The following is a 125,825-nucleotide window of genomic DNA, read 5'->3' as shown; positions in this document are numbered from 1 at the left end:
TCCCCCCCACACACCGGTATATCCAAAGCAGTGTAAAGGGGCTCTGTTTTTAAGGTGTTTTTTCCCCTCCATTCCTGTAGATTGTCTTTTTTTCTCTGGGAAATCTTTCCTAATGTAAGAGTCTTCTGAGTGGGAAGACACTGCCCTGGCTAAATGCTCATTAACTAAATTAAGCTTGCAAGAAAGCTTTTAGGGAGGTAAGACTTATAGCTTCTCATTAATTCTTTTTTTTTTTTTTTTTTTTTTTTTAAGATTTGGTTCACATGTCTTTCTGGCCTTTGCCCCTGAATCATGAATTCTAATTCTGTGGGTTAAGAACCCGAAACCTCCGATCCCAGAGAGTTAATAAATAATAGTTTGAGAGTTTAACTGAGAGACCAGATAATAGAGGTAGATTCCCAGAAGAAAGAAAAAAGAGCTAAAATGATATCTTATAGGGGATGGTCACCCTTGTAAAATCCTGTCCCCATGAGATGACCCCAAGTGGATCCATCTCTGTGGAGATTAAGCCAGAGAGTACAGCACACCTGAAGTGACAACTTCTGGAGGGACAATTTTTGATGGCTGCAAAACTGGCTCCCCATCTCAAGAGACTCTTCGGTCAGTCCGTGAGTGCACAGATGGAGGAACAGCAAGGGTTCTCCATGCATTGCCTTTTTGGGAACAACATAAATTGTGAAAACTAATTTAGCAGTGGGACCTATTAGGCTCTTTTCTTTATAGTTATAGGTGAAGTCAATGCCACTGCTAGGTACAAGCAGATGATTTTCACTGGGTATGTTGAATCTTACTTTGAAGGCAAGAAGCCATGAATTCACAAAAAAGTATAAAGACAGATGGGCTAAGAAGGAGGGCTGAGAAGATTTAAGTTTGGGAAGCGGTATATTGCAAAGTAATCTTTTGGTAAATGTTAAAAAATATTGAAATGTGAAACTGACAAAACTACAAAAAATTTTTGAAGTGTGTGTGTGTGTGTGTGTGTGTTCCTGACCAGAATGAATATGTGAGCATCTGTGTGCACTAAGTCATGAGTATTATATGTTTGCCAAGTGTTTTGAATAAGATAGATTCAATAAATAAACAAAAATGTTAATTTCTATAATTTACTCAATTATAGAACGTCCTATTGTGGGAAAGATACTCTCTTAACCAAACAACGGTCAACCAAAAATGAAGAGAAGTTAGAGTGACAGCATGCTAAAAATATGTAATTAAACTTCTGAAACTAGACTTAACTGTCTTAGCAACTTTGAGTATGCCACACAGCAGTGTTAACTATAGCTGTCATGTTTCTTCCCACACTCCTGCTCAGTCTTTACCCCTTTTGCACCCTTTCCACCGTATTTCGTGGTTTTATGTTTCAGCTTATTCCTAGGCTTGACAAAGCAAAATATGCTTTTATTGATGTTTTTGAGAGATTTCAGTAAAGAGGAGGGTAGACCCAGCCTGTTAAATGTAATACTGTTTTCATATACACCTTTTGCATTTCTTCTGGATTTTGTACTTAATGTCATCTATTCTGTGTGTCTTACCTAGTATACTTGACAAGACCAGTTAATCTTACATAAGCCTTTAGAACTTTATCTTGAAAACTCAGTATTTTTCCAGTTTGTTGAGAGAGGCTGTACATGGACTCAGTTTCTCTTTAGAAGATTTGATGGGTCACATCAGTAAGTGTCCTCTTGCTCTTTATAAACTGTAGCAGCCTGGGTTCTGAGTGGGAAAGCACATGAGCCAGCTCTAGCAAATTGATTCAGGAAAAGGGGTTTGTTGAAAGGATATTAGGTGGCTCCAGGAATTGGCAAGGAAGACCATGTTCACGGCTTTATAGACAGAAGTGGCTGCCAGAACTACACTGCAGCTTTTGAGAGTTCTGTTATGTTCCCACAGTTCCTCGCAATATATTAAGCTCCTTAATATACCTCCGCATTGATTTCTTCTGATTCCAAATCTGGGGCAATCCTAGTCTGGTAGATCCTAGGCTTTGCCTGCAAATTGCTATGTGGGAGGTTGGGAAGCCGTGGCCACTGGTGCCTGATATTTTGTGGAGAGTTCATCCTTGTAGGTAGGGTGGGCTCTACCTTCCACTCATACTAATTCTGTGGGCCATTTGTGACTCATTTTACAAAGGAGAAAAAAAGGTTTCCAGTATAGCCCACCCTTTTGCCTAGTCCATATGTCAATATTTTCTTCACTTTCTATGCCTTTACTTGTTTAAATATGTATATGTAGCCTCCTTAACATAACATAGTTGTCTTTTACAGATGAAAACGTGGGTACTCTCATCCCCCACAAAGGTATAACCCAGAGCTGTACCTCGTATCCATTTCCAAGTCTAGGATCACTGTGTGGTGGCCACTCCTTTTCTTGTGAAAAAAATCCTAATGTGAAAAGATGTTTTAGATGCTAGGCATTAAAAAAAAAAAAAAAAAAAAAAGGATATCGTAATGTTCAGTAACTTTGGTTGTTGCCAGTAGATACTCAAAAGCTTTCTAAAACCACTTTCGTGAAACCACCAAGTTAGTGAGGATAATTTAATGCTTATTTGGATTCATTTGGAGTCTAACTAAAATCAAGATTTTTATAGACTTTGCAGTGAAAACGGTATTGTTACATTTAAAAATGCCACTTTTGGCATTTGCCAAGTAGACCTTCATCTAGAACAGTAATATTGGATTTTCTGTCATATGGACAATGTGCTCTTGATTCGTGACCCATTCAGTGGACATAGGTTGACAAATTGGATTGATAAAGCTTTTCGTAGTACTTACCTCACCTGTCTGGGCTCTCTAACATCTGTGTTCTATTGAATGATGATTCCGAGGTCATGAAAATCTTCATGATCATTTCCTCTCTTCTTCAGGGAGGATTCCTGGAATTTAGCTCTTGGGTCAAGTTCATGAAGCTTGGCTATTCCTCTTGGATGTTCCTCCTTCTTGCCGAGGTTCTACTAGTTCATTCTCTGGCAGTGGTTGGTTGGGCCTGGATTGTCAATATCTCTGCCTTTCCTTGACTGCACCATAGATCCAAGAGGATAATTCTTCCGACCATAAGCTCCTCCTCTTGTTCTGCATTTGATTTATCCACATTTCACTCCACCATTACTTGTTTTCTGAAAGGACAAGGACCGTACAACCCCTGCAGAACATTTTGTGGCAGGCTGGAACTTGCTATGGGTATAAGTTCTTGATTTTTCTGTACTTTTGAAAAACTTCAAGGACATGCCATTAACCTGGGTTGATAATTTACTTTTTAAAAATAATTATATATATAGATAATGTCATCAAAAGTAGAATGTGCTGAATTTTTGGAGTGGTGATTAGATTATAAAAGAACCAGAGCTATAGAAAAGCCAGAGGAGATTTTATTTTCTAATGAAATCTCAAAGCCACTTATCTGTATTCTCTGATATTACTATGTACTGATTGTATGAGGATTCCATCCTTGGTACTGCTGCACTCTCTGCTTTAGTATTTCTTTCTGTTGCCCTGGGGTAGGGAGAGTTGAAATGTCTTTTTGTAATCTGGTGCTTTAATTAGACATTGCTGATAGCATTGATCATCTAGCTCTGTATACAATACAGCCAATTTCAAGATGTGTCCCCAAGAAGTTGGACTCTCCTCCCTGGGTGTTGTAGCCTGTGCCTGCACATGAGTGTCTGACTATGGCTCCTGTGTCCAAATGAGAAGATGAGATGACTACTGTGCTTGGGGCATGTTCTATTATTGCTGGATAAAGTCCAATTGTGTTTCTTTTAGGAAAGGAAAACTAAAGTTTCTGGTTTTGAAAGAAACTGCAAAATTGTGAGGTTTTGTGTTTATGAAATGTTCAAATTGATCAGAAAACACTGAGAAAATTTTTTTAAGTAAAAGATGGAGACTGAGTTAAAACAAGAGTTAAATTGAAAATGGCAGCAATTGTTCCCTTAAAGGCTGAGCAGCCTCTTGGGTTGCATGTGATGGGGATCCATGATTTACGCAGCAGCAATGTGGAACCAGTGCTCTTTGGTGAGTAGCTTATCTTAAGGCAGAACAATAGAAACAGGCTTGTAATATCTTACAGGTAATAGATAAAAACACTTTCAGAGATAGTTGGGTGCTGTTACACTGACCCAGTGGAATGCCTACCAACTGGCAGGAACACTTAGAGCATTAGTCATGGAAAACTGGACCAAGGTGAGTCTAAACGGAGCCGTGGGTTCTTTGTGAGACGCAGTATCGAGAGTGCTGAAGAAAGGCACTTTCTTAGTCTGTTCAGGCTGCTATAACAAAAATACCATAGACCTGGTGGCTCAAACAAGCAATGTCAAGGCACCAGCAGATTGGGTGTCTCATAAGGACCCATTTCCTAGTTACTAGATGGCCATCTTGCTGTGCCCTTACATGGAATGAGTCAAGAGAGATCTCTGGGGCCTTGTTTATAAGGGCACAAATTCCATTTACAAAGACCCCACCCTCATGACCTAATCAGCTCCCAAAGGTCCCCACCTCCAAACACCATCACATTGGCGGTTAGAACTTCAACATGAATTTCGAAATCCCTGTACAAACATTTAGTTTATAAGAGGCATAAACTCAACTTCTAATAGTCTTCACAAAAGGCGCTTACATTGATTAGTCTAAATTGTCCTGCAAGCAGGTTTATAACATGATTAAAACAGGCTTATATATAGATTCATACAGGAAATGGAACCTTCACTAGACTTATGATACGAAAACTACAAGTTTCATCTCACAGTGAAAGGAACATCTAAAATTCCAGCGCAGGCTCCCCACTGACATTCAGAGGTTTACTTCCATCACTTGCCTTTCTGGTGGCTAGGCCATGGGCTGTGTAAGGACAGATAGAGATGTCATTAATAAATGGACCCAACCCAGGTGTATTTGGTCATGTTTATCACTGAAGGGAGCAGATTTCTTTTTAAAGTGATTGAGATTATTGACAACACACCTCCAGTGAGCGCCCTTATTTCTGTTAACGCTTCAGAAGAAAATGAATAAAAAAGTTAAGTAAATACGGTCCATCTTTTCACATGGGGATGGGGATGCGGCCGGCAAAGTATAAGTTGACTACCCAGGAAACAAACCATTAAAGAGAGAAATAAGGAACACTGACTAAAACAGCATTATATATGTGGCTGAGGGAAGCTTAGAAACCAAAAATCTAAATAGAATTCCAGTTAATATATTTTTTTCTAGCTGTATTTCCCTAGTTGTTCTGCTTCTAACGGTTGCTCCCATTCGAGATCGCTTCTAGCACATCACTCAGCAGATGTGCTAGAACCTAATTGAAATATGGGCTTACTTCCCTTTGTGGAAAAGAGTACTCTATCTACCACACATCTGGAACAAATTAGACTGTAACGGGTTCCGTGCTACCCCACCCTGGTATGGAGCAGATGTGGGGATCACCATGAGACCATCCTATTTGTAGCATCTCTTTCCAGTACAGCTGGCCCTCAGTAGGTGCAATCTTAACTCAAGGTTAAATTGAAACCCTTGAATCTAGGTTATGATAGCATTCAAAAGGACATCTAACTTTACCCAAAAGATTTTGGATAGTGTTACTGGGGAGGGAAAAGACCAATTTTATAAAGAATCATATGTGAAAATCTAAGTAAATCAATAGCTGTTTTCTGTGCCTCTGAGGGTCATTGTAATCATGATGCTGAAACTCTTACTAATGAAAGTAACTTAATAACGAAGGGATCTTGATATATGTAAGAGGTGTGTTGCATTAGGATTGGAACTCATACGAGCCAGAAATATTTTGAGGCCCATTGGGCAAGGGTAAACTGAGATATTTATCAATTCAGATGTTCATCTGAATCAAACTAGTTGAACCATAGTCTGAGCTAAATCAAACTGTGACACATGGTGAGTGGCACAAGAATTGGAAATCAGAAAAACAAGAGCAAATACAGTCTAAGTTTAGTGACAGTGATGACCTGTGAGAGGGAGCCTCCACACCTATGTGGTAAGACCTATTTTTTGAAATCATTTTGCTGGATGCCACCAACTTATTCTGACAAGGTTGTCAGAGGAGGAAGGCAACTGATTTCTCTATTAACTTTGCTCAAGGAAAGGCCAACTTCAAATATATTTTCTGCCTAAAAGATTGTGCTTTCTATTTTTATTTTATAGGAAAATTCAAGGAGTGGGTGCTATGGAAGATTCTCAGGGAAAGTCCATCTGATCCTTGTTCATCAAGTAGAACATCATCAGCTACAAGTAATAGGATTCCCAGCTTTATAGGGTTTTTGTTTGTTTGTTTTGTTGTTTGTGTGTGTGTGTGTGTGTGTGTGTGTGTGTTTTGTCTCACAAGGCTTCTAAAGGTAGGTGTTCCCAGGCTTTTTTCAGGATGGCAGTGAGCAGATTGATTTACTTTCCAATTTACTTTTCTGCTGTTCTCACCTTTTCTTTGTGGTCACAAGATTGCTGCTATGCTGCCATTACATCTTCATACAGTGAACATCCTAAGCAGGAAGGAAGGGAGGGGCTTTCTTTTCATCTAGGAGAAAGGTCTTCCCTCACAATCCCCCTGGAAGACTTAACCTGACTAGATAATATAGCCCTCCACTAGTAGGGTTGGGAAAGTGAGCATTTGACATTTTCAGCTCTGATTTTGGAAGGTAGGCAGTTCAGATGCTGCAAGATAGGAAAATGGCTTCTGCAGTCAATTTATTTCTCAAAGTATCAGAAGCCACTGATAAGTACAGCAGTTGTCCTTAATCGAAAGATACCAGACAATGGCCCTGTACTCTCTGATGTATATCTTTTCCATTTGAGAAATCCTATTTGGTCCTTTTTGATGTGTGTTTTTTCCTAGTCTGTTCATTGAGAAATCTATCCCATTGTCTCCCAAATTAAAAAAGTGAAACGGGATTTCTCATGGGAGAAGGTCTTTAGAGATTATTGCCTAAGCAAAGATTTTCAGTAACTTTCACCATGAACTCTAGGTCTTTGCTCATAGAAAGTGTTTTTTTTTTTTAAAAAAAAAAAAAAAAAAGGAGAGGGTGGTTAGCACACCCCACTATTTCCATGGAGTGTGTAGAACCCTTCTGTTGTTAAACCTACATGTACACAGTCACTGAGCAAGCAAGGCCAGCTCTAGGGTTCACAGTTAAAGAGGTTATAGACGATTCACCCTCAGTGAGAACGAGCCAACAGGGCAGTTAATGTTCACACATTGGGTCTTGTGTTTGACAGGACCACAGAGGGTGAAGCCCATCAACAGGACTCTTCCCTAGTGGCTGAACATTTCCAGTTCATTGCAACCAAGAAGGGGCAGCTCGGTCTAGAAGGTGGCAGCATTGCAATTTTATCAAATTTTAGAACAGATCCAACCGGGGTGGTGGTGCAACACAGGGAACAATTTTTCTTCTTCTTCTTCTTTTTTTTTTTTTTTTTTTTTAGGATTAAAACTAAAACTCTCCCTTCTGAATCTGCCCTCGATGGAGTAACAGAGCCTCGATTTCCCTTCCTATCTTAATCACAAAATGAGACCAAATATATGGAATAACAGTTTTCAGACGTGAAGCTATAGGCAGAGCAGGCCTCAGACCCTTAAAAGAAGGGAAACAAATGAGGCGAGCCCTATATTTCTGCAGTTAACTATCAGGAGGCAGTTTCCGGACCACAGAGCAGACAGGGCATGCCAAAGATAGTCCAGCAATCTCACCTGAGGAAACATGTCAGAGAAGAGAGACCAAGGAGGCTAGAATTTCTGACTTCAGAGCTATACAAATGAATTTTCTTGAGTTTTTGAGAATGGATCCAAATATTTGGAAATTCAGCAACACTCTTGGAAATAATTCATGGGTCAAAGAAGAAATCACAAGAGAAATCAGAAAATGTTTTAGACTAAATAAAACTGAAAATACAACATACCAATATTTGTGGGATGCAGCTAATTCAGTAACTAAAGAAAAATCTGTAGCATTAAGTTCTAGCATTAGTAAAGGAGAAATGTCTGAAATAAATTTTCCACTTCAAAAAGAACAAATTATGCCCAAAGAAGGAAATAATGAGCAGAAACCAATGCAATAAAAAACAAAAATGATAGACAAAAATCAATGAAACCAAAAGCTGTATTCTTAAGATCAATAAAATTGATAAACCTCTAGCCAGAATAAAGAGAAGATACAAATCAAAATTAGAAATGAAAGAGGAGACAGCATAACAGATTCCACATACAGTAAAAGAAAAATAAAAGACTTGTTACCTTTATGCCAATAATTTCAACAATTTGGGTGAAATGGACAAATTCCTTGAAAACTACAAACTACCAAAGCTTGCTGAAGAAATACATAACAAGCATAGCCCTTTAAATCCATGAAATAAATTGAAGTTCTTACAAAGGAAACTCCAGGTCCAGAAGGTTTCACTGATTAGTTCTCCCAAACATTTAAGAGAAAATGAACACCAATCCTACACATGTTTCCAGTAAAAAAGAAAACAAGAGAATATAGCCCAACTCATATGCTATCAGAATAAACCCGATATCAAAACCCAAGAAAGGCATTAAAAGAAAACTGAATAATAATATCTAAGATCAATTGAGAGTATAAAGGAGACTTGAATACACAAACTGTTCTTGTATAATCTCAGTTTTATACAGCAGCTGCTTTTCCCAAAATCAATCTAATAAAATTTCCAAGATAATTGTTTAACTAAATGTAGGTTCTAAAATTCTTGGGGTGAAAAAAAATCTTGACAAAAAATAAAAATAAACCATTTGAGGAGATAAAAGGAAAGAGACTAAGTATTTACCTGTATGCAAAAGTATCACGATAGTTTAGGGGAACAAGAAATGGAAAGTCCAGTAACTCTAAAGAAAGAACTCAACGTATTCACCAAACTGTATATAAGAAAGTGGTGTGTGATACAGGTAGTGTTTTAAATGAGCTAGGGTTTGTGAGAGTATGGCTTGTCAGTAAGTGATAGTGCAGGTTGGCCATTTGAGGGAGAAAAGGCTGGTTCCCTACTTCATTTCATATGCCCTGCCTGTGTCCATGCCAGTTGATCTTGTGCTGTGAGTCAGAGAAGGACTCCAGAGACCTCAGAAGCCTTCTCATAGTGGATCCTACTGGCCCTGTCAAAAGCTTGGTGAAGGACAGCGGGAATTCCTGCTGAGAGTGTGGCCTCCTCCAGAACCAGCACCATGGGAGGTTCAAATGGGGCCAAATCATTTGCATATCAAGTGCATGAAGGAGGAATCCTCGGAGCACTGATGGTCCTGTCCTCTGTGGTCACAGGAGCAATGTCCCTCCCAATTCTTTCTTCTTTGTCTCAGTCTGATGGGTCTTGTACATAGAGTTTGAGGGGTTAACAAGTTTAACATATTCAGGATACCTTGTGGACCCCAAGGTTCCTCCCACAGACACAGACTTTAGTTTGTTCCAAAGTGTTAATAGAGAAAAAAAAAGTCCAATTTCTTTCTTTAAAGCAACTATTTATGTATAATAAAAATGAAAGGCATCATTATTTGAAAGAGGAAAAAATTGTCATTCACAGACAACATGGTTGTTTGCTTAAGTAAAGTAAAAGAATCTGCAGAGTTTATGAGAATTTAGAAGTGAATTTAACAGTGAATATCACAAAACTACATAAAATTAACCATATTCTATATAACAGCGATAAATAGAAATAGATGTAAAAAAATTATAATTGTATAAAACCCTCAGATCCCTTATAATAAATATAATGAACACTGTGCAAGACTTCTACACTAAAAACTAAGAAAAAAATATTGAAACGAATTTGAAGATGGTCAAAATAAATCAATATTGTAAAGGTATTAATATTGTAAAGGTATCAAATCTTGAACATCCCTATGGAGATTTGGTGGGAATGGATGAGCTGATTCCAAAAATCACATGAAAAAGAAAAGGGCCACAAACATTAGTCAAAGAGATGTTGAGAAAGCTGGAGGACTTACAGGAAGAGATAAACAGGACCTGTCTTAAATCAGTTAGCATTAAGACAAGATCGACAAAACTGGATAATCCATATACATAGTCACCTGAATACGGTGAAGGTGAAACCTCAGTGCATTGAAATAACCCAGAGTTGATGAATCAGTAAGTGAAACAATTGGGTATCATGGCGGAAAAATATCCTGAGTCCTACCTCACTACATTTACAAAACTAAATGGCAGAAAGATGATATATTTAAATGTGAAAAGGAAAACAAACATTTTTAGAGGGAAAGAGCACAGAACACTTTTATGCTCCTATAGTAGGCAAAGATTTATGAAATGGGAAATAAGCAATTAACCATAAAGGAATAATTGATAACTTGGACTATATTAAAAGTACGAACTTCTGCTCGAGGCACTATTAAAACATATAATCCACATAATGAAAAGATATTTGAAAATACATATCAGACAGAAGACTCAGCCAGAATACATATAATATATGTAAACTATCACTCGAATTATAAAAATTATAAAATATGCATATATATATATTAACAATAGCTTCAATACAATTGGTGTATTAGTTTAAAAGGTCATGGAGGTCCACTTTCATTTCATCTTTCTGCTTTACTGTCTACAAAAAATGCTTTGTTTTATTGCCTAGTACCCTCAGTGTTGTGCAATGCAGTAATGAGGCAGCATGTTTGATCTAACAAATTGGGAAAAATTAAGGACATGATTATAACTTGTTTTTTATACATAGAGATCGGAAATATAACAATTGGCAGATGAAGTGGTATCTAAAACTATAGAATCCTAAGCAACCACTTAAAAATTTCATTATTTAGTAATATGGAAAGCTACTTATGACATATGAAATGAGAAAAAAAAATGGTCCAAATATCATGACAATTTTGTGGAGAGAAAAGATTTTTTTTTTTTTTTGGTGAGGCAACCCTTGGTTTACCTCACAGATTGCAAGGACCTTATCAGTTTACAATCCCTTATTTATTCATTTTTTAAATTTATTTTTTACGTCTACAGCACCTAGTCTTCCTATGTGGTCTCCCATCCAAGTATTAACCAGGTCCCACCCTGCTTGGTGGGCCCCTGCTTAGCTTCCGAGATCAGACCAGTTCCTGCACGTTCAGGTTGGCATAGCCGTAGACTAAAAAAATTTAATACATATTTACTCACATAGGAGATCAGAAAATATGTAGGCGGATATACTACTGATGCTTCTTGTCTCTAGGTGCCAGGATTATAAAGGACTGTAATTTCGTTCTTTTTTCACATTTTTTCTTCATGCTTTTTTTTTTTAACTTTTCTTAACATTGATCATGCTTTTGGAATAAAAGAAATAGCATACAGTAATTTATACCAAAACATCAACAATGCTTTTAGATACCCTTGTGATGCGATTATGGATTTGTTTAAGAATTGTCAGAGTTTTCACAACGTGAACAAGTTATTACTGAATAATAACTGTTTTTTAAGGAAAGAAAAGAAACGTCTAGAGGGCCCCCAAAGCTGAGCGCGACAACATTGTGCGTCCCGGGACCTTCCTGGGTACACTCACTGTTATCTTCCTTCTCATTCTACCGGCCTTCAGCTGGGCTCCAGGTGAACGCTCGTTTAGGTCACCATCTGGACTCTAAGTAAACCGTACGCCGCGGTGGGTCCTGGGAAATGTAGTCCGGGCTCTGCTGAGTCTCCCACTTCCGCTTCCGGCCAGCGCTGGTCTTCCATCGTTTCTTACGCACTGGTGTGTAAGAAAAGGGATGTGAGTCTTCTTGGAAGTCTCCTTTCCGGCCGCAGGAACAGAGGCTGGATGTCTAAGACCTGAGGGGAAAGGGGCGATGTGTGGCGGAGGGTCGGAGCCAGGGAATTGTGACAACTCGGCCTAGCAAAGAAGGAGTTTGAGGAGGCGGAGCACGGAGCATCCCGCACTGGGATGCGGGGCGGAGCTTGGGCCGGCGGGGCTCGGGCCGGCAGTCTTCGGCAACCCAGGGCTGGGAAGCGGACAGCTCCAGGCCGGCAGCTTTCGGTTCAGGCAGTTCTTTCACGGTAGCCGCCCACTGTGCCGTGTTTTTTGTTGTTGGTGGTTTTTAAGCCTTAATTACGTATTTTTCTTGTTTTTTTTTTTTCTCTTAAAGATTCTCAGAAAGGCCAGTAGAAGATTATTTCCTACTTCTGTACTAATTTTAGAGTTTGCTGCCTGCAAAGTCTATAAAGAGCTGCAGAAGTTGATTCTTCATGTTCCGTATGTGTTCTTTTGAGATTATTAAGCACTGTACAAGTTGCGATTGCTGATGGATTGTTGCTGGTTTTATTTTGTGGCGTCGGAGGCACACACAGGTTGAATGCCACACTGTCACACGGTCTGGGAGAGTCACAACTCTGAATTCAAATCTTGAGGCTGTGTCCTGATTCTCATTGCGTCCTGGAAGCTACAGTGGGGGCAGGCATGCAGACAGGACCCAAAGCAGCGATGGTGCGGGCCCTTTTCTCTGTGTCCGCAGACAGGGAGGTCCCTGTGCCTGCACTCCTCAAGGAAGGGGTAGGAGTAAATTACTGGAAGGTAGATAAAAGGAAGGCGTAGATTAAATCCAGTTGGTGCTCAGAGATTTCTCCCTGTGGTGCGTTGGTGATAAAATCGTGTTATTTCACCTCTCTTCTTTCACAGCCTTGCTTTCTTGGGACCGTTCCTTTGCCAGCGGGAATTGCATAGAAGAGGAAGGAATAACGCCTGGTCTCTTGACCTTAGAGCTCAGGTGAGTAGAACTTTGGTTTTTTGTTGTTTTGTTTCATGGAAACGCCAGCTCTCTTCCGAAACAGAGGCCTGCTTTTTTTGACAAATTCTTCATCCTTTTTGTTTTGACAAATGCCCATTCAGACCCTTAAGCCATAGCTGCCTTCCCGCAGAAATAGGTTTCTTCTAAGGTTGAGAAACTTCCAAGTGTCTTAATTTAGTGTATTCTTTCCCCGGCTCCTAGTAGTGGTTCATTTGCTCAGTAAATCATTCAGGCTTACATTGTTTCAAGGCTGTGCTAGATTTAGGGAAGAAATGAGTACGGTAACTATAATGGTTTACATTAATTACATGCTTCTTATACGCAAGGTATTATGGTGAGGGCTTTCACTGCTGTATCCTTGATGCCTGGCATATAATAGCCTGTTAATAAGTATCTGAATTAGTAAATATTTAATTTGCTCAGCGACTTTGTAAGTCAGATATTATTAGTCCCATGTTACTGATAAGAATGCGGAAGCTTAGAAAGGTTAAATACCTTAGCAAGTGTCACCTGACCGGCAGTCAGGGCCTTTGTACTTACACTTCTCTCTGTAGTTTTCCCAGCCTAGACCTTTGCACAGCTTATTTATTTTCATGAAGGTCTTAGAGACCATCCATGACAACCTGATTTAATGTTGTCCCCCCACACCTGCCACCTGTGTTTAAGCCAGGAGAGCTTACATTCTGGTTGGTAAACAAGAATCTATCACATTTATTTTATTTTCTTATATGCCCTGTTTATAATCAAAGATCAACTGATGTGTAGACTTGTTTACTTACCAGAATGCAGGCATCATAAGAACAGGTACCTCGTCCCTCTTAGTTACTGCCTTATCCCCAGCGTTTGTCAGAGCGTCCAAGATGTAGTTAGACACTGAATGTATATTTGTTAAATTAACGAATGCCTGTATTCTTAAGGTAGTGCTCAGATGAACGAATAACAGGAATGATAATAGTTTGTTGAAGATTTTCTCTGAGCCAAGCACTTGATTATAAGCTTTATTCATATAGGTATTCATGTGTATGTGTATGACAAAGACTTCATTCTTTTAGCTCTACAAGTAAGAAGTATTATCTTCATTTAACAGAAGAAAGAACAGACTCATTCAGAAATTTGTGTCGGTACATTTAGTGTCAATACAGCTACAAAGTGTCTGAGCCAGAACTTAAACCCAAGCCATTTGACACTCCAATATTGAGAGACAAGAATTGCAACTTGCAAAACCCTGCTCCTTCATTTGCTATCTGGATTAAAACTCCATAATTTTCCCATGGTCCTCAAACTTTAACACCAGACTCATCTGATTTCTCGTCCTTTTCATCCCCACACAGAGTATTCATTCATCTAGTCCTGTTATTTCTACCTTTGCAGTATCTCTTTCTCCCATTACTTTTTTATCCCACTGCCTTTGTTGCAGCCATTTTTATCATCCTTTTTTTCTCCCCAGAGTGAGGTCTGCACGGTCAAGGACTGTATCTTTCTTTATAGTTTGGGCACCAGACACATAATAGAATTTCAGTAAGTGAGTGCCATCTTCCTAGCTAGAATTTCAGCTGCTTGAGCGCAGAGCCCTTGTCTGCCCTGATCACTTGTGTTCCAACACACCCCGCCTGGTCCTTCACATGTAATTTACTAAGAGAACGAACTGGGGAACAGAATCCTTTTTGCTCTGTAGTTGGTACCAAAAGACCCGGGTTCCAAGTATCAGCAGGCTGAGTTCAGGCGAGTCCCCTCCTCCCATTTAAATAGTTCCTGAGGATGTGGTTCCACAGTGTAACAGTTATCACATCTCCTTTACATGGAGGAGGTCCAGGGTTCATGCCCCAGTGGAGCCACAGTCCATGGTCTATGACCATGCCATTTTGAATAAGCCTGATGTCTGATCTTGGAAGCTAAGCAGGGTCGGGCCTGATTAGCACTTGGATGGGAGACCACCTAGGAAGACCAGGTGCTGTAGGCAAAAAAGAAATTTTTAAATAAATAGTTCCTGAGCTCCTGCAGTGTGCCTGGAGATTAAAATCACAGCTCTCATAGAGCTCATATCCTACTGAGCACAGAAAGACAGTAAACAAGGGAAAGACAGTAGGTTAGAGGATAAGGTTCACAGAGAAAAATGAAGCAGGGAAGGGGCTTCGCGAGTGCTGGCAGAGGGACTTGCAGATTCAAGTAGGATAGTCAGGTGACATCATTGAAAAGATGGTGCTTGAGTAGGGGCCCAAAGGAAGTGAGGGGTCTGTGGACATTTGGAGAAAGGGAATAGCAGTGAAGGCCAGGAGGTGGGTGCGTGACTGGTCTATTTGAAGAACAGTTAGGAGACCAGAGGGGCTGAGCAGAATGAGAAAGGAAGGAGGAGTAGGAAGTCGGGTATTGGGTCACCAGAATAGTGCCCGGTCTGTTGGCCATTGAAAGGGTTTTGGTGAAGGTCTTGGCTAGAGGAGTGACATGACTTTATTTATATTTACAGACATCACTCTTCAGAGCATTTGAGATCCTTTTCCTTGCCATATGTTAGCAGTTTGGCTCAGTAAACACTCATAAAAATTAAAAAAAAAAATCAAAAACAAAAAAACACCACTGTGGCTACTGTGTAGGAAATAGACTGTGGGGAGCAGAAAGCGAAGCAGACCAGGTAGGAGGCTGTTGCAGGAATTCAGGCCAGAGGTGATGGTGGTTTGGGTAGTAACACTAAGGAGAATTGGTCCAATTCTGGCTATAATTTGAACGTATTTGTTGATGTATTTGAGAAAGAGAGGAATTGAGGATCACCCCCAAATATTTGCCTCTCTCACTTGAAAGATGAAAGGGACCTCTAGAGGCAAAGCTGGAGTTTGTTAAGTACTCCTATCGATGTTTGAAGCCATGAGATTGGATATGTGTTCACCAACGGAGTGAATGAGTACAGATAGAGAAAACTTCCTGGACTAAAGCTTGAGGCAGTCTAACCTTTAGAGGTCAGGGATATGAGGAAGTTTTGTACAAACTAGAAGCCCCTGGAAACCCTGAAACGCAGCCACTCAGATGCAGTTTAGCACATGATACTTAAAGTGTCATCTCTGGAGCAGCCATATTAGCATCACCTAAAAACTTGTTAGAAATTCAGATTCTTGGACTTCACTGCAGAGCTCTTGATTCAGAATCTTTGGAGGTGGGGTCCAGCAATCTGTTTTAACCCATTTCTCGTTTACCCCAAGAATACTCGCCGGTGGTGCTTGCAGCTGCAGCGTTTACCCTTAGATAACTCACGGATTACAGTCCTAACCTGACCCCCAAAGTCAAGTATTGCGTTTTTATTCTTATTTTCACATCACTGTAGTGTATTGATAGTCTTTAGAAACAAATGACATCCTTCTATTTATAGCATTCAGGCTTTAGTAAATTTACATTTTCAAAATTTAGTAATTCTCGATCGCTAAAACAAAAAATCCTAGAAAATGTAATGTTCCTATGCATGATGTTAAATTAACACTGGCAGCGAGCTGCACTTTTGCTAAATGGAAAAAGGGTTACCAGTTACTCATGGTGTTGGTGCACACCGAAGTTTGCAGAGCCTGGTCCTGGGGGTCCTAAAGAGTTGAGTTTAAATGGCTTGTTAGAGATTTGGCCTCCGGGTAGGAGGCAGCATGTTGCCTAGCCTTTGACACTTGCCTCAGAGAGCAGTCCCAGTGTAGGGCAGTGCCCCTTGTGTGACATGGAGAGATGCTTGCCAGAGTGGGCTGTGCAAAGGTCTGAGACTGATGGTTAGAGCAAAGGTGGAGACTTGGCCTTCTGAAGCAGTACAACCCAGGGTATCTTATGAGCAGACACCCCAAGAGTGTGTGTCTGTGTGTCTGAATTTACCCTGTGGCTTGAATCTCAAGAGAAAACAAGCAAGGCAGGAGGGAGCTCGTGGTCAGTGTCTGCGTGACCTGCTGACTAGCTGCAAGCTGGTTCCAGTTCTCTTCATCTCCCTGCCTCGTATCCTGTGGATGGAATGTGCTAAGTGCATTCAGTGTGCCAGACCCGTGCAAGATGGAGAAGTAAACGAGGAGGCCTCAAGTCCCGTGATGATTTAGAGGTCTTCACAGGACAGGCAGGCTATGTCAGAGGTGGAAAACCACTAATTTAAACAGTGTTGCCAGGTCCTGGAGTGATTCATTTGCTCTGGTGACAGGAGAAGGCTTCGTTTAGAAAAGGAGTTCTTGAACTTGAGTCCGTGGGCATAATGCAGCAGGTCCATGACCTTGAGTGGAGAAAACATTTACTCTAGTTGAACTGAAAGTCGGCATTTCCTTCCATTGTGACCGTACACAGCAAACCACAAAAGTATTAGCAGACCTGTGATTTTGTGATCCATGCAAATCATACGTGTTTTTATATCATAATTACAATTCATATAGATATTTCAAAATATCGTTTAAGCTCACTATTATTTTCAAATTTTAGTAGTTAATTCATGGTTTTTAATGTGTTAATAAAGAAGCACATACTGGGTGTTTTATTAGTTTTGAAGGTTGTATTCCAGTATAATTAGCATTTAAAATAATTCCATTTTTTTGTATTTTATGCATTTAAAACATTTATCTGAGTAGGAGTCCATGAGTGTCACCAGACTGCCAAAAGATGCTGTGGAACAAAAAAGGTTGTAAACTCTGATTTAGAAGACATTTGCTGAGCTGTATTGTGATTTTTAAAATCCTTAAGGACAGGATGTGTTTTTATTTTGTTTTGTTTTGTTTTTTGGTGGGGCTTTTTGCAGCCTCACAGTCTTATGCTATTAAAACTTTCACATTTGGGTTTTCCTTCACAGGGCACATGTCCCATATGTTTGCAGGATCTCTGCACCCTTCCCTAGGGCCCAGTGTCCCACTGCGAGACTTCTGCTGCTGGGCCCTCCCTGCAGATGCCTCTGTGACTGTCCTCAGCCAACCACAGCATGCTTGGCTCTCTGGCCTCTGAATCTCTTCAGAGCAGGGACTGTGCCTACAGATACTCAGTAAATATCCACTGAGTGAATGCTGTCCAGAGAGCGTGAACCCTGCTGGAGACCCAGAGCACAGAAGAAAGAACTCAGATGATGTCGAGTTCCCACCTGAGCCCACAGGTCCCTGGAGCATGGGAACCAACCAGGCTCAGGGGAGTGAAGGTGGAGACAGGTGCTTGTGACCTCAGGTATCCGTCTGATGCTCCTTGGAAGATCTTGGAAAGTCTCGAGAATGAAGAAAACCTGGGTCTTCTCCAGCTTAGGAAGATCAGAGGATAAATAAAATTGCTGCCACTCTCAAAACCCTTGGGAGTGGAGACCATGGAGACTTTGACCCCGAGGCGTGGGGAAAGCGGTGAGCGTTAATGAAGGGTGTGGGGTCGGGGCGGGTGTCTGAGTCAGGTGTGTAAAGGGAGAGTTAGGTGGGTGGGGAGTTGGCGTCACAGGAAAGGAAACCAGTGTGTGAGGGGGCAGATGTCCCTGAGGCACAGGCGGGCATCACTCTTCTCATGCTTCTTTCTCTTGCAGGTCTGCTTTCTCAGGCCTCAGTCTCTTCCCAACTCGTAGAGCACAAGACCGAGTTCCAGGTGGGTTGAGTTTTCTTTTTTCTCCAGAAATACCACTGTAGGCATCAGAGTAAATGTCTTCATCCTTTGGTAGAAGGAAAAAGAGAAAAAAAGTGTATTGGGGTGAATATATTTTATCCCTTATTGCATTTATCAACGAAATAGCTACTTTCAAAAGACCTTAGTGAAAAAGACACCTGAATGTTTTTTTTTTTTAGTATTTACATTAAAATTTTTAAATCTTTAATATGACTGTAGTTTATTTTTGTAAATGGCATAAGGTTGACATTTAACTTCATTGTCTTCCAAGATAGATAGCAAATTACGACGATGTCATTTGTTAGTCATTCATTTGCAAGTCAATTAAATGCTGTCCTTATCATTAGATATTTATGTATTTGTGTATATATGTGTATATCTAAAATATGTATGTATATTATATATTTGAAGGAAGAGATTCCATTCAATTCATCTTTCATATGGCCCTGCCTTCTATACTCTTGTCCATTGAGTCTCTTGTACATGTCTGCATCGTTTTACTATTTTTACTGAATTCTGAAGGAAAAAAATGAATGTTAGAATTAAAGTTTGGCTAAAACTTAGTTGTAATGTTCTCCAGACCAGGTGCCCTTTTTCATGGTAGATCTCAAACACCTTGTTTCAGTTATTTATGCGATCACTGGTCTGTTCATGTTTTCCTTCATTTATTCATTTTGCAAATATATGTTGAATACCTATGATGGGCCAAACATCATTCTAAGCACTGATGACATATCAGCAAACAAAACAGTCAACATCCCTGCCCTCAGGCGGCTGACGTCCTACAAGGGAGAGACAGGTAGTAAATGAATTAAAAGCAAGGTGATTGCTTTCAGGTACTTTAAAGGACATAAGATGACCTGATTGAAAGTATCTGTAGTTATCCAGGCAAAGGGTAATGATAAGTCAGACTAGAGGGGACAGGGAGAGGAGGGCAGTTTTGGAAGAATAATTGGCAGACTTTTTTGTTGTTAATTAGATGTGAGAAATGAAGACAAGGGAAGAATCAAAGATTTTAAGGTAGATGGCACTGTTTACCCACACAGGGGAGATGAGAGAACAATTTGGAAGGAAATACTCAGTTCGAATTGGGCTTTTTTTGGTTCACATTACCTTGTAGCCGTCTAATGGTAGTTGGTTATGGCAGGACTCAGTGCAGAAGACAGAGCTGTACATAAAGATTTGGGGGTTAGTGACTGGTTTACATTTGTCTAATCAATTGCCAACCGATGGCCTCTGGCCCAAGCTTTCTCCCCTCTCATGCTGCCTTGAGTCTTAGGATGGATCTAGGATTGTGCTGGTAAATGTGCTCTGTTTGTGACGTTCCTTCTCCAGAGTGGGAATGTAGGTTCCTGTGGCCTGTGGCCCTTCTGATCTCAGTTGGGCAGCAGTCGAGCAGAATCATGACAGCATGGTTAGTCAGGCTGATTCAGTCCTGACTCTGCATCTATTAGATGGATGTTCCTTGACAATGTTCACTTCTGAGATCCCATTTTTCTCTCTGTGAAACAGGGATAGCAATAGTAACTACCTTGTGAGTAGTTACAGATGACAGATAATAGATCATTTCTAACACTCTAGAAAGCTCTCACTTTCTGTGAGTACAGTGAAGACTAAATGAGATAAATCATAGAAGCACTTAGTCCAGTGCCTGCCTTGTAGTACGTTTGCTATAAATGAAGGTATTAATATTATCTGCTTTGTATCTTCTCATTTTCTGGTAGCAAACACATCTTGGCTTTTATAAAAAGGACAATTATTAATGTATAGTGTCTCCGGAACTGGGCTCTTTGTTTTCAAGTTCTAGCTCCATCTCTTACTAGCTTTGTGACCTTGACCAAGTTACTTCACCTCCTGGTTTAGGGCTCCTCAGGATGACCCTCTCGTTTGGAGATTTGCTGGGACTCAAGGGACTCAGTGTATAGTTTTACTCGTGGCTATGATCTATTACTGTTTTATAGGTACTGTATATTTCTCGAATGAATAATATGTTGACATATATGCACTAAACCTTACTATAGCTACCTCGCCTCCATGAATTTTGTTAAAAGTGAAATACCTGTGGTATCACAGCTCACTCTTAACTTTGTAATACCTTATCACAGGTATTCCAAGGACAGGCTGAAGATAAAGTGTAATTCTGAAGACCTCATAGACGATTTTCTCCCTCTCGAGAAAGCATAAAGCATGTCACAATCTAAATGAAGATAGTGATGATATAGGAACAGCTAATCACTGTATTTCAGAATATGTAACTGCCATTTTTTTCTCACTGGACCAGAGCAATTCACTTAGAAACTTAGGCCACAATTTATAACAAAGGCTGATACGTATGATTTGAAACTACAATTTGAACTGCTGGTTTAGAGGTCTCACCTATTTGGGGAGATGGTTGTATAAATACCTTGGTTGCTTCTGTCAGGGGCTGACAGCAAAGCCCGTAAAAGGTGTATGTGTGGAGGGTGGGAGGCTGTGGCAATAAAGAGTGGGATTCGCCCAACTGCTGTGGAGGAGTGAAGAACAATCATTCTGGCCAAGGTGTTGATTTGGAGTGTGTGCTGTGATGGACACACTGAAGTTAGGCACTGTCAGGTCTCATTATTTATCATAGTCTTTTTAGAGAAAGAGTTGGTAACCTACAAGTTAGAGTCAAATTGTAAAATGTGCAGACCCTGTGATTCAGCCATTTCTGTTCTAGAAATTGCCTTCAGAATTTGTGCTCGCACTGAGCAAAGGACATTCCTTGCTTTACTCTTTGGATGGCCATGGAAGACCAGATAAGTTAGAATTGAAATTATTGGCACCTAAAATTAATAGTACTAGATTTGACTTGCCAAACTGAGTAATTTCTTGATTTCTTGTCTACTTGTCTTAGTGATGCCAAGTAAGTTACAACAAACTTACATTTCATCCAGCGGGTGTTTGTGTTAATGGCGCTTCACATTTTAGGAGCCATTGACCTTCAAGGATGTGGCTGTCATCTTCACAGAGGAGGAGCTGGGGCTGCTGGACGCCGCCCAGAGGAAACTGTACCGAGACGTGATGCTGGAGAACTTCAGGAACCTGGTCTCAGTGGGTGAGAGGAGCTTAACTTACTGGAGTGTTCTCATTCCCTGGAGAAAGGGTATTTTTGGTCTTTGTACATAGGTTAAATCCATTTTTTTTTTTAAAAAACAGTACTGTTATAAGTAGTTTCATTTAGCCAGTCCCAAATCTTGTCTGTCCTTCAAAGGCTTAAAGATCATGGAGTTAGGGCTACATTTTCAGATAATCATTTGTACCTCAAAAATGAGCTTAATTCTTGTATTTTCTTGCATTTTCAGGGCAACAACCTTGCAAACCTGGTAAGATGTTTCATTTGGAACAAGATAGAGAGACTTGGGTGACAGAGAGAGGAACTCTAAGAGGTGCACATTCAGGTGAGAACCAGGGAGCCTGGAGTCCTAGCGAGGCGGTGAGCTTGCCCCACAGAGGCCCGTTCCATGCCCTCAATCTGCCTGTGGATACTGCTGGTACCGTAGTCGGTTTACTGTTCTACAGCTTCATTTCTATTACTCCGTCCCTACCTTCTCAGGGTTCCTTCATGCTTTTCAGAGAGTGACACACACGGAAGGAGTGAGGGGACTTTCTTCCCTCTGATAAAACAGCTAATCAAAGTAAGAGTAAACTAGTGGCAGAGAGACTGTTCCAGAACATTGAGAGTTCTGTTGTATTTCTCAGTTAACTCCATTATCCTGTAAGTTCCTGATTATAAACAGATTCATGTTACTTAAGCCCTAAAATATAAAAATAGCCAACAATATTAGAAAACATAGACAGATTTTTTAAATCATCTAGAACTATATGGTAAAAATGACACTTTGATGGCTCACAACCAATACTGGGGATGAGTTGATATTTTTATGTCTCTGTCCCTTATCAGTGTCATCCGGATTCCTATGTAATATACTCACAGAAGGCATAGACACAGCTGGTCCACTTCGGGGGGGGGGGGTTCGGTGCTTTGTTCCCTTCTCTAGTTCAACCCATCTGTACCCCACTTTAGAGTCACTCTGGGTGGCAGTGTGAGAACGCTAAATGTAGCTCTGAAACCAGACTTCTGCTTTGAATCCCAGCTCACTGCTTCCTCCCAGCCTGGTGGTGGGGGTCCCTTAACAGGTTACTTACCTTTCCGTGCCTTGGTTTCCTCATCTGTGAAGTGAAGATAACAGTGGTTTCTACCTCAATGTGACTCTGCAGGTTAAATAAGTTAATATGTGTACATCGTTGGCACATAGGGGCGGTTATTATAGTAGTCTTAGATATTCCAATTAAAAGCAACAACAGTTTTATTAACTGGAGAAGTGAATATTCTCTGTAAAAAATCTGTTCAGAATTTCTTTTTTGCTTGGTAACTATATGATGAGACTTAGTTTGTTACTAATAGGACTGTGTTAACATTTAGCTTCAAAGCTTATTAATAAGAGCTTCTTCCTTCTTTTAGACATAAAATTAAGTGCCCTGGTAGTTAAGATACATAAAGCTGAATTTTTCTCTCAGCTGTTTTTGGTCCAAGTTTGAAAACCTGATCTTTCTGAGCCAATAGTGTCCTTGTTCTCATCCCAGAATTTTCTTTAACCTCATAGGAGACAATAATGAAAAGGATATGGAGTATATTCAAGAAAGAGAATTAAAGTTCTTTTCAGACAGAGAGCTCTCCTACTGGGAAATCTGGGAGCAGGGGCCTGGTGAATTAACTACGAGTCAAGACCATGGAGTAAATCTTCAAGGGAAAGGCTTCCAGTTCTCAGAAGATGCTTCTCTCTGCCAGGAGCAGGAAGGGTCTTCTACCCAGGGTTCACAAATTGAAAACTTGGTGAATAGTCTTCAGGGAGATGGGCCCATCCATTCGGAAAATCAAGAGTTTCCAGCCTGGAAAGCTGTAAGACCATTCTCCATTCAAGAATCTTGGACTAGAGCCTTTGTGGGCAAGCCTTGGAATGTTCTAGAAAGGTATAAAAAAATTGACGTGGAAGATATAATTTATAAATATGACTGGGATGAGTATGGCTTCAGCTGGATATCAGATTGTCACGATGACCACGGATTAGCTGAAAGAGAGAAGCCATGTAATTGCAATAAATGTAGAAAAGACTTCATTAAAAAGTCCATACTTCATCACCCCAACCCCAGAGGGAATGGTTTGAAAAGTAACGAACGTGGAAATGGCTTTGGGGATGATTCAAACCACCCCACTTATCCAAGAGTGCCATTGAGAGAGAAACCCTGTAAGTATGAGTTTGGGAAGGGCTGGAGGCAGATCGCCTGTCTCGAGAGGCAGCAAAGAATTCCCACAGGAGAGAAATCTTTTAAAAGTAGCGAACGTGTTCGTGGCCTCGGGCCGAAGACGCGCCCTCACAGCCGTCCTGGGGTTCACAGTGGAGAGCTGCCCTTCCGATGCGATGTGTGTGGGAAGGGGTTCAGGTACAAGTCAGTTCTTCTTATTCACCAGGGAGTGCATACGGGAAAGAAACCCTATAAATGCGAGGTGTGTGGGAAAGCCTTCGGTCGAAGCTCAAACCTGCTTGTCCACCAGCGGGTCCATACTGGAGAGAAGCCGTATAAGTGCAGCGCGTGTGGGAAAGGCTTCAGCTATAGCTCGGTGCTTCAGGTCCATCAGCGGCTGCACACAGGCGAGAAGCCCTATACGTGCAGCGAGTGTGGCAAAGGCTTCTACGCCAAGTCCGCACTGCACAAGCATCGGCACGTCCACCCGGGAGAGAAACCCTACAGCTGTGCTGACTGCGGAAAGGGGTTCATCTGTAGCTCCCATCTCAGCAGTCATCAGAAGACGCACACGGGGGAGAAACCCTACCAGTGTGACAGATGTGACAGAGGTTTCAGTCACAACTCATACCTTCAGGCTCACCAGAGGGTTCACACAGGGCAGCGCCTCTATGAATGTGACGTGTGTGGGAAGGGTTTCAGTTACAGCTCGGGGCTCCTCATGCATCAGAGGCTGCACACGGGAGAGAAACCCTACAAATGCGAGTGTGGGAAGAGCTTTGGCCACAGCTCAGACCTCCATGTCCACCAGAGGGTCCACACAGGAGAGAAACCCTATAAGTGTGTGGAGTGTGGGAAGGGCTTCCGGCGGAATTCAGACCTGCATAGTCACCAGAGGGTCCACACGGGAGAGAGGCCCTACATTTGTGACGTGTGTGGGAAAGGCTTTATTTACAGCTCTGACCTCCTCATCCATCAGAGGGTCCACACGGGAGAGAAGCCCTATAAGTGTGCTGAGTGTGGTAAAGGCTTCAGCTACAGCTCGGGGCTTCTCATTCACCAGAGGGTCCACACAGGTGAGAAGCCATATAAGTGCAAGGAGTGTGGAAAGGGCTTCCGATGCACCTCAAGTCTTCACAAACATCAGCGAGTCCACACGGGAAAGAAGCCGTACACGTGTGAGCAGTGTGGCAGGGGATTCAGTTATGGCTCGAATCTTCGTACCCACCAGAGACTGCACACAGGAGAGAAACCTTACACGTGCTATGAGTGTGGAAAGGGCTTCAGATACGGCTCAGGTCTCCTCAGTCATAAGAGAGTGCACACTGGAGAGAAACCGTATCGATGTGACGTGTGTGGGAAGGGCTATAGTCAGAGCTCACATCTGCAAGGCCACCAGAGAGTCCACACCGGTGAGAAGCCCTATAAATGTGAGGAGTGTGGGAAGGGCTTTGGTCGCAGCTCCTGTCTTCATGTCCACCAGAGAGTCCACACTGGGGAGAAGCCCTATAAATGTAAGGAATGTGGGAAAGGCTTCAGCTACAGCTCAGGTCTGCGAAATCACCAGAGAGGACATTTAAGTGAGAAACCTTGTAAGGAGGGGTGAATCGAAGTTTCCATTTTAGAACTCAGAACTTTACATTTGTCTGAGAGCCAACATAGGAGAAAAACTTGAATGCGTCATGTAGGGAGGCCAGCAGCAGAGGCTGGCGTTTTCATAGCCAGCAGCTAGTATGCACAGGAAGGAAAGAACTGGAAGTTCTTGAGTCCGTCAGTCACAGACTTAAATCTTCAGGGGTATGTACAGCAGAGTAGACCTTAGAGAAAAGCTGTGACAGTAAAGATTGTCACTTTCATTAGAGTTGGCCTGGGGGGAGCTTTTACAAATGATAGGAGTAGTGAGATATCAAAGCAGATTATGGATGTGGATTTCTTGGGAGCAGGGGTAAATACCTACAAATGGCACAAGTGAAGGAAAAAATTGTCGCCTTACTAAAACCTTTTAGGTTTTATGAAAATTAAAAGATGATGACATTTGCTGAGGCAAGTCACTTTTAGAAGTCCAGGAACAGTTACGAGGGAAGTTCTCCATGCAGGTATGGGTATTGGATCTCCATCCGTTTTCAACATGTTTTTGTGATTGTGTTTTATCTCATATAGGTAAATTGTTCTTGTAGAGAGGTTGTGCTAACCTTTATTTCATTCTCTCAAGTTTTGAAAACAAATCAATTAGGCTTTTAATTGGAATTGTGTTGAATGTATAGGTTAATTCGAGAAGAATTTGCATCTTTGAAGTGCTGATTTTTTTTTATTTTTGCATTTTAAAAATACTGTTTGTTTCCACTTATTAAAGTATTTTGAATGGCCCCTCACTAATCTTTAGAGTTTGAAAAAACAGGTTCTGAATGTTTTTGAGGAGTACATTTCTAGGAATTGTTTTCTTGCTCTCATGAATATAATATTTTTATTCCACTTCATCTCATGTAGGTTTTTTTTTACATATAAGACAAATATTAGAACATTTTTAAAAATCAGAAATGCCATTTTTAACTTACAAAAATAGCATAGTAAAACAGATCCACCAAATACCGCGTCAGTGGGAATCTGCAGAAACATGTACTCTGATGCATTATTAATGGAAGGGAAAATAGATAGTCTTTTTGGAAAGAATTTGTCAGTGTATCAAGTTCAATTTGTATAACCTTTGAAGTGACAGTATAGTAATTTATACCTGGGAGAGAGATGCACATTTGGGGAAAGGCGTATGCATGTAACTGAGTTTTGTAGTGTTTTCTTACAATAGCAGAAAACTGACAAGTGTTAATGCTCCAAGTGTAGTAAGTTAAGGCACATGTACACAAGGGAAAACCACTAAAAATATTTAGGTGCACTGATCATGACATTGAAGGTTGCCCTCAACTATTTAGTGAACCAGGAAGTTTGTAGAACAACAATTGTAGTTGGACCCCATTTTGTTAACATGTTTTTATATGTGTATATGTTTATAGAGAGACAAAGAAAGAAAAAGATGTGTGAAAGGTCACTGTCACGACTGCTTATCTCTTGCAAATGGAGTACAGGGTGTGTGATTCATTCATGTACTTTTATGTATTTTTTAACAAAGTATATATCAATTTTGTAACAGTAAAGCTATTTTTTTTTGAAAATTAGTCTAGTGGAATAATCCCTTATGGCATATGTTATTATATGTATTTGTTTTCTGTTATTTTTCTGCTGCATGCAGTACCAAATACAAAGTATACAAACGAACTGAAATTTTTGAGTTAGATAACATTGAAAGGCTGCATCTCCTGCTGGCTGGTAGGAGATGAGGCTGTCTGGGTAATCTAGGGGAGTTTTGGCGTTTCCATCCTGCACATTCTTGCTGCAGAGAGGGCAGGGCAGTGTGATGTGCCCCTTGCAGTCTGACTGCTTCATTCAGGTGACTCAGGAGGCCTGGGGCATGGCCTGGGCTGAGCTCTTCTCTGTTGCCTGCAGTGCTAGACAGAGTCTGGGTTATAGACAAGGAAATGGGAAAGGCGCACTTTGTATCTAAATAAATAGTTACAGAACATATTTAGAAGTCCAAAGCAAAGTACTGATAGCAAGAAATGTTAGCTTTCCGACAGGGGCTTTAAAAAACCTGAAGGATTTTATGGAGCACCAGCAGAGGAGTTGGGCTGATGGGGTATATTTTACAGCTAAGAGGACATATATGGACACCTTCCCTGCCCATCCGACCTTTTAGATTTGTGGTTGAAAAGCTTAACTAACTCAGTGGATTTCCAGAGGTAGACAGCAGATTCTTAAAACTCTGGGCAGTATGTCCCCTGTGTTCTGGAGATGGCTGTCAGAATTTGGCTGTGGTCACAGTCATCTCATTGCTTGACCAGGGCTTGGAGGATGGTGCTTCTAAAGTGGCTTTGGTCATCATATAGCTGTGAGCAGGGGGCCTTAGTTTCTCAGTGGCTGTTGACAAGGGTCTCAGTTTTTCATCACATGGGTTTCTCCACAGGGCCTTCATAGCATGGCTGCTAATTTCCCCTAGAGCAGGAAATCAGAGGAGAGAGCAAGCAGGAAGCCACACAGTGCTTTTTATGACTCAGTCTCTGAAGTTGCCATCACTTCTGCTTTGTTCTTTCCATTAGGAGTCACTAAGTCTAAGTCACACTAGAGGGCAGGGGAAATAGCTCTGTCTCTTGCAAGGAGGACTATCAAAGAATGTGTGGCTGTTTCTGCAAACCACTATGTTGTAAGGAGTTACAACATGGGCCAGTAATATAGATGGAGTGGTAGTCTCTACAGTTGGTCCTGTGCTAATAATTCTACTTCCTTTGCCCCTTTGGAGCCTACTAGAGGCTGTTCTTGAGGTACCACTGGGTTGCCTGTCTGCACACAAGTACCCAGGTGCCAATCAGCTCTCAGGGTTTCAGCGGCAGCAAGGGATACCAGACAGTTAAGGGGAGAGTGTTCCACCTGCTACAGAATGGGTCCTATTGGGTGTAGAAGTGCAGTTCTTTTTATGCAAATCCTCAGGAATAAGAGAAGATGTTACTCTCTATTGTCCTTTGAATGTCATGGTAGAATGAGTACCACAAGTTTAAGGGGATTTGGAGAGTTGTGAAAACATCTGTGGGGCAGAGTCAGAAATTAAATGATAGTACACAAAACTAGATGTTGAGCAAGTGGGTTGTGGGGAAGATGAGTGTATAGAATGTAGTTCATAGTGATAGCCAGGTTATATCCTCCCAACAGGTTGATGATGTGGCCATTTTATAAGGTAGAGGCAGATTCAAGATACCTAAGGTGCAGTGTGGAGCTTCTACAGATGGGGAGGTTCTCCTTAGGATAGTATCCACTGAGCAAAAGGAGGCTAAGGTCTTATGAGGCTGAGATAACATGGGTGTGACAGGGTAGGGACAGGATTAACCAACTGTTGGAGTGGCCTCTGCTGCCTGGACAGATGCCTTTTTCGAGGAAGTCATTAGGTCTGAAGGGGTGAATGAACTGATGATACTACCTTATGAACCCCAGAAATCACGACACATCTGACAGTGGCTAGGGGAGGCAGAGAGGAAGAAGCGAGACTCCTTGATACCCCCAGCTCCGACTCCTGAGCTGTAAGTACCTCATGCAGATTGAAAGACTCTTACTTACTCCTTGACCGATGGTTAAAAAGAAAGCAGATGCACAACTTAATCTTGTCTCATCCGTGCGGAGGAGTAAATACGTGGCCAGAGACATGGGGACTTGGCATGTGAAAGGAGACTTCTTTTTCATTGTTAGTAACTGTTGAAATTTTTAATTGTGCAGTTGGAAAAAGAATGTAGAAGATAAAAAAAAAAACACCTTTCTCCCTAAAATATCATTTTCACGTTCACAAGTATGCAACCCTCAGGGTTCACCTAGAATTACTACAAAAGGCAACTGCAGTCTGTTTGGACTGAGGCATTGTGGGCTATCAGATGAGGGAAGTAGGCACCTCAGTCAGGATGCCATCCAGCTGGTGCATGCCAGTCTCGACTGCCAAAAGCCAGGACGTGATGGCAGTCAAATGAGCTCACAAAGAACTTGTACCACACAAGTCTGGAAGACCATCTTAAACATATTCCTTTCCCAGAGGCTGGCGAACCTGAATGACTCTGTGGGACTGATTTTCTAGAAACCTAAGTCCAGGAGAACAACTGATTCTACATTGATTCTAAAATGTCCATGATCAGGGAAAGGACATAGTGGTCTGAGGTGGTGACAGCACGAATGTAACAACAGTTCCTACAGATGAATAAATTTTCTCCCCACAAAAGTGCTAGAAACCAAAGAGTCGCTAATTGGGCTGCATCTGAGGGAGCCTGTGGATCACATAGAAACTGGCAACATGAATTATGTTGCTTCAGGACAGTACTGTCCAGTCGAAATATGGTGCAGAACAACATGGGAGTTCAGTAAGTGGGCCTTCACAAAATAACTTCTTTTACCAGCAATAATGAGTTAGGAAACAAAATGGGAAGGATTATCATTCGTAATAGCAACAAAAAACACTACTACACATTCAACAAATTAAGCTATAAAAGAGCATGGATTTTTTTTTTTAAACTGGTATATCCCAGTGCTTAGAATGGGGCCCAGCACATAGTAGGTGATTAAAAATAAACACAATACACAAAAATTCCTGTCTTCCAGGAGCTTAAATCTTAGGGGGAGGTAGGCAGTAACCAAAATATATGAGTAAATTATATAATATTTACAAGGTGAAGTGCCAAGGGCTGTTGCAGTTTTAAATAGGAGGGCCATAGTACACCTCTCTGAGAGTGACATTTGAGCAAAGAATAAAGGTGAAACAGACCTTGAGACCATTTGGGAAAAGGACATACCAGCAGAGGGACAGATTCCAGTGTTGTTGGGCCAGAATGGACAATTGAGAAAGCAGTAGTAGAGGGCAGAGAGGAATAGGGCTAATGGAGAATTGATTAACTCAAATCTGGAGGATCTACATATTTATCACAAATATTACTGAGGCGTATTAAAATATCCTCCTCCCCCACCCCCAATAAAAAGACTTTTAGGATCACCTAAAATTAAGGATGACTCCCATTTGTGGCAGATACTACTAGATTTTTTTTTTTTCTATTCTGATGAAACAAATATCAAGACATCGAAAGGCAGAGGGCAGAAGGATCTGTCACTCTTGTGTGCCCCAAGTTGCAATGCCATGCTATAGCTGGGTATTATTCCTCCAGCTCCTGGAGGTGAGGGATCTTCAGTTATCTGTCGAGTCTAGAACTCGAGCTGGCAAAGAGAAAGATTGTTCTCATCTGCTTTTTGGTGTTTTCCTCCAGGACCTCTAGTGAAATCCGTATTCAATTTTCTTACCCCATTAAGAAATTAAAAAGACGTTTTCCTAAATAGAAATCTTAAAATCCCAAGGGAGATTTCTCAAACAGAATCCGAAAATCTTTCCGTGTTTTCGTGATTCGTTGACATCTCTTTTAAGAGCCCCTCCCCTCAATGATTCCAGACAGAAGCCACTAGTTCTTAATTCTTTCCGCCCGGGAGAAGGGGAAAAATTACGGGGGCAATGCCATGTCTCAAGTATGGAAGGTTTTCCAGAGTCTCCGTGAATAAAAACAAACAGTGAAAAAGTATTTAAGTAAAATTTGAAAATTGCGTGTTTATATAAAGAGTATGTCTACAGAATAAGGACCTAGAAGGATTTTCACTAAAATGGTAACAAGCACTCGTTTCCAGATGGTAAGATACTACTGTTCCGCCTCCATTTTATCACAGGTGGAGAGTGATTTGTTTTAATTATTATTAACATTTCATCGTCTTATGCTATCGTGATTGTCATTTTATATGAATGGAGACGGACCAGGAGGCCCCTGCTGCATCGCTCCCCGACTGTCCCGCTGCTTTGCGCGCGAGCGCGGCTGCCGCGCAGGGGGTTCTGGGGATTGTAGTCCACAGGCTTCCTTGCGCGTGCGCTGTGGTCCCAGGCGCGCTCTGTGGGCGACATTGTTGGCGGCGCTGAGGTGAGTCGGTCCTGGACCGCGCCCCCTTCCGAGGCGTCGCCGGGGATAGAGGGTTCGCCGCCGTGACCCGGCCCGTCGACTAGAATAGGAGGAGTTGGAAGCAGAGACTGGTGACCGAGGAAAGGGCCGCCTTGTGGGACTGGGGTGGTTAGGGCCTCAGGCCCGTACTCGTTGGGATGCGGTGAGGAGAGCTTGTGCTCGTTTTGGGGGCCAGCCTCAGGCTGGGCGGGGATTGACTCCAGTAGTGCGTCTGCAGGCTTCGGGCTTGGCGGCGCATCCCTGGTCTGGGCTTGGTGTCGGTCTTGTGACCTGCGTGCATCTCTGGACCCAGGTGGGGGCGGGGGCGCTGGCTCAGGTGTGGAGGATAATGGTTTGTATAAGGTAAACGCATGACACCCGAGAGAAGTTTTAAAAGCAAGTCTTCGTTGGGAGAGCGCTCCTGGGCGAGGGTCTCTGGTCCAGAGAGGAGAGGGGCCAGAGAAGTCGTGCCCTGGGACGAGAGGGCGTAGTTTTTATAGAGTTATGTGGGGTATAGAATGGGGAATGCCAGTTGAGCATCCGGATTACGTGGTGGTGGATCAGGGCGGTGGCCCAGGGCTTTAGGGTGGGCCCTTGTCCGGATTCTGATGTCAAGCTGGGGAAACCTCCAGGCAGGCCCCCGCTGACCTAACAGTTTGGGCTCTGCGTTCCGGACTGGGGAGAGTTCCTCTCCGAATATGAGGGACGGCTTGGGTTGGTCCTTCCTCGGATTGCCGCGGGCGATTCGAACCCAGCACCCCTCGTTTTTGGAGGGTTAGGTTCTGAACGCCCTGTTTGGGATTTAGCAGCTCTGACTCCAGCGGGGCATTCTTAACTTTGGGGCGGAGGTTCTGGCCTCTGGAAGTAGGGGGGCATCTCGGCCGTGCATCTCCTCTCTCTATTAATAAACATGGAATTATGTTTCTGAATAAATTTTGAAAAAACTGCCAAATTATTAATCCCAACCTCGCCTTGCATGCTGTGAGTCAGGGAATGCAAACAGGATTATAAGACACATGGCAAGGGTTATAAGGCACGTGGCGGATTGTAAAATTGTTAAATTGGAGCTATCAAATTGGAAATTTGAACACTGACTCTACATTTGATAAAATTAGGGAATTAATGTTAATTATTCTAGAGTGGGGAAGAAATGTTTCTGGTTGGTTTTAACTATTATAAAACTACATGGTTAGCACTGTACTAAAAACTTGAATGAATCTTTGTTGGAGCCTAGAATATGGGTGATTCATGCTCTCTCTTAAAGGCCGAAAAGGAGGGAAAAAACTCTAAGGACTTTTCGAAAAGGCTTTTCATAACTCACTAATTTTAATCTGTCACCCTGTGAGCTCTAGGGCATGCAACTCAAAGGGTGGCTTGTGGACTGGTGACAGTAGGAGAACTAAACTTTATTGGTCTATGATCAGACAATTTCAGCACTTGATTCCAAATGTTTAAAAGTGTATATAGCAATTTTTGTAATTGTATGAATAATAATTTAAAAACTGGGCTTGTAATTTGTTTGCCTTTTTATTTCCCTTTTTCTAGAAACTTTCTTATTATTGTATTTTACCAAAATATTAATCTGGGACAGACTGAAAATAACAGTGAAAGTCATATGAAATTGATCCTTCACCACAAGTAGTTTGAATCACTGAGAGGGCAGAGACATGGTTTTTGGTTTCTCTCTTTTAATTTTTGAGGGTTTCCACAGTGTCTAAAGCAGCAACTTTATACAGTAAGTTTCTCCTCAAAGGCAAGAGGCCGCTGTGTTTATGGGTTGATCAGGCAGACTCCCAGCAGGAAATAAACAGCACCTTCAGGGTGAGTAACTTGAGAAGCACTTAATAAAGGGGTGGTTTACAAAGGTGCAGGCAGGGTGCAGTTTGCCAACAAAGGGTATTGCAGTATTCCAGAGCTAGTGATGGCAGGATGACTTACTACCCCTGGGACTGAAGGGCTAAGGGAGGGAGCAGTTACCAGAGACTGGGAAAAGAGCTATAAGAGGACCACAAAGGTGCTATGACCTTTGGTCAAGGAACATGGAACATAGCCAGTCTAGTGGAGCCTCCAGGGAAAGAGCTGGGGAAGTAAAATACTCTTGATTTCACTTTTGTCCCTTCCCTGGATCCCCTGCTGTTTTTCCTGTGGTTGGCTGAACCCAACCAAGTTAGAGAGCAAAGGAATCCACTGGTAGATACAAGCAGGACAGAGAAGGGAGCTGGGTGTGTAGAGAGTGGCAAGCTTACTGTGTTTCTGGCTGCCTGCTTAGGTCTACCTTCAGTCCCAGAGAGTTCCAGCATACTGTGAGCATTTCCAGAGCAAAGAATGTGCTTTATATGTCATAGGCATATCATCAGTATTTGCAAGAGTAGTGGGGCTCCAGAGGGGGAGAGTGCGTGTTGGAAAGAGATCATTTTGGAAGCCAAGAGTTCAGATCTTAGCTAACTGGAAGTTCTTCAGACCACAGGTCCTAGCCACACAGGATCAAGTCTTGGAGTGTGAAAGTGGAAGCAGAAGTAATCCCCTCGTCATCCAGAGATCACTCTCCACATCAGCAATTCTGGAGCCTTTTTTCCAGAATAATTAGGATGTAGGTGATGTCAATACATTCACAAGTCTGAGAAAAGGAAAAGAATGTGACAGTTTTGACCCAAAAGCTCGAGGAGAGAAAGAGGAGTTGCACAAGGGTCTGGGATGGTGGGAAGGGGTGACGAAGTGGTGTTCAATCTGTTAAGAGAAGGAAGGAAAAGATATCTCAGAAGAGGAGAATATGTGAGAAAGATTGGACAGATGAGAAGGAACCAGTGTTCCTTTACGCTTGTTAAACCCTCAGTCTAATGGATTCTTTCTTCTTCGCAGTCTGCTTTTGCAGGACCCTGCCCTCTCCAAGAGGAAGGCAGTATGACTAAGTTCCAGGTGGGTGAAGTTTCCTTCTTTCTCTTAAATGCTATGTCCATTCCGAGGAGCTGGACGCCTCTGTTTTCTGAAAGGAGGTCAGCAAGTTTTAGGCAACGAATGTGTGTTAGGCACTTTGCCTTCTTGTAACAGCTGTGTGAGGTAGGTGGTTTTCCTCCCTTTGTAGAAATGAAGAAACAGGCTTGGAGATGGCAAGACATCTGGCTCAGGGCTGCTCCAAGTACAGTCTGTACCAGTGCCACTGCTGCTACTCCAGGAACTGCTTGTCCCTGGTCCACAAGAGATAAGCACAGAAACCTTAAGTGCTGTGGAAAAGCTCCAAAGTCAGACCAGCAAAAAACCAAGCAGTAACTCAGGGAGAAGGAGAACTCAGGTTTATTATGCACAGTCTCAGAGGAGCTAGTACTCTGAAGAACCTGGGCAGCGTGCTCAGTTGCAACACTTCTTATATACAAGAATTTTACACAAACTGTTCAGTTTGAACTCAAACCATTACAAATGGCAGGAGTTGCTATGGTTGCAAATAATAAGTAGCATTGGTGGAAGGGTGGGAGTTGCTAAGGGTTACTAATGGTTACAAATTGTTACAGGAAGCCTGATCTGCCAGGGTACAAAGTGCTACAAGAGAGGGGAGCTGCTAGGGGTTCAAACAGTTACATTTACAAGTCAAGCAAAGTGCAAGTGAGCTCTTGCATGAGCTCCTGCATACAGCAAGCATATTTACAGAAATAGAACAAAGAGCTGGTTAGCATTTGGAATTATATTTTTCTTCATTTTCCTCTTCACCAAGAGCACTCATTCAGGAACTTTTACAGCACTTGGGCATTGCCACAGCCTCTGGGTGCCCAGCCAGCACACACAGGGACACATTCTGAGTAGTCCCTGTAAGCAGCAAGAACTGAATGTGTATGTGCCAGTCCGGGTTGAACCAGCGAAACAGAACCTGTAGGAGATGCATGTTAAGAGATTTATTATGAAGAAGTGGCTTATGTGATTGGGGGTGGGGGCGGGAAGGCCATTAGGAAGGGCAGACCGGATGCCCTGGACCCCGCAAAGCTGCTCTCTATCTGTGGAATTTATTTTGCTCTCAGGGAAGACTTGGTTTCGCTCTTAAGGCCTCCAGCTGATTGAAGCAGGCCCTCCCTGGTTGGCTAGGAAAGCCTCCCGTGAAGTCAGCTGACTGTGGACTTTACTCACATCTATGAAATGGCTAGGGACTGTGGCCTAGTCAGGTGGATCAAAAAGACCATCCTAGGGTGGAGCAAGGGTTTTTTAAATGATGGAAAAATGTTTTAATTATGAAAATATATATATATAATATCCATTATACAGTTTCAACAATTAATGTTTTGACACATTTGCTTAATCTATCTCTTTTTCACTTTTCTTTTTTCTTTCCCAAAGCATTTTGGAAGACTGTTAAAATATTAACACGTGAATAACATTTTATGCTGTCCTGTATTTTTCTGAGCTTATCACTCTCTTATAGTACCTTATTATGTGCAACTAAAATAAACAAGCTCACACTTTCACCCTTCTACCTGGAAACTGTGTTGCCCAAGCTCACAAACTCATTAGGTCTGTTTTCCATATTCCAAGTTACTGCTAGCAACAGTTTTACAAAATATTTCACTGCTACATTGTCCAGTTACCATTTTTTCCAGCCTCCTGTTAAGTTTCCTCAACTATTACAGCCTGGTCCCAAAGCCAATGCCATAGGTAGCACTCTGCTCGTGGTAAGTATTTGTATTGGTTAGCGTGGGTGTTTTCTTACACGACGACGATAGCAGAAGGGCAAGAGAGCAAGCTGCAACGTGTAAGACCTCTTATGGCCTGAGCTTAGAACTGGAACCAGTCATGTGGCCAAAGTCAAGGTCAAGGGGTAAAGAAATACACTCTGGTGGTCCTTTAGTGGAATTGCGGGACATGAGAGAATAAATAGCAATCTTATATAGCACATTATGTATTTCTAAAAAAAGAAATGGACTGATATTATCAGTGATTTTTTAGTAACTAACGCCAACAATAATCAAATTTCCATGCGTATCTCAAAAAATGCTTCCTTTTGATGTTATTCAATGTGTTCCTCTTTTCACAGCATTTCCTTCCTATAAGTAGAGACACTAGATGCTTGATTAGATTCAGGTTCAAGCTGTTACAGGACTACCTCATAGATGGTGCTGTGTGCTAAGGAAAAGTTTTAAAATTTTCACACGCGTGTCTATTAGTTTATGAATTTGGTCTATTAATATTTTTAGATCACCCTTGTTTCTGACTCCTATAGCCATTTCCAGATAGGACCCCTGTCAGGGATGCACCCAGCTGCAAGGGTGGCAGCGACATGGGTGTTTTGTTTGCTCAGGCTCCATGTTGAGGCTAAGAAGGGAGAAACGGCATAGGCTGGATGAACCTCCACTCCTGACCCCTGGTTCCCACGGGGCCTTGTGCCACGTGGGCTGTAGGGTGTGTGTATTTCTTGGATCACCAGCCCCAACTCTTATTTCCTCCCCTAGCCTTGTGGGGGTCTCTCTAGCGCCCCTGAGTGTTCAGGCCTAACATAGAGCCAGTTGTCTAACTAATTAGAAGTGTGGTTTACAGTGTCCCAGCTCCGGCATTTGAGGCATTTGAGGTTTACGAGTGAGGGTTTGGAGCAGAAAGACAATGACCTACTGACTGGCTCAGCTTCCCACTGTGCTCTTCTTCCGGCGGTCATTTGTGTGGATGGATTGATGTGGCATGTGCTCAATGTTTTAGGAAACCCTGACTTTCAAGGACGTGGCTGTGGTCTTCACCGAGGAGGAGCTGGCGCTACTGGACAAGGCCCAGATAAAACTGTACCGAGATGTGATGCTGGAGAACTTCAGGAACCTGGTCTCAGTGGGTGAGGACAGCAACCAGCATGACGAAGCATCAAACTACTGGTCCTGTTTCCTCAAATGATCAGCTTCAGACCAAGTAGAATATTCTAGTTGGAGCACAAAGGGAACCTTTGGCCACTAGAGAGAAAATGCCTAAGAGATGCATATGCAGATGAGAACCCTGCAGCTAATGAGTTTTAACAGATAAATGTGGGCGGTGACCATGGGAAGTGACCCCTGGCCTGTGGGTACCTACCCGATGCAGTTAGTGCACCTACCCCAGCCTCCTCACATGTTTAGACTCTCATTCTTTCCTTATATTTCTCAGACTAAGATTGATAAAGTTCACGTACTACAGAAGGCCTGGGTCCCTTGGTTGCTTCTGGAGATATACTGATGTTATAGACAAACTAGAGTTAAAGGAAGCAAAGCAGGATCTGCCATGCAGTGAGCACAGTATAAGTGTCAGCTTATTTGCTTACTTGCTGATAAATATCTAACCTAATTTCAGCCTCTCAAAGGCCCATACACAGATATGCATCACCTCAGTTTAGTTTCTGAGACAGTTACTATTACTGTCCCCCCATTTATAAAGGAAACAACTGAGGCACAGAGTGTATGGGTATATAAGTCTATGATCAAATAGGTTTTAAGAAGAACTAAGCTTTGAACCCCACCCCTCTTCCCTGTCAGTCTGGCTCTAGACCCTGTGTTTTTAATAACCACGGGAAACTAAGTACCACTGTGTCTATACATTATAGACATAGGTCTCCTTGGCCTAATTATGCAGGACGCAACCCCACGGTGAGTCCTGAAATCAAGTTACTGTGTCACAACCAGCAGTTTTTAAAAATCAAAATAGATGAATGGACTAGAACACAAAAGAGCATATTAGAGTACATTGCACTTGGCGAGGTAAGTATCAGCGGATGAAACTGTTGTAGTTAGCAGTGTGTCTATTTGTGTGTACCGGGTCATGGTATAAGTGCTTTTCTTGCTCTGGGTATAGTCAAAACAATTGGAAAACTACCACTTTAAGCCTGTTCCGGATAACTCAAAGTCCCCTTTTCTCTGACACCACCTTACGAACAAAGGTCACTCTCAGTAAAATAATTCAGAAACTACCTTGAACCAGAAACATTGTCCAGATGATCGTGACCATGGTAATCATGCCATTTTGAAGCCCACCTCCTTCTGCCTCAACCCCCTCTTCGTTGTGACACTTTAGGACCATCTTGCTTTCCTGGATGCCAGGCCACTGACACTTCCACATCCCCCATTCTCAGTGTCACGGCTGTTTGGGATTCTGCAATAACCTAAAAGAGGAGAAGTTAAGAAAATGAATTACGGGAATTGGATGGACTTTTGCTCTTCAAGGGAGTGAAAGAAACTCAGGGAAAATAAAAAGAGTGACTCTTTAAGCTTGTCTCAAAGGTACACGGTGCCTCCCCCACCAGCCTCAGACCTGTACTTCATAATATTATCCCCGTTTCCATCTCCCTTGCTGCGTTAGGCCCAGCACGCCCAGCTGTGCCGATTGTACACAACATACACGTCAGTCCTACCCCGTGTAACGGTGATATGAAGGAAGGGGCACTTTTAGAGGCAGGACTTATTGCTTGTTTCTGCAACCTTCTATGGTGTCTTAGAGGGTTCTCGTGATCCTCTGTGTCTCCCGCCTGTGTGTCTGGGATTCCACTATTATGCACTATGTGTGTACTATCTACTGAATCACATGAGAATCTTCTCCATATGTTTTTTGTAGCAAAATGATTAAAGGCTTTTATTGACAACTCTTATAGCAGGGAAGTGAATTTCTTACTTTATAAGTTTTCCCTAAGATTTCTTTTGATTACCCTGAAATACCCGAGTCTTAATTGGCAGCTAGCTCACCAATTCGAATTACAGTGGTTCTAATGGTTTCACATATGACCAATGACAAGTTCCTCACCCCATCCTACTTTATTTTCTCAAACCTTTGGATAGACAGTTTACTTGTTCCCTTAGCCAAATTCTCTTTCTCCTCATAGGAGACAGGATCAAAAACAATATTTTGAATCTTCAGGAAAAAGGGTTGAGTTGCCTCTCGCAAGAAGTACTCTACTGTTGGCAGATTTGGAAACAAAGGATCAGTGAACTAACTGTGAGTCAGGATTATGCCACGAATCTTCAAGGAGGTTGTCCCCAGTATTTAGAAGATGTTTCCATGTGTGACAAGTGGGCAAGAGTATCTCTTCAGATTTCTAACAGTGAAAACTATGTGATAGATGCCGTTCACTTAGCAAACTGTGATGGCGCCGCTCAGGAAGGCCTGACGCAGATCCTCATCCTGGACTCTTGGAAGAAAACCAGCTTAATGACTGAGGCCCAGAATTCTCAGGGAAGCTGTAAGAGAATTTATACGGAAGAGAAACTGTGTAGATGTGCCCGGTATGATGACAGCTTCAGTCGGACCTCACGTGACTGCAATGATCCCCAAGAATGTAAAGGAGAAGAACTTTGTAGACCCACCAACTGTGGGGAAAACCCGGTTATGAAGTCAAGAGCCAGACAACATAATGTGGTAAATGCAGCACTGCATCCTTTCCAATGTAATCACTGTGGAATGGACTTCACAGATGATGCACATTCTAACTTCCATCGCAGCGCTCACGTGGCAGAAAAATCTTATAAGTGTGACCAGTGCAAAAAAGACTTTAGTCAGACTTCAGATCTTATTCATTATAAAACCCATGCAGGTGAGAGACCTTATGAAGGTCAAGAGCAGGCGAAGGGCCGCCACCAGAGCTCAGATCCTCCCAGAGATAAGAAGGGCCCCTTGGGAGACAAACCCTATCAATGTCTGGAATGTGGCAAGGGCTTTAGGCGCAGCTCCTCTCTTCACAACCATCATCGAGTGCACACGGGGGAGATGCCCCACAAATGTGACGTGTGTGGGAAGGGCTTCGGGTTCAGGTCACTTCTTTGTATTCACCAGGGAATACAAACGGGGGCAAAGCCCTACAAATGTGATGAGTGTAGGAAGGGCTTTGATCAGAGCTCTAACCTCCTTGTCCATCAGAGAGTCCACACCGGAGAGAAACCCTACAGATGTAGCGAATGTGGCAAATGCTTTGGTTCGAGCTCCGTTCTGCAAGTCCACCACAGGGCACACACAGGGGAGAAGCCCTACAGGTATGGTGAGTGTGGAAAGGGCTTCAGCCAAAGCGCACACCTTCACATTCACCAGAGAGTTCACACTGAGGAGAAACCTTGTATGTGCGAAGTGTGAGGTAAGGGCTTCAGTTGCAGCTCATATTTTCACTTACATTGACACGATCACACCAGGTAGAAACCCTATAAATGTGACGAGTGTGGTAAGGGCTTCAGTCGGAACTCAGATCTTCACGTTCATCTCAGGGTCCACACGGGAGAGAGGCCCTATAAGTGTAAGGACTGCGGTAAGGGCTTCAGTCGGAACTCGTATCTTCTTGCTCATCAGAGAGTGCACACAGATAAACTGCAGTATACGTGTCATGAGCATGACAAGGGTTTTGGTTGTAGCTCCGACCTTCTTACTCATCAAAGACTGCACTAGAGGACAGAAGCATCATAAATGTAAGTCAGGGTTCAACCAGGAAAACAGAAGCCACTCTGTCTTTTCTAGATGACAAAATCTTATTCAGTCATTGGAGGGCTAGAGGAGCAAAGGACAGGGTCACTGCCACCTATGATGTCAGCCTGTAGCAGAAACACCTAGTTCTTAAGACCATCCCAGGAAATGACTGTAGATCTCAAGGACTTCTGGGAGCTCCCATCAGCCATTGTATGCTGCAGTGGCAAAGTAAGTGATCATTGGCAAATGGGTGGCTTGTGGCAGTGACAATAGTTAGAGGTCAAATTTTCATAACAGATGTGCCCAGAAAGGAAATCCTAATTGGGGTGAGTACAATAAGGACTTTGGTTCAGCCAAAAATTTTTTAGAGCATCCCCCCTAGAGGATAGAAAAAACATTCAGGATAGTGCTGAGAAATGAAACCTGTGTTATTAGTGTGGTCAGGATATTAGTTCGTACTCAGGTTTTCAAATCCATTAGATTCTCTACAAGGAGAGAAGCTATATAGGAGTGATGTTTTAAGGGTGTGGCGGAAACAGTTCTGTGTGTTCATCACGCTCGTCCATTTCCTGGGCACATAGGAGGATTCCATTTCCTAGAAACCCTTGCATTTAAGAGTGGATCCATACGATTGGGTTTCAACCAGTGGAGGGCAAGCAAAAGTGATATAAGCCACCTCCAGTCTCGGCCCTTACAAACCTCTCGTGATTTCCTACAGGCTTCTCCTTCCTGTCACAGTGAACTGTTTATTCAAGATTGGATTGATGAAAAGTGGCTGGCTGACCATGTAGGACTTTTTTTCTTTTTAGTAAGAAATAAACATTTATTTTGTTACAATACTGAGATTGTGGTGGTTTATTTGTTACTAGCTAGCATTGCCTAGGCTTTCCTGACCAGTACAGAGAGATTTAATAGCAACATGTTTCATAGTCATTGGAGTCCATGTAAGAGTGCCACATTATAATTCAGAGTTCAAAACTTTGACATCTTTAAGGCTCTGTGTGGCAGTACAGACAGCTAAAATGGTAGATAGGATTTTTTCAGTCTTGTTTAAAATAGTTTTTTAGAGGGTGCTCATTTTGTCAAGTTCCTTCCAAAACTGTGATTTAGTTTGAAATTATAGATGGATTTGGGAGGAGGAGATATCTTCACAATATCTTTCTTCATCTTCAGTAACAATATCTTTTTTTGGTATGTTAGTTGATTTATAGATTTCTTCATTTGGATCATGTTTTATTCCAAGTTTTTCTTACATTTGCCTACTAGTTACACTTTGCATACAGAACAGCCATTCAAACGCAAATAAGACCATCCCTGAAGTGTCATATTCTTACTGACCCAGTTGGGCAGCAGGGAAGGATTAACAAAACCCCACGTCAGTAAGGGAGTAGAAAAACAAATTGACATTCTTACATAAGTTGGTGAGGAAAAAAAAAGGTACAACATTTCTGGAGAGGATTTTGTCTCTGTATCAAAGCATGTATGTGCATTGTCCTTGAACCAGTAATCCCACTTCTCAGAATTTATGCTTAATTGCCCAAGTGGGGCATTGGGGAAGATAGTTTCAGAAGGGATTACGTTCCAAGAATATTTACAATAATAAAAATTTTAAACAACTTAAAGATCCATGAATAAGAGATTGAGTAAATTATATTATGGAATAAAATAGCATCATTAAAAGTGATCTAGACATATAAACATTTCTACCTGTTGTTAGGAGAAAAAAATCAAGTCGTAAAAGATTATTACATTATGATCCCGGACTAAAACACAAGAATTTAAGAGTGCAGAGTAGCACCAAGAACCATCCCCTCCACCACTCTGCACTTCGCTTTTCAGTGTCTAAAGAGTTGTTTGGAATATTTAAACCAGGTGGAGATACATGAAAAGTAGGAATTTGCTGTCCCAAAATAATTTTCCCTTCTCTATATTTAGATACTTGAGGTCACACTTTGGTCATTAGACATTCACCAATGCTTACAGTGTTTTTCTGTAACGGGCTGGGAGTAGAGCTCATGGTGGAGAGGTTGGATTGTTTGGAGAAAACAAGTAATGGTGGAAGATTGTGAGGTTTTGCTTTAGAAGGAAGCTGCCAGAAATGGAAGGCAATGAGCTTGGCCTGTCACTAGGCAGTTACTGTGGTATAGCTCCTTGCATGGGTAATTAGTGCAAATGGACCAGTAGGAGAGCCAACGCTTCTCTCACTGGTGGCCTTCCTTGTGTCTCTGTGCCTATTAGACTAGATTTTGGGCCAATTCTTGGCTTGCTGAACCTGATTCTGAATGTCTTCGTGTGTTTACTGAAGAACTGAGCAGCGGCCAAGGCTTGGGAGTGCCAATTATTGCCGTTAGGTCTAGGAGCATTGTGCCAATTACCAATTTATTGCCTTTCAGCTCCAAATTCACCCTTCAATACATACTCTGTGACAAGGAAAGACATTCCTTTGAGCATTTCTTCTTTGCAGTAAACACGATGTCAAGCTTTCTCAGTAGAAGATGTTGGAGGGAGATCACAGGGGAAGGGGTCTCCAGCTGTTTGTAGCAGCTGCATGGTCAATCACAAGTGTGGGTATGAAAATGTTTATCTGGTCATGCACTGCACTAGCCACACACCTAGAATCTACAGACTCTTGCTGATTTGCAGATCTAGCCTGCCAGTCACATTCCCATGGACTTCTGGATGTGGGCCCTGCATGCAACAGGCTTTGTACTCATATAGGCACATCCATTCCCCCTGTACCTGGCCACTGGCCGGGGCTCATCTGTTCCCCAAATGGATGCCATCTGCACCCCTTCTTTTTATATCCCTGAGTGTCACTCCCACCTACATGTTAGTATAAATACTCTTTCTTCACAAAGGAGCTTTCGTCATAACAGAACGTTCCACTTTATTTTTGTTTTTTATTTTTTAGGCAAGGCAACCTTTGGTTGACCTCACAGATTGCAAGGACTTTGTCAGTTTACAATCCCTTGTTTTTTATTTTTTATGCCTACAGTGCCTGGTCTTCCTAGGTGGTCTCCCATCCAAGTACTAACCAGGCGCAACCCTGCTTAGCTTCCGAGATCAGAAGGGATCGGGCTTGTTCAGGATGGCATGGCCGTAGACCAGAACATTCCATTTTAAAGGAAAAAATAGTCACAATGTCAAAAGTTCGCAAATATGCCTAGAGACTAGAACTCTCACTTTTGTGGGGAATGTAAAATAGTGCAGCCACTCTGGAAAATAGTTCAGCAGTTCCTCTACAGTCTTTTTCAAGTGGTGACTGTTTTTCCTGTCCTATCTGTTTCTGCTGTGCTCGGAATAGAATTGGTTTCCTTTTTACGCCTCATTGCTTCTCCTTCTAAAACTCAATTATCATCTTGTCAAATTATAAATCATTGCCCTTCCTTTTACAGCCATCTGCTGCTCTATAAGTTCAGTATTCCTGATTCATTGAAGATTTTGCCTCCTGTCTTCTTGTTGCTTTCTTGTTCATTTCAGTATCCACATTCACAACTTTGGTACCTTAACATCAGTGCCTCCAGTGATCTTGTATTACATCCTGCCTGGGACACTGATTTTCATTGTCATACTGTAACCCCTAAATGACCAATAGCTGCAGTCTCTCCATAACCTCTATTCGAAGCCTCATACTTTGACCAACGTATCTTATCTTCCCAGATCTTTCTGTTTCACCCTGACTTTGACCTCATCAATTTCTACAGTTCATTGATCCTACTACCTTTTCAATCTCCCTTGTTCTTATATCCTCAATGACAGCCAAGTCTTTCTCTTCTCTGGAATACACAGAAAACTTACTTATGTCTCATTGCTCAGACTGTGTCCCATGATCATGTATAAACTTAAGGAATACTAAGAAGGTGAGTACTGTGTCTTTTTCTAGTTTTGTAAAAGAGGCATGCAGGGCAAAAGGGATTACGAATAGATGCGGTGTGAGTCAGTCAATGTTTTCTGCTCCCAATGCCTGCAGGTTACGTATATTTCCTGGCCTACTAGCTCCAGATCCACATTCGGTCTCCTGCTTCAGGAAACAACCTGCAGTGCAAGCGGGAGTGACGGTGCTGTTATATGATAATGTCGACTTGCCTCTATTTTAGTTTTTAAATAACCATGATGTTTGCTATTGAATAGTTATTACTTAAAAATTGTGAGACACTGTTACTGCTCTTAATCTTGGCTGGGAAGCACTGCTTGAGTGGCACAGAGATAACTCAGAGAAGAAGGTAAGTGCAATGCTATATGTCTTTTAAACATGCTATAAAAGAGAAGGGGAATATTTAAATTCATGGTGTGTATTTTGGAAAAAAAAAAAAGCCTCCCAAATTCTGTTGACTCAGTCTGTCAGAACATTGTTTTGGAGGACAGTGCTAGCGATGTGTATTCACTGAGCTTTAGGGGTCTCTATTCTAGAAGTTCATCCTATGGTAACAGTTAGATTAGAGCTCAAGAGCAAATGGACATGGGTGTTCATTGAAGCATACTTTGCAAGACTGTGGGTGCTTAATAGGATACGACTGATAATTGGAGGAGAGAAGAGAAAAACCTATTCAAAACCCTCACTCTTCAGTTCTCTTTCAACTTGGCTCTTCTTCTAGTGGACATACATATGCACAATTGAGATTTTGTCTCGGATGTGGGAAGCAGTAACATTCAGGGATATGCTGGGTCTTCATTGAGAGAAAGGCTCAAATAACCTTAACTAGGATACATTCCTGCCAAAAACGATGACCCTTAATCTAATCTGCCTTTTAAATCTAAACTGTAGTTTACCAGAACCACAGGAGAAATTGTAGAAAATGTTAAATGACAGCATGAGAAAATGTCTTTAAAAATTCAAAGTATGGGACATCTTCCTTGACAATTGGCCCGGTTTCTTCAACAGGTCAAGGTCATAAATTAAAAATAGATGGAAGAGGGGACTCTTCTAGATTGAGAAACTCAAGAGACAGCAATCAAATGCAACAAATGGACATTTTTGAGATAATCATGAAATTCGAAGAGTTTTGTCAGGTAAGAAATTCTATTTTCCTCAGTGTGATAGTTTTATTGAGGTTGTAATTCTTCAGTACACATGGAAATATTTAGGGGAAGAAGAATGCAGTGTCATGGTTTTACATTAAAATATTACAGTAACAAAAAGGAAGAAAGATAAAATTGATAGATCAAGGAAGCGTGGCAAATATTGATAACTTGAATCTAGGGGACAATGGTTAAGGCTATGGACTATCTCACTGTTCTGTACTTCTGTATATGTTTGAACATTTTCATCGTAGAAAGGTAGAAAAATTTTAGTTATTGTCCAGAAGCTGGAAAGTAGAACTTCTCTGTATTTTTTTTGAGGATATTATATTGTTTTATTGCACGTTATAATGGATGATACACAAGCTTCATTCCCACATATCATTTTATCTGGTACCATAATCAGATTTAGATATATTGCATAAGATGTGCCAACAACTGATAACCAAATAAAGTCCATGACTCTGCTTGGGTGGCCCTTTAACAATGAACTCCATCCAGGTCACAACACAGTAACGATTCAACTATACCAAGGTTTCTGAAGACAATGGCTTCTGCGCCCAAGCAGGTTGTAAATAAATTTCAAGTGGAAGCTGGCATCACCCCAAAGGGATTCTAACTTCACACTGTTGGGGTAATTTACCAAGATGGCTTCACAGTAGACTAACTTCACACAGCACATTTTAAAATGGAGACATTTATTCAGCGTCATGATCAGACCATTACATTTAGCAATCAACAGCATAGGTGCAAAAAAAAAAAAAAAAAAAAAAAAAAAGGTCTCCATTAAAACCCTTTGTTGGAATGCTTTACACTGTCCACAGAACAGAAACTAAAATAACATGTTATACAACTAGTCACAAATAGTCGAGTTTTTTGCTTATACACATAAGTATTGTTTAAAACTTGTCTTTGTAGCATCTAGGCCCAGTCACCACTGTGCTCAGCTGTGTTCACAAATCTGTTGTAACCCATATCTTCCCTGTCACCTCTAACTCTCCACTCATGCTCAGCTTTGTTTCCTGGCAGCCATTAAAAGCATCTACCACTGTCCTAGCTACTGCTGCTGCTGGAACCGCCACAGCCTTGGTTTTGTGGTTTGGCAAACTATAGGCCTCCACCATCATAGGGGCCAGAGCATCTGCCTTCAAAGTTACTTACTTTCTTGGGTCCAAAATTTGAAGATTGATTGTTGTAACTGCCAAAATCATTGTAGTTTTGGCCAGCTCCAAAACTGCTCCCATCATTACCGAATCTATTATAGCCATTTTCACTGCCACCATATCCTCCACAACCATGGCTGCCACCAAAGCCACCTCGCATTGAAGTTTCTTCATTCCCACCAAAAACACTTCCACAACCACCACCGGAGTTTCCAGACCCACTTCAACCTCTTTGGCTGGATGAAACACTAGCCATCTCTTGCTTAGATAGAACTTTCTTCACTTCTCACTGTGGCCATTCACAGTATGGTGTTTCTGAATGACAGTCTTGTCTACAGAGTCATGATCATCAAAGATTACAAAAGCAAAGCCTCTCTTGTCACTGCTTCAGTCAGTCATGATTTCAAATCACTTCAATTTTCCCCATACTGTTAAAAATAATCTCTTAGGGATGTTCTTCAGTGTCTTATTTAATACCACCAACAAAAACGTTTTTCACAGTTTAGTGGGCACCAGGTCTTTGAGAATCTTCTCTTAAGACAGCCTTCTTTGGTTCCACAACTCTTCCACCTACCTTGTATGGCCTTGCATTCATGGCTGCATCTACCTCCTCCACAGTGACACATGTGACAAACCCAAAGCCTTTGGAGAGCTTTGTGTTTGGATCTCTCTCATCACCACAGTCTGTGAGCATTCTCTGTTGCCCAGAATGGCTCCTCAGACTTTCATCGGTTGTTTCAGAGCTCAAACCTCCAATGAAGAGCTTCCACAGCTGTTTGTGCTCTTTGGAAGACTCCGACTAAGACACAATGACCACAGGAGGGGAGACTTTAATGATGCTTCCTAGGCGGCATCCACTGACAGAAAGGTGTGTATTTTTTTCGTTTTTGTTGGATTTTCTGGATTTGAGTCCCACCCTCGCCAACTTACCTTAATGAAAAATTATGGTCTCACTGGTTTCCATATTTCTAAGGCACATTGTATTTAGATATCAAGAGTAAGATGGAAGGTTATGCACGCTTCAACTTGAACAAAAAGATATTTCAAAATTTTACATATTTATCTCTTTACATTATGAAACGTCTTCACATCAGTGCAGCTCCTGTTATTTGCCTCATGACCCACATTTCTTAATGAGCAGGTAATGTTAAGGAAAAGCCAAAAGTGTTTGCTCCTTTTGCTCTATTCCTTAGTAAAGCTTGGATCACTTTCTTGAGGGTTCTTGAATCTTGGAATGAATAGCTAATGCCAGATAACGCTCTTAGAGTTCTAGATGTATCCAAAACATGGAATAATGTAGTACAATCCAGTCAGAGTTGAGATAGTGTTCCTTACACTGATGCCCACTATCAATGTCTGCATTATTAACCCACATACATCTTCCCCTTTTATAACCTATGCCTCAGTTTCCTTTCACTTTTCAAGTTTAATTCTTCTATGCTAAAGGGACTTTTTTAGATGTTTATATTTGTTTTGTCATGTATGAAAGAAAAAAAAATGAGAACAAGGAAAAGGAAGGCTGAACTCGATCGGCAAGATAAAATTGAGACTGATTCTAGTAATCCAAAAGGAAAAGGAAAAGGCTGGAGAGAAGCACTAGCTGAAGAGGATACTGGAAATTGTAGTCCAAGAGATTCACATGGATGGAGACACTCGTTGGGAAAATCATTAAGTATAAATTAGAATTCTGTGCTTTTGGAGGTATTTTCATTCACAGTGGGTAGGGCTAAGGAGTTCCCGCTTAGCTTTGGACTCGTGTGAAATACAATCCAAGTTCTAAGAGCAATAGCCGAGCTTCCGCTCTGGGAAGGCAACGACGTTGCTTGTTCTTCGTGAGGATTCTGGGAAGTGTATTCCGACAGCTCCGAGTAGTGGGCGAACTTCCGCTTCAGGAGGGCGTGGCTGTGACACATGGCTCCTCGGGGAATTCTGGGAGTGTAAGCCAAGAATTGTGGGTAGAGTCACTTCCGCTCCAGGGAAGGGAGGTCTTGGCGGTCACTCTCAGGAAGTTGAGTCAAGCGCTCAGGCGCGATCCTTCTTCGCTTGGCGTAGCGCCAGCTGCGATACATCCTTGACCTGGAAGAGAATCTACAGTCAGAGGCAGAGGCCAGAGTTGGGCCCCGTTGGTTGGCGAGTTGAGGGTCCCATTGTGTGTTCCCTAATCCCTGCTCCCGGGTTTACCGGACAGCTAGCTTCACCACCTCCTAGGGGGAAGAGGTTGGGCAAGTTACTTAGGCTGTCCGTGCTTCGCATTCCTTTTCTGTGAAAGGAGAGGAATAATAGTATTTACTTAATAAAGTTGTTTGGAGAGAGAGACACAAAAGGTTTAAACCAAGTGGTAAAGATGGGTTTCTTTTAATATATTTTAATTTCCTGAGAAATGCCCAGTTACCCGAAATCATGTATGAGTCCAGGAATGGCTCTGAATTCCACCAGCGGCGTTTCTGGCCCTTTTTTCTAATCCCTAGAGGAATCAGGGTTATTTTTGGCTTTTTTCTGCAGGCGCGCTCTATCTAATCTTAAGAAGTGAGGGTAGGAGGGTGTGTGTGTGTCATTCCAGGGCAGTGTGTCGGAGTGTTCTCTGTGATTCATGCAGAAGGGAGACACAGTTGTAATTTCTCAGCCTCCTTTCCTTTTCCAGCACTTGCCTTATGGAAGAGGACTGCAGGAAGGAGGGAGGGGATGACTATTTGGCCGCTAGCGTCATAACCTCTCCGGAGTAGGGCCTGCCTTCCTGCCTTATCGTCTCTCTTCTCAGGGGAGAAGAGATTTATTTTAATAATTGTAATTAGCGCATTTTGCTACATGTTTAAATGTTTGTTGAATAAATGTAGGGGTGAGTGGGAGGAATACTTGGGCATAATTGTGATAGTTAAATACTAGTGCTAAGTAGTACTATTTTAAGGGCTTCGTAAAACCATACATTTAATCAATAACAACCTAAGGAGGTGGGTTGTTTATTCATTTGAAGAGGAGGAAATTGAAACAGCGAAAATTACCTACCTGAGGTTATCCAACTAAGTAAGAAGCTGAGCTGAGAATTGAATTCACCTACTCTCAGTCCCCAGCCTCAATTCTTAATGTTTGCTTTTGGGTTTGGAAGGGATTGTAAAGAACTATGAAAGCTATGTTAATGAGTTTTGAGTATTTAATAAGCTTTGTAGGCATCTTCAATTGTTGCACTTTATTTCAAGTAATACTTAGCTGATACTTTGAATAAGCATAAAGAAAATGTTGAACTATATTCCCAGGATGTATAGGTATTTTAACGTACTTTTTAAGATTTTTTATTTACCTACATTTACAAAAGAGGTCTAATAGGTCTTTTTCCCCCCTTTACTTTTTAGTTTGGGGATTTACAATGTGGCAAAATGCATTTAAAATAGGAAAACATATCCCCATAGAATTATCACCAAGCTTTAACCCTTGCGAATCTCGTTGCGTCAACCTCCCCATCCCCTCATCATCATCATCATCATCATCAACAATCATTGTTTTGGTCACGTTTCAAGGAAATAAACTTCAAGAAAAAAGGGAGAGGGGGGCCAAGCTTGCCTAACAGTATAAAATTCAGACTATGCTAAAGAGAATACGACTGTTGAAATACTGCCTGTCCAAAAGACAAAGGGAACCTTGCGGGGCCGGCTCCCAGTTGGAGATTCGGGAATTGTCCAGAAGATCCACAGAGAGACAATGCGCTCCCGAAAAGCCTCCTTTAACGCACGGTGGTCTGGAGAAAATACTCGGGAATATGACAGAGCCCTGGGAGCATTTCGGCTCCTTGAAGGCGGGATTGTGGAATTCGCCCTCAACCCGCGCGCTGTGAACCACAGTCCAGACTCTCGGTGTTGCCGCCGGCACTTCCGCCGCGGTCGCGGGATTGCTGGGACGTGTAGTCCGGGAACGCTGCGGCGGGATAACTTCCGCCAGAGGAGGCTGAGGCCGCGTCCCTTTTCCCGGCGGGATTTCTGGGAAGCGTAGTCCAGGAGGCCTCTAGGCAGAGTCATTTCCGCCCCAGGTACCGGAGGCCGCGGCATTTATTCTTCTTGGAAAGGTGAGCCCCCCCACCCCGTTCCCCACTCCTCGCTCCCGCGCCCCGCGTCCACAGGGACCTTCTTCACCTTGCAGGCCTGCGGCGCCAGGTCACCGGCCCCCGGGAAGACCCCGCATGCGGCGAGGGGGCGGAGCTTGCGTCCCTTTGAATGAGCCTGCTGGAGCGTGGGGCGGGCGCGGGCCCCGGGTGGTGCGGCGTAGGGCTCGGGGGTCTCCGGGATCTGCAGCGCCCCAACCCTTTCCTGACCGTGGGCCACCCTGCTGCTTCTTGACAGTGTGATATTCGGCGAGCATCTGCATGACTCTGCCTCTGTTTCCTCTTTAAGTCGGTGTTAGTGTCTACCTAAGAGGTATTTTGAGAGTTAAATGAGAATGTAGAAGTAAAAGGCAAACACCCTGGCTTGTGGTACAAAATACATCTACTACTTTGTTACTAGTGCTTTTTTGATTTCCGGAGAAGCTCTAAGTCCCCCAAAAGCTCTCTGAACCGGGACGGGGTCAGAGCCCTAGCTGCAGTTTAATTTTAATTTTTGGAGAGGGTCACTCCTGGCTGTTGTCTGGGATGTCCACTGTAGTTTACGCGGTAGTTGTGATGAAGTTCTGATTTCTCAGCCTCCTTTCCTTCCCCTTGACTTCTTGAAAAAGGCTGCAGGGAGGAGGGAATGAATGACCTTTTGGCTCCCGGCAGCAAAGGCTCACCCGAGTAGGACTTAGCCATTCTCTTCCTCGTATGTTACATCTTCTCAGAGGATAATATATTTCCTTCATTCATCGGCAAATTCTGCTCTGCATATGCCCTTATATTTGTTGAACAGGTTCAGGAAAGGATGGAGAGTCTTTGGGCATGAGTAATAACTATAATGTTCAAACATTGATTGCTAAAATATTATTCTAAGCGTTTTATATGAATTAAAATATTTAATCCTCATAAGAGCCCTGTGGGGATCAGGGGTACTGTTATCCCCATGTTGAAGATGAGGAAACAGACACAGCATAAGTAGTTTATCCTAGGGCCGCGTCCAGCAAGTGGAAAATCTTGCCATGTCCAGTGTGGCTCTGGAGAATGTACCTGAGTGGGAACGGTGGGAGATTAAGAAAAGAAAGAAGACAGAAAGCTGGGATCAGGATGTCCACTGATGGTGGAGCAACGGCTCAATTTTTATTTTTGCAAGCTGCTTTTATACAAGAGCATGCTGGCTAGGATAAGATCAACTTCTGCACAGTCACCCAACCCATACCCTTGCTATGATCTTTTACAGTTCCGTCCGCTTGCGGCTATGAGCCTGCTTCTCTGTCTCGGAGTAACACCACGTTGTTCTCCCATGGGTTGGTACTTCCCCATTTTTAGGAGGGTTCGTTGAGGCGAGGCAACCCTTGGCTGACCTCACAGATTGCAAGGACCTTGTCAGCTTGCAATCCCCTCTCCACACTAGGTTACACAGCTAGTAAGAGGCTGAGCTGGGATTTGAATTTCGGTACTTTTAATCTGTTGCCTTAGTTTTTAACGCGTTTAGTATCAAGTTGAGAAGGCATGTTTTTGGGTTTTGGTAGAGGGCCATGAAAGCTATATCAGTGAACTTTGAGTTTTTGATAAGATTTTTTTAGTTATCTGCAATTTAATTGTTTCTTATTTGGATTAATATTTATAGTTCAAATTCCAGTTATAGAAACAATGATTGCATATGTAAAGAATTAAGAAAATATATGAAGTATGAAGAAAAAGATCTAATTATCCATAACCACAGGATACAGAGATAATAGTAATATTTTAATGTTTTCCTGTTCCATAGATTTTAGATTTTTACTTACATTTTACAAAATAAATATAGGTTTTATTTTCCCTTTAAGTTTTTACTCTGGAAATTTATAAACATAGCCAAAAGTAATAATAAAATAATGAATCCTTGTGGAACCATCACCCAAATTCAACTCTTGTTCACATTTGTCAGTTTTGTTTCAACCCCTCCCCTCCCAATTTTTGCATGTTAATATATTAAAGCAAATCCCCACACGAATCACTGTGATAGTGATTGATTTATTGTCAAAATTGCCAAAAATGGATATCCTACATTGATTATATTCCAAGACCAAGAAAGAGATGTTAGCAGCAACTCTAAGGTGTTCATTCTTTGCAGCTTGCAGGGCGGTGCTCACTTGAGAAAGCTAAGGGAGAGTTTTGCACTTAGGAGAGGGATGGTGATGGATTTTGTTTTCTCAAATACAGTTTGACTTGCCTATATCTTGGAGCTCTTTGTTTCTTCTCTCTCTTCTTCTCATACACTGACAGTTCTTCAGTTGCTAGGACCATGTTGTGTTTTCCTCTGATTGACAAGTGTTTGTGATTAGAGTAGCTACTCAACAGAAAACTGGCAACAAGGGTTTGCAGTGCAGAGTTCCTGAAAATGGAATTAAGTAGCTAAATGGAATAGAAATTACCCATGGAGATAGTCCTTAATCTCCATAATATTGTTGAGCTATAGAATCCACCAACTATTTCAGAGTATGGAAAAGTTGATGAGCAATTATTTTGATAATCTAAAACAAACTTCCTAAGAACTTCAGTAGAAAACAGCTAACAATAATAGATTGTGTTTGTGACTGAGGCAGTGTTTCCAATGGCTTACAGATATTAACTTGTTTCCCATAACAAACCTGTTATTATCCTCATTTTACAGATGAGGAAACAGGTTTTTTAAAACAAGTATATGGTAAATTTGACTTTTTCTTCCTTTTAAGGGCATAATTCAATGAATTTTAAAATAGGTATAGACACAGAACAATTCCATCACCCAAAAACTCCCCATTTCCCTGTATAATCACCCTTCACCACATCTGTAACTGCTAGCCAATGACACTATAGTTCTTTTGTCTTTTTGAGAATGTCATATAAATGGACTCATACCAAATATAACATTTGGAATCTGGATTCTTTCACTCAGCATAATGCCTGTGGCATTCATCCAAGTTGTATGTATCAGTGCTTCATTTGTTTTTATTGCTGGTTAATATTTATGGATATGCCATATTTCATCTATTCACCAGTTGAAGGATATTTAAGTCATTTCCAGTTTGGGGCAATTATGAATAAGTTGCTATAAACATTTGTATGCAATTTTTTGTGCTTATTTCTTTAGAATATGTAACAAGGAATGGGATTGCTGGGTCATGTGGAAAGCATATGTTTAACTTTATAAGAAACAACCAAATTCTTCTCCAGAGTGGCTACCGCTTTGCATTCCTGTTAATGATGTATGGGAGTTCCAGTTGCTCTACATCCTCGTCAGCACTTAGTATTGTCTAGCTTTTTAAATAGGTGTGTATTGGTATCACATTGTGATTTTAATTTGCATTTCCCTAATGACTTATGAGGTCCAAAGATATCTCTTCTCTTCAGCTTATTTATCATTCTTATATTTAGTGTTTGTTTTTCTGTATTGCCCAGTTTTACATTGAATAATTGGGTTGTGTTTTCCTAATTGTTGATTTTTGAGAGTTAGTCATATATTCTGGATACAACTCTTTTGTCAGATATGTGATTTACAAGTATTATTTCTCAGCCTGTAGCTTGTCTTTTCATTTTAACAGTGTCTTTTGCAGAACAAAAGTTTTTAATTTTGATGAAGTCTGATTATCAGTGTTTTCTTTTATGAATTGTGCTTTGCAATGTCTAAGAACTCTACCTAACCCCAGGTCAGGAAGATTTTCTCTTATGTTTTCTTCTAGAAGTTTTATAGTTTTACCTTTAATTCTGTGATCTATTTCGAACTAACTTTTTGTAATGTGGAGGTTAGGTTGACATTTATTTCTTTCCATGTGGATGACCAACTGTCTCAACGCTGTTTGGGAATATTTCTGTACCATCTTCTGTTAAATTGATCTGTGTTTATATCCCTTCACCAGCACCAAGCTACCTTAATTACCATAGTAAGTCTTAAAACTGAATAGTTTTATTTCTCCAACTTTATCTTCTTTTTCAAAATTGTGTTAGCTACTCTGGTTCTTTCGCCTTTCCATGTATATTTTAGAACCAGCTTGTCTATAGCTACAAAAAAAAATTCAGCTGGGATTTTGAATAGTATTATGTTAGATCTATAGATCTATCTTTATTATTTTGAGTCCTGTAACTCATGAATACCATGTGTCTGTCTTTAAGTATTCTTTAATTCTTACATCAGCATTTTGTAGTTTTCTGCTTACAGATCTTAATACCTGTTTTGTTTAGATTTATTTCTAAGTATATTACTTATTCTTGTGGAGTTATTATAAGTTATATGCTTTTAAGATTTTGGTTTCCAATTGTACATTGTCAGTGTATTAGAACTACATGTGACTTTTGTGTAACTACACATGACCTTGTATTCTGTGACTTTGCTAAAATTCATTAAAAGTTTTTGTTTTTTGGTATATTTCTTAGGATTTTCCACATAGACAAATATGTTGTTTGTGATTAGGGTCAGTTTTATTTCTTCCTTTTTGGTCTATATTCTTTTTTTCTCTTTGCTTCATTGCACTGGCTGATTTTCAAAAGTGTTAAATAGGCGTGGCGAGACCAAACCTCTCTGCCTTGTTCGTGATCATAGGGGAGAGTATTTTATGAGTTCCCTTATATTTTTAGTCTGTGAAAGTTTTAGCATGATTGGATGTTGTATTTTGTCAGATGCTTTTTTGTGTTGATTATTATGGGTTTTTTTTTTCATCTTTATGGTTAGCATGGTGGATTAGAATAATTTCCAAATATGGAAGCAGTCTTTCATTCTCAGAAGTAATCCTACTTGTAAGTGGTATACTGTTCTTTTTCTTTATTGTTTGATTGGATTTGCTGATTTTTTTTTGAGGGTTTTTGGAATCATGTTCGTAAGGGATGATGACCCACAGGTTTTTATTTTTTTTATTATTGTATTGTCCTGGTCTTGTATTAATATTTCTGGCCTTATAAAATGAATTCGGAAGTAAGTGTTCCCTTTTCTTCTATTTTCAGAAAGAGATTGTGTAGAATTAATGTTGTTTCTTTGTTAAACATTTGATAGAATTAACCAGTGACATCTTTCAGCTTGGAGATTATATATTTGGAAGTTTTTAATCTACGAATTCAATTTCGGAACTATTCATGTTATCTATTTAATCTTGGTTATGTTTTGGTAGTTTGTAACTGTCAAAGAACTAATCCACTTTATCTAAGTTTTTAAATTTATCTGTATAGAGTTGTTCATATATTCCTTTATTATTTTTTAATGTTTGTCAAGTCTATAGTGATACCTACTCCTTCATTCCTGATACTGGTAATTTTTGTCATCTCTCATTTATTCTTTGTCATTCTTTTTTTAAATTTATTTATTTTAATTAGTTTCAAGTATACAGTACATCGGTTATACATGTATATAGTTTGTAAAACGATTCCCTTAATTGTTCACTCCCTCCCCTGACCCTCCACCTAGCCAACGTATTAATGCTAACTGCATTCCGTATGCTGTACTCCCCATCCCTGTGACTGTCCATAAGCTGCTAATTTGTACTTCTTTAACCCTTCACCCCATTCTCCCAGCCCTCCAAGACCCCTCTCCCCTCTGTCTGTCACCAAATTGTCCACTATATTTGTGAGTCTGTTTTTGATTAGTTTGTTCTTTTTATTCCTTAGATTCTGCATATAAGTGAAATCATATAGTGTTTGTCTTTCTCTGTCTGACTTAAATACCTCCTAGGTCTATCAAAGCAGTATCTTTTTCCATCTCCTTCCTTTTAGTCTGTGTGTGTCTTTTAATCTGAAGTGAGTGTGTCTTATAGGCAGCATATGTAGGAGTCTTGTTTTCTTATTCATTCAGCCACTCTGTCATTTGGTTGGAGCACTTAATTCTTTTCCATTTAAGGTATTTATTGATAGGAATGTAGTTGTTACCATTCTTTATTCCCTTTTTTGATACGTGTTTTTTCTTCTTAAAGAAGTCCCTCCAACATTTCCTGTAATACTGGCTTGGTGATGATAAATTCCTTTAGCTTATTTTTATCTGGGAAGCTCTTTATCTGTCTTTCAACTCTAAATGATAACTTTGCTGGATAAAATATTCTTGGTTGTATATCCTGGGTCTTCATCCTGTCGAATATTTTTTGCCAAGCCCTTCTGTCCTGCATAGTTTCTTTTGAGAAATCAGCTGCCAGTCTTATGTGTGTTCCCTTACAGGTAATTGTTTTTCTCATGCTGCTTTTAATACTGTTTCTTCATATTTAACCTTTGGCATTTTAATTATGATGAGTCTTGGTGTGGGCCTTTTTGGATTCCTGGTTTTTGGGATTCTCTGAGCTTCCTGGGGTTTTATGTCCATTTCCTTCACCAGGTTAGGGAAGTTTTCCATCAATATTTCTTCAAACATCTGTTCAACATCTTATCTTCAGTTACGCCTATCAGACGGTTTTTGGATCCTTAATAGTGTCCCATATGCTCCCTAAATTATTTTTATAGTCTTGGCATCTTATCTCTTGCCATTCTGATTGTGTGTCTTTGGCTTTCCTGTCCTCTAGATAGGGTATTTGATCCTTTTCTTTATTCATTTTGTTTATTCCTTTGTTTATTCCATTTAATATACTTCTCAGGTAATGTGTTCTGAAATAGACTGGTTTCCTTTTATAATTTTCCATTTCCATGGTTTTTATCTTTGTTGAAGTTCTCACTGAATTTATCTACACTTCTCAAAAGTTCATTGAGCATCTTTATAACCAGTGTTGTGAACTCTGCATCTGTTAGATTGCTTGACTCCGTTTTATCTGGGTCTCTGTTCTGTTCTCTCATATGGTTTCTGCTTCTTTGTCTTCCCATTTTGGCTGCCTTTCCATGTCTGTTTCTATGTACTAAGCAAAGCTCCTAAGTCTCCCAGTCTTATGAGTGTGGATTTGTGTAGTAGGCATCCAGTGGCACAGTCCTGAGAGGGGTTCAGCTACAGGCCAAACTTAGCCCAAGCCTCTACCCCTCTGGGGCCACCCGTCAAGATTCAGCAATCAATCCACAGATGCTGTGCTCATAGTTGCCTCACAAGGCCACACCAGAAACTGAGGCCAGCTGCTTCAGTGTGAGTATCAGCAAGGAGCACCTAACTTGCTGAGGATACACCTGGATGTGGCTTGAGTGCGGCTGTGAGTTGGGGGAGGCGGGGTTTCAGGGAATCCTTTGGGCAGAGCGACCTGTTATCCAGTTTGATGATGTGTCCAGCGCACTGGGGAGGGCTCAACTGGGAACAATGGATACCGCCGGCACTTCTGTACAGAGCGAATCTCGTCCCAGCCCTCACTCCAACAATGTCTCCCTGTTAAGTCCCTGGTGCCCCCTGCACGCAGCTTAATGGCCACTGGTGCTCATAGCGAGCAGGCGGACGCGGCCCCTTTAAGAGGCGTCTGCAGCTGCCACAGCCTCCGTCTCACTCAGCCGCTGGGACCTCTGGGACCGGGCAACCCTGCATCCTCGCCCTGTCCCACCTTCTGCCATTGCAGGGTGATTTCTTGGATTTCTCCCTAGTTGTATGGCTTGTTCATCTAATCCCAAGTGATTTTTCCCTTGCTGCTTGCTGCTCCTTGTTTCCATCACAACTTTGATTTGGTTGCCAGAGGGTTGAACAGAACCTCTGTCATTTATACCATTTTTTCCCCTCCTCTTTTTTGCCAGTCTTGCTAGAGTTTTTGTTATTGTAAAAGAAAAGTACTTTTGGTTTTGTTGACTTTATTACCTATTTTCAATGCCATTGAGTTCTACTTTCACCTTAATTATATCCTTTATTTTGCTTAATTTGGGTTTATTTTGCTCTCCTTTCTAATGGCTTATGTGTACCTTACAGATTCCTTTAAAGAAGGTGAGCGAATCTCAAACGGGATAAATTCAAAGCAATCCAAGCCAGACACATCATAATCAAACTGCTGAAAACTAAAGACAAAGAATGACACTTGAAAGCAGCCAGAATAAAATAATGCACTACCTTCATGCATGTATTGCGTTTATATACTTTGAAAACCCCATCAATGTCATGATTTTGTTTCCAGTATTAAAATATAGTTTAAAGAAATCAAGAGAAGAATAATCTATCATATTTTCTGAGATATTTACCATTCTATTGCTCCTCCTTCCTTCTTGATGATCCAGATTTTTTTCTTTTCATTTGAAGAACTTCCTATAGCAATTCTTTTAGAACAGGTCTGCTCCCTGTGAATTCTCTTAGTTTGTCTGAGAGTATCTTCATTTCACCTTCATTCTTGAGGATTTTTCTAAACTGTATCCAGAGTACGCAGTTCTGCATTGACACTTCCTTTCTTTCCCTACTTTAAAAGTATCGTGCTACTTCCGTCTGACCTGCCTGGTTTCTGATGAGAAATCTGGATTTATTCAAATCGTTGTACCACTGTAGATGATGGATTGTTTTTCTCAGGCTGCTTTCAAGCAGCATTATCATGTGGAAGCTCCATACAAAGGCAGGTCCTTGGATCCAGTCCCAAGCCAACTTTTTCAGAACTTTGAGGGGTTGGAACCAAGGATCCTCATTTCAACAGAAACCTTAGGTGATTGTCACGCACTTTCAGATTCGATAGGTGCCTACTGAACAGTCTCTTTGAATTTTTGAACATTTATTGCTTAGCTTCCATACGGTAGAATCACTTTTGGTGGACAGTTCTGTGAGTTTTGACAATTGCATCACACTACAAATTTGTGTGGGAAGGGAGATCTTGCTTGGTTTAATTTTTGACAGCATTGGAAATTTATGAATTAGGTTGATATTACTTGCAATACAAACACAATTAGTTATCATCAAAACGACTTTACTACAATATACTGCTGTTTGCCTCCCACTTTTAGGTTGAATTCATTATGAAACATCAAGTGTGCAGCTAAATCTAATTTTCAGAGCCATTCAGTATTCAATAATAGTGGTCAGGGGCAGTTTTTCTCCTTCAGAAACCCCAAGATTTTTTTTTTTTTAAATCACAATAAAACTTTACTGCTACACAGCCATTGAACTGCTGTGTGTTAAGGCAAGTCAGGATATTCAGCTTCTATTTCTGACAAGATTCATGAAACAGATGATGGGTAAGTCCATGAGAGTAAATCAAGTTTACCATTGACACTACTGCTCAATAACATGCGATATGTTAATTTTTTGCAGAGTACTGCAAGCTTCATAAATTTGTAATCCTCCTAGCAGATTACACTTCAAGTTATACTGAATTTTAGTATCTTTTCAGCTGCTTTGAAATGTTTTCACCTGTAGTTGTTCCACTCAGACTATTCCTAGAGGCCATTTAGTCTCTTAAATTTGGCCTTGATTCCTTAAATAAACAGCTTATTGAGCCATGGTAATGACATATGTTGAATTATCAACAGCCAAATAAAACTAATCAGAATCATTTCTCTTATATTTCAGTTGATTATAACGTTGTTCCCATTATGTTCAGCTCTTTGAGCAACTGTTCTTGCCCAGTCTAATAATCTTAAATGAGTTTTTCCCTTTGGCTGCGACAACAAACATGATTTAATTAACTCATCACTGGTAAATTACTTTATTTACTTGGGTCAGAAATAAAAGCTGACTATCTGGATAGTCAAAACTTGCTTTAGTTGTAGCCTCATTTTCATCATTTATTTTGGTCAAGAAATTCTGCTCCAATGAGATTTCATTTTAAATTTTCTAATTTTTCTGACATTGTTTTACTGTGAATTGAGGATGTTTATGATGAGTAGTTAGTCTGATATTGTTCACATACATTATATTCTTTTGCCGTAGCGATGTTGTCACTGCATTCTAAGCAAAAAGCTTTGCCAGCTAATTCAATAACAAATATTTCAATTCCAGTGTGCCTTAAAAGTGTGGCATTTAAAGTCTGTTTTTCTCTTCTTGTTTTGACGTGACGAATATGTACTAGTAATAAAAATTATTAAAATGTTTTGGTGCAGTAGTACATGTGGCATTTGAATTGCTGCTGAGGCACAACTGGACCGCTGTGATTTATTTGTGTTGTGCTTAGCAGCAGTACATGACTCTGCAGCTGTAGGAGGGAAGCAGCCATAGGCAGTATATAAACAAATGAGCACAGTGATGCTACGATAAAGCTTCATGGACACTGAAGTTTGAATTTCATAGAATTTTCATGCGTCATAAAATAATATTCTTAAAAATTTTTTCTCAACTGTTAAAAAAAAATCAGTGTTAGTCCATCATTAAGAATGGTAAAAAATAAAAATAAAAATAAAACAGTGTTAGCTCACAGCTTATACCAAAACAAGCAGTGGGCCTGTAATGGCCATATTTTGCCAATCCCAGATTGTGTCTAGTGTCTATATTTTCAACTACATTGATTTATGTTTCATTTTGGATTTGTTGATTTATGTTTTATGTTTATAATTTCCTTTTTTTCTGTTTATTTTAGGTTTAATTTATTTGCCCTTTCCTAGTTTTTAGCTTAGCTAATTATTTTAAGACCCTTCTTCTTTTCTAACAAATGTATCACTGAAACATTTCTCTATAATATGTTTTAGTGGCATTTATTATTTAGTTGCATAATACATTTTGGTATGTTGCATTTTTGTGTGATTCCATTCAAAATATGCTTTAATTAGTGTGTGTATGTATGTGTTTGTGTGTGTGTGAGTGTGTGTGAGGCTTGGGTCCATTGACTTGGGTTGCTAGAAGTATGCTATTTAATTTCTAAATGTTTTGAGAGTGTCCAGATATCTTTTTGTTATTTATCTCTCATTTCTAGTTTTTTAAATTTTTAAATTTTTTTTAGGCGAGGGAACCGTTGGTTGACCTCACAGATTGCAAGGACCTGTCAGCTTACAATTCCTTATTTTTTATTTTTTATGCCTACAGCACCTGGTCTTCCTAGGTGGTCTCCCATCCAAGTACTAACCAGGCCTGACCCTGCTTAGCTTCCAAGATCAGATGGGATCATATTTCTCATTTCTATTATAGAGAAAATATAGCACTTGAAATTCTTATAAAATTAATGTTTTATGAAAAATGCAATATCTGAAATATATTTATTTGAAGGGCTCAGTAGCAGACTGGAAGTGACAAAGGAAAGAATCAATGAACTTGAAGATAGCTGAATGTAAATATTGCAATCTGAGAAACAGAAAAAAATGAAAAAATGAACACAGCCTTAGAGATTTGTAGGACAATATCAAAAGTCTAGTGTTTGCGTCATTGGAGTCTCGCTAGGAGAGGAATATTCGTGTGGAAGTTCTAGCAGATACAGGAAGGTCAGTGAACACCAGATACAATAGATTCAAAGCAAATCACTTCTGGATCATAATCAAACTTCTGAAAATATAAGAGAAAAATTCCTGAATGCACCTAGAGAAAACGACACACCATGTGTTGTAAAACAGTGATTCAAAAATCTGTAGATTTCTCATGGGAAGCCATGGAGTCCAGAAAACATTGGAACATTTTAAAGTGCTTAAAGAAAGGAATCTTCAACTCAAAAATCATATACCTAGTAAAAATTTCCTTCAGGAATGAAGGGGAAAAAATGTCAGACCTATGCTAAAAAGGAGTGTTAAAGGAAGTTCTATAGGCTGAATACAGGTGATACCAGATAGAAACTCTGAACTTAAGAAATGAGAAAGAGCAACAGAAATAGTAAGTTTTATGGTGAATATAAAATATTTTTCCCTCTTAAAAATATGACTGTTTAAAGTAAAAATTATAACTTTCTTGGCAAAGTATTGTAGATAGGGTGGCTAAAGTACTGTATATGGGTTGATAACATACAACAACTAATACGTGAAGGGGGAAGGTTAAGGGAACCATTTGATGGTAAAGTTTCTGTATTTTACTGGAAGTGGTAAAATAATAACACAGTGAAAGATTTGATATATACATATTGCAACTCTAGAGGAAGAAGATCTCAGGGGGTATAGCCAAAAGCTAATAGATAAATTAAAATAAATAGAATACTGAAAAAAAAGAAAAAGAAAAAAAAAACCCAAAGAAAGCACGAAAGGAGTGATAGGGAAAGAAAACCAGGGAGAAAAAACAGGGGAAAAAAGAAAGTTAGACTTAAATCCAATAATATTAAAAATTACATGAACTGCTAAAGGCTTAAATGAAATACATTAATTAAAAGAGATTGTAAGATTGGATAAAGAATAAGAACCAAGTATCTGCTGACTGAACCCCACTTTCGATATAAAGATAGATAGATTCAAAGTTAAAAGGATAAAAAAAAAATGCACCATATAAACATCAATCAAAAGAAAGCTGGTGTCATATGTAGAATCTAGAGAACAGAATAAATAAACTACAGAAACAAGCTCATGGATACAGAGAGCGTTTTGATGGGTGTCAGATTGCGGGGTGAGGGGATGGGTGAAGTGGGGAGGGGATTAAGAGGAACAAATTGGTAGTTACAAAATAGTCATGGTGACATCATGGGGAATATAGTCAGTAGTATTGTCATTACATATGGGGTCAGAGGGGTATACTGGATTTCATCAGGGTGATCACTTCATAAGTTATATAAATGTGTAATCACCATGTTGTACCTGAAACTAACATATTATTGTATGTCAGCTGTAATTGTAAAAAAATAAAAGTATAAAAATAAAAAGAAAGCTAGAGTGCCTATATTAATATCAGACAAAGTAAACTCTAGACCAGGGGCTATTAACCAGGGTCAGAGGGACACCACACCAAGGCTCCGTTGACCAAGTAGACGCAGCAGTCCTAAGCGTGTAGTCACGGAACAACAGACCTTCAAACTATGGGAAGAAAACCTAAACTGGAAGGAGAGAAAGAGAAATCACAATCATTTATGGAGATGTCAACACTTAGTAGAACAAAACTGAAAAAAAGACCTGAACAATACTGTCAACTAACTCAACCCATTGACATTTCTAGAACACACCATCAAAAACCAACAGAATGCACATTATTTTCCTGAGCTTCAGTTTTGCTCATTTCTGTTGATCTGTCTTTGAGTTCACTGGTGTTTCCACTCCTTGTTCCTGATCTGTCTCTCCCACTCAGTTGCAGGCTTCTCCGTAGCAGGGATTATGTCAGGTTCTCATGTGCTTATTGCCAGGTATAGAGATTGGCAGAGATGGTTATTCGGTACCTGGTCAGCGTAGCTTTCCCACAGGCAGCAGGGAGTAGGGACCTTCGATTCAATGAGATTGTATTCAGATTTTCTAAAAGTGGATATGGGAGAAATAAACAATGAAAATATTATCTGTCCTTTATCTCAATTGGTTCTGGTGGCATGCTAAAGCCACAAGCTTTTTCAGAGTATTCTAAGGTCAATATATACCTACTGTTAACTGCTACCTAAAATAAATATTCTTTTATTTTTTTGAAACAGGGCTACTGTATGGCATCTGTATTTATGTAGTGGTGACAACCATGCAGATAGTACTGATAACAGCTAACATTTAAATGATGCTTTGCTGCATTAACACATCTATTCCTCATAATAACCCTACTTTTATCTCCATTTTACAGATGAAGAAACAGAGGCATCGAGAGGTTAATTAACTCGCAAAAGTTTACTCTGCCAGTAAGTGGCAGAATCAGGATCAAAGCCTGGCAGCTCTGTTGTATAGCCTGGGCTCTTGGCCAAAACATTGCTTTCATTAGATTGGCTAAGTGGGTTTTAGGAGATAATAAGTCTGCAGCAAAACCTATTAAAAGGTGCTCTGCAGCGGGGTGTTAAAAGCTAAGAGGACCTAGGATGCAGGTGGATAAACCACTAACCTATGGCTCGTTTTTGAAATCCCCACTTCCTCCCCAGATAAGAATGGTTTTATATTTGAAGGATTGTAAAAAGAAAAGAGCAATATTCTACAGAGAGGGTATGTGGCTCACAAAGCCCCACATACTTAATATCTGCTTTTGTAAGAAAAAGTTTGCCAACCCCTGCTCTAGATGGAAAGGGAGGGAGGGCAGAGGAACAGCACATGCAAAGGCCTGGAGGCTTTTCAGTGAGATCATGTGATTTACGGGCCTGGGGATTACAGGGCTGAGAGTGTTTGGAGAGAAAAATGTGCAGACAGACATGGAAGAGTCCTCTGTGCGTGGCTTGCTGAGACCCTGGGCTATCATAAAGGCATCAGGCAGCCACACATGTGTTTTAACCAAGAAAGGAACATAATCAGACTTTATCAGACATGAAAAAACAAGAACGTTCTATAGGATGACCACTGTTTTAACACCTGTTTAACATGAATTACCTTATATTTTGAATTCTAAAGTCCCTTGGATGATTAGTGAGCCCTGTTGCTTGACAAAGCTGGTCAGGCGGGTTTAGACCGGAAGCCGGTCTTCATGTGAGTGTGCGAAGATACCCACAACTCAGAGTGCTGCTCTTTCCTCTCAGACAGTGGGGACCAGTGCGGGGGGCGGCGGGGGGGGGGAGGGGTTAGGACTCAGAAGGCCTGGGTCCCAGGCCCCGATCTGTGTTCTCCAGTCATTTCGTCGGGAGGCTGGATGGCCTGGCGGTTAATCACAGGGGCTCAGCTTGCCAACTGCTCTTATTCGTCTTAAAGTCTGTGGTTTGCGACCTTCTCTGAACACTAGTCACCTGGTCGGTAGAGGGCTTCCATAAAAACTCTTTCTCCACAGATCCTGCCTTACAGATCTTGGATATGGGCCTGGGTATTGGGGTTATTACTTTTCAAATTTATTGAGGTAATATTGGTTAATAACATAAATTTCAGGTGTACAACTTTATAATACAACATCCACTGTGCGCTCACTACCCAAAGTCTGGTCTCCTTCCGTCACCACATGTTTAACCTCCCCCTACCCTCTTCATTCTCCCCCAACTCCCTCTCCTCTGGTACCATCCTTTTGTTTGTTTATTTGTTGTTTTCTGTTTTATATCCCACATGTGAGTGAAATCATATGGTTCCTGTCGTTTTCATCTGACTTAATTCACTTAGCATGAAATTCAAGATCTATCCATGTTATCACAACATTTCACCTTTTAATGGCTGAGTAGGATTCCACTGTATACATGTATCACATCTCCTTTATTCAGTCAGAGCATTATTTTAAAACTCCCCAGTGATACTAGTGAGTGGGCATTTTGAAAGCCACAGTCCTAGTCATTAAGAACATGGACTGAGAACGAATAACTCTGGCCACTCTGCTGACTAAATGGATAATCATGTCCTAAACACTGAAAATCTCGATGCTTCAATATTCTCAGCTGTGAAAATTGTCCCAACCTCTCAGGTTGTTCTGAGGATTAAATGAGGCAGTTTGTCTAAAGCAGGGGTCCCCAACTGCCGGGCCACGGATTGATACTGGTCTGTGGCCTGTTAGGAACCGGCTGCAAAGCAGAAGGTGAGCAGTGGGTGAGCAAAGCTTCATCCGTGTTTGCATCCGCTCCCCAGCGCCAGCATCACCGCCTCAGCTCCACTTCAGATCCTCAGGCGTTAGGTTCTCATGGGAGCACTGGTCCCTGGGGCCACAAAGGTTGGGGACCGCTGCTGTAAAGCACAGGATTTGGCGCTAGACTTCTCATCGCCTTTCTGATTCCTCATTTGCTCCGGGTACCCTCCGCCCCTCGTTTTGTTGGAGTACTCCTGTCCTCTCCGAGGGGCTAACAGCTCTGTCACCCTCCAGGGCTGAGATCAGGCCTCAGTTTCTCCATTGAGCCCATCCAGCCCCTTCCCTTATTTGGGAGCCCTTTCGTGTTCTCCCAAGGGACCCTGCTTTAACTCTCCTCCGGCATCTAAAAGCGCATAGTGTAATTGCTGATTTCCTAATTGGTGTCCCACACGAGGCTCTGAGCAAAGTGATCTGGGAAGTACATCCCTTTTAGGAGGTGATCCATAAATGTCGGAGAGGTGAAAGAAAACTCAACTTGTTTACTGCCAATAATACGACCAGGTTAATACCTGTTCTTGGAAGTTGTGTACACATTCTGTGGCTTCTGCAGCAGTGGCCTCGTAATCAGGAACTGGGGAGGGGTGGCTATGCCACTGGAGAAGCAGAAAATCTGTCTGCAGTAGTGTTAGAAGGCTCTGCCTTATTCATAGCCCAGGATTAGATTTCTTTGAGTTCTTTCTCTTCCACAGATGACCTTGAAGTTGCTTGGGAGCAGCAAATGAGGTAAATAACAGTAAATGTTGAGGACAGTGGATAACCTTATAGAATAACCCAAGAAATTAACCTCCTGGTCTCCACATCCTCTCAGGGTTGGCGCACTGAGCCAGCGCTTTACTCAGATGAGAAACAGTAGCAGAACAGGCTTCTCTCATCTTTGGTACATCCACGTGGGAAGAGGGACGTGCTATTCGAGCCTCCTCTGGCTTCAGGAAGAATATCCACCAGCCATTAAACCTTTCAGAAGGCTGGTCTCAGTGTCTAAACATATGTTATTACCTGGGCCACAAATTATTAAGTAAGTAGCCATAATCCTTGCCATTCAGATGTTTTATAAGACCCACTTGCAAGGACAGTTTTATGATGTAGAGTAGTACCCGCTTCTCCGCAGCTGCAGGATAATAGAAAGTGTCTGTGCAGTCACAACAGTTTTCCACTACTACTGCTACTCATCCTAATAGTCTAAAATCTTGGTTATTATCCTAATGTCGTGGATCACAGACATGAAGCATTAGAGGGGTTGATTAACTTAACCATGGTTAAACAGAGATAGCAGTGCTAGTATATAGCAGATGTACAGCAAATATATAGCAATGTCAGGTTTTGAAACAAATTGACACCAGAGTCCGCTTTTAACCAGTGCATTCTGCTGCCTTTCCACTCCCATGTCTCCCAGGATCAGAATGAGTACCTTGGGAGCCCCGAGGTGTGTGAGGACTGCTGGGCAGAGCTGTGCGAGCTGCCCTGTGCGCTGGGCATCCATCCAGCACAGCCTAGCGGTAGCTGGAGTCCAGCCCACCCTGAGCCTGCTAGGACACATGTGGTAGCGTCTGTCGGCAGGAAGGGACCCCTCCTTCCCATTTACGCAAAGATATATTTCCCCTTCTCATGGCTGCTTAATACCTTGTTCTGCCTCCTCAGGTCTCAGCCTTTCCCTAGGAAAAGAGGAGAAAATGACCAAGTTCCAGGTGAGTTGGATTTTTATTTCTGTCACTTAACGTGTTATTTCATTTCTCAGTAAGTGGACACAGTTTTTTTTCCCTTGGTAAGTGTAAAGAATGACAGCAGGCATTTAATACCATTTATGTGACATGCTTTTTGTTTCTTTTTAAAAAAATTTCTTGCTTTTATTTTTTTAATCATTTTATTTCACAAATAATAGCGTAAAAGAGAATAGAAATTTAAAGGATGAAAAAAACCACACGTTATTACCCCATTTACAAATCACTTGTTTTTTTCCCATGGTCATTTTTTATGTGCATTCATAACCGTACTTGCAATAATGGATACAATTTCGAATTGGTTTTTATTTTTACTTAAAATTATAGCATTTAAGTTTTGTCATCTAATATTATTTCAACAAACTGTGGTAGCCCCACTTTTTAACTCTTTTACAAACTTTTAAGTTCTCAAGGATTCTTACTGTTATATATTGCAGTATCTGTTTCCCTACACACAATCTTTCCTAAAAAAGCAATTCTGAGAGAATTCTAATGTAATTTGTCCTTATGTTCCAGGGACTCAAAACTAAACTTTTTTTTTTTTCCTAATTGGTACCTCAGGTACTTTGTAAAAAAGAATGCCTGAAAGATGGTTTTGTCTAACAGGGTCATACTGAAGCTGAACTCAGAAGAAAATAGTGTTAGATGTTTTCATTACAAAAAGAGCTGGATTCTTTCTTTCCAGGACCTGAGGTTTTCTGTGTGTGTGTCTGTGTATCTTTGTGTGCCTTTTGTGTTTCACCATTCTTGTATTCATTTATTTTATTAGAATATTTAGTTTAAAATTTTTGATCATACTATGGGATGTGCAGGCACTTTCTATCTGTCACTTTATTCACTGCTCTATGGGGGACTTAGAGTCATGTGCACTATTAACACGAACGTAAGAGGTTCACGGAAATTCAAGTTCTGCTCAGGTTCCTAGAGAAGACAAGTGTCTGGCCAACTCCAAAGCCTTTGTCTTATGGGTCAAGAATATCAGGCATATTCTGGTTGGAAGAGAAGCAGGAAAACTCCATGCCAAACCAGAGTTCTCATTCAGAGACCGAGGAGCCCTGCGGTTGTGATGTTTGGAGCTCTAGCCAGAACAAGTGTAGTGTTGAACTGGTTTTTGTATTAAAAAAATTTTCCTACAGAACAAAGTTACAAGACAACTATCAGAGCAGAATGAAAAATATTTACATGGTACATGGAATAAAAGGCTTTAATGTCCCCAAGATGAACATTATTACAAAATAAGAACTAGAGATGACCAACTAATATATAAAAAGTGAATCATCTTTATTACTAATGAACTTAGAAAAAATTTTAAAATAACTGGTTTTTACTTTCTAAATTACTTCTGATATTATAATTTTTTTTTTTTTTTTAAGTATTCATGTTCCGTGTTGGCCAGGATATAGAGGTTTAGGTATTCATGCTTTCTTGGAAGAAGAATAAGTTGGAACAATATTTTTGGAGGAAACACCTGCCATTATTATTTCAAAACTTTAAAGGTTATTATTCTTTAACAGCACCATTTCTACTTTTTAAAATATATTTTAAGGAGATAATCAACAGAGATGCAAGGACTAAAGGTCTCTGTGAAAGGATTTTTAAAATTTTTTTGGTAACATTGTTTATAATAAATGATCTAAAACTCAGTGTACATTGCTTCTCGGCCTTTTGGCTAAGATCAAGTGTAAAACTCAGTTTGCATTATTTGGGGAGTTTATTATATTCTAGGTCATCAATTCCTTGAATTACTGTGCAGCCCTGAAATGGGATGACAGATGTGATAATAACAATCACAATAATAGCTAACATTTATTGGGTATTTCTGTGCTAAGTGCTATTCCTAAGCACTTTATCTAAAGTCACTCATTTTATTACTAGTCCCCTAAGGTACAGTTGTCAGCATGCAAATCAGGAGCAGATGAGGAACTTGTCCGAGGTCACATAGCTAGCATGGGGTAGAGCATTCCAGTGGGGACACAGGCAGTCAGGCTCCAGAGCTGTGCCCACCCCCACGACCGTAAGTGCTGCACGCTCTGGGCGGACCACAGAAGCAGCTCTGTATACTTGAACACTAAGGGTGGGTGGCTGACAGCCTGTGAGTTCAGCAAAGTACATAAGTGGTATGTGCATGTATGTGTAAAGAGGGAAAACAGACTCTGTCACACACTATCGGAACTAAATCTTTTGTGAAGCAAATGGTATTATTTGTTGAAAAATTTTAGCAGCCCATGATGTAGCAACATTCTGGGGACTTACCTGTAGGTGTGCTAAGAAAAGGCAGAAATTTAAAGTGCAAGGATTTCTTTTGGGAGCTCTTTTGGTAGATAGGATTAGCAGTGTGGAAGGCAAACGGGGGGCAGCTACTTAAATTAAACTCGGGCTCCTCAGAAGCTGGAACGGTTTTCTATCCTTCGCACTTTCTCTGTGCTGTACCCCTTCCGTAAACAAAGCCTGTATGTGCTTGGCTTTGTAGGAGACAGTGACATTCAAAGACGTGGCTGTGGTCTTCACAGAGGAGGAGATGGGGCTGCTGGACGCCACCCAGAGGAAGCTGTACCGAGACGTGACGCTGGAGAACTTCAGGAACCTGGTCGCAGTGGGTGAGGATGGGCAGCCTCTGTCACCCAGTGTCAGCCTCCCGGGGTGTCTTTGTGTGCTCAGCTGTTTGAAGCTCTGGGACTCCCGAAATCGTTCTCCAAGCTTGGGCACCTGAGAATCCTAATGATCCCTGTGCAGCACAGACAAGATGTTTCTGATGCTATCGTCCAGGCAAAGATCTGTCCTTTGAACTCTCAATAGGCGTATTGTGACCCTGCCCCATCGGTTTGACATGAAATCAGTTCAGCGAGTTGCTCTAGCCTTTTTGTTTCTCAGGGGTACCAGTAACTGTTTCTTAACTTGATTTTTCAGAGGCGTTTTGTTATTTGCTTTAACAACATCCATAAGTAACTTCAAACTTACAGATCATTTACAAAAGTAAAAAATATAGGAGGAGAAACACCCATATAGCTTTCACGTGGCTTCCCCTGTGGTAACGTTTACGCCTTTGCTTTATCATTGATGCTCGTGTTTTCTCCCTCCATATAGTTTAGAGATGTCTGTGAAAACATAGATATACTCATAATATTTTGTCTGAACCATTTGCAGGTAATTTACATTACCTGCACCATGACCCTTTATCTCTAATTACATCTGTGTACATGCAGAACTCTGGGGTCCCCAAGACTGTACCCTCTCTGACACCAGTTCAGGTCCACAGGACTCCCATGGGCTTGATAATTAGCTAGAAAGGCTCTCAGAACTCACTGAAAGCTGTTATCACGTGGAAAGGAAACAGGTTAAAATCAGCCAGTGGAAGAGGCGCCTGAGGCCAGAGTCCAGGTGTTTCCAGCAGGAACTTCCGGTTATCTTCTTCCTTAGAGTCCTAGACAGCGCTGACTCTCCCCAGCAGTGACGTGTGACAGTGCACACGGAGTGCTACAGCCCGAGCCTGGGTGTCTAGAGCTTTCGCTGGGGCTTGGACAGTCAGTGGAGATGTGGTTGGATACCTGTGTGGCTGACTGTAGTTTCCAGCCCCTCTAGAAATCAAGCTGGTAGAATGTAACCCCAAGACCCTGTCGTAAACCACACTGTTAAATTATCCGGTGACACCTAAGGCCCCCATGTAAAAAAAAAAAAAAAAAGACACTCCCATCAGGCAGGACATTCCAGGGGCTTAGAGATCACCTCCCAGGAGCCAAAGGCAAAGACCGGACCCCTCTTTGGGCAAGGTTAATTCTTTACCAAACAGTGTATCTTGTAGGAAGAAGTACATTCTTTTATGTATGCCCAGTGTAGATAAAATACTGGGCTGCAGCCTATCACGTGCTCTGATTTTATCATAGAGACAATTACATTTCTCACAGCACGTTTGTCGTTCTCCAGAGCCAGACCTGATCTGGAGTCCAGTCTCGCCGTCACGTCTCCAGCCCCCTTGAATCAGGAACATTTCCACGGCATTTCTTTATCTGTTATGACAGTGACATTTTTGAAGGATACAGTTGTCCCTTCCCCCCATTTTTAATAGAATATTCTTAATATTTCCTCATAATTAGGATCAGATGGTCCTTTTGGCTGGAAGTCTACGTTGGTTTCGCTTTGTGCTTTGGAGGGGGTCACGTCTCGAGGCACGCCAGCTGTCCCTGCCTGGTGGTGTTCACTTAGATCACCCAGTCAAGAAGTCCAGTTTCCCCACTCTAAAATCAGTGCTTGCTTTCTTTCCTTTTGCAGTCACAGGGCAATGCTTTTTAATGCCACAGAAATATTTAGCATCCAGTGATGCTTCTTGCCTTGTCCAGTCTTTGCCGCTGTACTTACAAATAATGATTTTCTGCTTAGAACTTCCTTCGCGTTTAGCAGTCGTCATTTGGCATTCTACAGTGAACAGGACCCCCCCCCCCCAAACACACTTCTCAACCATCTATTTATTTGTTGTTTGTAGGGACTTATGAATTCTTTTTTTAAATGGCTTATGATTTATTGCTGTAATTATTTGGGTGCAAAATTGCCCCAGATCTGGCCCATTTAAGCTGACTCCTATGCCCTCATAATATGCCCTAACATTTTTTTTTAACACTTCCTTACTTTATGCTCATCTTTCAGTTTGTATCAGTTCTGGAATCCTCCATTTCTTTATTGGACAATGGCATTTAACACCGAGGTCTTGATGTTAGGTACTGTAGTTGCCAGTGTGGTGTTTTGTTTCTTGATCTCAGAGGATAGAGCTAGGAAGTTGTATGTGTGTGTGTGTGTGTGTGTGTGTGTGTGCATGCACGCACATGTACATGCACACACATGTATTCACATGTATACACAAAATGTATATATACTTATAAATAGAAGTTTGGTTTCATTCAAAATAAAAGAAATGTTAATTAAAATTATACCAAAATACCACTTTTCACCCATGAGATTGGCAAAAATTTTTAAACTTAATACGATACCTTTTTGGGGAAAGCTGTGGGGAGTAAAGCACTTTCATACATTGAAAGTAGAAATTCAAAATAATACATTTTTAAGGAGGGGAATTTGACAATATCCAGAAAAGTTATATATTTTTCCTTTTCCAGCAATTCACTCCTAGGGATTTTCCCTAAAGATAGCAAGTGCAAAAGAGCATTAATAGCATACTACGATCTCTATAAAAAAGAAGGGGAAATAAATAAATGTATGTATTTCTGTCTACGGCCATCCATGCCACCCTGAACAAGCCCAATCTCGTCTGATCTCAGAAGCTAAGTAGGATCGGGCCTGGTTAGTACTTGGATGGGAAACCACCTAGGAAGACCAGGTGCTGTAGGTGTTAAAAAATAAAATAAGGGATTGTAAGCTGACAAGGCTCTTGCAATCTGTGAGGTCAACCAAGGGTTTCCTCGCCTAAAAACAAACAAATAAATGTATGTATTTCTGCTTATTCGTATAAGAAAAAACAAAAGAAGGATTAATCAGAAAATCACGAAGTTAGTTTCTTACAGTGAATAGAGGTAACAATGTGGAAGGAATGTGGGAGAGAGTCACACCTGTCAAAGTATACCTTTTTGGACTTTTGAAAATATGTTACTTTAACATATAAAAATTAACAGAATGCAAAGGGATGATTAAAACTAACAGAAAAATGGAACAAATGAACTCAGTCGTATTTGAAATTACTACCATAACCACATTGAAGAGAGAGAAGAAAGAACTCTTATGGTTAAGAAGGAACACAGTGTACAACTATGTGCCCTTAGTTTTAGGTACAGTGGGTGGGGGATGGGAGAACGAATTGTAATCCCAAACATGTTATTATGTGGATTTATATATTGTAGTGGTATGTGGAAGAGGCAATTCTGAAACTATTTTAGGTGTATTACAGGTACCAAGGTGATTCAATGGATATGGTATAGTTTTTTTAACAGGTGGTGTGGAAATCTCTGGATAGCTGTACATATCTATGCCTGCCTCACACCTCATGAAAAAATTTACTCAAAGTGGGTGAGACCTAATGTAAATCTAAAAGTATGAAACTTCTACTAGGAAACATAGGTGCAAATCTTCATGAACTTGGGTTAGGCCAAGGGTTCGTAGATAGGACCAAAAGCATGAATCAGAAGAAAAAAAAGAAGTTGGACTTATTCAGAATTTAAAAGTTTTGTTCTTGTTGCCTTTTTATAGGGAGTCAGCCCCTCAAACCAGACCTGATATTCCAGCTGGAGAGAGAAGAAAAGCTTTCAAGGATGGAGACAGAAACCCAGAGAGATGGGTGTTCAGGTGAGAACCGTCCAGCTGGTAACCTAGCAACCATAGCCCCTCCTCAAACGAGTCAGAACATGTCCCTTCTCCATTTAAACTCTCCAGTGGCTTCCTATTCACACATAGGAAAATCTAAAGTACTTAAAGTGGCCTGTTAGGCCACAAGGTGCCTGTCTCTTCAACCCCTCTAGCTTTCCATATTTACCTCCTATCATTTCTGTTTGCTCATTCATTCTGATCCAGCCGCACTGCCCCATCACTGCCCATTGGACCTGCCAATTATGCTTCTGCTTTAGGCTCCTCGACTTGCTTTTCCCTCTGCCTTGAATGAATGAATTGGTTAATAGATTCACGGTCTTCACTGTCATCAGCCCTCCTTGAGCTAGCTAGTAGGTATAGGATAAATCGGTGTAATCAAAAGGATACTCCAGAATGTTGTTTGTCATCTGATGAATGCCTGTCCTAATTCTGTTAGGTGTCCTTGAGTATACATTGGTAGCCATTTTTCCTGAAAGATTAAGAATTGCCAACTAGAGTGAGTATCAAACGTGATCGATGCTAACATTATTATTGACCCTTCCCTTTTAGCAAGTGTGACACTTTTGGATTGGTGGCAACTTCCTTATTCATATGCCTGGCTCTTTATCTTCTCATTCTGTCCTCTCCTCTCACCCTTCCATCCTCTTAACACCTATATAGTCTCTTGACCTAGTTACAGTTCTGAAGTAGAATTTCCAAGTTGGTCATTTATGTGAGTCTCAACATTCGGGTAATGTTTCTTGGATTCCTAAGACTCTGACATCATAAGCCACTGTCACAACCATAGCTGAGGATGCCGCTATGGAAAGAGTCAGTAGAATATTTCTAAACAAACTACTTCACTTCTATAATATTTTGTTGCCAGCTAGTTAAGAATCGGGGTCATATATGATGCAATACAATCTTTAGAGCAGGAGTTAACAAACTTTTTCTCTAAGAGTCCAGATAGTGAATATTTTAGGCTTTGCCAGCCACATATGGTCTCTGTCACATATGTTCCTTTGTTTCTTTCTTAAATCATTTTTTAAAATATAACAACTATTCTGAGCTTCTGGGCCGTATAAGAACAGATCTAAGGACGTAGCATGCCTGTCCCCCTGCCTCATAGCATCAGTAGGAACATAATGTCACATTTTAAAATACCTTATTTGATTTTTTCTTTATACTGACATGTTTATATGCCTTATAGTAATCCAAAGACTTGATAATGTACATTCTTATTTTTAAGATACTAATTTGTCTCTCTCATGATACTTTGAAGAAATCCATCCCATTCTAATATTTTAACTCTTTTTTTTTTTTTTTGTCGTGGCTACATAATAGTCCAATACCTGGCTGTAATATACATCTTTCAGCCACCTCCCATTTGCAATTGATGAATGTTAGCTTATTTTTTTTCCCTTTTTTTAAAAAAACTAATATAGACAGTACAGCAATAAAATGTCCTTGGGTACTAATGATATTTCTATAGAACAAATTACCTGATGATTCAGAGATTCATAGATAAAAAACATGCCTTACTGAGCTTTAACTTTGCAGTTGTAACCAAAGGAACATAATCACCCCCCATTGGCTTTCCTGCCGCCTGTAGCAACTGACTTAATTGACTTGGGCAAAGAAACATTTTAAAAATGAGGATTCTTACAACCACTGGCTTGGCAGGTCTGTAGGAGAAATATCTCCATTTCCATTTACACAGGGAAAGAAAAAGATGTCAATAGACAACCACTTCTAAACTATCTTTGCTAATTCGCAAGATTTCCTAGTTACAGCCCATCCATCTCTTCAGAAGTCAGGGTCCACATTAGGTTACCTAGTTTCCCTTTTCCCGTGCCTGGCAAGGAAGATTCCAGGTCAAAGAAACATGACTTGTAAAGAGTAGCGGCCTTTTTTCAAGTGGTAATTTGTTTCTTATATTTTGAAACTTCAGGTATGCATGAAACCAAGGTACAAACCTACCTATTGATATTTTCCTAAGTTTCCATATTTGACTTTTGCATTTGAGCCTTATACTTGTTTTAATCACGAATTTTGTACTTTCTTTAATTATTTAGACCAGTGGTTTTCCACCTTTTTGGGCCATGACCCTCACCATTTCGTATAACCCAGTACAGACCTAAGAAGCTTACATATCTGCATATTTGAAGCAAGCATTTTGTACAGGGATAATCCTCACATGCAATGCACTTCTGATATTTCCTGTCCTTTTTAAAAACTGCATCTCATGACCCACTATATTGATTTCAGGCTTCACTAATAGTTCCCCATCATTTATCATCTCATGCTGTTATAGGCCCTATGCCCAAAAGTCTATATCTAGCAATAGCCCATAATCTCTTTTCAAAAATACAACCTTCCCCACCAGCTGTTGAATTTTGTATTTGGAAAGTGGTAAGAAAAATGATTTTACTTATAATAAAACAGATGATTTGTCATCCATTTCTACCTGTCCATCCACATAAGCAAACAAAATCTGTTTTTATGGAATCGCCTAGTTAATTCTGTCAGAGGTAGACAGTCAGCAACCTGTAGCTGTTGCCGAGATAAGGTATCATGGTCCCTAAAGGCTCTGAAAAATGATCCTTTGCCAGCATGATACTTTAATACTTCTGGTCATTGTTGATGCAATCACAGGCTCCCATCTGGGTTGGAGAGCAGTTTCTAGTCCATAAGGCCAGGTAGATGTCTCCACACCATTGAAAACATCATCAGCCTAGAAACCAAAGGCTCCTGGGCATTTCTTTTTCTCCCCACAGCAAATCATTTTTCTTTTCCAAAGGCATCTCTAATTGTACCCAAACTGCCCACTTCATTAAACAGGAGATCCTCACTGAATAATCTCCATCAACTAGTAATTTCTAGTTCCAGCTAGATCTGAATTTACTAAACATTTCAGGAAAGAATTTGGCAATTTCATCTCCTCCATGGGAAGAGACTAGAAAGCAGCGACCTCCACGTGAGCATGCAGTACAATCTCTGGAGATATGGCACACCAAACCCACAGAGAGGGCTGCTGCTTCTCACTAGGGATGCACTTCCATGTTCTCGTTAGCAAATCCTTGTGGCTAAACAGATCTCGATCCCTCTCCGTTTGTATTTCTAGCTACTGGCTCTTAAAAAGTCTGGGGAGAGAATGACAAACTGCAAGGCAGATGCCAAGGTCTTGACTTGAGACTTCAAATCCAACAGGAGGCATGTTGTGAGATGTTGATATCTCTCAACTACTAGAGAGAAACATCTGCACACTCATTATCAGGAGCAACATGGGCAGAAGTGTGTGTGTGTGTGTGTATGCGTATGTGTGCATGCACACCACACACACAGACACACACACGCACACACACCTCCCCCCACAAAATGGCACAGTTCATCTGAATCTGATGACTCTTCCAGTGTCCCGAGGGACTCTGAGAGTGGTAGCACCATTTGGGCACCTTTAGGAAACCCAGAAGATGAACTTTCCCTTCAATTAAGACCAAAGTATTTCCAGAACATATATTAAGCTCTTTCAATATTGAAGCTTCTCTAGCTTCATAGCACTAATTCATTTTTTTTATGCTGTGTGTCTACCAGGGGAGTCAGATTTCTCCAGCATTATCTTTAAACAATCTCTTTCAGATATTGTTTCTTCTACTCTGATCTTCTCTGCCCCAAGTTGAAGTCATTTCCCACAGTGAAAACGAGGAATAGCTGAGTAGATGTTTTCCTAGGAGACCGTCCCTAAGCATTCCTTTTCTCTATTTCTGCTTCTTTTAGGGTAAAATTATCTGGCACTGAACATAAAAACCTTTCCATTACTATCAGCAGATCTCAGAGACCTGTTCTCATCTATTTCCTTCAATAATTTCAATTCCTTTATGGCTTAATTAGAATATCAAACATCACTGTCTTAATTGTTCCTTCAGTTGTATCTTTATTTATTAACTTTAACTAAAACTTAAATTTTAACACAACCTCTCATTGGATATTTTGTGATGTCTTACATGCGCCAATCAGGTGTCGACCAGGTATTACAATTTCTTGCCAAAATTTCCTTTTTAGTAGAAAATTTACTACATTTGCATTAACTAACTGAAGACATAAAGAACATATGGATAAAATGGCATGCTGCTAATAAAAATGACAAATCTGCTTTAAAAATTATATATGCTTAATCATTTTTTTATTACAATATTTAGATGACTTTTGTCATTAATAGTGGTTCTGATATCTGATCTGTGGTCAATATCTGATCTGTGGTCAACAAATTTAAAAGAATGAGACCCGTAAAAGTCTGTTCTCAGACCACAGTGGAATTAAACTTGAAATCAATAAATAACTGGAAAATCCCAAAAATACATGGAGATCAAACAATACACTTCTAAATAACACGAGTCAAAGATGAAATCTCAAGAGAAATTTACAAATATTTTGAACAAAATGAAAATGAAAATACAACTTATCAGAATTTGTGTGATGCAATGAAAGCAGTGCTTAGAGGAAAATTCATAGACTTCAGTACTTGTAGTAGAAAAGAAGAAAGATCTAAAATTAATCATCTAAGCTTCTGTCTTAGGAAACTAGAAAAAGAAGAGCAAATTAAATCCAAAGTAAGCAGAAGACAAGAATAAGAATTGGAGCAGAAATCAATGAAATTTAAAATAGGAAATCAACAGAAAAACAATGAAACCAAAAGGTGGTTCTTTGAAAAGATGAATAAAATTGATAAGCTTCTTCCATGCTAACTAAAAAAAACAGAGAGAGAGGATACAAATTTCTATTAGAAATGAAAGAGGGGACATGACTACAGAATCTATGGGCATTAAAAAGATAATAATATGAACAAATTTTGTGGCCACAGATTTGATAACCTTGATGAAATAAACCAATACCATGAAAAACAGTTTGTCAAAACTTATACAAGAAAAAATAGACTATCTGAATAGGCCTATATCTGTTAAAGAAATTGAATCAATAATTAATAATCTTCTAAAACAGAAAGATAGAACTCATTCAATTATGAGGAAAAGAAGTAGAAACAGGAAGTCTTCTAAAGTTTAAAATATTCTGGTGAAGAGAGAGAAGCCTTGGGTATGGGTGAGGGAGTAGCCTGCACAGCAGCTTAGGTATTAGTCTGTAATCAAAACATTCTTGTTACTCTATCTTCTACTGTCCAGAAAATGCCTTTCTCCTTGGGTTCTCCAGGCAACTAGCGATAAACCCATGATAATACTTGTATGGTTTTACCAAGCCTTTTGAACAGGGCCACAGTGTTTGATGTCCAGGTTGTGTTACAAAGCCCTGATTTCAAAGCGTATAAATATCCTGAATTATATGATAAAGTAGAAGAATGATTCTACTTTATATTCAAAGCTAAAAAAGAGCCATTTCTAAGTATTCTTAGAGGTGGTAACATGAATTTTCCTCTGGTTCATCGAAGTTTCATGCCATGACATAAGTGTAAAATCTTGAAGTCGCTGAATAAAAGCATTTTACTTGTGCACATGTCTAAATTTTCTTTATCTTTATAGAAACCAAGAATCGACATAATATGGAGAGTATTCACGATGTAGGATTAAGCTACCTTTCCCCTGAAGAGCTTTCCACCCGGCAGTCCTGGCCACAGCGTGCAGGTGGATTACCCAGGTGTCAAGATGCCATGAAAAACTTTCAAGGGAATATTTCTAAGGTAGAAAAACAAGGCAATCCCCCATGTCACATTTGGACAGGAATACCAGTTCAGATTTCTGAAGATGGGAACTATATGTTGACTCATATAAGAGATGTTTCCAGTTTCACAAAAAATCAAGAATTTTCACCGTGGCGAGCCCAGAATTCTTGGAGGAAATTCTATCTGATAGGGTCACGTAATTATAAGTGTGGATGTCAGCAAATTTCCATGAAACGTAACTTCTGTAAGTGTGACAGCGTCAGTTGGATCTCACATCACAGCGATAATCTGGGAGTACACAGAAGAGAAAAAAACTACAGTTGCCATGACTGTGGAGAAGAAATCACGAAGGTTTCATTGCTTAATGAAGACTTAATTCAAACAGGGCCAATGCCTTTCCCCTGTGATGAGCACAGAACAGCCTTCCGCAATGACTTTCACTCTGAGTTTCATCAGCAGTTACACTTAGAAGGGGAGCCCCGTGCATACAGCCCACAAGGAAAGGGCTGTGGTTGTAGTTCAGTTCTTCATATTCACCGAAGTGTTCATAGAGGAGAGGCTTGCATGTTTGAGAGTTCACATCTGCCATCCCATCAGAGAATACATACAGAGGAGAAGCCATGTCATTGTGGCTGTGGTCAGAACTTTAACCGGCGCTCCTCCCTTCACACTTATGAACTTATTCACGCGAGAGAGACAGCCTGTAGATGCAACATTTATGAAAAAGCCTTCAGTCATAGCTTAGATCTTAATAATATTTTTAGGGTTCATCCTGGGGGGAAGCTCCATGAATATGAGGAGAATGGGAATGTCTTTAATTCGAGTTCTTGTCTTCAAGTTCATCAGAAAATCCACGCTGAAGAGAAACTATACACAGATGTAGAGTGTGAGAAAGGTTTCATTTGTAGCTCAAATCTTAACCTTCCGCACAGAGTTCACATGGAGGAGAGTCCCTATAATTCTGAGGACTATGATAATGGCTTTGGTCTGGCCTCACATTTTCAGGACCTTCAGATTGTTCACACTAGGGAAGAACTATGCAAACGTTATACATGTGGTAACAGCTTCAGCCAAAATTCCTATCTTCAAGGCCATCATAAAATTCACACTGGAGAGAAACCTTATAAGGAGTGTGGGAACGGCTTCAATTGGAGTTCCAAACTTAAAAATCATCAGCGAGTTCATCCTGGAGAGAAGCCGTACAAGTGCAATGCTTGTGGTAAAGGCTTCAGTCACAGATCAGTTCTCAACGTCCATCAGAGAGTTCACACAGGAGAGAAGCCTTATAAATGTGAGGAGTGTGATAAGGGCTTCAGTCGGAGTTCGTACCTTCAAGCCCATCAGAGAATCCACACTGGAGAAAAACCGTACAAATGTGAGGAGTGTGGAAAGGGATTCAGTCGCAATTCATACCTCCAGGGCCACCAGAGAGTTCACACTGGAGAGAAACCATACAAGTGCGAGGAGTGTGGGAAGGGCTTCAGCCGGAGTTCACACCTTCAAGGCCATCAGAGAGTTCACACTGGAGAAAAACCATTCAAATGTGAGGAGTGTGGGAAGGGATTCAGTTGGAGCTTTAATCTTCAAATCCATCAGAGAGTCCACACAGGAGAGAAACCCTATAAATGTGGAGAATGTGGTAAGGGCTTCAGTAAGGCCTCAACTCTTCTGGCCCATCAGAGAGTTCACACAGGAGAGAAGCCATACCAATGCGATGAGTGCGGTAAGAGCTTCAGTCAGAGATCGTACCTTCAAAGCCATCAGAGTGTCCACACTGGAGAGCGACCGTATATATGTGAGGTATGTGGGAAGGGCTTCAGCCAGAGAGCCTATCTTCAGGGTCATCAGAGAGTCCACACTAGAGTGAAACCGTATAAATGTGAGATGTGTGGAAAGGGCTTCAGCCAGAGTTCACGCCTTGAAGCGCATCGGAGGGTCCACACAGGGGGGAAACCATACAAGTGTGAGGTGTGCACGAAGGGCTTCAGTGAGAGTTCACGCCTCCAGGCCCATCAGAGGGTCCACACAGAAGGTAGGCCCTATAAGTGCGAACAGTGCGGTAAGGGTTTCAGTGGGTTTTCAAGTCTTCAAGCCCATCACAGGGTGCACACTGGAGAGAAACCATATAAATGTGAGGTGTGCGGAAAGGGATTTAGTCAGAGATCAAACCTTCAGGCCCATCAGAGAGTCCACACAGGAGAGAAACCATACAAATGTGACGCATGTGGTAAGGGCTTCCGTTGGAGCTCAGGTCTTCTGATTCATCAAAGAGTCCATAGTGGCGATAAATTCTATAAAAATGAGTACAGTAAGGACTATTCTTCAGAGAATCCATACAGAAATTAAGTTATATAAAATGGTGTTCTCTTTGGTTTTGTTTTGTTTTGAAGTCCTCAAATGGGACCTGAATTTTCCCGTTCACTGGAGTTATTACAGTAGAAAAAGAATTTCTTTCATGAAAATGTAATGTTTCTATCCAACCTCAATATTTACAATAGTCAGGAGACCATACAGCAGCGACATCTAATGAGAGGGTTTCCATAAGTGATTTTGTCCTAACTGTAACATCAGTGATCGCACATGACTTTAACTAGTTGCACCAGGGCTTATAAAAGATAAGAGTATGGTCAGAAATTTAACAAAAGTACAGTGGTGAGTCTGCCTAAATCCATGTCTGCTGGAATGTAAGCCTAGTGAGAGGAGCCTTCTTCACTGCTAAGTCTAAAAGCCATGACATCGCATAACTCAGTGTAGGTGCTCAGTACTTTCACTAGATAACTAAAAGTATGTAAAGGTATCATGTTTGAAATTTTTATTAAGTTCATTCCCCCTCCCCCCCAAAAAAAAAATTTAAAATGTATTTGGAGGAGGAATCCTGTAAATAACCTTAATATAAGCACTTCAGCTAGATAGATATTATTTGAAATGTAGAATGGTGAGCAATATTGCAATCTGAAATTACATAAATTTGGTCATAAACCTGTTGGGATTGGCTTTTGTCCTTTGTCCTGTCTTAAGCAGGGATGAGCTGAATTTCTTACCATTTGGTCTCTTTCTGTATACCATCAGTTTAAGTTTAGGGGTGTGTGTGTGTGTGTGTGTGTACACATATGTGCACTTTAAACGACAGTGAAAACAGATAAACAATGTTTCTAGTTAACTTTTAAAAAACGGAACATTGCATTTTACATTGAATTTTTATTTCTGCTCTGTGTGTTAAGGCAGAATTTTGCTGTAATATTTCGAAAGTGTCAGAAATGATTACTAATGAAAAATACTTTCTTAATAAATGTCAAAATGATAACAGTTGGTTTTTTAGTCTCCATATTTCCATCAAAGTCCTTTTGATTTGACTGATTTCTAAGAGTTATACCCTTTGTCAAATTCAAACCTCCTTAGGCAAGACCTGTGACAAGTTCGAAGGACTTTAAGTTTGTCGAGTTCTCCATCCCCACCCGTACTTCTCCCATTCACACAAAGAAAGGAAAAAATCTTGAATTTTTCTAAATATTTTATCAAACGTTGATCATGAGGATAGGATTGTCTTTTTCTTGGTAGCGTGTCTTCAAGAACAATGTATTCTGTTGGTGAGAATGAAAAATGTTTGTTAGAGAATAGTCATATAATATATGTCAAACTGTAAAACGTGCATACCCATCTGGAAATCACAGAATAATAATTTATGATAAAATAATGAGAAAGGATGGGTACAGTGAGGGTAACTTTTTTCTTTAATTTTATTTTTCAGTTATGGTCAACATACAGAATTATTCCATGATCTTGGCCAGAACTCGAGGATAATTTTTTAACTGGAAATAGGAGTTTGGATAAATTTCTCTATGTTCCTATAACATGGAACTCCAGAAAGTGTGGAATTGATCTGCAATGCTAGGAAAGGATCATGCATAGTGGTTAGTGAAAATGTGCTTTGTACCTTCATGATACCCAGTTATTTAAGTCTCTCTCTATATATATGTTTGAATACATGCTTAGAGATAATGTATGAAAGATTACTCACCGTCATGTATACAGTGGTTTTCTCTGGCAGGCATTTTTGGCTTAGTCTTTTCTTTTTTATACTTCATTTAAAAACTTAACAATTAACATAGACCAATTTTACCAAAGTAATGAACTACTGAGTTATTAGTCCTTATATGTAAGAACTCATGCTGTCATTGCTGTTTCACCAGATAACAGTAAAGAATAAAACCTCTGAAATTAATCTTCGAAATTCTCTAGACTTTTGATACAGACAAATTAGATGTCAGCAACTTTATCTTTCTGTGAAATTTCTTTAGGTGTCAAAGCCCATGCAGCCTAGATGTCCTAGTGAAATTCAGTAGTACTGTCAATTGGTGCATCCTAGTCTTTCTGTCAGATTTCCCCCTGTTGGATGAATGGGGTGACCGAAGCCCTGGCTTAGCCTGGCTTCCAAGGTGTTAGTTCAGGTTTCAGTGTCATGGGAAGTCCAGTGTGTCTAACACATTTCTTTGCTATCATCATTTCCCAGGGAGATTCATGAGTGCTCGTGGTGGTTCTATCAGTTAGGATCCTTTTAGTTGTAACACAAAATGTAACTTAGAGTTGCTTAAACCAAAAATATTTCCGAATTCATATAACTATGAAAAGATACAGGCAGAGTTAAGACTTGGATCTGGGTCAAAGAGGCTTTATGTGACTTTTCTTAAATTCTGTCCTTTCATGTGAACTCTTGTTTTCAGATTGCTCCCAAGATGGCAATATCACCTGCTTTTTTGTTCACAGCCGGGGAAGAGAGCTGCTGTCTCATTTTTAGTGTAATGCTTTCCTAGCTCCCCCAGTGCATAACATGTCTGACCTCTCCAGTCCCCACTCAAAACTGAGACTAAACCAAGGCAATAAAGAATATCCCTGGCTCCCATAAATAGGCTAGTTTGCTCCTGGTAACAAGCAATAGCAGGTTACATTGGGAAAATAGCAAGAACACGGACAGAAAATTATTCTGTGGCACAGGTGCCAAAGGCCAGGATGGAACAGAAACATCGAGAAAAAGTCTCTATCACTCCAGCCCCCATGCTAAGCACAAGGTAATATTAGAAAAATTTGAAGTGTAGTGAAGGTAACTATTGAAACAACAGAATCCAATTCCAACCTTATTTCTGACCAGATCAATTCAGCACTCCATCCTAACATCCTCACAGAACATGTGTGCCCAGGTGCAGGCAAAAGTACTCTGCTCCAATCTCTTCTGTTTGATACATGTTATCTGGCATTCAAGCAAGAATAACAAGATAAAAACCCTCTGCAAAGGGATTGCAGAGTGATCAATAAAACCACACTTAGAGGTGACTGTATTTTGGAAGTATCAAAACAGAATTTTATATAACTGATTGAGGTGTTAATGGTCTCGTGAAAAGGGCAGACAATATACATGAACAGATGGAATTTCAGCGGAAATTAATAAATAAACGGGAAATGCTAGGAAAGAAAATATCACATAGGATGCTTTTTGAAGGACTCACAGGTAGGCCAAACACAGCTGAGAAAAGTGTCAGAGAACTCGAATATAGGTCAATTACAATCATCCAAACTCAAACAAAAAGTATGAATAAAACAGAAGAGATTATCCAAGAACTGTGGGCAAACTTTTTATGGTCTAATATATGTATAATTGGAAACTTAGCAGGAGAGGAGAGAGAAAATAAGAAAACTAGTTCATGAGAGAATGGCTGAGAATTTTCCAGAAAGAATAAAGGACTTCGTCCAGATCCCAGACCTCAGAATACCCAAGCAAGAGTTTAAAATAACAAATAAAATAGACATTGTTACCAAACAACTGAAAATGAACAACGCGAAAGAAATATTGGTGGCAGACAAAGGATACATTGCATACTAGGAAGAGAAGTGAGAAAAAGGACATACTTCTCATATAAAACCATGCAAACCAGAAGACAATGGAGGAACATCTGTAACATTCTGAAACAAATACTGTTAGAAATTCTCAGCCCTGTGAAAAAAAGTCTTTTAAGAAATATTCACAATACATTTTTAGATGAACAGAAGCAAATAAAATTCACCACCAATAAAGCTGCATTTCAAGAAATATTAAAGGAATTTCTACAGGCAGGAAGAATATCATACCAGAAATAGCCTTGGATCTACCAAAAGAATTAACTTTGAAAATGGTTAAAATAGAGGTAGATATAATTTTTTAAAAACTTTTAATCACTCAAAATACAATCAACTAAACCAAAAATAGGAGCAAGGTTTTGTGAATTGGTAGCATATATAAAAGTGAAATATATTGTAACAATACCACAAAATGGGGCAGAGAGAAATTGGAGGTATGCTATTCTACACTACATGAATTGGTATAATATTAGGAGGTAGACTAAAAATTATGGATGCGTGTTATAAGCCTTAGAGCAACCATTTTTAAAAAATTTAAAGTAGTATATAACTGATAAGCCAGTAGTGGAGATAAAATGGAATCACAAGAAATAATGAAAAAACTGATAGGACAGGAAAATTGAACAAATAACACATGGTATAAATGGGAAAAAGCATGATAGTTGGTTCAAATTCAGTGATATCAATAATTATATTAAATATAAATGTTCTAAACACAGCACTTAAACAGATTGTCAAGTTGGATTAAAAGGCAAGACCCATTTTTGGGTCTCAGCAGCAGAAGTGAGATGATGAAGGGAACATCATCTGGAAATCATCACAGTAAGACATATGTTCTGGTACCACTGTGGCTCTAAGGCCATGTTCAGAAGTCTACCTGTGGCAAATGTGGCTACCCTGCCAAGGGTACTTCTGCCAAGAAGAAGAAAAAGTATAACTGGAGTGCTAAGGCTAAAAGATGAAATACCACTGGGACTGGTCAAATGAGACACCTAAAAATTGTCTATCAAAGTTCAGGCATGGATTCTGTGAAGGAACAACACCTAAACCCAAGAGGGCAGCTGTTGCAGCATCTAGTTCATCTTAAGGATTTCAACAATCGATCATGCAATAAATGTTTCTTGTTTTAATAGATGATAGATAGATAGATAGATGATAGATGGATGAGAGAGAGAGAGAGAGAGAGAGAGAGAGAGAGAGAGAGAGAGAGAGAGAGATGGATGATTGCAGTACTCAACTATGTGCTATAAGAAACCCTTTTAAAAATAAAGAGTAGGTACCATTACCCTGAAAACAAAATCCAACAGAGATAGAGGCCTTTTGAACTACGCTTCTCATCTTCAGGCAAGCTTGCATGTCTGGAAGTGTACTTTCCCTTCTAATAAAGCTTTCCTTTTCTGCTGTTAAAAAAAAAGCCTAAAGATGGAAAAAGGTATGCCATGCTAAAACTAGTCAAAAGAAAGGTGGACTAGCTATGTTAATATCAACAAAGAATTCATATAAGGAATATTAAAAGGGCTACTATACCAGGAAATACATAATCTTAAATATATGCACCTAGCAAAAGAGCTTCAAGGTTTATGAAGCAAAATCTCATATAAAATCACAGATATAGTTGGAGAACTCAATAATAGTTCTCTTAGTAACTGATAAATCAAAACGACAGAAAATCAGTAAGCACACAGAAGATGTTTAATAACACTACCACCCAATTTGACATATTTGCCACTTAGAGAACACTTCATCCAACTGTAGTTGAATACACATTCCTTTCAAGTGCATCTGGAACATTCACCAAGATAAATCATTCTGGGCTACAAAACAAACCATACAAATTTAAAAGAAATAAAATCAGGTAAAGTATGTTCTCTGACCCAAATGGCATTAAACTGTATTGAGCAAGTGATACTTGTTGCCTACCACCAGAAACAGCATCCCAGAATGTCGACCCACTGCATTGTTTGCAGGTGTTGAGGTACCCATAAATATTAGGAACACCTGTATGCCTATAAATTTGATAATTTAAGCAAAATGTACCAGTTTCTTAAAAGACACATTAGTAAAGCACATACAAGAAATAGAGAACATGAATAGTCCTTTAACTCCTAAAGAAGTTGAATTTATAGATTAAAAACCTTCTAACAAATGAAACTTAGGGTCAGATGGCTTTACTGGTATATTCTAGCCAAACATTTAAGGGGGAAAAAAATGATTCTAATTCTACACAAAATCCTCAAAAAATTAAGAGGTGAAACCTAAGTCATTTTATGAAGGTACCATTACCCTGAAAACAAAATCCAACAGTGAATCACAAGAACAGAAAATTACTGCCTAATGACCTTCATGAACATAGACACAAAAATCCTCAACAAAATGTTACCACATTCAGCAATTCGTAAAACTGATAATATTTCATGACAAAATGATATAGATTATGGAAATGCAGATTATTTCAGTATACAAAAATCAAAACTACCATAGCAACAGAAAAAGAAAGACGCAGAAAAAGCATTTAACAATCAGCATCAATTCATGATTTAAAAAAGACACTAGGTACTAAAAGGAACCTTCTTCAAGTTGATAACGACAAAATATTGGTAACATCATTTTTAATGGTGAAAGACTGAACCCTAACTTTGGAAACAAGGCAAGGACTTCTGCTCTCACTACCCCATGTCAACGTCATATGGGAGGTACTAGCTAATGCACTAAGGAGAGAAAAAGAAAAGATAGGCAGTAAAGGAAGAAATAAAACTGTTTGCAGAAGATGATATTACGTTGAAAAGCCCAAAGAATCAACAAAAAAGCTAGTAGAACTAATAAGTGAGTTTATCAAAGTCCCAGGAAACAAGGTAAATATACAACAATCACTATACTAGTATTGAACCATTGGGAATTGAATTAAGAAAGAAAATAGCACCAAATATATAATGGTGGGGGGTTGAGTGTATGTGATCTCTATGCTGCATAATGCAAAATATGAAGGATTTAAAGATGAAAGATTTTTTTAAAAACTTCCCAAGAGAGATTTGACCTGGTCATGAAATGGAATATTGTTAAGCCATTTATCCTGGATTGACCTATAAATGCAACATAGTACCACTCAATATTTCAGTAGAAGTTTTTGCAGAAATTGGCAAGCTATTTTTAAAATTATACAAAAAGTAAAGAAATAAAAATGGCCTAAAAATATAAAAAATGAACAATGTTGAAAGAGTCACAGTATCTGATATTAAGACTTACTGTAAAACTACTGTAATCAAGACAGTGTGGTATTAGTGAAAAGATAGACAAATAGGACAGGAGAACATAATAGAGTCTGGAAGCAGACCCACATATGTGTGGTCAATTGATTTTTGACAAAGATGCCAAAGCAATTCAATAGGAGAAATAGAATTTCAACACAGTGTGCAGAAATAATTAAATATGCATGTGCAAAAGAAGGAATCTCAACCTATATATCACATCATATAAAAAATTAACACAAAATGGGTCTTAGACTAAAATGTAAATCCTAAACAATAAAAGTTCTAGAAGAAAACATGAGGCAGTTCTTTGTCACCTAGTGTTAGTCAAGGAGTTCTTAGTATGGTCCATATAAGAAAATCTGACAAATTAGACTTCATCGAAATTTAAAACCTGCTTTTCAAAAGACTTATGAAAATAAAGAAGTTACAGACTGGGTGAAAATATTCAAAACATTTTTAAAAAGGACTTGTATTCAGAAAAATATAAAGAACTCTCAAAGCTCCATACGGTACTAAGAAAACAACTCATTTAAAAAAAAAAATAGACAAAAGCTTTGAACAGGCAGTTCACTAAAGAACATATATGAATGTCAAATCAGCACATAATACTGTGATCAACATCTCTAGTCATTAAGGAAATTCGAGTTAAATCACAGTGAGATAGAACTACACACCTGTTACAATGCCCCAAAGGAAGAAAACGACAATATTAAGTGAAAAAAAAAGATGCAGAGCAACTGGAACTGTCAGACATTGCTGTAGAAATACAAAATACCTTAAAACACAGTGTGCCTGTTTACAAGAACGCACACATAGCATACATCACAGCAATCCCGTTAAAACAGGTTTATATAAAGACCTTTATGTAAAAGTTTATAATACCATTATTATAAATGCAAAACCTCAAAACAACCCAAATGCTCTTTAACTGGAGAAAAAAACCAAACCATGTCATATCTATATAATGGAATATTACTCAGCAACAAAAAGAACAAACAACTGATAAACAACATGGATGAATCTCAAATAATGTTAAGGTTTGCAGGTTTTTGCGTTTTTGCCTTAAAATACATTTCGTATTTGAAAATTTGTCAAAATAATTTCAGGCTTCAGTTGATATCTTTTTTTTTTTTTTCCTGAAAGGATTTTCACTTGACTGTCATGAGTCTGGGGGCATTTGCAATTCAATATTACTTTTATACAGTGTCAAAGATATCGCTGATTTGCAACTGGGCTTCAGAACCTACCAAGACAGATTTATACCTGGTCATCTTTACCCTGGGGCGCGGTTCCTGGTGTCCAACACAAAATATAGGAGTTTTACCAGTTTCAAACTCTTGGCAGGCACTGGACTCCAGCTTTTACAACCCTAGTTCCAAGACAGTTTCAAAGAGAAGTGTCTCGCTCAGCCTTAGAGTACCCAGAACTGGCTAGTGTTCCTCAGGGGAAAAGTGGCTCCAGGTAACTAGCTCTCTTCTCTAGATTTCCCTATTCTGAATTTTGGACCACTAATTCATTCTCCACACATTGGTAGCTCACTGACACTTATGGAGAAAGTATCCCATTTCCCTTTTACTTCTAGCTGGGCGAATAATTCAAATGATATACAGCAGATTAATAGGAGAAAAGCTACTTTTAAAATGTGTGCATGAGGAATTCATATAAGCATGGAAATTCCAAAGATAGGCAAAATGAGGTAAATAGGTCATTCAGAACTGAGGGGGAAGTAAGGCAATTCACAGAGGGATGAAAAGAGTTATAATTTAGTAAACCAAACTATATGGCACCATCCTGGAACAATGGGACAAAGAGAAGACTTTGATCAAATGACCTCTAGGTTCCTCCTTGTCTAGCCCACCCTGTTCACATTAAAATATAGTTATCTATATAGTTATGTGTGATGCTAGCTCCCTTCCTGGTGCAAGTCCTTTGTCTTAATTCTTTTAGGCTGTAAGGTGGGAGGTCAAAGGTTCTTCCTAAACCTTCTGAGCCTTGATTGTTTTCAGCTCTGAAATAATCTGCATACCAGAGTGGCATACCTTGGGGCCATTCCTTTTGAACCCCCACAGTATGTGTAAGCTGTGTGGGTGTGTGTCTGGTCCATGGAATTAACTTATTTTGCCATTACTCGAAAGTGGAAGCCTTTGTTATGCTTTTAATTTGATGGTCTTTTTTTTTTTTTTTTTAATGCCTGCAGCACCTGGTCTTCCTAGGTGGTCTCCCATCCAAGTACTACCCAGGCCCGACCCTGCTTAGTTTCCGAGACCAGACATTGGGCTTGTTCAGGGTGGCATGGCCGTAGACCGTGGACTGTGCCCCCACTGGGGCACGAACCCAGAACCTTCTGTGTGTAAAGCAAATGTGCTAACTGCTACACTATGGAACCACATCCTTATGGTCATTTTTATCTGAAAATTTATCTTTCCTATTAAATCCTGTTTAATATGTGAAACTACGAAACAATTATCACTAAAAGTTTTTCCTTTGGGGCAGAATCATTTGATCTGGTTCCTTAAAATGGTACTTTAAAACTACTGTTTTTCACATATTTACTTATTTTTTGTTCTAGTCAGAGGTTCTTTGCTGAGGATTTGAATTGGCTTCAGTTGGTCTTTGTTCAGATATATGTAGTACCACCTATGAAATGGTCTTTTTTCTCATAAAAGAGTAACTTAAATCTAATCAGGTCTTTAGATTTAAATTTTACTTTACAGAAACGCATAGGAGAAGAAATTATTTAATGACAATGGGAGAAATCTAGATTGTGGGACATCATGACAACTGACCTGATTCCTCAACAGGTCAAAGGTCAGAAAAAAGGAGTGATGGGATAATAGTCAAGAATAAATGCACCTGAGTAGATAAATAAAATGAATGGTCTGTTTGTACATTGACTTGAACAAACCAGTTACGAGAGATTTTTGAAGGAAACTTGAATATGGATTGGGTATTAGGAAATATTAAAGAAGTAGTGGTAATTTTATTCAATTGTGGTTTTGAAAATGTTTATTTAAAAAATATTTAGCAAAGCATTTTATATATGCACACATCACAACATTTCCTTAAGTTACCTGCAATGCAGTTGCTTTTGATTCCTATAACAACCAATATTTAAAAAAGCAAAACACACACACACACACACACACAAAACCGAAGTCCAAGATATAGCTCTATTATAGCCTCATCGATGTTTATATCATCATTTTGTAAATACTTAGCATATTGAAATTCTACAAAACACTGGTAAGAAATCTTAGGTGCCTTGTGGAATAAAGGAGTCAGAGGAATCACTTTATTCCGTTTCCTGCTCCTGGCTTGGATTGCTTGGACACTTAAAAGCAAGACTTCTTACATACCTGCCTCTCTCCTCCCACAATTTACTATCTACATTAAGCATTCAGTCGTTATTAGGCTGTCGCTACTACTCCAATCGTACTGTCGTTACCATTCTTGCCCAAATAAGTAGCTAGATTGTTCATCAGGAACTTCCACAAACACCCATCAGTTCTTCAATCTCATCAAGTTTGTACCTATAGATTTCTTGCCTGCAAAAATCCTTGGTGTTCTCACTCTTCCTGGACTATAGCTCCGTGGCCTTCATGCAGTCCTAATCAAGTCCCTCGCGTTGAAAGGCACGCCTTAAACCAAACTGTCAATTCTCAGTAAATTTCAACCTCGCCCTCCTTGCTCTGGCACTTAGCCGTCAAGTTGCCAAACTGTCAAGGTGGTGTGCTCCCTTACCGCGATAAGTAGTAAATTCCGTTTTTGTCTTATCCACAGGTTGTATTGGTGATATTTGGGGAGCCAGCATTTGAAACAAGTTTGAGATCTAATGTCCCTTAAGTTCTGTGTTAGGCACCTCAGCCTAAGTCACTTTTACGTTTCTCATTTGTAGCCTGCCCTTGGCTTCCCCTAACACGTTTGGTTTTAGGGCTTATTTTCATAGTGCAAGCTTCGTTTTTCTCTCTTACTCTGCAACGGATTCAAGAATTCTCAACTATTTTCTCATAAGCTTTAAGAAATGAATAAAGCAAAAAGGAATCTGCCAGTTACAGTGCCACAAAAGTGACTGAAATCGAACTCTACAGTCAAGACAGAAGCCCGCGGGTGCTTAGTGCAGTCCTGCGAGCTGCATCCTGGGAAATGTAGTCCGGGAGCGCGTAGACTCGAAGGCGCCTTCCCTTGGGGATTCTGGGAAGTGTAGTCCGGCAACCGTGTGTAGTCGGAGGCACTTCCGCTCCGGGAAGGCGAGGTCCGGGACGAGATTGCGCGCGGTGAGGTGCGTTAACGCCGCATCCCGGCCATCCCTCTTAGCTTACTCGGCCTCGGCGTAGGGTGAGCAGTGAACTTGTCCTCGCTCTCTGGTGAGGGACGCCGCGGCTGGCTGCAGAGGGCGGACCCGGAGGCAGTGCGCGTCCGTTCCGCTGGGGCTACCGCGACGGGGCGCGTGTGCGGGAGACTTCGAGTTCTAGGGTCTCCCTCACTCTCCGCTGCCCCGGCCCCCTCGGAGACCCACCGGGCCGGCTCTGCCTCTTCGTGGTAAAAATGTTGGGCGAATTACTTGATCCCTCCTTGCCTCAGTTTCTCTTGGCTAAAAAGGATTGCTTCTTCCCCAGTGGTGTTCTTGTGAAATATTAAAAGCTGAAAAACAGTGCTTAGTAAAATGTTGGCTTTTGCCATCAATTCCGTTATGATAATTCTGATCAGGAAGGCGCCCCGTTATTTGGAAGCTCCTGCGAGCCTGGGATGGGGTCGGAGTGCCGGCTGCAGCCCGGCTGGCTGCTCGCTTCTCATGCCCGATGCGGGGCTGCACCTGGGCGCTTTTCAGCCTTTTTGGGAAGGAGAGTGATGATCTTCAGCTGGGTCCTGGGGAACGTCCTCTGGGGTCTATCTCGGCCGGAGAAAGTCGTGATCTATGCTTTGCGGAGTGCCTGACTGCACGTGTGGTGAGGTCTTAATAAGCATGCAGTGTTGTGCCATAACCCCGTGTTGTTGATTTGAATGCGACGGGATTTCTTAGGCTTCGGATTTTTATTAGTCATTGTTTAAATTCTTGCATGGGCGAGAAGAAACTTTGTTGAGGCTTTTCCAGCTTAATAACATTTGCAAGTAATTACACCTGTTAGAAGGGAAGAATCTGGCACTTCAGCCGTGGTTACCAACGACGATCTGTGAGACAGCCATCGGAATTAGACTTTCTTGAGAGTAACAGTAACTCATGGGACAGAACGGTTGTCTTTGAATTCTAGGTTTCTTAAAAGATTCATTTTCTGGAAAGCGCTTTCACAGGAACAGTTTTATGAAACATAAAACCACTGCGTGTGTTAGCTGCAAGAAATTGGGCATACCGGCATTATTATGGTCACTTACAGGTGCCTGGAATGAGGCGCAAAGAGATTAGTAACTTGCTCAAGGTTTACGCTGCTAGGGAGTAGACAGCAATAAATAGAAATGCTAGGATTTGCACTTGGGCATTTTGGCCCCTTTAAGTGATACTGCCTGCATGTTTGCCTCTCACATACATAGCCTCAGGAATGCTCTGGAAGCCACAAGAAGCACTTAGGTTAGGGCTGTTTTAAGGATTGTTCATGAACAATAATAGCAGGTGGCTGATGGGACCCAAGGGTAGCTAAAATCCAGACTGGTCTCACTATGGTTTGTTGCCACTGCCTAGAGGGACACCTCTTCCCGTTCCCACGAAGTGTCACGTAAACTAGCGACACCCCTAGCATTTCTCTCATGACGGCTTTCCCTTCCCCAGTTTGCCTTCCCAGAACTCTGCTTTTCCTCAAAAGGAAGAGGAGAAAAAATGACCAAGTTTCAGGTAAGTTGGGTCTGCCTTTCTGTTTCTTAAAATGACATCTCATTTCACAAAGGTTGGACACACTTTTCTCCTGCCTGGGAAGGGTAAAAAGAAACCAGAGGCACTTGGCAAATTGTTGTACGGGAGGCTCTTGCTTTTTGCTTATTTCCAAATAATAGCGGGGAAATCAGTAGATTTTTTTTTAATAAAAAATAACTCCCACTTTATAAACATGTTTACAAATTTCTTGTTTATTTTCTCGCATTCCTTTTCATTTGCATTTACACGTATGTATTTGTAATAATAGTTTGAGTACTTCTTTTGCATTTTTAAAGTTTAATTTTAGATCACCAACAACTTAAATGGCCACATCAGTTTTCACAGTATACCTAATATTTTCTCCCTTCCTGCATATTTTTGTGGTTTATGAATTTTACCATTTTAAAGATGTTTGCAATGATAGTTCTACATATAATAACCTTTATCCTGTGTTTCCTCACATTTTGTGAAAAGAAAGTCTAATGGCTTGGTGAAAAGGGTCGGAGAAAAGAATTTTAGTTGTTTTCATTTTTATTATTATTTTTTTAGGCGAGGCCACCCTTGGCTGACCTCAGAGATTGCAAGGACCTTGTTAGCTTACAATCCCTTATTTTTAAATATTTTTAACACCTACAGCACCTGGTTTTCCTAGGTGGTCTGCCATCCAAGTACTAACCAGGCCTGACCCTGCTTAGCTTCCGAGCTCAGATGGGATCCGGCTTGTTCATGGTATTATGGCCATAGACTATTTTAGTTGTTTTCAAACAAAAAGCTAGATTTTTAAACTCTAAGTTAATTCATGTATGTGTAGTTGAGTATTTGTTTCATTCTGTTAGTATATTGTAAAGAAGCACGTCCCTGGTACCAGGGAGCTGCCAGGCATTTGCTCCGTGGAACAGCTGTGTGAAGAAATAGACAGTCTTGTCTGCATTTTAACATAAACAGGCTTGTGAACTTTCGGATGCCATCCCCAGCTGACACCTAAAAACGAAAGACCAGCATTGAAATCCAGAAGTATAGATATTTGGGGAAACAGCGCTTCAAGCAGAAACCCAAATAGTGTTCTGATTAGCAGACATAGGCAAGGAGAGAAAGGGAACAGTTCTGTCAATAGGAGGAAGGCATTTCTGTAGCTGGAGATAAGCTACCGTAGTGCCTCTTATTCTAAAGAATGTCTTTCCTTTTCAGTTCTGCTGTCTTAATGTCTGCTTTCCTGTTAGCTTTGCAAACAGTTCTTTAGAATGCAGTGCTGCTCTAGGCCCAGCCCAAAGGTTATTTTGTGCAGTTTTAACATTCCAGTAAAACTGGCAGGGCAGTTCCTCCGGGCGACTCCGTTTATATTATCTTCTTACACGCTGAAGTTTCAATTACCTGAGCCAGGAGTTTCAGGTGTCCTGTTAGGGTAAGTGGAGAGACCATTCAGGGGCCAGAGGCCACGTTGCCTGTATACCTGCCATGTCTGAAGGACAGCAGAAACAACATTGCCCTCACCTGCGGTACTACCCAGGGCGAGAAGGAGGTGGGCCCTGTTAAATACTGTTGAGACTAAAATTAACTCAGAATTGCTTCCAGAACTTGGCACTGTCAGTCTGATTGTAAAGCGTGTGTATGCCGTGATTTAACAGTGACAGTTCTAGAGAACCATGTTGCATGTACACAGCTTTTTAATTTTTCTTTTCATTTCCTTCTTCCTCCCCCAACATTCACACTGTGATTGTGGAAGGAAAAAGGGGAAACTTCTACTAAAAAGACTCGTTCGGGTCCCTTAGAATCTGGAACAGCTTCGTGCATATCTCTTCCCCCTTCTCAGCGCTGCCGCTCTCCCAGTGCAGGTCGGTCGTGAGATTGAAGTTGCCTGTGATTGGTGTTGTAGGAGGCAGTGACGTTCAAGGATGTGGCTGTGGTCTTCACCGAGGAGGAGCTGGGGCTGCTGGATGCTGTCCAGAGGAAGCTGTACCGAGACGTGACGCTGGAGAACTTCAGGAACCTGGTCTCAGTGGGTGAGGACAGGCATCCTCTGTCACATGGCTTCAGCCCTTTGAGCAGGGTTTCTTACCCTCGGCACTGTTGATGTTTTGGGCTGATAGTTTGTTGTGGGGACCATCCTGTGCATTTTAGGGTGTTTAGTGGCTTTGCTAGCCTCATCCCACTGCTTTAAGCTCAGCACTCCCCGGAGGCTGGAGTTTTCCAGACCCTTCGGGACCTAGAAACGAGACCTTCCTACTCTTTGCTCCAAGGCCAAGTGTAAATGAATAGTTGGGCGTGGCTGTACCTGGCTCCTCGTTTCATATATCTTTTTTCAACTTGTGGGTCCTGATCCATTGGTGGGTCATGAAATTAATTTAGTAAGTTGCATCAAAATGTTTGATAAACACTGTTTTGGGGCCGGGGTGGAGCCTTAACATCATGGGATTGGCACCCAAATGTTTTGGTACTTTTTACCTGGAATGTTGTCACTTAACTCTTCATCTTTTCACAGGGCATCAGTCCTCCAAACCAGATGTGATATCCCAGTTAGAGAGAGAGGAGAAGCTCAGGATGACGGAGGCCAGCCAGGCTGAAGCGGGTAAGCATTCAGGGGAGAACCGTGCAGGTGGGGTCCTTGTAGGTCATGGTCATTGTTCTGCCTGTTCTGGGTGATCAGCTCCCCACACAGCAGCCTGAGAGAGTCACACCACATCACTCCTCAGCGTCACACTCTCCGCTGGCTTCCCATTTTCCTCAGGACAAAACCCAAAATATTTAAGGCGCCCAGAGGCCCTGTAATGTTTGCTCAGTCTCCTGGCTTTACCTCCACGTTCTTCTCCTACCATTACCTCTTTGCTTTGGCTCTGCTAGCCTTGCTGGTTCCTCACGCGTGACGGTTATGCTTCCGCCTCAGGACCTTTTTCTCTCTTTTCTCTGGCTGGAGTGTTGCTTTCCTGTAAACCTCCAGCCCCTCTTACTTGTTCATGTCTCTGCCCAGGTGTCATTTCATCCCAGGCCTTCCCTGACCACGCTGTTAAAAATACTGCCTGCCTTCTGATCTTGGAAGCTAAGCAGGGTCGGGCCTGGTCAGTACTTGGATGGGAGACCACCTAGGAAGACCAGGTGCTGTAGAAATAAAAAAATTTAATAAGGGATTGTAAACTGACAAGGTCCTTGCAGTCTGCGAGGTCAACCAAGGGTTGCCCTGCCTAAAATAAATAAGGTAATAAATTAATTAATTGCCTTCCCTACTCTCTTCACATCCTTAACTTGCATTAATTTGCATCAAAGCACAACACCACCAGACTTATTAGAGTATATATACTTTTAGTTATGGTAAAATATACATAACATACAATTTATCATTTTAACTGTCTTAAATGTGTAGTTCACTGGCAGTAAATACATTCACAATGTTGCGCAATCAGCACTGTTCACCTCCAGAACTTTTTCATTATCCCAAACCGAAACTCTGTACACATTTTAAAAACAACAACAACAACAAAAACAGTGACCACTCTCCCCTCATCCCAGTCCCAGTGACTACTGTCTGTCTCTATGAATTTGACTGTTCCCTGGATCTCATTACAAGTGGAATCATACAGTGTTTGTACTTTTGTGTCTGGTTTATTTCACTTAGAATATCTTCAAGGTTTATCCATGGTTAGCATGTGTCAGAATTGCTAAATAATATTGTATGCATATGCCACATTTTTTTATCTGTTGATAGACACTTGAGTGATTTGCCTAATACTTAATTCCTAAGATTTTTATTCTTTTTGATGCTGTCGTAAATGGAATTGTTTTAATTTCCTTTTGGTTATTGTGAATAATGCTGCTATGAACATGGTTATGCGAGTATCTGCACAAATCCCCAGCTTTCCATTCTTTTGTGTATATACCCAGAGTAGAATTGCTGGATCATACAGTAATTCGGTTATTAATTTTTGTGAAAATGACAGACTGGTTTTCCCACAGCAGCTGTACCATTTTATGTTCCCACTAGCAATGCACCAGGGTTCCAATCTGCCTCATCCTCACCAATATTTTTTCTCCCCTTTGTTTAAATGACCATCCTGATGAGTGCGAAGTGGTATCCGTTTGTCTTGATTTGCATTTCTCTAATGATTAGTGATGTCGAGTATCTTTTCAAGGGCTTATGGGCCATTTGTAGATCTTTGGAGAAATGTCTGTTCAGGTCTTTTTCTCATTTTTTAATCAAGTGTTTTTTGTTTTGGGAGTTCTCTGTCTTCGGAATGTTAATCCCATGTCAGATACATGATTTGCAAGTATTTTCTCTCATTCTACATGTTGCCTTTTTACTCTTGTTGATAGGTTCCTTTGATGCACAAAAGTTTTTACTTTTAATGAAGTCAGACTTACCAGTTTTTGTTGCTGTTGCCTGTGCCGTACCAGAGAAATTGCCAAATCCAATGTCATGAAGCTTTTTTTTTTTTTTCCCAGTTAGAGTTGACATTTAATATTATTTTATATTAGTTGCAGGTGTATAACGTCATGAAGCTTTTGCCCTGTATTTGCTTTTAGGAGTTTTATAGGTTTAGCTTCTGTGTGTAGGTCTTTGACTCATTTGAGATAATTTTTGTATATGGTGTCATTCTTTTGCACGGATATCCAGTTTTCCCAGAAACTTTTGTTGAAAAATCAACCCTTTCTGCATCAAATAGTCATGGCACCCGTGTCAAAAATCATTTGACCATGTGTGCAGTTGTTTATTTCTGGGCTCGCTGGTCTATTCCCTTGATCCATGTGTATCTCTCTCTCTCTGTCAGTGCTACACTGTTTTGATTACTGTCTTTATAGTGAGTTTTCAAATCAGGATATGAATCCTCCAACTTTTTCTTCTTTCTCAGGATTGTTTAGGCTATTTGGGTTCCCTTGAGGTTTCCTGTGAATTTTAGGATAGGTTTTTCTATTTCCGTGTTGTTGAAATTTTGACAGGGATTGCATTTACTCTCTGTATCCCTTTGGGTAGCATCAGCATCTTAACAATATTAAATTTTCCAATACAAAAACATGGGATATCATTTCATTTTTTAATGTCTTTAATTTATCAGTGTTTCATAGTTTTTGGTGTACAAATCTTTCACCCCCTTGGTTATTATTTTGATGCTATCATAAATGGAATTGTTTCCTTAATTTCTTTTTCAGATTGTTCATTGTGTATGGAAATGCAACTGATTTTTGTGTGTTGACATATGCTTCTACTTTGCCAAATTTATTTGTTAGTTTTAACAGGTCTTTGCTTGCTTGTTTGTTGGAATCCATATTCCCAGCCAGGCAGTCTCTCACCCATCCATCCTGTCCTCTCTGTCCCGCCATCTAATTCTTAAACAATCACATGACCTATGTGAAGTTTTCTGGTAGAAGTTTCAGATGTCATATTTACAGAAGTCACTGATATAGCTGTGCAGATAAGGAGATTCCTGTGTAGAAAAAGAGAAGAAATTACTGAAATGTTGACCCTTTTGCAATTCTCAGTAAGTTCAAGTGTAATTTGCATAATTTGCTAATACTCTTAACTAATTTATCAGGTTATGAGAAGCACTTTTTATATGTTTAATCCTTAGGTGACGTAATTATGTTTTTTATAGGATGAAATGTAATGCCTTAGAGCAATAATCACATAGCTTCTAAATGGGTGAGTCTGGAGTTAGAAACTGTTTGCTCTTAGCAGAGCCCCTGATTTGAGCCTGTTGACATTGTCGTGGATGCCTGAACTGCCAGTTGGCCATTTTCCTCTGAGAGCAACATCTATAAAAGTAGAAGAATTTCAGAAATGTGTAAAACCTAGAAAATTAGTTAATTCTAAAATCGTGTATGTGCATCATTAAAATAATCATGTAATAAATGACCAAACTGGGGACATACATGATAAGAAATGATTTAAATGGGATACCGTTTGTAGTCGCACAGTTGGGTTCAGTTTTAACTCTCATTATCACATCTTTTTCTATTATTGAAAATCGACCTGACAATTTCAAAAGTTAATTCTCTGCCTCTCCACTCTTCCCCACATATACATAATCTGGGCGATCTGATTTGTCCCCTTTCCATGGCTTTAAACTTTTTACTTTAAGAATATTGACAACACAAAAGTAACAAAAATAGTGCAATGTAGGCTCTGTATATATATCCATTACTGGCTCAGTTGTCATCAGTCTCTGCCATTTCCATTTTATCTGTCCTTCCACTTTTGCTGGAGTATGTAATACCACCCATAGGTATGTCAACATTTATGTATAACAACTCCTGTTCAGTACCCATCTATGATCAGTATGGACTCGTGCATATTTATTTTATATTTTGGGTAGTAACCCAGTATTGTATTACATTGCTGCTTTGACTGGAGCTCTTTCAGGTTAGGTCCTAGATGCCTTCCTCATGCCCCTCTCCTTAGGTGTTTCGAGCATCTCCTTACTGTCTGACTCTGCATCAGGGGTCTCTAACCACTTGGGCCGCAGACCGGTACTGGTCCATGTTAGAAACTGGGCCACACAGCAGGAGGTGAGCCACAGGCGAGCAAAGCTTCTCCCCAGTGCCAGCTGATTGCCTCAGCTCTGCCTCAGCTCATCAGGCGTTAGATTCTCATAGGGACACCGGTCCCTGGCCCTACATGACTGATGCCCTGCTGCATCTTGTATTCTTGCCCAGCCTTAGACTCAGCCGCTTGTCCAAGGACCCTGGTTCCTTTCATTGGCGAATGGCAATGGAAACCAATATCTGTGTGCACTAGTCAAAAATGCTTTTTAATCAGCCTTATTACGAAACAATTTACATATGGTAAAAAATTCACCCTCTTCAAAAAAACTCATAATTTTAGATTTACAGAAATATTGCATGGAGATTGCTGTAAACTCTCCACCTGTTTCCCCCCATCATTAACACCTACGTCACCATGATAAATTTGTCAAAACTGCAGAATTCACAGTTGTACGTTACTATTAAATTAACTCCAGACTTTATTTGGATTTTGCGTCTTTTCAGTTAATGTTCTCTTTCTGTCCCAGAATCCAACCCAGGGTACCGCGCTGCATGTAATTTCATTCTCTCCTAGTCTCCTGGGGTCTCTTGACAGCTTTTCATTATTCCCCTGTTTTTCATAACCTTGATAGTCTTGAGGAAATTCACCCTTTTAAAAAAATTATTTAAAAAAATAACAAAAAATTTATCATCTTAACCATTTCTAAGTAGACAGTTCAGTAACGTTGAGTATATTCATGTTATTGGAGCAGTCAGTCTCTAGAACTTTTTTATCTTGCAAAACTGAAACACTCTGCCCATTGAACCACAACTCCCTCTCTCCTCCTGTCCCCAGCCCCTGACACCCGCCATTCTACTTTGTCTCTATGCAGATTCACCCCGATTAAGTATATAATTTGATAAGTTGGCAAATATATCAGTCATGTAAACAGTACCACAATCAAGATGACATTTCCATGACCCCCGTGTTTTCACTCATGCCCATTTACTGTCCCTTCTCCTCACAGGCAACCAGTGTCACTGTTTTTTTCCCCAAATGTTTATACAAATGGAATCAACAATATATTGTTGTTTTGATCCGGTTTCTTAAAAAAAATTTTTTTTTTGAGATGTGTGTTTCGGTAGTTATTTTTTTTCCCATTCTATTGCTGAGCAGTATTTCTCAGTATTTCATGGTATAGTATGACTTATATACCATTTCATTGTCTATTGACCATTTTGAAGGACTTTTGGGTCATTTCTCATTTTTAGCTACTGTAACCAAAGCTACTATGAAAGTTGACATTTTGGTCCTTTTTCTCTGGGAAAAATACATATGTGTGGAATTGGCTGAATCATATGTAGGTTTACCCTAGGAAACTGGCAAACTTTTCCACAGTGGCTGTACCAGTTTGCATTCCCACCAGTGGCGTAGGAGAGTTCCGGTTGGAACAATCACTCTTCTCTTTTTAACTTTAGCCATTCTAGTGGATATGTTTTATGTTCGTTATAGTTTTAATGATGATTAGTGATTTTAAACATCATTTCACGTTTGTCTTTTCAAGTTTGTCTTGGCCATTTGTACATCTTTCCTGTAGTACCTGGGTTCAGATCTTTGCCCTTTAAAAAAAATGTCAATTTGGAAGAATTCTTTATATATTATAGATACACACAGATACATGTTTGTAGGGATTCTATCCCAGTCTGCATTGCCTTTTCATTTTCTTAATGGTGTCTCTGTAAGCAGAAGTCTTTTAATTGAGTGTAATTTATCAGTTTTTTCTTATGGTATATTTTTGTGTCTTAAATCTTTGCCAGCCTCAAAGTTGCAAAGAATTTATCCTATGCCTTTCCCCTCCAAAAAAAGTTGTTTTATAGTTTAAATTGCGATCCATTTTGAGTTAATTATTATGTATTATGTATGATGTGAGATAAGGGTTAAGGTTTTTTTTATTCCCATAGTGAGAACGTTTTCCAGCTCTATTCAAAGGCTGATTTTCACATCAAATTACCTTGGCATCTCTGTCAAATTAACTGGCATACGTGTGTGAGTCTATTTCTGCACTCTCTATTCATGTCCATGGGTCTTTATCTAATTCTGATTGTCAGCAGACACTGACGAGATGTCCTGTGATTTAACTCAGTTCTGACACCATCTACCTTGAGATGGCATCAGATCCCATAGGTTAAAGGCTCAGTCCTACAAGACTGCGGTCCCCTCACACTCTTTCTGACACCAGTCTTGGGTCCAGGGTGTCACCTGTGCTTCTGAACAACTGGCTATAGATATGAGGTTCCCACAGTCCCCTCCTTGGGTTCTCAGTAATCGTCTAGAGCAGCTCACAGAACTCAGAAGAACATTTTACTGTTTATTGCCAGTTTATTATTAAAGGACATGGCTCAGGAATAGCCGGATGGAAGAGACGCACAGAGCCAGGTCTAGGGGAAGAGGCAGAGAGCTTCAGTGGTCTCGGGCCACCGCTGTCCCCGTGTTACCGGACGGAGGCTGCAAGTTCAGTGCCCGCTGCTTACAGAGAAGCCAAAAGTGTGAGGCAGCAGGTTTTCGCAGAGGAAGGGAGATTTATTCGTCAAGTCAGCCCAATGAGAAACCAGACACAAGGACCAGATTAGTCTCACAGAACAAAGGCTTGGGATCAGTTTTAAGAGGTGAGGGTAAGGAGAAGTTATGCATATTTATTATCTCTAATTTGGGGGGTCTGATTGGATAGTGTTGGAATTAAGGCATCTAAGGATAGAGGTGGGGAAGGAGCGAGAAAGAACAAAGAAATTCCAGTCTAGCAGAGTTTATGTCAGTCCTCTGTGTGTCCAGATTTGTTCTCTGCACCTGATCTTCCTTATTGGCGGACCCCTTGCTTCTTAATGGACTCCGGGTGGCAAAAGTAGCACCTCTGCTACTTGGGTCCCATGCGTTTTGGTTCCACTGTGCTCCCCAGGTGTGCGTAAGAGTATTCAGCTGTTAATCTGGCTTGGTCTGGTGGTCTCTGGAGCACTGCGAGGGGTTTGCTGTCATCTCCTGAAAGACACTTGAAACTAGGAAAAAATAAAAACTGTTAGGGCCTGGTTTCGCCTGCATCTCCACCTGCTCACCTACCCAGAATCTGCTTGAACCCCCTCCTTTTGGGTTTTTATGGAGGCTCTGATACGTAGGCATGATTGAGTAAACCATCAAGCAGTGGTGATTCAACCTCCTGCCCCTCTCCTGGCTCCAGAAGTTGGGGGTTTGGGCTGAAAAGTCCAGCCCTCTGATCTCTTTGGTTCTCCTGGCAGCCAGTCCCCATCCCTATGTGCTTTGCAAGTCACCTTATTAACAAAAACTCAGGTGTGGTTGAAAAAGGGGCTCGTTATGAATATCAGGACACGCATTTCCCCTTCTTGCCTCTGAAGCCATTTGAGGAATTGAGGATGAAGGGCCAAATGTAGCAGAAGATGCTCCCATTGCTTGTATCACTTAGGAAAGTCCAAGGTTTGGGGAGCTTTGAGCCAGGAACTGTGAAGACCAAAATATGTATTCATAATAAATCACAGTATCGTATTTTATAGTGTTTAGTATGTAGGAATTATATCTATTTAATTTTTCATAATTGTTTTATTTTTTTGATGCTCTATAAATGAAATTGCTTTTTAGTTTCATTTTTCAATTATTTGCTTCTACCGTGTGGGGTTTTTTTTTTGTAATTCTTTTTTTAAATTTATTTATTTAAATTAGTTTCAAGTATAAAGTACATTGGTTAGACATCTATATAGTTCTTAAAATGATCCTCCCCAGTTGCTCCCTCTCTCCTCAGGCCCTCCATCTGGCCACCATATCAATGCTAACTGCCTTCCCTCTGTCATGCTCCCCATCTCTGTGACCATCCATCAATTACTAATTTGTACTACTTTAATCCTTCACCCCATTCTCCCAGCCCCCTCCCCTCTGTCCATCACCAAATTGTCCACTATATTGTGAGTCTGTTTTTGATTAGTTTGTTCTTTTTGTTCCTTAGATTCCACATGTAAGTGAAATCATATGGCATTTATCTGTCTTTTATTTCACTCAGCACAATAACCTCTAGGTCCATCCATGTTGTTGCAAATGGTAAGATTTCATTTTTTTAATGGTTGAGTAATATTCCATTGTATATATGAACTATAATTTCTTTATCCAGTAGTCGTCTGTTGATGGGCATTTAGGTGGCTTCCGTATCTGGCTATTGTAAATTGCGCTGCCATGAATATTGGAATGCATAGATCTTTACGAATTATTGTTTTGGTTTTCTTTGGATAAATACCCAGAAGTGCAATTTCTGGGTCAAAAGGTATATCCATTTTTAACTTTTTGAGAAACCTCCAGACTGTTTTCCATAGCACGCAGTTGATTTTTGTACATTACCCTTGTTGCTTGCAGCCTTCCTGTATTCACCTATTCTAGAAGCACTTTTGTATACTCCTGAAGATTTTCCACGTACAGAATGATAACCTCTGCAAGTATCATTTTACTTCCTTCCAAAATGCATGCCCCTCCTTTCGACCGATGCAGGTAGACGGCATTTGTGCTCAGTGTGATTCTTCAGTGTTCTCAGTGGGCTGGTTCCTTCCTCTTCCTACTTTAACAAGCATTTTTATCATGCGCAGGTGTGGTACTTTGTCTAATGCTTATTCTCCATTTATTGAGGTGAGCATAAGATTTTCTTCTTTCTGCTATTGCTATAGTAAAGTGCACTGATGACTTCACATGTTAAAACAACCTTGAATTCCTGGGATTTAACTACTTTTTCATTATTCATTATGTGGTACCCTTTATTGCATTTCTAGAAACAAAGATTTTCTCTTAAGATTTTTGCCCCTGTGTTAAGTGGGGATTTTGAGCTGTAAGTTTCTTTGAACTTGATGACTTCATCTGGTTTTGATATCAGTATTGGCCTTCTTCAATAACTTGTTTTGTAGCCCTGGATGTGATTTGTCTTGATGGATTTTTGGATGTGGATTTGAAAAAAATGTTCCGTAGCTGGGTATAGTGGTCTATAAATTTCATTTTGGTTAAAGTGGTTAATACAGTGGTTCAGATCTTGTATAGCCTTACTGATTTTTTTTTTTTTGAGGGGGGAGTTCTAATTCTCAACTGAGAGAAGTGTTAAAATCTCAGCATCTACTCTGATTGTAGATTTATTCCTTTCTCTTTAGTTCTTTTTGCTTCATGTATTTTGGGGTCTGTATTAGACATACATACCTTTATAATTGTTACATCTTTTTGCTAAATCGATCCTTCATTATAAAATGTCTGCGTCTCTAATAGTGCTTTGTTTTGTAAAGTCTTTTTGTCTGATAGCTTCTCAAGCTTTCGTAGGCTTTGCATGCTATATTTGTATGATTTATGTCTTTTTCTGTTCTTTTACTTATTTGTATTCAAAATGCGTCTCTTTTGACAGCATATAGTTGGATTTTGCTTTTTATGTAATCTGCCAATCTTTGCGTTTCGATTTTAAGACACTTACATATAACGTAGTTATTGATACAGTTGTGCTTACATTTACCCCGTCTCACCTATTTTTTGGGGGGGCAGGTCTCATTCCTTTTATTCATCTGTCCTTTTCTGCATTGTTTTGGGTAAATCAGATATTTTTTGTATGACACTTTTACATCTCAGTTGGCTTTTAGCTGCCGCTTTTTTTAATCCAGGCCCTTGGGGTCTTTCCCCGTGTCTGCACAGGTAATAGCTCTGCCAAGGATGTGGGCAGGCCTTAGATTCTGTTAGGGACTCACCCTCTGTGGTCTCTTTGTCTTTGATTTTTCACCTCTAAATTTCCGGTGGTGTTTCTAGCCCTGCATTCTGACCTCTGGCACTTTAAACCGTATGCGGGTTAAATAATACATTCAGTCAAAAGAGAATCAAGCTCACAAGTCTCACCCTGTGCTATCATGGTCCGCCGGGAGTGGAGAAAAGCTTATCACATCGATCTCACTCCTGTGGCTTTCTCGCTCCCAGTGTCCGCTCTGAATTTCCAGCTGTTCCTCAGTCTTAAATTCTGCCTCTTTTCACCTTGAGCTCTTTTCCTGCCATATCTAGGAGGTTAATTTGTGGAGCACATCAAAGCAGAAGAAAGCCTTAAAAGCCCTACAAAGTCATATCTAGGAGGTTAATTTGTGGAGCATATCAAAGCAGAAGAAAGCCTTAAAAGCCCTACAAAGTCTGTTTGTAATCTCTACCTCTCTCGCTACTTTCTTTCCCAGACCCTTCCTGGGGCAACCGCTGATCTCTTTCCTATTTCTATTAGTTGGAATTTTTCACAAACAAAATCATACAGTATATATTCTTTTTTCTTTTTTTTGTCTGTCTTATTTCAGTATAATTTAAGATACACCCATATTGTGGCATGTATCAATAGTTTGTTCCTTTTTATTGCTGCATAGTATTCCATTGTGTAGGTATATCATAATTTGTTTATTCATTTACCTGTTGATGGATGTTTGTTTCTAGTTTTTCGCTATTACAAATGAAGGTGTTAAAATATTTTTTCTGGAAGTGTTTGTAAGGCCATAGACTTTCATTTTTCTTGGCCTTCTTTGATAACTCGTTTTATAGCCCTGGATGTCATTTATCTTGATGGATTTTTGGTTCATGTCAGTCCTTCAAGTTCTTCAATATTATCTTGGCAATTATGGGTCTTTGCCTCTCTAAGTAAACTTTAGAATGTTTGTCAATATCCACCAGCTGTCTTGCTGGGAGTTTGATTGGGATTGCAATTCACCTATAGATCAAATTGGGAAGGACTAACACAGTAACGAGTCTTCCTATCCACGAGCATAGACTCTGTCTCCATCTTTTAAGGACTTTGATTTTATTCATCAGAGTTTTGTAATTTTTCTCATGTAGATTGTGTACATATTCGTTAGCATCATACCTAAGTATTTCATTTTAGGGGTTGCTCATGTAAATGTTAACGTGGTTTTAATTTCAAATTCCACTTGTCTGTCTCTTGTATACAGGAAAGCAATAGACTTGTCTGTTAACCTTATGTTCTGCAACCCTGCTGTAATTTTATGTTAGTTCCAGGGATATTTTGTTGTTGATTCTTTGGAATTATCTACAAGGACAGTCATGTCCTTTGTGAACCATGACAGTTTATTTCTTCCTTCCCAGTTTGTACCCTTTTTACTGGCTTTCCTCGTCCGTTGGCATTAGCTGGGCCTTCCAGTATGATGTTGTAAGGAGTGGCAAGGGAAACTGTTGAATTTCTCACCATTAAGTATGTTGGCTGTTGGTTCTGTAGATGTTCTTAAACAAGTTGAGGATATTCCCCTGTATTCTCCATTGGCTGAGTTTTTTTTTTTTTTTTTTTTAATCACGAATCGTGTTAATCAAATGATTTTTCTTGTTGATAGGATTGTGTGAGTTTTCTTATTTAGTTTATTCTTGTGTTGGATATATTAATTGATTTTCCAGTGTTGAACCAGTCTTGCGTACCTGGGATAAATATCATTTGGTCATGGTGCATGATTCTTTTTATACATTGTTGGATTTGATTTGCTGGTATTTTTTGGTAATTTTTAAATCTGTGCTCATGAAAGGTATTAGTGTGTAGTTTTCTTGTAAAGTCACGTCTCGTTTGATATTAGGGTCATACTGGCCTCATAGAATTAGTTAGGAAGTATTCCCTCTGCTTCTAAAAGATATTGTAGAGAATTTGTATAATTACTTCCTAAATGTTTGGTATAATTCATCAGTAAACCCATCTAGGCCTGGTGCTGTTTTGAAAGGTTATCGATTCAACTTTAATACTTATAGGCCTCTTAAGGTTGTCTATTTCTTGTATGAGTTTTGGCAGATTTTCTTTCAAGAATTTGGTCCATTTCATCTAAATTATTAAATTTGTGGACATGGAGTTGTTCACAGTATCCACTTATTCTTTTCATGTTCATAGGATTTATACTGGTGTGCCCTCTTTAATTCCTTTTGTAATTTTGAAATATAATTGGCATACAGCATTGTAAACGTTTAAAGAGCACGTCACAATGACTTGACTTACATATGTTACAAAGTGATCACCACAAGTTTAGTCAAAACTGATCACCTTTTGTGGGTACAAAAGAACTTTTCTTCCAGAGAAGTCTTAGGATTTATTCTCTTAGCAACTTTCAGACATGCCATTTAGCAATGTCAACTGTTGTCACTGCATCGCGCTTATTTATTCAATATCCTCACCCTGCCCCCAGCCCCCGGATCTCTGTTTCTGTTTCTTTTTTAGGATTTTACATATAAATGAGGATCAAAAAGTATTTGTCTTTCTCCATCTGACTTCTTTAGCATAATGACCTTCAAGGTCCAGCTGTCTTGTCACAAATGACTGGATTTCCATCTGTTTTATGCCTAAATAGTATTCCATGTCATAATAAAACCATGTATCTATAATATAAATTCCATTATATTTTTAATACTTTCTTTGTTTATCCGCTGATGGACAGACAGGTTGTTCCTTAGTACATTGTTCTGCGTTGTCCCAGTTATTATAAATAATGCTGCAGTGAACATGGAGGTACAGATGTCTCTCGGAAATTTCATTTCCTTCGGATAAATACCTGAAAGTGGAATTACTGGATCCTACGCTAGTTCTCAATTTTTTAAGGACCCTCCATACTGTTTTCCATAGTAGCTCTACCAGTTCATAATCCCACCAAATGCACAAGTGTTCCCTTTTCTCCACATTCTTGCTAGCAGTTGTTGTCTCGTCTTTTCGATACTAGTCATTCTAACAGGTATGATGCGATTTTTTCATTATGGTTTTGATTTGCATTTCCCTAGTGATTAACGAGATTGAGCATCTTTTCATGTACATGTTGACCATCTGTATCTTTGGAAAAATGTTCAGGTCCTCTGCCTATTTTTTATTTGGATTGTTTGGGATCTTTTGCTAAAGTTATATGAGTTCTTTGTGTATTTCGGATACTAATGCCTTATCAGATATATAATTTGCAAATAATTTCTCCCCTGCACTAGGGCTCCCTTTCGTATTATTGAGGGTTTCCTTTTCTGTGCAGAAGCTTTTTTTGGTAAATAGTCTCATTTATTTTATTTTTCAATACCTTTTCTTTTGGTGTCAAATCCAAAAAAATCATTGCGAAGAACAATGTAAAGGAGCTTGCCACCTATATTTTCTTGGAGTTTTATGGTTTTTGGTCTTTACATCCAAGTCTTTGAGTTACTTTTTGTGTGTGGTGTAGGATAATGGTCCAGTTTTCCCAACATTTATTGAACACTGTCCTTTCCCCATTGTATATTCCTGGCTTATCTGTCATAATTTAATTGATCATATATGCACGGGTTTATTTCTGGGCTCCATTCATTGATTCATTGATCTTTGTGTTTGTTTTTATGCTAGTACCATACCGTTTTGATTACTATAGCTTTGTATTACAGTTTGAAATCAGGAAGTATGATGCCTCCAGCTTAGTTCTTAAGATGGCTTTGGCTATTTGGGGCCAGGTCCTCTTATGTTTTTAATATATGTGCAATATTTTAACCTTTTTTTTTTTTACAAATGCCAGAGGTTTATCCATTTTCTTTTTCGGAGAATTAACTTTTGTTTTCTTTAAGTGTCTATTTCATTCATTGACTTTTGCTGGTGTGTGTAGAGAGAGAGAGAATCATGTGTCACATAATGACTTTTTGGTCATACATGACAAGTAATCCCCTAAGATTAGAATGGGTTATAAGCAAAAAGTTTGTTGAACAAAAAGGCTGGCTGGACCGTACTAAGGTGTTGAATTTATTGCTAGCTCTGGGTGGTTTAAACAGACAAGGAGGCTGGCTCACCGTGCCGCCCACCTACCCTGCGCAAGCGAGAAACTGGGCCCGGGAGTGAGGGGAGAGGGCTGGGAAGAAGGGGAGCCCCCCTCCCCAACCCCGGCCAGTCCCTACACGTGCAGCCACAGTTCATTTCCCTTCGCTTGGTTTCTCCCTTTCCTCTCAGTTCCATTTTGTTCGCCTCCCTCCCTCTCCCCCTCTCCTTTTGATTATTTCTTGTCTCAAGATTTCTCTTTCTCTCTCTCTCTCTCTCTCTGTTCAGAAAAATAACACACTAACTAAACTGCATCAAAACACAAGAGACAATATAAAGGGTGTTTTGAGCTGAATGATAATGAAAACATCAATTTTTCACATCTATCACAATAGTACTTAGAGGAAAAGGACAAAAGTCTCCAAGAAATGAGAAAAACAAGCAAATTAAACTCAAAGAAAGCAAAACACACACACACAGAGTCATGCGTTATTTACCGATGGGGATACGTTGAGGAACGCGCTGGCAGGTGATTCTGCTGTCGCGTGAACCCCACAGAGTGCACTTACACACTCCAGACGGCCCTGCCCACTGTGCGCTGGGCCATGTGGTGGCTTTACTGCTGTCAGGCTCTGCGCCTGTATAGCATGCTGTTACTGAACTGAATCCTGCAGGCAATCCTAACAGTATCTAACTAAACGTATCAAAACATGAAAAAGGTACAGAAAAATACAGTGTGAAAGATAAAGTGTGTGTGCGTGGGAGAGTGGAGGTCAGGAAGAGGGAGAGAGGGAAAGACTTGGGATTTTTCAGATCTTTGTGTCGTTAATTTCTGATTGAATTCAGTTGTGGTTACAACATACCTCATATGACTTGAACCTTACTGCGTTTATTACAACTTGTTTTATTGACCCAAAAATGTGGTGGTTGGAGTTATGCTCCACGTGCACCTGAAGGAATGTTTTCTGCCATTGGGTGACAGTATTCCTTTAGGCCAGGTGTCAGAGTTGGTTGATGGTATTGTTCAGGTCTTCTGTACCTTCACTCACTTATTACTTGTCTTGCTAGTTAATGAGGTAAATTGAAATCTCCAACTTTAACAGTGGACTTGTCCATTTCTCCTTACAGTTCTGTTGTCTGAACACAATTCCGGTGTGCAGGTTGTATAGCGAGGCCCTGTAATTGAAGCCTGTATTTAGCCTGATTTATGTAGATGCTGCTTATGATTCAGTAGCCGTAGGGAAGAAGAGAATACTTTTAACTTACTATTTGTATTGGCAGGGAAGTCAGTTTTCCCCTTTTAAGAACTCGGGATGTTTACTTTGCTCTGCACCTGGCTGATTTCTGTCTCGTCGTCTGTTCTTAGGCCTGTAGTTCTCGGTGAGTCGCATCAATGCTTAGTGCCTAGGAAGCCAGCACCTCTTTCCACGGGCACATGAAACGAAAGAAAATCCAGCATAAGTGAAATTGAAGATTTATGTTCTAAAGCCTAATACTGAGGACTGTGTAAAATTTTGAAATATTTGAACAAAGAATTCATTTGTCCTTAATTTTTTTAATGGATAAAATGTATATGTAACACAAAACTTTAGATGTGCACTTCAGTCTCATCAAGTGCACTAAAATTGTCATGCAGATATCACCTCCAGCCATCTCTACGTTTTCATTTGTACTTAATAATGAACACTAACTACCGGCACCCACGCCAGCCCCTGGCAACCAGAATTCTATTTTCTGTGAATTTGACCGAGTAAACTCATGAACGGAATCATACAGTATTTATCTTTTGAGACTGGCTTATTTCACTTAACATAATGTCCTTAAGGGTCATCCATTTCGTAGCAAGTGTTAGAATTTGCTTCTCTTTGAGGCTAAATTATATTCCATTGCGTGTAAATAACCACACACATGTATCCATTCATCCACTGACGGACACTCGGGTTGCTGCCACCTTTTGGCTCTTGTGAGAGAACATGGGTGTACAGATGCCTCTTAGATGCTCTGCTTTCATTTATTTTCAGTACGTGCCCAGAAGTGGAATTGCTGGATCCTACGGTCTGTCTGCTTTTTGTTTTATTTTTTTGTTTTTTGCAGAATCTTCGTATTGTTTTCACAGTGGCTGCATCATTTTACGTTCTCGCCAGTTTCTCCACATCCTTTTAGGTCAGCACGAGTGGGCTTAGATTGATGATGACCCTGAAATGGGAAAAGATTAAGTTATAATTATTTGGTGAAACTGTTCATGATCTCTTAGTATATAGATTAAGCATGGCAGAGTGGAAAGAACGTGCACTTGTCCCCAGACGAGATCAGGCTGTTACTTACCCTCTTTGGACTCCATTTACTCAACTATAATGTGACTCACTTCCCTGAAGGGAAGTTTCTGAGTTATTGTCTAATAGTCTTCCATTTGAAATGGAAGGATTCCCTTTACCATTTTTTTGTAGGTCAAATCTAATGGTAATGAGCTCCCTCAGGTTTTATCTTAGAATGTCTCTATTTCTCCCACTTTTTTTTTTTTTTTTTTTATTCTGGGATGGGACGGGCGGGTGATGGTGGAGGACTGTCACATTTTTGAAGGATAGTTTTGCTGGAAGATGGTGTTGGTTGAGTCTTTTTCTCCTTCAGTAATTTGCATATACCATTCCACTGCCTTCTGTCCTGCAAGGTCTGTGTTGAGAAAAGTGCTTATAATCTTACAGAGGAGTTGTTGCATATAACAAGTTGTCTTTCTCTTTGACTTGACAGTTTTGTTAGAATGTGTTTTGATGTGGGTCTTTGGGCTTATTTTGCCATTGAAGTTTTTTCAGTTTCTTGTATTATTGCTTGCCTCAAATCTTGGAAGTTTCAGCTAGCAGTTCTTCAAATTACTTCTCTACTTCTTTCTTCTCTAGGCCTCCCATTTGTACTTTGGTCCACTTGATGATGTCCCATACGCCCCTTAAGACCTGTTCACTCCTTTTTGCTCCTCATAATTAGTAGTTTTAAATGACCTTACTTCAAATTCACTGATTCTTCTGCCTGTTCTAGTTTGCAGTTAAACTATTTTAGAGAAGTTTTCAATTCTTGTATATTTTCCAGCTTCAGAAAAATTTTTATAATTTTAGTTTCATTGTTGATATTCTCATTTTGTTCCTGTGTTATTTCCCAATTTCATTTAGATGTCTTTCAGTATTCTTTGGCTCATTAAGCATCTTTATAATATTGCTAAAATTTTTTTTCAAGGTAGTTAAGAGTCTTGTTTCTTTAGGGTTGACTTTTAGAGATTTATTATCCTCCTTTGGCTGCTTTTTTAATGCCTTTCCATCTTTTGTTGAAAATTAGGCATCTGAAAAAACAGCCACCTCTGTCTCCGCATAGAGGGAGACCTTCATTACACAGTTTTGAGTTCAGGTTTTTTGGTTAGATGTTCTCTGGGTTGTTGCAGCTTCTGAACTGGTCTTTTAAAGCGGTATCTGCTGTTCTGTGTGGAAGCGAGGACTGGCGCTGCCTGCTCTGCCATCTTGCTTACGTCTCTGTCCTTTAGCTCCTTGAACATGTTTTAAAGTCGTTGATAACTCTGATACCTGTTTCCTCACGGATGGTTTGTTTCTTCTATTTTCTTCCTCTGAATAGGCCACATTTTCCTTCATATATATATATATATTTTTTTAATGTTTTTGTTGAAGATTGAGAGTTTGAGGAAAACTAGTTGTAAACTAGCTCTTGTCCAGGAAAGACTAATGTGCAAGGTGTTTTCTGAGCCTCGGGGTCTGGCCGGGGCGAGGGCTTAGGGTCTTCTCACGTGTTTTTCTGGGCTGTGTGTCTGTGCTTTTTTGATTTGCCTCCTACCCAGATGCTTTTAAATTTCTTCATCTCCCAAAAAGTGCCAGCCACCCCGGCCTTTCTTGGACTTAGATGTTCTTTCTAGTGCATTCCTTCACACGTAATCGCTTCCTCCAGGCTTTGGCGTAGCTGCAGTCCCACTGGAACTTCCAACACTGTGTACTGCCGCTCTCCACTGCTCTTCCCCATCCTGTCTCCGAGTCAGGCAAAGCAGAGAACAGGTTCCTCCGGCATCCGCATGGCAGCTTAGCATGTTGCAAGGAAGTTGTACCCTGCTCTATCCAGTGTGAGGTAGGGAATTGGGAGACAGATAGGCTGCTCCATCCTTTAGACCATACTGTGTAACAAGTAAAAACGATGAAATATATAAAAGCGTTTGTATAATGGGGATGGAAAAAAGCACTCACACAGCCCCAGGCAAGGCACGCTTAGGCAAGACCTGAGAAGACCTTATTCCCTCCATCTGGGCTGATGCCAAATCTCATACCTTTTTGAATGTGGCTTTTTCTTGATAGGATGTGCTCTCTTGGTTGCTGTAGATGTTTGACTGTTTTCAGAACTCATACATTTATATTTTCTAGTCTCTAGTTTTTGTTTTTTTAACGTTTCCATGGGAGAAACAAGATCTTGGAGCTTCCTGGCTCACCTTATTGCTGATTCCAATCTGTCCTTTATTCTCTTTTTCCTTTCAGGAGGGAATGAAAATGAGATGGAGACTCTTCACGAAGCCGGAGTAAGGTGCCTTTCATTGGGAGAGCTTTCGTGCTGGCAAATCAAGAGACATGTGAGCAAATTAAGCAAAAGTCAAGACTCCATGATACATAATCCACAGCGTGGCACCCCCTGCCCGCTGGGAGCAGGAGCAGCTGCTCAGACTCAGGGGGAAGGCAGCCACATGATGAGTCTGACCCAGGATCATTCCAATAGTGATGAAAACCAAGTATTCCCAACTGGGAGAGCTCGACATTCTTGGAGTAAGATATGTCTAAATGAGACACAGAATTACCAGAGGTGTGAGCAGACACCAGTGAAAAACAAGTTGTGTATATTTGCTCCATGCGTTGACATTTTCAATTGTATTTCACGCCACCACAATGATGCTACAGTACACGAAAGAGAGCGAGCTCACAGCAACAGAGACTGCGGTGAAGACGTCTCGGAGGCGTCCCCTCTTGCCCAGCTCAGTATAATCCCCACAGGACAGCAGACCTACCAGTGTGACGACTATGAAAAGGCATTCACCGATGGCCACGGCCTTCAAGTTCATCAGCAGGTACACTTGGGAAAGAGGTCCCTAACATACAGTACACATGAGAAGGAGCCCAGTTATAGCTCACCCATCTCTATCCAACAAGGTACTCGTGCGGGGAAAAAACGCTATTGGTGTCATGAGTGTGGCAAGGGTTTCAGTCAGAGCTCAAACCTGCAGACTCATCAGAGGGTCCACACGGGGGAGAAACCCTACTCATGCCTCGAGTGTGGTAAGAGCTTTAACCAGACCTCGCATCTTTATGCTCACTTGCCCATTCACACAGGAGAGAAGCCATATAGGTGTGAAAGCTGTGGGAAGGGCTTCAGTCGTAGCACAGATCTTAATATTCATTGCAGAGTTCACACTGGAGAGAAACCTTATAAATGTGAGATATGTGGAAAGGGCTTCACTCAGCGATCCCACCTTCAGGCCCATGAAAGAATTCACACTGGAGAGAAACCATATAAATGTACAGATTGTGGGAAGCGCTTTAGTTGTAGCTCAAATCTTCATACCCATCAGAGGGTCCACACCGAAGAGAAACCCTACAAATGTGATGAGTGTGGCAAATGCTTTAGTTTGAGCTTTAATCTTCATAGTCATCAACGAGTCCACACGGGAGAGAAACCATATAAATGTGAAGAGTGCGGTAAGGGTTTTAGCTCAGCTTCAAGTTTCCAGAGCCATCAGAGGGTTCACACGGGAGAGAAACCGTTTCGATGCAATGTGTGTGGTAAAGGCTTCAGTCAGAGTTCATATTTTCAAGCCCATCAGAGAGTCCACACTGGAGAAAAACCATACAAATGTGAGGTGTGTGGGAAGCGCTTCAATTGGAGCTTGAATCTTCACAACCATCAGAGAGTCCACACGGGAGAGAAACCCTATAAATGCGAGGAGTGTGGCAAGGGTTTCAGTCAGGCCTCAAACCTTCAAGCCCATCAGAGTGTCCACACTGGGGAAAAACCATTCAAATGTGATGCGTGTCAGAAGCGATTTAGTCAGGCTTCACATCTTCAAGCCCATCAGAGAGTCCACACTGGAGAGAAACCATATAAATGTGATACCTGTGGTAAGGCCTTCAGCCAGAGGTCAAATCTTCAAGTCCACCAGATAATTCATACCGGTGAGAAACCATTTAAATGTGAGGAGTGTGGGAAAGAATTCAGTTGGAGTGCGGGGCTCAGTGCTCATCAGAGGGTCCACACTGGAGAGAAACCGTATACATGTCAGCAGTGTGGAAAGGGCTTCAGTCAGGCCTCACATTTTCACACACATCAGAGGGTCCACACGGGAGAACGGCCCTACATATGTGATGTGTGCTGTAAGGGCTTCAGCCAGAGGTCACATCTGGTATACCACCAGAGAATCCACTCCGGAGGGGATCTATAGAAATGTGAGGTGTGACATAGCTCGCAGATAGAGTTCACGTCTGCCGCCATTGGAAAGTTGCTTCAGAACCCAGAAGCTTCAAGAGATCGTCACAGGAAAGAAGCTCTATCAAATACTGTTTTATGAACTCAGTCGAATTTCTTTATAAACATCAGATTTTACATGAAAGAAAACTGGTTTTCTAAACATGATCAGTGGTTATACCAGAGTTTTGAATGTACCAATTCTCAAGATGAACACGACAGAACCTTAAATTTCACTGGCATCTACCCAGAAAAAGGGCTTATAAATGAAGATTATGGACAGGACTTTGACAAAAGTGTAATGATTGGTAAAAGCGAGATAGCTACTGTGTAACCTCCACACAGGCAGTGGAATTTTTGCCACTCTCTACCTTACAAACTGCTTAACTTGTAATAGGCGCCTACCAATTACTAAACAAAGTAGAGAAAACCCGTCTTATCAGGACGAATATTTTAAAATTCTAATCAATTCCCTCCTTTACATTCATAATGACATACTCAAAAGGAATCCTGCAAGTAGCCTTAATAAGATTGGTTTCAGGAAATACTAAAGTACAGAAAATTATGTAATTCTGCCATCCACAATAATACAAATTTGGGCAAGACTCATGAGTGGCTCCCATCTCCCATCCAGTTTTCTGTACAGTATCACCAGTGTTTACAGTGTAATATTTAGTCAATCATTAGTTTGCATTTTAGACTGAAACGTACTGGGTTTTTTAAATCTAATAACATACTGAATTTATATGATTAGAAGATTTGAACCCTAATTCATTTCAAACTGTTTGAAAGTGTTAAAAGTTATTAATGATAAAGTTTTAGTAAACTTGAGTTGTTAATAATTGGTTTCTTCTCATTATGCCCATGCAGGCTCAGGTAAAATTGTCTTCTCTGTGCATTGTCCTTCCTCCGTCCAGACCTCTTTAGGCAGGACTTTGACAGATTTCAAGGACATTAATTTTGTCACCTTTTAAATTCTGATTGAAATTTCATTAAACATAACAATTCAGTAATCTGTAATTTACACAGCATTCCATGTTCAAGGTCTCTTGGTAGACGGGAACAGCATTAGCTGGTCAATACTGTATCAAAACACCCTTTGACCTGGTAATCCTAGCAGTGGAGGTTTTGCCTAGGAGACTACAGAAAAAGTGAGAAACAGTGCCCACAGAGATGTTTATACTGAACTCAGAAATAGGAAATACGTTATCAGCAAAATATTTGAAAAAATATACAGCCATGAAAAATGATAGACAAAACTGACATCAGCGGCATGGCAGCTTGAGGCGGCTTCCCGGTTGCCCTTGAAGCTGCCAGCTGGACAGCTGCCCAGCACACAAGCCCGCCTGAGAGATCCGCGCGGTGGGTGTCTGAAGGCAGACACATCTGAGGCGCAGCGGCGCCGGGATGGGGTGCACAGGGCCAGTGGCCGGGCGCAGCCTGCTCCCCACGGGCAGAGTAGGGGGACCGGTAGGGCCTGGGTGGCCGCGCGCACAGGCCCAGGGTCGGGAAAGCCGTGCCAAGGGCCACAGCGTGGCATCGGACGCAGGATTCCTCGGGCGCCGCCAGCCCCGCGGCCCACTCTGCGGACTGGACAGGGTGAAGACAACACTGGCCTCAGCGCGCTGTGCTCGCTGTGCCCGAGCCCATGGGCAAGAGCGGAGCCGTCCCCTCCGCCACCTGTGGCTGCGCGGCCTCAAAGGGCCGGCTGGTCGGCTTGGACAGACTGACTTCTGCCCATGGCTTCTGGCTACAGGAAGGCGGCACTGGGGACACACAGGAGGCCCCACAGCCCGCCATTTCCAGTCGAACAGACTGGCTTCGCAAGGCAGAGGCAACTGCGGGGAATGCGGGGCATTTTCCACCGCTGAGGGGAAACTGCCCCACAGCGACCTCGGAAGCCCAGCAAGGCGGGTAAGAGAAAATGCCTTGCGCTTCAGCGCCACCTACTGGGAAAGACCGCTACGTGCCGCTATAAGAATGTGTACACCAGAAAGGGCATGAGTATGGGAACCAAGAGCCTGTTCAAACAAATAATCAGTGACAACTTCCCAAACCCATGACTGGATCCCCGTCCAAGAAACTAATTATGTCAACCCAAAAAGATCTTCTCCAAGGCACATTATATTAAAACTGTCAAAAAGTAACAAGAAAGAAAGAACTCCCAAGGCAGCCAGGGAAAAGACGATGGTAACCTATAAAGGTAACCCCATTAGCTCATCAGCGGACTTTTTTCAGCAGAAACTCAACAAGCTAGGAGAGAGTAGAACCAAATAATTCAAATTATTGCAAGGGAGAAATCATCGAAGAGTAATATATCCAGGAGATGTGTCTTTTAGATGTGAAGCAGAAATAAAGGCTTTTCCAGACATACTGAGAGAGAATTGACCATCACAAGACCTGTATTACAAAAAGTGCTGAATGGTGCTCCTCTACCTGAAACAAACAGGCAAACAAAGGACACAAAACTATGAGTAAGATGACCAGCACAGAAGCAGGAAAGTGCAACCTAAGGACAGTAGCTACTGCAACTTAGAAATGTGCGCACAGCATAAAAGGATAATTTGTGACAACAAAAGGGGCAGGAAAATGACTAAACTTGCACAGGTGAATGGAGATAAAATGCAATCAGAAGAAAAAGGACTACTGTATGTGTGAAACTTTCTTTTGCATAAACCTAATGTTAACTGCACACACACACAAATCTGGAACTGAGGCATAACATAAAACAGAGAAAACAAGAAAAATCATAGAATACCACCAAACAAAAATAACACAGAACTACAAGGGAAAAGAGACAATGGCGACACAGAGCTACCAAAAGATAAAATGGTTATAGGAAATCTTCATATCTCAATAATCACCCTAAATGTAAATGGACTGAACTCACCAATTAAAAGGCACAAAGTAGTGGGACGGATCAAAAAACAAAACCCAACTATATGCTGCCTTCAGGATTAACAACCCAGCTGCAGGGACAGACTCAAAGCGACAAGGTGGAAAATGATACTCCAAGCAAATGGCATTCAGACAAAAGTGGGTGCAGCCGTACTTCTGAGACAGAATAGATTTCAACATAAAAAATAATAGACAAAGATGAACATTTTATAATGACAAAGGGGACAGTATGTCAAGAGGATGTAACTATATGCAGCCAACCTGGGAGTACCGGAATATATAGAGTGACAGAACTAAAGGGCTAAACAGGAAAAAAAACAAATTGTGCTGGGAAAATTGGAAAGCGACAGGCAAAAGAATGAAACTAGACTGGTTTGGCACCATACACAAACATTAACTATAAACGGACTATAGACTTAAATGTAACACACGAAAAAATAAAATACATAGACGAAAACAGACGTGCTAAACTTATAAACCTTGGTCTCAGAGGATTTTCTGAATTAGACCCCAAAGGCCAAGTAAGTAAAAGCAAAAATAATATGACTACATCAAAGTAAAAGGCTTTTGGATAGCAAAAGCAACCATCAACAAATCAAAAAGGCAGTCAACCAAATGGGAAAGTGTATTTGCAAATGATACTTCCAATAAGAGTCTAATATCCAAATTAAGAACTCATATATCTCGACCACAAAAAGCCCAGTCCAATTAAAAAATAAGCAGAAGACCTGAACAGACACTTTTCCCAGGAAGACATACAGATGGCCAAATATATATGAAAAGATACTGAACTTCACTAGCTATAAGGGAAATGCAAATCTAAACAGGTGTGAGATACCACCTCACACCTGTTAGAACGGTTATTATCAAGACAAGAAGTAACATGTTAGGATGTGGAGAAAAAGGAACCCTCATGCACTGCTGGTGGGGATGTAAACTGGTACAGCCACTGTGGAAAACAGTACGAAGTTTCCTCAAAAAATTAAGTATAGAGCTACCATATGACCCAGCAATCTCTTCTGGGTATCTACCCCCAAATTTTGACATTTATTTATGAAGATAAATGGGCCTCTGTGTTCATTGCAGCATTATTCTCAGTACCGAAGACATGGAAACAACCTAAGTGTCCTTGGATAGATGACTAGATAAAGACAACGTGGTGCATCTATATAGTGGAATACTACTCAGCCACAGGGAGGATGAAGTGTTGCCATGGATGACAACACAGATGGATCTTGAGCATCATGCTTAGCGGAATAAGTCAGATGGAAAAGAACAAGAACCACATGATTTCACTCATGTGGAAAACAAAGCAACAACGAAACTCGCTGACATAACAGTATGCTGGTTACCAGAGGGGGATGGGGGAGGATAGAGAGGATGGCGATGGGGATCAAATATATGGCGATGGAAAGAGGCTAAACTTCAGGCAGTGAGCACACAATGCAGTATACTAATGATAGAGAACTGGACACTTGAAATTTATCTTATTAACCAATGTCACCCCAATAAATTTTTTAGAAATGATATAGAGCTGTAATGACATGTCATTCATGAGAAAACTAGGTCAGTGCCTTCCTGTTATGATCTAATATGTGGAAGGCTGTTATGATCTAATATGTGGAAGGATGTTGATTAATGTACTACCTGGTTTCCTCAGGCAGAGAGAGTTGCAGTGATTTTTTTTAACTTTTCCAGAAAATATTTACAGTGGTCATTATCAGTTTGAGCAAAACAACAAAATTACTGCATAAATGAAAATCCCTTGTAGCTAAATCTTTATCTAATGTGGCACGTATACCTGAATTGTGGGTATACATGAAAAGATGTTCACTGTGTTATTGGTAATAGAACACTTTGCATTCATCGGTTGGACTGGCAAGAGTTAGTTATAGCTTATCCATTCAGTGGAATATGCTGAGAGTTAGATGAGAAAGGTTCCTAGTTACTGACATTTGTAGATACCCAGAATGTGCTTAGAAAAGTAGGCAGAGGGGACTTCCCGTCAAGATGGTGTAGATAAATGTGCTCACCTCCCACGACCACACTACAATTACAACTGAATTACAGAACAGCCCCCCTTGAGAACCACCTGAAGACTAGCTGAACAGAATCTAATAACTTAGGATATAAAGAAGCCAAGATGAGACTGGTAGGAGGGATGGAGAAACAAAATAGGTAGATCCCAGCACCACGGTGCTACCGTTGAGAAATGGGAGGGACCTCTCCGATGCAGAGGTCATCCAAGGAGCAAGGGATCCCAGCCCTACACTGGGCTCCCCAGGCTGAGGCCCTAATGCTGGGAAGAGGAGTCCCCATAACATCTGGCTGTGAAGCCCAGCAGGGATTGCATCCGGGTGAGATGGACAGCCACTGGGGCCCCAGGAGTTCTTCTCAAGTGGCCACACACGGACTTCACTGAGGGCTGGAGGATCCGTGCCAGGCCAGCTCTCTCCGGGGACATAAATGTTGGCAGGCACCGTTGCTCCTTTGTTGAGCCTTATGCCCATCCAGCTGGCAGGAGAAAGCCTAATCCCCACACACAGTTTGCCCCACCTCGGACTTCCCAGGACCCTGCACACCTGACTCCACATGCGGCCTGGGCTGCTAAGTGACTTCTCCACACAAACAGCCTGCCTTTCTCAAAGGTTCACAAACCCCAGAAAAGCAGCGGCTGTCCTGAATATGACCCATACTTCTTGCTAAGTGGCAATGGCCTCGACTTGCATTGTCACTTCCATCAGGTGGCCCAAATGCCTGGCATAAGCTGAAGTCAGTATTGCCTTGGAACAGAGCTTCAACCAAGACTCCACGCACCTGTCACAAGTGAGGACTGGCCTCAACTCGCATCATGGTGCCCACAAGAAGGCCCGAGCCTGGCACAAGTGGCAGCCAGCCTCGATTTACAGTGAGCTACTCACAAGCCCCTCCAGGTTCAGCACATGTGGCAAGCAGCCCTAGACACTGCTCTTCCTGACAGGTAGCCCCACGTGGAGTCACGATGGTGCCTGAATGCAGCCTGCACCAGGGTCCCTCCAAAGCCGCTCTGGACCAACAAGCCCAGTGGCCAGCTTTAGCCCACACCATAGCACCCCACCCCCCACAGCCAGCTCCAGAAACAACAGACCCTAAGGGTGGACTCAGTTGGTACCAATGCCTTGCCAAGCTAAAGTGACTCCTGCTCTGTGTGGCCAGCTACCACATAACAGCTTGTACACTGTAGTCCAGATCAGCCCTACCAGCCAGCCTCCAGGTCAATCTCACCTACCGATAGGCCACAGTGGTCAAGGCTCAACTACAACGAGAGGGCACACACAAGACACCACTGGAGCACTCAGCTCAAGTGAAGATGGAGACAATGCCACTGGCTTCATAGGACACCTACTGCATAAGGTCGTCCTGCCAAAACGGGGAGAGGTACCAGACCTACTGAGAAGCAGACACAGGGAGTCGGCCAAAATGAGGATGGAAGAAACATGTCCTGAAAGAAAGAACAGGATAAAACTCTGAAAAAAGAACAAAATGGAGATGAGCAATCTATCAGATACAGAATTCAAAACACTGGTTATAAGAATGCTCAGTGAACTTAGAGGAAGAGTTGATCACAGCTTGAACCTCAACAAAGAGAAACCATGAAAATGAACCAGTCAAAAATAAAAACAATAACTGAAATGAATACCTTAAAGCAGAAGAGATTAAGCACAGAATCAAAAATCAGCGATCAGTGAAAACATCCAATTGGAACAGCAGAAATGAAAAAGAACTTTAAAAATTGAGACTAATTTAAGGGACCTCTGGGATTTCAGGTGTACTAACATTCACATCATAGGGGTCCCACAAGAAAAGGAGAACGAAGGATTTAAAACCTATTTGAAGGAAAAATAATGACTGAAAACTTCCCGCACCTGGCCAAGGAAATAGAAAGCAAGGAGGAGCAGAGTGAACTCAGCAAGATGAACCCAAAGAGGCCCATACCAAGACACATCATAATTAAAATGTCAAGGTTAAAGACAGAATCGTAACCCATTTCTCACTGGCCCCATTTTTGGTTGCAGCATTTACCCCAAGATAACTCAGATTACAGTCCTAACCTCACCTCCAAAGTTTGCCACGAAATATCTTGTTATTATTACTTTGGCATCGCTCTATTATGTGAACAATCTATGGAAACAAATGACATCGTTCTATTTATAGCATTCTGCTTTTAGTAGTGGTATTTCCATTTACAAAATATAGCAATTCTCGATGGTTAAAAATGTCAAATGCTAGAAAACAGCATTCCTACACATGATGTTAAATTAACGCTGGCAGCAAGCTGCACTTTATTTTTCTAAACAGGAAAAGGGTTCGAAGTAGCACTAGAGAAACATAAAACAGATGATTTCTCAACTTTGCAGGCCAGAAGGGATTGGCACAAAATATTCAAAGTGATGAAAAGAGCAAGGGCCTAGAAACACGATTACCCAGCAAAGCCACCATTTAGAATTGAAGGACAGTTTCCCAGACAAGAAAAGTGAAAGGAATTTACTACTACTAAACCAGTATTAGAAGAAATGTTAAAGGGACTTCTTTACCTTAAGAAAATAAAAGTTCAAAAATATGAATAAGAAAATATAGGAAAGAAATTTTCACTGACAAAGGCAAACACTTAGTTAAAGATCAAGTATAAAGTTGGTCCAAAGGTTAAAAGGCAAAGGTAGGAAAAATCATGTTTTAATATGGCAATAAATTAAGGGGTACATACACACAGTAAAAAATAAAAAATAAATATGTGAAAGTGGTGAGTAAAAACTGTAGTGATTTTAGAATGTGTTCAAACTTGAGACCAACTTAAAATAGATTGCTATAAACATAGCCTGTTACATGTGAACCATTAACAGTTATCATAAAACCTAAGAGTCTACAAGAGATTCAAGAAGTAAAGAGAATGGAATCCATAAACACTGGAAAGTCATCAACATTTAAAAGAAAGGAAGAGAAAAGGCAAGGAACAGAACTAGAAAAACAATCAGAAAACAATAAAATGGCAATGACTACATACCTGTCAATAATTACTTTCAAAGTAAATGGACCAAATGCTCCAGTCAAAAGACATAGGATGGCTGAATGGATTTAAAAAAACAAGACCAGTACATATGCTGCCTCTAAAAGACCAATTTCAAAAAACACACAGAAACTGAAAGTAAAGGGATAGAAAAAGATAGTTCATGCAAATGGAAAAACAAAAAACTGGGGTAGCAATACTGCTACCAGACAAAACAGACTTTAATACCAGGGCTGAAACAGGAGACAAGGGCATTTCATAATGATAAAGAGATAAATCCAACAAGAATATATAGCTTGTAAACATCTATGCACTCAACATAGGATCACCTAAATATATATTTTAAAAAATACAGAAGGGAGATGTTGACAGTAATAAATAGTAGAGGACTTTTACAACCCATTAACAGTGGATTGTCCAGAGAGAAAATCAACAAGGAAACAGTGGCCTTAACT

General features: G+C 40.6%; 3 protein-coding genes and 5 pseudogenes across 25 annotated transcripts; 4 read left to right on the top strand and 4 right to left on the bottom strand.

The window, feature by feature from the left end:
• The first annotated feature begins 11,649 nt into the window (after positions 1 to 11,649).
• ZNF229 (zinc finger protein 229) lies at positions 11,650 to 26,817 on the top strand. 6 transcript variants are annotated; one of them, XM_036232404.1, is made up of 8 exons: positions 11,650 to 11,687; positions 12,079 to 12,185; positions 12,609 to 12,696; positions 17,504 to 18,032; positions 18,206 to 18,264; positions 21,232 to 21,358; positions 21,606 to 21,701; positions 22,908 to 26,817. In XM_036232404.1, exons 4-8 carry the CDS (start codon positions 17,999 to 18,001, stop codon positions 25,151 to 25,153), a joined length of 2,562 nt encoding a protein of 853 aa, XP_036088297.1. In that variant the 5' UTR covers positions 11,650 to 11,687; positions 12,079 to 12,185; positions 12,609 to 12,696; positions 17,504 to 17,998; the 3' UTR covers positions 25,154 to 26,817. The 6 variants fall into 6 exon arrangements, with proteins under 6 accessions (XP_036088297.1, XP_036088300.1, XP_036088294.1 ...); XM_036232401.1 differs by lacking the exon at positions 11,650 to 11,687 and adding an exon at positions 11,695 to 11,989; XM_036232406.1 differs by lacking the exon at positions 11,650 to 11,687 and adding an exon at positions 11,695 to 11,989 and having other exon boundaries at positions 12,079 to 12,416.
• Positions 26,818 to 31,082: 4,265 nt separating this feature from the next.
• On the top strand, positions 31,083 to 47,501 carry ZNF285 (zinc finger protein 285). Of its 4 annotated transcripts, none has more exons than XM_036232467.1 (4): positions 31,083 to 34,010; positions 36,765 to 36,891; positions 45,346 to 45,473; positions 47,387 to 47,501. In XM_036232467.1, the coding sequence occupies exons 1-4, from the start codon at positions 33,996 to 33,998 to the stop codon at positions 47,402 to 47,404; spliced, it is 288 nt and encodes a 95-aa protein (XP_036088360.1). In that variant the 5' UTR covers positions 31,083 to 33,995; the 3' UTR covers positions 47,405 to 47,501. The 4 variants fall into 4 exon arrangements, with proteins under 4 accessions (XP_036088360.1, XP_036088361.1, XP_036088362.1 ...); XM_036232468.1 differs by lacking the exon at positions 47,387 to 47,501 and adding an exon at positions 47,264 to 47,292; XM_036232469.1 differs by lacking the exons at positions 45,346 to 45,473; positions 47,387 to 47,501 and adding an exon at positions 41,182 to 43,336.
• Positions 43,450 to 43,568, bottom strand: LOC118611498 (annotated as a pseudogene).
• On the bottom strand, positions 46,515 to 47,374 carry LOC107499120 (annotated as a pseudogene).
• On the top strand, positions 47,490 to 118,441 carry LOC107499122 (zinc finger protein 235). 15 transcript variants are annotated; one of them, XM_036232390.1, is made up of 10 exons: positions 50,665 to 50,699; positions 66,753 to 66,786; positions 67,702 to 67,748; positions 70,252 to 70,378; positions 73,971 to 74,066; positions 79,598 to 81,537; positions 94,636 to 94,698; positions 96,590 to 96,716; positions 97,196 to 97,282; positions 115,457 to 118,441. In XM_036232390.1, exons 3-10 carry the CDS (start codon positions 67,734 to 67,736, stop codon positions 117,403 to 117,405), a joined length of 4,404 nt encoding a protein of 1,467 aa, XP_036088283.1. In that variant the 5' UTR covers positions 50,665 to 50,699; positions 66,753 to 66,786; positions 67,702 to 67,733; the 3' UTR covers positions 117,406 to 118,441. The 15 variants fall into 15 exon arrangements, with proteins under 15 accessions (XP_036088285.1, XP_036088281.1, XP_036088287.1 ...); XM_036232391.1 differs by lacking the exon at positions 50,665 to 50,699 and adding an exon at positions 66,872 to 67,078 and having other exon boundaries at positions 66,102 to 66,786; XM_036232392.1 differs by lacking the exons at positions 50,665 to 50,699; positions 66,753 to 66,786 and adding an exon at positions 47,490 to 47,513.
• LOC118611909 lies at positions 72,997 to 73,119 on the top strand (annotated as a pseudogene).
• Positions 91,063 to 91,178, bottom strand: LOC118611799 (annotated as a pseudogene).
• Positions 95,344 to 95,462, bottom strand: LOC118611697 (annotated as a pseudogene).
• Positions 118,442 to 125,825: the final 7,384 nt, after the last annotated feature.

Source organism: Rousettus aegyptiacus, unplaced genomic scaffold (assembly GCF_014176215.1).
Source record: "Rousettus aegyptiacus isolate mRouAeg1 unplaced genomic scaffold, mRouAeg1.p scaffold_m13_p_14, whole genome shotgun sequence".
NCBI lineage: Eukaryota > Metazoa > Chordata > Mammalia > Chiroptera > Pteropodidae > Rousettus > Rousettus aegyptiacus.
This window is presented reverse-complemented; position numbering and strand designations above follow the sequence as displayed.

Coding starts and splice junctions, on each gene's coding strand:
- LOC107499122 (XM_036232392.1), top strand. Junction 70,379..73,970: donor CAGGAACCTGGTCGCAGTGG/GTGAGGATGGGC, acceptor GCCTTTTTATAG/GGAGTCAGCCCCTCAAACCA. Junction 74,067..79,597: donor CCAGAGAGATGGGTGTTCAG/GTGAGAACCGTC, acceptor TTATCTTTATAG/AAACCAAGAATCGACATAAT.
- ZNF285 (XM_016123027.2), top strand. Junction 36,892..38,898: donor CAGGAACCTGGTCTCAGTGG/GTGAGGACAGCA, acceptor TTCTCCTCATAG/GAGACAGGATCAAAAACAAT.
- ZNF229 (XM_036232404.1), top strand. CDS start 17,999: ATGGAGACTTTGACCCCGAGGCGTGGGGAAAGCG. Junction 18,265..21,231: donor AGCACAAGACCGAGTTCCAG/GTGGGTTGAGTT, acceptor TTCACATTTTAG/GAGCCATTGACCTTCAAGGA. Junction 21,702..22,907: donor TCTAAGAGGTGCACATTCAG/GTGAGAACCAGG, acceptor TTAACCTCATAG/GAGACAATAATGAAAAGGAT.